This window comes from Coregonus lavaretus, assembly GCF_964263955.1.
Source record: "Coregonus lavaretus genome assembly, chromosome: 30".
In the NCBI taxonomy this organism is placed as follows: domain Eukaryota; kingdom Metazoa; phylum Chordata; class Actinopteri; order Salmoniformes; family Salmonidae; genus Coregonus; species Coregonus lavaretus.
This window is the reverse complement of record NC_140017.1, coordinates 10,684,636-10,828,814: the sequence shown is the minus strand read 5'-3', so window position 1 is coordinate 10,828,814 and position 144,179 is coordinate 10,684,636. Positions and strand designations below refer to the sequence as shown.

Genomic DNA, 144,179 nt, shown 5'->3' with positions numbered 1-144,179 from the left:
CACCATGGTCTTGTAACGGATGCGAGCTTCAACTGGAAGCCAGTGGAGTGTGCGGAGGAGGGGGGTGACGTGAGAGAACTTGGGAAGGTTGAACACCAGACGGGCTGCGGCATTCTGGATGAGTTGTAGGGGTTTAATGGCACAGGCAGGGAGCCCAGCCAACAGCGAGTTGCAGTAATCCAGACGGGAGATGACAAGTGCCTGGATTAGGACCTGTGCCGCTTCCTGTGTAAGGCAGGGTCGTACTCTCCGAATGTTGTAGAGCATGAACCTGCAGGATCGGGTCACCGCCTTGATGTTAGCGGAGAACGACAGGGTGTTGTCCAGGGTCACGCCAAGGCTCTTCGCACTCTGGGAGGAGGACACAACGGAGTTGTCAACCGTGATGGCGAGATCATGGAACGGGCAGTCCTTCCCCGGGAGGAAGAGCAGCTCCGTCTTGCCAGGGTTCAGCTTGAGGTGGTGATCCGTCATCCATACTGATATGTCGGCCAGACATGCAGAGATGCGATTCGCCACCTGGTTATCAGAAGGGGGAAAGGAGAAGATTAGTTGTGTATCGTCAGCGTAGCAATGATAGGAGAGGCCATGTGAGGATATGACAGAGCCAAGTGACTTGGTGTATAGGGAGAAAAGGAGAGGGCCTAGAACTGAGCCCTGGGGGACACCAGTGGTGAGAGCACATGGTGCGGAGACAGCTTCTCGCCACGCCACTTGGTAGGAGCGACCGGTCAGGTAGGACGCAATCCAGGAGTGAGCCGCGCCGGAGATGCCCAGCTCGGAGAGGGTGGAGAGGAGGATCTGATGGTTCACTGTATCAAAGGCAGCAGACAGGTCTAGAAGGACAAGAGCAGAGGAGAGAGAGTTAGCAGTGCGGAGAGCCTCCGTGACACAGAGAAGAGGAGTCTCAGTTGAATGACCAGTCCTGAAACCTGACTGGTTTGGATCAAGAAGGTAATTCTGAGAGAGATAGCAAGAGAGTTGGCTAAAGACGGCACGCTCAATAGTTTTGGAAAGAAAAGAAAGAAGGGATACTGGTCTGTAGTTGTTGACATCAGTGGGATCGAGTGTTGGTTTTTTGAGAAGGGGTGCAACTCTCGCTCTCTTGAAGACGGAAGGGACATGGCCAGCGGTCAAGGATGAGTTGATCAGCGAGGTGAGGTAGGGGAGAAGGTCACCGGAGATGGTCTGGAGAAGAGAGGAGGGGATGGGGTCAAGCGGGCAGGTTGTTGGGCGGCCTGCAGTCACTAGTCGCAAGATTTTATCTGGAGAGAGAGGGGAGAAAGAAGTCAAAGCATAGGGTAGGGCAGTGTGAGCAGGATCAGCAGTGTCATTAGACTTAACAAACGAGGATCGGATGTCGTCAACCTTCTTTTCAAAGTGGTTGACAAAGTAATCCACAGAGAGGGAGGAGGGGGGGGGGGGGGGAGGATTCAGCAGTGAGGAGAATGTGGCAAAGAGCTTCCTAGGGTTAGAGGCAGATGCTTGGAATTTAGAGTGGTAGAAAGTGGCCTTAGCAGCAGAAACAGATGAAGAAAATGTAGAGAGGAGGGAGTGAAAAGATGCCAGGTCGGCAGGGAGTTTAGTTTTCTTCCATTTCCGCTCAGCTGCCCGGAGCTCTGTTCTGTGAGCTCGCAATGAGTCATCAAGCCACGGAGCTGGAGGGGAGGACCGAGCCGGCCGGGAGGATAGGGGACACAGGGAGTCAAAGGATGCAGAAAGGGAGGAGAGGAGGGTTGAGGAGGCAGAATCAGGAGATTGGAGGGAGAAGGATTGAGCAGAGGGAAGAGATGATAGGATGGAAGAGGAGAGAGTAGTGGGAGAGAGAGAGCGAAGGTTGCGGCGGCGCGTTACCATCTGTGTAGGGGCAGAGTGAGTAGTGTTGGAGGAGAGCGAGAGAGAAAAGGATACAAAGTAGTGGTCGGAGACATGGAGGGGAGTTGCAGTGAGATTAGTAGAAGAGCAACATCTAGTAAAGATGAAGTCAAGCGTATTGCCTGCCTTGTGAGTGGGGGGGATGGTGAGAGGGTGAGGTCAAAAGAGGAGAGGAGTGGAAAGAAGGAGGCAGAGAGAAATGAGTCAAATGTAGACGTAGGGAGGTTGAAATCCCCCAAAACTGTGAAGGGTGAGCCATCCTCAGGAAAGGAACTTATCAAGGCGTCAAGCTCATTGATGAACTCTCCAAGGGAACCTGGAGGGCGATAGATGACAAGGATATTAAGCTTAAATGAGCTAGTGACTGTGACAGCGTGGAATTCAAATGAGGAGATAGACAGATGGGTTAGGGGAAAAATCGAGAATGACCACTTGGGAGAGATGAGGATTCCTGTGCCACCACCCCTCTGACCAGATGCTCTCGGGGTATGCGAGAACACATGGTCAGACGAGGAGAGAGCAGTAGGAGTAGCAGTGTTTTCAGTGGTAATCCATGTTTCCGTCAGCGCCAGGAAGTCGAGGGACTGGAGGGTAGCATAGGCTGGGATGAAGTCAGCCTTGTTGGCGGCAGAACGGCAGTTCCAGAGGCTGCCTGAGACCTGGAACTCCAGGTGTGTGGTGCGTGCAGGGACCACCAGGTTAGAGAGGCAGCAGCCACGCGGTGTGAGGCGTTTGTGTAGCCTGTGCGGAGAGGAGAGAACAGGGATAGGCAGAGGCATAGTTGACAGGCTGCAGCAGATGGCTACAATAATGCAGAGGAGATCGGAATGAAATGAACTAAACATCTGGGAAAGGAGAGAGCAGGCCTCCCTCACCAAAAAAAATAATATATATATATAACTCTCCCAACTTCCACCTCAGAAACTATAATTGTTTCACTGAACCACCCGAGTAAAACTCTCCCAACTTCCACTTTAGAAATTAGAATTGTTGTAAACTACAGCAGACTGTTATCAGTAGCTGTAATTAAGTACAGCAGCTACCAACCACCTAACGTTAATGCCTCGGATGAGGTTAGAAAAACAGCTGAATGGTAGCAGCTAGCTGGCTCAATCACAGGTACTCTTAAGCATGAAATAACATTGGAAACAATTAACCACAGTTGCAAAAAGTTACCAGTAGCTACCCGCTAGCTAGCTAGCTAGCTTTGTTGGTCCAAGTAGTGGGTAAGCTAGCCTCGTGCTTCGCCGGGGTCTGCCGAATACAATACTTACCTACAATAATTACCTACAATAACCTTCAATAACTACCTGAGTAAGCTACCTATAATACCAAACTACAATACCTACCTACAATCTAAATACATGGTTTAAGCTTAACTCAACACCACATAAGAAGCCAAGCTTACCTTTCATAACGCAGCAATGATTAAACGTTGGGTAGCTAGCACAAAGATATTGTATTTAGCTACCACAGTACAGCCAGCTGGTAGTGTTGGCTGGCTAGCAATGGCTGCTGTGTTGACTTTGTTTGAAAAACGGCGTCGCTGCGAACGAATGTAGCTGGCTAAAAGGATATTGTTTTTAGTTGCTACCGTTGCTAATAGCTACTCGCCAGCTAATCCAGGAGGTGAGTTAGCTAGCTAGCTTCGTGCTACACCCGGCACCGCCGAATACAAAAGTAACCTACAATAACTACACAACAGCTACCCACAACAGCCCACGATGCCTACCTATACTACTTAATAATATACAGCCCACGATGCCTACCTATAATACCTAACTACAATCTAAATACATAGTTTAAGCCTTACTCGACAAAGCCCAAGCTATGTATAAAGCCAAACTGGCAGACTGCAATCAGTAGCCGTAATTAAGTACAGCAGCTACCAACCACCTAACGTTAATGATAATGAGGTTAGAAAAACAGCTGAATGGTGACGGCTAGCTGGCTCAATCACAGAGAAAACACAATGCTAGAGAAAACACCATCTGGATGATCCAGAGGAGGAATTGGAGAAGGTCCTGTGGTCTGATGAGACAAAAATAGAGCTTTTTGGTCTAAACTCCACTCGCCGTGTTTGGAGGAAGAAGAAGGATGAGTACAACCCCAAGAACACCATCCCAACCGTGAAGCATGAAGGTGGAAACATCATTCTTTGGGGATGCTTTTCTGCAAAGGGGACAGGACGACTGCACCGTATTGAGGGGAGGATGGATGGGGCCATGTATCGCGAGATCTTGGCCAACAACCTCCTTCCCTCAGTAAGAGCATTGAAGATGGGTCGTGGCTGGGTCTTCCAGCATGACAACGACCTGAAACACACAGCCAGGGCAACTAAGGAGTGGCTCCGTAAGAAGCATCTCAAGGTCCTGGAGTGGCCTAGCCAGTCTCCAGACCTGAACCCTATAGAAAATCTTTGGAGGGAGCTGAAAGTCCGTATTGCCCAGCGACAGCCCCGAAACCTGAAGGATCTGGAGAAGGTCTGTATGGAGGAGTGGGCCAAAATCCCTGCTGCAGTGTGTGCAAACCTGGTCAAGACCTACAGGAAACATATGATCTCTGTAATTGCAAACAAAGGTTTCTTTACCAAATATTAAGTTCTGCTTTTCTGATGTATCAAATACTTATGTCATGCAATAAAATGCAAATGAATTACATAAAAAAATCATACAATGTGATTTTCTGGATTTTTGTTTTAGATTCCGTCTCTCACAGTTGAAGTGTACCTATGATAAAATTACAGACCTCTACATGCTTTGTAAGTAGGAAAACCTGCAAAATCGGCAGTGTATCAAATACTTGTTCTCCCCACTGTACGTTGACAGTGCATGTCATAGCAAACACCAAGCCATGAGGTCTAAGGAATTGTCCGTTGAGCTCCGAGACAGGATTGTGTCGAGGCACAGATATGGGGAAGGGTACCCAAACATTTCTGTAGCATGGAAGGTCCCCAAGAACACAGTGGCCTCCATCATTTTTAAATGGAAGAAGTTTGGAACCACCAAGACTCTTCATAGAGCTGGCTGCCCGGCCAAACTGAGCAATCGGAGGAGAAGGGCCTTGGTCAGAGAGGTGACCAAGAACCCGATGCTCATTCTGACAGAGCTCCAGAGTTCCTCTGTAGAGATGGGACAACCTTCCAGAAGGACAACCATCTCTGCAGCACTCCACCAATCATGCCTTTATGGTAGAGTGGCCAGACGGAAGCCACTCCTCAGTAAAAGGCACATGACAGCCCACATGGAGTTTGCCAAAAGGCACCTAAAGGACTCTCAGACCATGAGAAACAAGATTATCTGGTCTGATGAAACCGAGATTGAACTCTTTGGCCTGAATGCCAAGTGTCACGTCTGGAGGAAAACTGGCACCATCCCTACGGTGAAGCATGATGGTGGCAGCATCATGCTATGGGGATGTTTTCAGCGGCAGGGACTGGGAGGCTAGTCAGGATCAAGGGATAGATGGATGGAGCAAAGTACAGAGAGATCCTTGATGAAAACCTGCTCCAGAGCCCTCAGGACCTCAGACTGGGGCGAAGGTTCACCTTCCAACAGGACAACAACCCTAAGCACACAGCCAAGACAACGCAGGAGTGGCTTTGGGACAAGTCTCTGAATGTCCCTGAGTGGCCCATCCAGAGCCTGGACTTGAACACGATCGAATATCTCTGGAGAGACCTGAAAATAGCTGTGCAGCGACGCTCCCCATCCAACCTAACAGAGCTTGAGAGGATCTGCAGAGAATGGGAGAAACTCCACCAAATACAGGTGTGCCAAGCTTGTAGCGTCATACCCAAGAAGACTCGAGGCTGTAATCGCTGCCAAAGTACTGAGTAAAGGGTCTAAATGTAATATTTCAGTTGTATTTTTAATACATTTACAAAAAACTTGTTTTTGCTTTGTCATTATGGGATATTGTGTGTAGATTGATGAGGGGGAAAAAACAATTGAATCCATTTTAGAATAAGGCTGTAACGTAACAAAATGTGGAAAAGCCAAGTGGTCTGAATTCTTTCCGAATGCACTGTATTTACATTTAAAAGCAGATATTTTTTAGACTTTAACTCAAGTACTATTTTATTGGGTGACTTTTACTTGAGTCATTGTGTTATTATGGTATCTTTACTTATAGTCAAGTATGACAATTATATGATTATGATGGTCATGATGCTTCTTGACAGTGTCATAAAGTGTATTTTCTTAGTCCAAGTAAAGTGACACAGGATGGTCATCAATAATGCTTCTTGACAGATTCATAAAGTGCATTTTGTTAGTCCATGTAAAGTGACACAGGATGGTCATAATGCTTCATGACAGTGTCATAAAGTGCATTTTCTGCAAGTTATTTAAAATAAGTTAGGGAAAAAACATGACTGTAAAGAATTAATTACATCAACAACAAAGGACGTAAGAAACAGACTTTCAAACGAAAGGAAACTTAATGGCAGGGAAAAAATACATTTGAAAATGTGGGTTTTGACACTTATATAGGTGTCATAACCAGCCATAAAATAATGCAGTATATGTCACAACAGGTGTAAATATATGGGTCAGGACAATGTTATGACCATATTATGACAGGTTATAACAAGTTACAGTATTTAGCAAATATTGGATCGGCCTCCATTTAGTTATTTTGTTTCTGTAGACTATTTTACAAACTAGGTTATAAAAGACAAACATTCAAATTGGAGTTGATGACAACGCAATACATAAAAGACCATAAATTAACAACTTGAAACAACCACAAATGTAGCCATGAAGCACACTCTGATTGGCCAGTGAGGGGTCAAGCCCTGACACAGCTGCAACTTGTTTATTTATCAAAACCCAGCGCTTTCGCACCACCACCAGCAACCACGGCCATAACTCCAGTTGTGAAAATAGCAAAAATATTTCTGCCACAGCCCCCGAACCTATAGCACTACTGCCAGTGCTAAGATTTACCATTTCATTAGGTTTGTTAAAATAGAGCCCTGTATGTCAAGCAGTGTTAATTTTGGTAAGTCTTTTGACGAAAATACCTTTTAGTCTTAGTCACATTTTAGTCATTTCATCTTTCTTACTTTTAGTTAATATCAGTAGACTAAAACGCTGGACAATTTTAGTGTAGTTTTAGTCACAGTCATTTTAGTCACATATTAGTCAGTGTATTTTTTCCCATTAAATAATCAATATTTACCTTTATCTTCCACCATGTGCACATTAAGATAGCCTTGTCCAATTAGGACAACTATCCCCTCATGGTTGTCTAAGTCTCTCTCAGTACTGACATTTCCACAACACTGGTAGTGTGCATACAGGTCAGTGCCAGTACCTTATTCAATGTGCAGGGGTACTGGAGTGGTTGAGGTGGGTTTATACTGTACATAGACAGTGACTGGTAGTAGGATATACAGTACATGTAAACAAGGCAGAAAAGTGACTGGTAGCAGGAATATATAAATACTTATGGTAAAATACTAATGGTAATATATAAATGTAAACAGGAGTAATAGTGACCAGTAGCAGGATAAATAGATAGATACTAATGGAAATGGTAAGCAATAACCAATGGACAGCAGTGTAATGGAGTAATACATCTAATCAGAGGGTAGTGCAGATGGCCCAGCGCATCACTGGGGGCGAGCTGCCACCCATCCAGGACGTACATGCCAGGCGGTGTCCGAGACATAGACTGTTCTCTTAAGGGAGAAGAGGCGTTGCCGTGCCTTCTTCACAACTGTCCCCCCCCCCCCCCCCCCCATCTTTCCTATACACCATTATCAGCTCCTTGGTCTTGCTGACGTTGAGGGATTGAGGGAGAGGTTATTGTCCTGGTACCACACTGCCAGTTCTCTGACATCCTCCCTGTAGGCTTTCTCATCGCCATTGGTGATCAGGCCTACCACCGTCGTGTTGTCAGCAAACTTGAGTCGTGGGTCAACAGGGAGTACAGGAGGGGGCTAAGCACACTGCGCTGGGGTGCCTCCTTTTTGAGGGACAGCGTGGTGGGGGTGTTGTTGCCTACTCTCACCACCTGGGGTCGACCCGTCAGGAAGTCCAGGATCCAGTTGCAGAGCGAGGTGTTCAGTCTGAGAGTCCTGAGCTTGGTGATGAGCTTGGAGGTCACTATGGTGTTGAATACTGAGCTGAGTGAGATCGGAGAGTGAGATCACCCAGTCCTCTGAGACGACGGGGATCCTCGTGCACGGCTCGGTGTTGTTTTTTTCGAAATGTGCATAAAATGCATTGAGCTCACCTGGTAGAGAGGCATCGTTGGATAGATCATGCCTAGGCCTACCTTTGTAATCCATAATGGACTGTAGCCCCTGCCACATGCATCAAGCGTCGGAGCCGGTGTAATAGGATTCCAACTTGTTCCTATATTTTCCTTTTGCCGGTTTGATGACTCTGAGGAGGTCATAGCGGGACTTCTCATACACGTTTGTGTCCTCTGCCGTAGCCTCGTGGAAGGCTGCATTAGTCCTGTGTGCGGTAGCTTTGTCATTTAGTTTAGCACATACCTCAGTGTTAATCCAGGGCTTTTGATTGGGAAGCAGCGAACCTTCATTGCCCGAGACGGAGGTGGTTAGCTCGTCGATGATATTGGCAGAGTCCTGAAACATATTCCAGTCAGTGCTAGCAAAGCAGTGCTGCAACATAGCCTCTGATTAGGAGGACCATTTCTTTATGGAGCGCATGATGGGCACTTCCTGTTTGAGCTTCTGTTTGTAAACAGTAATATCTGATTTGCCGAAAGTGGGACGAGGCAGGGCCTTGTATGCTTGATTGTGGGTTTATTAATAGTGTTCTAGTACTTGATTGGCCCCAGCCGCGAAGGAGATGTGTTAATAGAAGTTGGGAATCCTGTGTCTTAGTGATGAGGAATTGAAATCGCTGGCAACAAGAAAAGCAGCCTTCGGGTGCATGGTTTCCTGCTTGTTTATAGCCTCGTACAGTTTGTTAAGTGCCAGCTTGTTGTTGTTGTTGTTGTCCTGAGGTGTAATGTATACAGAAGTCACGATAACAGAGTACCACATTTAACATTTTAATTAAATTGTTTATACTTGTTAGTCTAAAATGATCTGTTGTAACTAAGTACTGATGTTCCTACCTTTGACACGTTTAACTGCCACTATCAAATGTCTGCCAGTGTTGAACGTTATGGTTAAAGTTTGATGCAAGACAGAGCCAAGGGCACACTGATAATGTATCTGTGACACTGGGTGATTCTGTTGCAGCTGATGTTGTGACTTCCTTCGGTGCTGTGTGTTCGGTGCTGTGTGCTTGTGTTCTGGATGTGTCTCCCTGTTGCAACTTGTATTATGAAATTGGTTGTTTGGATCCTGGATGCTGATTGGATGAGCAGCGTTCCAAGCCGTGCTGTATTGGCCGTCACAGGCACACTATAACAGTTCAATCTACAGTAAATTATCACTGCAACACACAATATCTCAACTCACACATTATTTCCCCTTGCTTCTAGTGTAGAATTTAGTTTGGTACAGCGGGGGTTAATATAAGCCTTGCTGCCTGTCTGGCCGACTTCAGAAGATTTGTTTCACTTTTGACTTTTTCTGAGCCATGCGAAATCACGCATCAACGTCAATATTATGGATATATCCAAGTAAATGCCAATAGAAAAAAAGCTCAAACAAACTAAAATGCAGCTAGTGTACTGTTATATGTACTCTTAAATATGTACTTTTTTTTTGCTATGATCGGGCTGAAAATTCATGCCTGATGCTACCTGAGCCCGATAAGCCTTACATCAAATACATTTTATGATCCCAAGCCTGACAAAGCCCAAATGATTGTGCCGTTATCCAATACATATGATAGGCTATACCCAGTGGTGTAAAGTACTTAAGTAAAAATACTTGAAAGTACTACTTAAGTAGTTTTTTGGGGTATGTTTACTTTACTATTTATATTTTTGACTACTTTTACTTTTACCTCACTACATTCCTAAAGACAATTATGTACTTTTTACTCCATACATTTTCCTGACACCCAAAAGTACTTGTTACATTTTGAACCCTTAGCAGGACAGGAAAATGGTCCAATTCACACACTTATCAAAAGAACATCCCTGGTCATCCCTACTGTCTCTGATCTGGCGGACTCACTAAACACATGCTTAGTTTGTAAATTATGTCTGTGTTTTGGAGCGTGCCCCTAGCTATCCGTAAATTTAAAAAAACAAGAAAATGGTGCCGTCTGGTTTGCTTAATATAAGGAATTTGAAATGATTAATACTTTTACTTTTACTTTTGATACTTAAGTATATTTAATACCAAATACTTTTAGACTTTTACACAAGTACGATTTTACTGGGTGACTTTCACTTTTACTTGAGTCATTTTCTATTAAGGTATCTTTACTTTTACTCAAGTACGACAATTTTGTACTTTTTCCACCACTGGCTATACCACACATTAAGCACAACAGAAAAACATAAAAGCGCACAGATGTATGCTCTCTTGGGTAAATAAATTAAGTTCTAGTAATCTTCTTCTTTGAGTGTGGACTGTATTACGGTATTGTATTATACTGTATTATATGGACTGGAATTAAGCACCCCTTTCAAACCGTGAAGCTGGAAGAGAACATGTAATGGAAATGGTTCATTGATTTGTGCAGGACATGCAGCCTACAAAGTTACAATTACAGGCAAGTCAATTTGAATCAAATGTTAAAAGATAATAGGGCCTATTTTACTTTTTAATAATTAGTAGGCTGACACATTACCTTTCATAGTGTTGCGTGTCATCTCTCCTTTCCTTATTGTTGCTTCATTCCTTTCTTTCTTTTCACGGTTGAAATAAATACTCGACCAGTCAACCACCAGTTTGGACACACCTACTCATTCATTTTTTTTACATTGTAGAATAATAATGAACTTAAACTACGAAATAACACATATGGAATCATGTAGTAGCCATACAAGTGTTAAACAAATCAACATACATTTTATATTTGAGATTCTTTAAATAGCCACCCTTTGCCTTGATGATAGCTTTGCGCACTCTTGGCATTCTCTCAACCAGCTTCATGAGGTAGTCACCTGGAATGCATTTCAATTAACAGGTGTGCCTTCTTAAAAGTTAATTTGTGGAATTTATTTCCTTCTTAATGCGTTTGAGCCAATCAGTTGTGTTGTGACTAGGTAGGGGGGTAAACAGAGGACAGCCCTACTTGGTAAAATAACAAGTCCATATTATGGCAAGAACAGCTCAAATAAGCAAAGAGAAACGACAGTCCATCATTACTTTAAGATATGAAGGTCAGTCAATACTGAAAATGTAAAGAACTTTGGACCGCCTCAGGAATGGAAGACCCAGAGTGACCTCTGCTGCAGAGGATAAGCTCATTAGAGCTACCAGCCTCAGAAATTGCAGCCCAAATAAATGCTTCACAGAGTTCAAGTAACAGACACATCTCAAGATCAACTGTTTAGAGGAGAATGTGTGAATCAGGCCTTCATGGTCGAATTGCTGCAAAGAAACCACTACTAAAGGACACCAATAAGGAGAAGAGACCTGCTTGGGCCAAGAAACACGAGCAATGGACATTAGACTGGTGGAAATGTGTCCTTTGGTCTGGAGTCCAAATTTGAGATTTTTGGTTCAAACCGCCGTGTCTTTGTGAGACACGGTGTGGGTGAACGGATGATATCTGCATGTGTAGTTCCCACCGTGTAGCATGGAGGAGGAGGTGTTATGGTGTGGGGGTGCTTTGCTGGTGACACTGTCTGTGATTTATTTAGAATTCAAGGCACACTTAACCAGCATGGCTACCACAGCATTCTGCAGCGATACGCCATCCCATCTGGGTTGGACTTAGTGGGACTATCATTTGTTTTTCAACAGGACAATGACCCAACACACCTCCAGGCTGTGTAAGGGCTATTTTACTAAGAAGGAGTGTGATGGAGTGCTGCATCAGATGACCTGGCCTCCACAATCCCCCGACCTCAACCCAATTGAGATGGTTTGGGATGAGTCGGACGGCAGAGTGAAGGAAAAGCAGCCAACAAGTGCTCAGCATATGTCGGAACTCCTTCAAGACTGTTGGAAAAGCATTCCAGGTGAAGCTGGTTGAGAGAATGCCAAGAGTGTGCAAAGCTGTCATCAAGGCAAAGGGTGGCTATTTGAAGAATCTCAAATATAAAATATATTTTGATTTGTTTAACACTTTTTTGGTTACTACATGATTCCATATGTGTTATTTCATAGTTTTGATGTCTTCACTATTGTTCTATAATGTAAAAAATAGTAAAAATTAAGAAAAACCCTTGAATGAGTAGGTGTGTCCAAACTTTTGACTGGTACTGTAGGTTTAGACAATTAATAATGTAATTGTATTTTTGTGTCCAAAAGCCTGTACTAATGGAAAGCATCAGTGGAAAAATGTACAATACTGTACGTTTTGTTGTCCTTCTCTTTATTATAGGACCAGGGGCATTGTCAGAGGGGTGGCAGGGGTGGCACCGGCCCCACCTGAAATATGAATGGGGTGGAACCTCTTAGTGCCCCCACCCCATTCTCGTTGGGCCAGAGCTATTAGCGTAGTGGAAAAATAGAGAGTGAACAAATGTTAATGATGATAAAGCACGTACACGTTGAGAGCACGGACACGTTGGATGTGTGAGGACAGATGAAATCGCCAAAATGAATCTTACTGTGTGATTTAAATTGTCATGTTTGGATTGTTTCAAAGGTTCATAAAGGGAGATGAATTTTGATATGTTTTATTGTACTGTAAGTGCTATGGATTTATTGTTACAGGGAAACTGTGTCATTCTGTTCGTCAGACAGTGGATAGTTAAGAGGAGCGATAGTTCATTGAGGAGTGATGCAGATGTGCGTTCCTATTATTTAGATAAGAGTTGGAATGATTAGATCCGAGAATGCGTGTGAAGACATTTTGTTCATTGTTTTGGCCAAACAAAGTGAAGTTAATTAGAAGATGGAAGATACAGGGATTTGGCACTGTTGGAAGAATAACATCTGGGTTAAAACTTTGTTAACGGATAACTTCACCATGTTCAAAGGGATATTCAATTTTTTTTTACCCATATACCAATAGCTGCCCTTCTTTGCGAGGCATTGGAAAACCTCACTGCTCAACTGAGGGACTTTACAGATAATTGCATGTGTGGAGTACAGAGATAATAATGTTAAACACTATTATTGCACACATGCCATGCAACTTATTACGTAACTTGTTAAGCACATGTTTACTCCTGAAACGTATTTAGGCTTTCCATAACAAAGGGTTGAATACTTGTTGAATATTTATTGACTGAAGATATTTCAGCTTTTCATTTTTTATGAATTTGTAGAAATTTCTAAAAACGTAATTCCACTTTGACATTTTGGGGTATTGTGTGAAGGCCAGTGACACAAAATCAAAATGTAATCCGTTTTAAATTCAGGTTGTAACACAACAAAATGTGGAAAATTCAAGAAGTGTGAATACTTCTGAAGGCACTGTAGCTTTAGGCATTGAGTCAAGAGCATCTTTAAGTTCCTGCAAGGAAATGGAGGCATCTACTGTAGATGGATTGCTTGATTGACAGAACTGGTGGAAGATCCAAAGCATTAAGGAAGGACAGGATCTTATGAGATAAAGAGAGCTCAGATGTGTAAATGTTAGAGTAAAAAGCAGTTAAGGCTTCATTGCTTTGAGAAGGGTGGGTAAAGAGTGCACCATCTTTATTTTTCATTATATTCATTGCTGCCCAGTGTTCCGATTGCTTTAGTCTCCATGCCAACAGTCTACTAGGTCTCTGCATTTTCATACATTTTCTGCCTTGTTCGCAAGTGGAGAAATACTTCCTCAGAATTTGTAACACTTTTGCATTCAGCTTTCATGATGGCTAAATTCCTCTACCATCCGTTTAGTCACCTTCCATCATTATATCTGCCAGACACCTCAATCTTTACATTAAGCTTTCACTTGATAGCAATCAAAACACCTTTAGTTTTGTTAGCAGCACATGAATAAGCTATAACCTTATAGTGTTTATTTTGAAATCGATTAATATCTGATGTTGTTACGTGTGTCTTGAATGGTGAGCTAAAGAAATGTATGTCTAAGTAGCTCCAAACATGTTGTTATTTTTTATAAGTGAGTTAAACCCTCGCACTTTTAAAGTTGTATAGTTTAGACTGGACATATAATAGTTTGAGATAGAACGTAGACAGTCAGTATGGATTGTAAGTAGGACATATAGAAATTAAAGTAAATATGAAAATAAAAATAAGATCAACAAATAGTGAGTCCGCTGTTGCTTCAGGTTCGGAGTAGATACATACTGTTAACCCCACCAAATACACACACACATACACAAACATCCACCCTCAGGCTCATGCACGTATGATCATGCATGCTCATACATGCCAAAAAATGTAAATACATACAGTCAACTAAACATGCCCGAAAAAAAACAGACTTGTCATGTGCCTACGCGTACAGTCATAACCGTTAGAGAGGTGTGTCCCTTTGCACAAGGATGGATGGGCACAATATCTAGTCCTGGCTGATGGAACTCGGATACCTCCCCCCAGACACATACACACTAGTCCCCAACGGAGAAACTTCACCCCAGACACCTCTGTGCAGTGAGTCTGTTGTGAATTGATATACCCCCTTTCTGCCTTCTCTCTGACCCCCCCTTTCACAAATCATTTAGCAAATATAAGGTGGTAAAGGCTATGCTACATTGTAAAGCACTAGATGAAAATGCATGTTATATCACTGCAACATAATTTTCAAGTGAACAAAAAGGAGAGCAGCAGTTGATCAAATCAATCAAAGACCAATCCAGTTTAATACAAGAATTCAGGGAGACATCTCATTTTTACATTTTAGTAGACGCTCTTATCCAGAGCGACTTACAGGAGCAATTAGGGTTAAGTGCCTTGCTCAAGGGCACATCGACAGATTTTTTACCTAGTCGGCTCGGGGATTAGAACCAGCGACCTTTCGGTTACTGGCACAACGCTCTTAACCACTAAGCTACCTGCCGCCCATACATCTCCAAAACAGAAGCATAGAAAATGTCTAACGGGCCTCTTGTTGACTGGCCCTTTTAAGACAGTACTAAATGTTCTGTAAACATCAACCCGAGAGGCTTGTACAAAGTCAAAGCAAAAGACAGTAACTTTGCCAGCAGCTACAAAATCACACATTGTTCATAATGTCATCAATACAATAACAGTTAGTGTGTCCTCGGTCTTTGCACCTTCAGTAGCTCTGGCGTCAATCACTATCAAACGATATGAGTACAATCCATAACATTCAGTATCAAGTCTAGTGACCATCAACCCGTGCATAAATGAGTGTCACAAATAGATCACTGGAAATCATGTGTATTACAGAAAGGGAAAACATAAATATTGTTACGATATGGGGGGTAGTTTAGTGTGAGGCATGTAAATGTTTTACTTAAGCCAATAAGTTAAATATAGTCACAGTAAAATTTAGTTAATTAATTGGTCTAATTACTTTGATAGACTACACTATCAACCTTATTACTTTGGATTGTGGGGCACTTAGATCACACATTTCATTACAAATAACTACACTCAGATTAGCCTACTACACTTTTATCCACTCTCCTACTAGAATACCACAATATATGACAACTGTAATAATAGAGTACAAAAGACAAGGAGGCATTGAAGTTTAAAATAAATTACAAAACTTTATTTTATCCTAGCGTTTATCCCTTAATTCAACCATACATTAATTTCTTAATCAAACTATAAAAGAAAGTTATGACTGGATAGATAAATAAAGTAAGGATACAGGGATGGAAGACCTAATGATGGAGGGATAAAACAAGGTTCAGTTGGACTAGTTGAAGGTGTGGATAGTGTGTGGGTGTGGGGGGGTGATTGGTAGTTGTTATTGCTGTTCTGATTTCCGATTTGAATAGCAGAGAAGTGCACCAAGGTGTCATCTGCTTTAAGTTTTTGTCTGCGGTGTTGAGAAAAGTGGTCAAGGTAGCTGATTAGTGTCAAAGTCACAATGTTTACTCATTGTCTCATGCTTAGAATGTGCTCCTCCATTGTTATCATTTGAAAGTTCTGAAAAGTTCCATGGCAGTTAATTCAACAGTGGGAAGTTGGCTGAATGAGTTGATGTTGTTACTAAATCAGCTGTACCTCTTTATTGGGAGTAGATATTTCTGTTCTGATTTGAAGTAGACAGATGTCATAGTAGGCCCTCTGTAGCTCAGTTGGTAGAGCATGGCGTTTGCAACGCCAGGGTTGTGGGTTCGTTTCCCACGGGGGGGCAGTATGAAAATGTATGCACTCACTAACTGTAAGTCGCTCTGGATAAGAGCGTCTGCTAAATGACATAAATGTAAATATATATTTTTGTTCAGTATAGATGGACAACATACTACACTTCCACACCTCATCCCCAGGTGGCAGCACCAGCCGGGTCAGGGGATTAGCTCTGCCAGGAAGCCTTGATAATGACTTACACTATCGTTCAAAGTTTTTAGAACACCTACTCATTCAAGGGTTTTTCTTTATTTTTTTACTATTTTCTACATTGTAGAATAATAGTGAAGACATCAGAACTATGAAATAACACATATGGAATCATATAGTAACCAAAAAAGTGTTAAACAATTCAAATATATATTTTATATTTGAGATTCTTCAAATAGCCAACCTTTGCCTTGATGCCAGCTTTGTACACTCTTGGCATTCTCTCAACCAGCTTCACCTGGAATGCTTTTCCAACAGTCTTGAAAGAGTTCCGACATATGCTGAGCACTTGTTGGCTGCTTTTCCTTCACTCTGCGGTCGGACTCATCCCCAACCATCTCAATTGTGTTGAGGTCGGGGGATTGTGGAGGCCAGTTCATCTGATGCAGCACTCCATCACTCTCCTTTTTAGTAAAATAGCCCTTACACAGCCTGGAGGTGTGTTGGGTCATTGTCCTGTTGAAAAACAAATGATAGTTCCACTAAGCCCAAACCAGATGGGATGGCGTATCGCTGCAGAATGCTGTGGTAGCCAAGCTGGTTAAGTGTGCCTTGAATTCTAAATAAATCACAGACAGTGTCGCCAGCAAAGCACCCCCACAACATAACACCTCCTCCTCCGTGCTTTTCGGTGGGAAATACACATGTGGAGATCATCCGTTTAACCACACCGCGTCTCACAAAGACACGGCTGTTGGAACAAAAACTCTCAAATTTGGACTCCAGACCAAAGGACAAATTTCCTCCGGTCTAATGTCCATTGCTCGTGTTTCTTGGCCCAAGCATGTCTCTTCTTCTTATTGGTGTCCTTTTGTAGTGGTTTCTTTGCAGCAATTCGACAATTAAGGCCTGATTCACACAGTCTCCTATGAACAGTTGATGTTGAGATGTGTCTGTTACTTGAACTTGTGAAGCATTTATTTGGGCTGCAATTTCTGAGGCTGGTAACTCTAATTAACTTATCCTCTGCAGCAGAGGTAACTCTGGGTCTTCCATTCCTGTGGCGGTCCTCTTGAGAGCCAGTTTCATCATAGGGCTTGATGGTTTTTGCGACTGCACTTGAAGAAAAACGTTCAAAGTTCTTGAAATGTTCCATATTGACTGACCTTCATGTCTTAAAGTATTGATGGACTGTCGTTTCTCTTTGCTTATTTGAGCTGTTCTTGCCATAATATGGACTTGGTCTTTTACCAGATAGGGCTATCTTCTGTATACCCCCCTCCACTACCTTGTCACAACACAACTGATTGGCTCAAACACATTAAGAAGGAAAGCAATTCCACAAATTAACTTTTATGAAGGCACACCTGTTAATTGAAATGCATTCCAGGTGACTACCTCATGAAGCTGGTTGAGAGAATGCCAAGCGTGTACAAAGCTGTCATCAAGGCAAAGGGTGGCTATTTGAAAATATATTTTGATTTGTTTAACACTTTTTTGGTTACTACATAATTCCATATGTGTTCTTTCATAGTTTTGATGTCTTTGCTATTATTCTACAATCTAGAACACATTAAAAATAAAGAAAAACCCTTGAATGAGTAGGTGTTCTAAAACTTTTGACCGGTAGTGTAGGTGTGGGCGATCAGGTTTTATTAACGGTTCCAAAGTGCAGTGGTGCAAAAAGTACCCAATTGTCATACTTGAGTAAAAGTAAAGATATCTTAATATAATATTACAAAAGTAAAAGTGAAAGTCACCCAGTAAAATATTACTTGAGTAAAAGTCTAAAAGTATTTGGTTTTAAATATACTTAAGTATCAAAAGTAAGTCGCTCTGGATAAGAGCGTCTGCTAAATGACAAAAATTTAAATGTAAATGTAAATGTAATTGCTAAACTATACTTAAGTATCAAAAGTAAAAGTGAAAGTACGAATAATTAAAATGTTCTAATATTAAGCAAACCAGACGGCACAATTTTCTTATTTTTAAAATGTACGGATAGCCATAGCCACACCAACACTCAGACACAATTTACAAACAAAGCATTTGTGTTAAGTGAGTCTGCCAGATCAGAGGCAGTAGGGATGACAATGGATGTTTTCTTAATAAGTGTGTGAATTGAACCATTTTCTGTCCTGCTTAGCATTCAAAATGGAACGAGTACTTTTGGGTGTCAGGGAAAATGTATGGAGTAAAAAGTATATTATTTTCTTTAGGAATGTATAAATAGTAAAGTAAAGTACAGTTACCCCAAAAAACTACTTAAGTAGTACTTTAAAGTACACTGCTCAAAAAAATAAAGGGAACACTTTAACAACACAATGTAACTCCAAGTCAATCACACTTCTGTGAAATCAAACTGTCCACTTAGGAAGCAACACTGATTGACAATAAATTTCACATGCTGTTGTGCAAATGGAATAGACAACAGGTGGAAATTATAGGCAATTAGCAAGACACCCCCAATAAAGAAGTGGTTCTGCAGGTGGTGACCACAGACCACTTCTCAGTTCCTTTGCTTCCTGGCTGATGTTTTGGTCACTTTTGAATGCTGGCGGTGCTTTCACTCTAGTGGTAGCATGAGACGGAGTCTACAACCTACACAAGTGGCTCAGGTAGTGCAGCTCACCCAGGATGGCACATCAATGCGAGCTGTGTCAAGAAGGTTTGCTGTGTCTGTCAGCGTAGTGTCCAGAGCATGGAGGCGCTACCAGGAGACAGGCCAGTACATCAGGAGACGTGGAGGAGGCCGTAGGAGGGGAACAACCCAGCAGCAGGACCGCTACCTCCGCCTTTGTGCAAGGAGGAGCAGGAGGAGCACTGCCAGAGCCCTGCAAAATGACCTCCAGCAGGCCACAAATGTGCATGTGTCTGCTCAAACCGTCAGAAACAGACTCCATGAGGGTGGTATGAGGGCCCGACGTCCACAGGTGGGGGTTGTGCTTACAGCCCAACACCGTGCAGGACGTTTGGCATTTGCCAGAGAACAACAAGATTGGCAAATTCGCCACTGGCGCCCTGTGCTCTTCACAAATGAAAGCAGGTTCACACTGAGCACATGTGACAGACGTGACAGAGTCTGGAGACGCCGTGGAGAACGTTCTGCTGCCTGCAACATCCTCCAGCATGACCGGTTTGGCGGTGGGTCAGTCATGGTGTGGGGTGGCATTTCTTTGGGGGGACGCACAGCCCTCCATGTGCTCGCCAGAGGTAGCCTGACTGCCATTAGGTACCGAGATGAGATCCTCAGAACACTTGTGAGACCATATGCTGGTGCGGTTGGCCCTGGGTTCCTCCTAATGCAAGACAATGCTAGACCTCATGTGGCTGGAGTGTGTCAGCAGTTCCTGCAAGAGGAAGGCATTGATGCTATGGACTGGCCCGCCCGTTCCCCAGACCTGAATCCAATTGAGCACATCTGGGACATCATGTCTCGTTCCATCCACCAACGCCACGTTGCACCACAGACTGTCCAGTGGTTGTTGGATGCTTTAGTCCAGGTCTGGGAGGAGATCCCTCAGGAGACCATCCGCCACCTCATCAGGAGCATGCCCAGGCGTTGTAGGGAGGTCATACAGGCACGTGGAGGCCACACACACTACTGAGCCTCATTTTGACTTGTTTTAAGGACATTACATCAAAGTTGGATCAGCCTGTAGTTTTCCACTTTAATTTTGAGGGTGACTCCAAATCCAGACCTCCATGGGTTGATACATTTGATTTCCATTGATCATTTTGTGATTTTGTTGTCAGCACATTCAACTATGTAAAGAAAAAAGTATTTAATAAGATTATTTCATTCATTCAGATCTAGTTTAAGTGTTCTCTTTATTTTTTTGAGCAGTGTATTTTTACTTAAGTACTTTACACCACTGCAAAAATGGAAAATGGCAGCATCCATGGAAATGTTGCTTCAATCTGCGGCAAGTGCAGCAAGTAAAGTGTGTGACAATAAATGGAAAATTGTGAAATCAACGAATGGAACGAAACGAGCAAAAGTTGTAGTGGAAGACAAGGATCTGTCCAATAATGCATTTCTTGTTGGACTGCGTTTTTTGGACAAGGAGGCTCATTTGTAATATCCATTTGTACTATTGAGGACTGTGAAGAGAGCAGTGGGAAAGATGGATTAAATCAAGGTGTCTAGAAGCGGCCTTGTTTTGGTTAATTGTGTAGACAAAGAACAGAAGAAGTGTGCACTGGATCTGGCTAAATTGCCCACGTCGGAAGTAACATGTATTATATATGAAGTGTCGTTAGATCTAGATGTCGAGTACCTTATTCAGAAAATCCCAGGAGTGGTCAGGGCACGTTGCCTGACCTGTATGGTAAATGGAAAGAAAGAGAAAAGCCTTTCGATACTCTTGTTCTTTGAGGAGGCTCTACCTGCACATGTGAAGCTTGGATATGTGAAGTATGGGGTGAGAGCATTTGGGTCCAAACCACTACAGTGTGGGAATTGCGAACGATAGGCCATGTGTCAAATGTTTGCAGACTGGAGAAGTATGTTATTGAAGAATATGTGAATGGAAAAGGTTGTATATGTGGTAAGGATCATACCCCTGACATTTTTTAGTACCTTGTTAGGGTGAAAGATGTTGAGGTGTCAAGGATCAGGGCTGTACAGCAGATTTCCTATGTGGAGGCAGTGAAGAGAGTCGAAGGGGCAAGAGGCCACAGTGCTGAAGAAGATATGGCGGTGGATGCACCTCAACCAGTTGCAAATGTTTTAAGTCAATCAAGTGATCTGTATACACTCATTGTGAAGGTGGATTTTGTAGCGTTTATAGCCACAGTTATTAATTGTACTAAACAAGTGTCTAAGAAGTCCAATAAGCTGGACCTCATTATATCTGCAGCGAGACATTTTTGGGGCTCCCAAGACTTCAATGCAGAAGCACTGCAAGGACTACTGTCACCAGAAAATGTTCTGCCCTCACAGGATCCTTCTGAGCCTGTGTAGGGACCTGATTAGAATTTTGGATTTTAACAGAAAAACATATATGGTCTTTGTAGTTGAATCTGTGCTTGAAAATCAATACTTGACTGGGATCTTGCAGATGTTGAATGTATGGGGGACAGAGGAAGGGGTAGTCATTCAAAAATCATGTCAACCCCAATTATTTCACACAGAGTGAGTCCATATAACTTACTATGTGATTTGTTAAGCCAAATTTTACTTCTGAACTAATTTAGGCTTGCCTAAACAATTGGGGTGAATACTTATGCAACGACTATATTTTATGTGATTATTATTTTTACTGGTGTAGCCTAGGCCTGTTTATTTCTCCATGCTTCTGACTTTACCTACTCGTTGCACATTGGCTCATATCAATCACTGCGCTCGATAATCCGGGTACCACTTATATGACGATTGACGACGACCATTGAAACATTAATGCATTTGACACCAGCGGCTTTTGAGGTTTTTAGCCCTAATTGTACAATTCTAAATAATATTTAGTCAAGGGGGCCCCTCGAATGATAATAATATAATATGCCATTTAGCAGACGCTTTTATCCAAAGCGACTTACAGTCATGCGTGCATACATTTTTGTGTATGGGTGGTCCCGGGGATCGAACCCACTACCTTGGCGTTACAAGCGCCGTGCTCTACCAGTTGAGCTACAGAGGACCACTTGAATGGATCACAATGATGAATAGAGAGCCTTAATATGTTAGAATTATGACTTGAACAAACGTATCAATGTCAGTTTAAATCATCAGTGAAGAATCCCTAAACATTGCATACAGTGGAAATCTTACTTATTACCAAAGGTAAATGCTTTTTTCTCTTCGCCACTAGAGGGAAGCACCTCTTTAATAAACCAGGGGATTGTAGTACAAGTAAATTGCACTTCAACATAAGCCTCATATAGAGTGCCTTCGGAAAGTATTCAGACCCCTTGACCTTTTCCACATTTTGTTACGTTAAAGCCTTATTCTAAAATTGATTTTTTTAAATTGATTTTTTGCAATCTACACACATAATGACAAAGCAAAAACAGAAATACCTTATTTACATTAGTATTCAGACCCTTTGCTATGAGACTCGAAATTGAGCTCAGGTGCATCCTGTTTCCAATGATCATCCTGGAGATGTTTCTACAACTTCATTGGAGTCCAGCTGTGGTAAATTCAATTGATTGGACATGATTTGGAAAGGCACACACCTGAATGCCAAGTGTCACATCTGGAGGAAACCTGACACCATCCCTACGGTGAAGCATGGTTGTGGCAGCATCATGCTGTGGGAATGTTTCTCAGTGGCAGGGACTGGGAGACTAGTCAGGATCGAGGCAAAGATGAACGGAGCAAAGTACAGAGAGATCCGTGATGAAAACCTGCTCCAGAGCGCTCAGGACCAGACTGGGGCAAAGGTTCACCTTCCAACAGGACAACGACCCTAAGCACACAGCCAAGACAACGCAGGAGTGGCTTTGGGACAAGTCTCTGAATGTCCTTGAGTGGCCCAGCCAGAGCCCGGACTTGAACACGATCGAACATCTCTGGAGACCTGAAAATAGCTGTGCAGCGACGCTCCCCATCCAACCTGACAGAGCTTGAGAGGATCTGCAGAGAAGAATGGGAGAAACTCCTCAAATACAGGTGGGCCAAGCTTGTAGCGTCATACCCAAAAATACTTGAGGCTGTAATCTCAAAATACTTGAGGCTGTAATCTCTGCCAAAGGTGCTTCAACAAAGTACTGAGTAAAGGGTCTGAATACTTATGTAAATTGTTATTTCAGTGTTTACATAATTTTTTTAATTAGCTAACATTTCTAAAAACATGTTTATGCTTTGTCATTATGGGGTATTGTGTGTAGATTGATGAGGGAAAAAAATGATTTAATCAATTTTATGTGGAAAAAGTCAAGGGGTCTGAATACTTTCCGAATGCACTGTATACTAAACAACATCACTACCAAAACAATTTGTAACTACATCACTTCCATAGTTATCCATATGCAAGTAGGTCAAAAGGTTATCAAAGAATGTGAATACATGTATGGATAGGTCTATATACTGTATTTATAATCACAAGGTGTATTGTTGAAAGCAGTGCATTAGAATCCTCTTATGGATTACAGTTGGGAAATGTTGCTGTGTTTTTTCAGTCCGTCTCTTGGATGTCTCAAGTATTGCCTGAATGATCTTTGCTTATAACTCTCAGACAAACGCACACACCCCTCTCTGCTACACCTCCTTCTCCTTCTCCTCTTGGTAAACAGTTGGGACATTCAACTGAAAGCCTCTACACCCCCTCCCCCTTCTCGTAGTCCCCAATAAATCTGCTCCCTGGACCTATGACTCCTCAATGGACTTGCAAATCGCCCTCCCCTGCTTCAGCCCATTTCCATGGGCTAGCATTAGCATACAGATGTTAGTAAGAAAGAGAGAGCAGTCTCACAAAAGGGCTGCACCACGAGGAGAGCCCCATGCCTTTTCATGTCTTGCAATAACCCCCTCCACCCCAACTTTTCAATAGAATGGCCAATCGCTATTGTCTGGGATTATTCAGCAGTGGGATGTTCTTAGTCTGCTATCACCAGAATGCCAGAACAAAGCCAAACAATACACACATAAAACCCAACTTCTGTTCCCTTCTGTCTTTGTGTGTGTTCAAATAAAATATCATTTTTGTATCATGTTCTCATGTTGTGCAGAGAGCCATTCTTGTTCAATCTCCATTACAAACATTTTATCCTACTCTTTTTCCTCTTAGAAAGCATACATAATTATAAAACTTGTTATTGTCTGTTAATGTCACTTTTTCTAAGATGAGTAATAATATCACTTTATTGCATAACAGTAATTGTATGAAGAGCAGTGTGCCTCTAAGTAAAACAAGTCAGTGAGATAGTGATTTCCAAAAGAGTTTTATTTTGAACCGAACAGGTAAAAATATATTAAGATAGAAACCGGGATTAATATCCCATGGAATGTAAACAACACACTTAAATTATATAGAAAACAACATAATATATAACCAACACTATCATTTTTGCTTTGAAAAACAAAATAAATAAGTTTTAATTTAACAAATGCAAAGCCTTGTTTGTTTTTCCATCACAGTTAAGGCTAAAAGTAAAGACAATCACAGTCCTTTCTTGCTGTAGATGAGCTACAAAATAAACTCTTGGCTCGCAAAAGACAAGTTCATTGTAAGATAAAATACACGTAGTAATAACAGCTAGTGTGCAAGAGACCAACATGTTGATGTAACCCATATTACTCATTCATTGTCATTGTGGCAACATTGTTTGCCTATGTTATTACCTCACATAACACCACAAATCATGTTTATAATATGATATAAACAGTCACAAAATGGTGTATGAGAATCCTGTCTCACTGAGTAAGCAAAAATTGACTAATGTTTCAGGGGCTTTGAAACTTGAACTTGAATGTTGAAATGTTGAACCCAAACTAAATGCTGAAATGCACTTGTTGGGTTAGAACATATGAAAGACCTAACACATTCTCTGTAGCATCTTATTATGACCGGTGAGGGCAATACGTATATTTACTGATTGAACAAGGTAACTTGTAACACAAGTATTGTTTTCACTGGCATAACGAGATGGTGGTGGACATGGTCCTTGCAGTGTCTACACTCAAGCAATGCAAAGTTCTAAAGCTACATGATAGCTCAAACAAAGCGAATAGTAAAGCATATTCTTCTGCATCATATACAAATGCATAACACAATCATAAACAAACTCTGCAAAACATACAAAATAAATACATCTCCAAAAAGCCATATGGTTAGACTACTTGATAATACTGTCAATTAGTTGCCTTTACTAAAAAAATTACAGTAGGCCTAGCTACATTTTGGGATAAGTTTCAACATTTACTCTGCCTACAAGACAATATACTATATTCAGCTTTGGTTACACACTAAAGGGCAAGGCTACAAGGAGAACCATTGATGTTGTAAAAAGCACATGTGTGCACAATAGGTTTGTCCTTATACCAAGCCCAAAATTATCATTACTGGCATGTTTTTTTTTCGAAATGGGTACAGAAAATTCCACAACAGAACTCTCTCAGCAAAGACATCACGGATACTGTAAAGCTTGTTGAGGCACCCATAGTAGCTAAAACGGGTATACAACAGTATACGTGTACCTTATAATAAAATAAAAAACTATATGCAGTCAAAGTTCAGTCATCTGTGACAGAGAGACGGCTAAAGATGGGGAGACGTCTGCCCTCAAGGCCAGGGGACTCACAACCACTCAGGCTACTGGAGCTGGTGTAGCCTTCCTGGTCAGAGAGAGAGTCAGGTGAAGCACAACGCTGCATGGCAGGCATGCGGCTGAATGAGAAGGCATTGCGGTGAGAGTTCTGTACAGCTGACTTTTGCACACAGACAGTTTGGCACTTAGAGTCAGTGATAGTATAAAAGTGAGGGTTGTTATTAATCTGGTCGTTTCCAAAGTCAGACGAGAACGGATAGTTGTGCTTCAGTGTAGCAGGCTCTGGAAACAATGGGGACAGCAATTCTGGGCTACCCGTGGAGGGCGGGGATGATACCGAGGAGGCCCTGGAGAACAGCATGGGTTCTGGAACGAGTTGGAATCCGGTCAGCGCTTGAGGAGAGGAGAAGCCAGCGAAACTGATGCTGTGACGCAGCAGCTGTGGGCGTTCTGTCGTATTTTGTCGCTGAGGTGGCGCTCCGCCATCCGGCCCGAGCTGCTCGTCTGCGTTATGGATAAAGTGACATCGCGCGCCATAGGGGCAGAAGCCAATAGTGTGGAACGTGCGGCAAGGCTCGGTTTTGTACTTCGGGTGCCTGCTCAAGCCACGCTGCTCATCCATGCCGTGGGCAAACTGACACTTGGCTCCGTATTTGCAGGTGCCACTCTCCTCGTAAGTGCGGCACATTTCGGTTTTGTACCGGGTGGAGATGGGAGGGGAGGGGGCGAGGGACTTTGGAGATGACAGGGAGCTGGTGCTGATACTTAGGCCGGGTGGGGGCATCAGAGGAGGGGTGGTGGGGAGCTGCTGCTCGCTGGACCCGAGGCTGCCAACATGGCCCTCTATCATGCTGACCGAACGGTCCACACGGAATGGGATGTGGTTGAGAGAGGAACGGGGCAACTGTTGCTGGTGTTTCAGGCTCCACTGCTGGTTAGCAGTGTTAGTAAGGGCCCAGTATGCTGGGTCGCCGATTGGGTCCACGCTGCCGCTGTTGAACTTTGAGTTGGGCAGGGTAACGGGGCATAGTGAGTGTCTGCGCTGAAATCCCACGACGCGCTGCATCTGAGTGGTGGCTGGTGCGTCATATGGCATGTCCAGACCACGGAAATTCTATCACACAAGAGAGGAATAAAGTCACATTCCAAGACCGAGGATTCAAGTCATGGTTAAGCTAATAAAATGTAAATATATGCTGAACCAAATAAACAGTAAACTGCAAGCAAACACAATAGCCCATATCAAGTTCCCGAAAGTTGACTATAATGCGCTTGGTTTGGCAAGGAATGAATGAGAGATGGAAACCGTTATGCACGTGAATCAGAAAGTTTGAACCCTTTTATTTTTAGGCAAAACTGATAAAAAGGCGCACATACAAATCCAAGTTAAAATGATAAAAAGTTAAATTTGATAGTGTATTATTTACCATTTAAAATCCAAAGTATAACTTTCAGACATATCCTATATAGCCTAATGTATTAATAAACATTTCAAAACGTATTCTTACCTTGCAGAACTCATCCTCCAGTTCCAAAAACGGTGTTAGGAAGTCGGATGGCATTGTGCTGATGCCTCTGGCAGGTTATCCCAATTCACAGTAGAGTGTGTTCTGTGTTGGTGCAGGAAGACACTCTAATCAAGCGCTTCTGAAGTTTCTCAGCCATCTGTTGGAATTCCAATAAATAGTTGAGGAGGCCTAGCTCCACCCACATTTGGGTGACAAGGCGTGTCTTGCGTGGAGGGGAAGCCTCTTGAGTTGTAGTAGTAGGCTTCTCTCCCATTTCAGTTTGTCAGTATGAGAATATCATTCACTTTTATATTGTCATGCTGAAACATATATGTGGAAGTTGATATAGAACTCATATAGGTCTCCTATAGCCTATACTTCATAGTTTAAACACAGTTCCAAACAGCCACAGATTAACGCTAGGGGTCTATGAGTGGGGTTAGTTATGTTGGTCCAAATAAATTGACTGTGAGGGGAAAAAGTATTTGATCCCCTGCTGATTTTGTACGTTTGCCCACTGACAAAGACATGATCAGTCTATAATTTTAATGGTAGGTTTATTTGAACAGTGAGAGACAGAATAACAACAAAAAAATCCAGAAAAACGCATGTCAAAAATGTTATACATTTATTTGCATTTTAATGAGGGAAATAAGTATTTGACCCCTCTGCAAAACATGACTTAGGACTTGGTGGCAAAACCCTTGTTGGCAGTCACAGAGGTCAGACGTTTCTTGTAGTTGGCCACCAGGTTTGCACACATCTCAGGAGGGATTTTGTCCCACTCCTCTTTGCAGATCTTCTCCAAGTCGTTATGGTTTCGAGCCTGATGTTTGGCAACTCTAACCTTCAGCTCCCTCCACAGATTTTCTATGGGATTAAGGTCTGGAGACTGGCTAGGCTACTCCAGGACCTTAATGTGCTTCTTCTTGAGCCACTCCTTTGTTGCCTTGGCCGTGTGTTTTGGGTCATTGTCATGCTGGAATACCCATCCACGACCCATTTTCAATGCCCTGGCTGTGGGAAGGAGGTTCTCACCCAATATTTGACGGTACATGGCCCTGTCCATCGTCCTTTAGATGCAGTGAAGTTGTCCTGTTCCCTTAGCAGAAAAACACCCCCAAAGCATAATGTTTCCACCTCCATGTTTGACGGTGGGGATGGTGTTCTTGGGGTCATAGGCAGCATTCCTCCTCCTCCAAACACTGCGAGTTGAGTTGATGCCAAAGAGCTCGATTTTGGTCTCATCTGACCACAACACATTCACCCAGTTCTCCTCTGAATCATTCAGATGTTCATTGGCAAACTTCAGACGGGCCTGTATATGTGCTTTCTTGAGCAGGGGGACCTTGCGGGTGCTGCAGGATTTCAGTTCTTCACAACGTAGTTTGTTACCAATTGTTTTCTATGGTCCCAGCTGCCTTGAGATCATTGACAAGATCCTCCTGTGTAGTTCTGGGCTGATTCCTCACCGTTCTCATGATCATTGCAACTCCACGAGGTGAGACTTGCATGGAGCCCCAGGCCGAGGGAGACTGACAGTTATTTTGTGTTTCTTCCATTTGCGAATAATCGCACCAACTGTTGTCACCTTCTCACCAAGCTGCTTGGCGATGGTCTTGTAGCCCATTCCAGCCTTGTGTAGGTCTACAATCTTGTCCCTGACATCCTTGGAGAGCTCTTTGGTCTTGGCCATGGTGGAGAGTTTGGAATCTAATTGATTGATTGATTGTTTCTGTGGACAGGTGTCTTTTATACAGGTAACAAGCTGAGATTAGGAGCACTCCCTTTAAGAGTGTGCTCCTAATCTCAGCTCGTTACCTGTATAAAAGACTCCTGGGAGCCAGAAATCTTTCTGATTGAGAGGGGGTCAAATACTTCTTTCCCTCATTAAAATGCAAATCAATTCATAACACTTTTGACATGCGTTTTTCTGCATTTTTTTATTTATTATTCTGTCTCTCACTGTTCAAATAAACCTACCATTAAAATTATAGACTGATCATTTCTTTGTCAGTGGGCAAACGTACAAAATCAGCAGGGGACCAAATACTTTTTTCCCTCACTGTATATGCCACTTATGAATTCATTATATGCCACTCTGATGTGATTGTAAGTCATGGGAAAGTGAAGCATCAATATAATTATAAATGCACTCATTTATTTGTTTTTATTGAATATGACTTCTGCAGCATGCAATTGTGAGCACACTTTCATCTCTTTGACCCATTGTACTGTGGGTCATTATGGTCTAATATAATAAGGGGATATATTTTGTGGCTTGCTTGGCATGTCAAAGGCCCAGATTTGAATATGAAACCATGTCTGCAGGAGAGAGGAAATCTACAATGCCCTTCAACTATGATGTTATTTCAGGTATTCAGTTGTAAATGGCTGCCATAACACAAGCACAAACCACAACAAGTGCCCCACCCTTAACTCAAAGGCCCTTCTGTCAAACGGTATTGTTTGAGTAAATTGGGGAGGGAGAGGGTGAGGGAGAGAAAGCAGTTGAACTGTTGGGATTTTTGGAGATAAAGTGATGGGAGTATTGTTTTGAATTTTACAGGAAAGTAGAGGGCAGATGACACACACACGTTCACCTGTCTGGCAGATAACAGTGGTTATATGAAATGTAATATACTCCTTAACTATCCAAACCCTGCTGACTGACTACGGGCTATAGGCTTATGTCCTATTTTCTCAACCTTATTCACAGAACAGAACACATTCAACCAGAGACCTTGGAGAAAAGTCCAACTAGACAGTTTATTATGTTCCCAGTGGGTGGGAGAGCATACTCAAACATTTGAAAGATAGTGAAGGCAAATCCAAGAAGGGCAAATGCTTACAAAGGATGGGAAAAGCTGACAAACCCCAACACTTTGAACTGAAACTTAATTAATTTGGTGTTTAGTTCACTACAGACGTAGGACCTTAATTTGATCACCCTGTTGCAGGAGAACTTTCCTGCAATGCAGAAATCCTATTTCCAACTAGTAGTGTCTTTGAGGTTTAAAAGGCCACTTTGAAATTTCAGACTTGATGTTTCCTTACGAATAATTTATCAAACCCTACAAAAATAACCATGAATTAAAATCCACATAATAATACACATTTCCTGTTGCTGCAGGATAATTTTCCTGCTCTAGAAAACTGGCTCAAATTAAGATCCTATATCTGTATGTCTCCTGATCTGTCAATGCATGAACGTAGGCCTCGTTCTGACTCTCTCCCTCCCTACCTGACGTTTGATGATGCGGACCGAAAACAACCCTAAAACCTACATCATTATACGTAGTGCCTGGGTAAAAACATCTAAAACACTCTGTAAACATTTACGTAGAACCTTTCAGTCAACAGAAAGCACTGTCCCTTTAAACCACTATGATGTCTTATCGTCAACAGTAGAGTCAACACTTCTTACCATTCTGTAAGAACGGAGATAGGGCCCAGCAAACAGTCTGCTATCCCATGATGACACTTGTTGTTTTGAAGTAGATAAGGAGAAGGGTTGTTTAATTAGGGCATGCAAAGACAAGCAACTGAAACCAGGGTTGCTGTTTGTCGAGTCACAGTGTCAGTAAACCAGATTAAAGTCTATCTACACAATGACAAGAGACTGTGTCAATTGTCTTTAGTGACAACAGTGACAAAAAACTCACTATACTGCCGGGTGACAGTATATTGCTGTTTTAGGGACTGTGTCTGATTCAGGCCCCGTGTAGCTCAGTTGGTAGAGCATGGCGCTTGCAATGCCAGTGTTGTGGGTTCGTTTCCCACGGGGGGCCAGTATGAAAATGTATGCACTCACTAACTGTAAGTCGCTCTGGATAAGAGCGTCTGCTAAATGACTAATATGGAATATATAGTAAAAGAGGCTCATTTTAAATGCTATTTTATATCTATATCTCATGCTGGTATCTGTCTAATAGACATTGTGCACTCTACCACTCTCCTGACACGGTTTATTTAATCTTGTGTAGTTTTTGTGAGGCTGTGGAGGTGGAGGGAAAGATGGAAGGGCCTCCACAGCCATAGCCTCCCAGAAAGAGACAGAGAAAAGAGACAATTATCAAGGCACAATCAGCGATGGTGCTCACTGGGGCAACAATGGGATTATGCAGATGCCGGCCTGGGCCTTCTCCCTCTGATTGGCCCTGCTCTATGTGAGCCATACCAGCAGGCCTCTGTCACAGATTCCTGTGCATGGATCTATAGTGGTGGATGGAGGGAAAGGGACTTGTTAATGATTAGACAATCAGGTCACAATGGCAGAGCCATCACACAGGAGGGGGTGCAATGGCTGTTATAGTAAGCATCACACAAATGTCTCACATTTGCTTTTGACCCTCAATGGGTACGTCTCAGCTTCTTTATGGTGTCTGACTCCTAGGACCTTTTTTGTCTTAGTAAAGCAGCCCACTGATGCATCTCCAAGCTGCTATACCATAGGCATACTTTAATGCAAAGCCGCAGCAAATGTTGCCAGTTAAATGTTGTGTTTTCTCCACTAATTATTTATTACTTTTATGACCACAATGAGTGTTTCATGAGAATTACAGTGTGGGCACGGTTACATAACTGTGATGCTCAGTGGTTGCCCTACAGCATTTGTGGTCAGTTGCTGTAACTGCTTGGTCTTAGCCCTTATCTGCCTATAATCATGACTGGTAGATGTATTGTTTTTCTTGCAGGAAGGAATGACTTAGCAACTGATTCCGTTGTGCGGTGGCTGTTACGTAACCAAGGATAACTGCCTGGCTATCAGGGCTGAGAGAGGTAAACGGTAGCAGTGAGGTTTTGGACCTGACCAGGACCCACACCCCACAGGAGAGGAAAACAAGTGGGTAGTTTTTATACAGGCAATACGTTTAACTGATTCTGTGAATTGGTGTTCAAATTTTAGCGGTTGTGGGTGACAGAGAACGGTCACAATGCAAAAGGGAAACTGTTAAAACTATAAATAAAATGGGTTTATGACAGGGAGAGACATATCTTGGCATGTATTGTCTTGACATGCTACTTCTTATTACACATAATCTTGATGTTTTGACATGATTTTGTCATTTAAAACATGTTTAAATAACATCATTGCATATGATGATAATGAAGAAATGGTTAAAGTAGCTCATAAATTGTCATTCCATGATTATTCCAAGCCATAATGGCACTAGCATTACTAGCTAGCTTTCTTGTTGTTACAAAGGGAAGCCTTTTGCTGCTTGTGTCTGAGATGCCATCCACAGTGTCTTTATCAGTAATGTACAAACTATCCTGCTATCCTTCATCTTCCTTTCCTTCTCCCTCTCCCCTTGTTTCTTCCCTCCTTTCACTGGAGCTTCCAGTCCCCCCTTTACAGCCCCAAAACCCGCTCCCATAGCCTTCGCCCCCCCAAACGACCCGGGCCTGCCCTCATTGTGCGCCCCTCACAAGAGGCCCTTTGTTGTGGCCCTACATATGCCAGGCCAGAAATACGCTCTGCGGCTCAGATAAACATGTCCCTGGCAGTGGCCTGGCTATAAACACGTCTGGAGCTCCGGAGGGCCAGGCAGGATTGGGAAGGAGGACCATGCCGGGGCCCAGACGCAGGCAGGCCATGAGATGGCTCACCTTCTCAGCACAGTCAATAGCTACAGGAACAGGCACATATACCTGTAAGATGAGGGCTCTTTCCTGTGTGTAAAGTCCTCAGAGACTTGTCCCTGTCTGTGTTGAACTGGGGGACAGGGCAACGTGAGGTTCCCACAGACATCCGCTCAGGGACAAACAAGCCCCTCATTTAACGTGGGGGTACAGTTTCACAGCAAACAGTCGTACATTCACACACAGGTGAAGGATTAGATCATACAAACAACAGTGTCAACAGAGCGGCAACATTGTAAAACACTCTGACGTTGTTGCAGGTTCCCTATTTCATATGTCAGGGATGTCCAGAACACATAGACAGACAGGAACTTCCCTGGCATTGACTTCCCTGTCTGGGTACCTATTCCCTTCTGTGTACATACATACATGTGTTTGTTTTCTGGATGCACTAGGGTTGGTATGATACACGGTACATTTGAAAGGGAAACCAATGACAACATTGAGGTTAGGTCAGAGAGAGCATCAGGTGGTACGTTAAATGTCTTGTTAGAGTATGAATAAGAACTTAAATCATTTAATGTCAGAGAGATACCCCTGTCTACTGCATGTGTGAATGTTACATTTTAAGCGTAGCCAATATGGGTTAGTATACTGTATGTCCCAACATGTTGACTTTGAGAAGACCCAAACAAACTAGTGATAAACTTCAGAGTTGGGGGAGTATTTCTGCAACACAAGTTACGTGTTACTCCCTCTACTGGTATTGATAACCACTTATCAATATCAACTTATGTGTGCCAATCATCCCTTTAGATGGAAGCCTCCATGAAATGATTGGATGTAATAAGTGTATGAGACTCAGAATGGCAAGTCCCCCCTAGGAAGACACTGCATTCGGTAAAAATGCACCAACCCAAAACAATATGGAGATATTGGTAAGGGAGTAGTGGTTTGCATGACACCACACATATGCAAATTATTAGGCAATAGATGGGCCACACTGACAATTTAGCTTAGCACACCCTTCCTGAGCCTTCAATACCTTGTCTTTCTTATGGACTGTGTGTCAATTAGGGCATTTCCATATGCAGGTGGACTTGAATGGATGTGAATGGCTCTGTTTGCATAGGTAGTGCCTATTGTTGTCAGCCAGTGTTTGTATGGTGGTCCCAGTAGGGATAACAGAAGGCTATCTCACTCTATGGACTGTATGGAAGCATGGGCCTATGTGTGATTTCACAGCAATGCATAGCAGGTAAATTGTAAAATAATTTGTGTTATACCTACACTACAAAACAAACTCCCCTACAAGTATTTCCTGGTAGACAATAGGCTAGAATTAATCAAAATATGTAAATGTAACTAGTACATTGCAGAAAAAAAATTATTTACTTCATTATTGTAACTTAAAGTTTAAAAAAGTTACTAAACATACAAATATTTTCTTTTGAGGTTTCAGATGGTGGACCTCCTCGTATCAGTGTTTTAATATTTTTTTTTGCTTCAGGTTTGTATTCAAAGTCCTGTGCTTTGAGGTATGTTGTCAATTTGAAATCTGCCCTCTGGATACATGAAACATGTTTTACTGTGCATAAATCAGGTTTTTTTTTTTAACACATTAACATTTATAACTGGATCAACAGATGTATTAAACTGTCCACTCAATCATATAACTCTGTCACACTTTTCACACCACAAATATACAGCAGGTTAACATTAATTGTCATGAGTCTTGTTCTGGAGGCAGAATTGAGTGATTTCACTTTAGATAGGCCAGCTGCAAAGTTGGCTATATTGTACAAATTCATGAAGACAAACATGTGTTTTTTTGTCTTCATTTAAGGTTAGGGTTAGGCATTACAATTAGCAATGTGGTTAGAAATCAGATTGTATGACTATGTGGCTGTGCCAGCTAGTGACCACTCTGCAGAGCTGCCTCCAGTACAAGATTCATGACAAAAGACTCTCACCTCCAAACATACAGTGCACTGACGGCAAGCCCTAAAAAGCTCCTCTGGCTTTTGTTACACAACTCTACCCTTCTTCCATCTCACTCTCCCTTTTCTCTCCTGTTCACCAGGCCTTGTTTCATGGTTCCCCAGATTCTTTACTTTCAGCCCCCCTTCTTCCACTCCACTTCCTAAAGTGTTTTCCAACCCCCCCCCCCCCCCCCCCCCCCCATCAGGAATAATGAAAGCCCCTTATTGGTAAGGGAAGTCCCTCCCCTCACTGTAGCTCTAGCTTGACAAGGCACTGTGGAATGTGTTTGGACAAAAGCCGAGGAGGTGGCTGGACACATGCGCACACACACACCCTACATACTGCTTTCACAGAAGCGTATAGACACCAAAGTGCCTCCCCCTCATCCTCTCTCGTCTCTTTCCCACCAGACCCTTTCCCGTTTCCAGGAAACAGCTCCAGCCTTGCTGGACGCAGTTCGTGGGGCCTGCCTGCTGTATGCTACCAACTGCTGCCTGCTGTGAAGCAACACTGCTGACCATGGAGGACCGAGACAACTCTGGTTGGTTTACAATGTGCTTGTTATGGTGGTGGAATTGCAGATTTGATTTAATAAAACCAAACATTTTAAATAAGCAATTGCTTTCCCATTTGTCTGCATTATTGAGACGAACAGTTGACTATGCAGGGTTCAAAACTCCAAGCAATTGCTTTCCACAACTGGTGTACTTTAGTTGAGGCACTCTGTGCTCGCGCCATTATTGACGACTGGTACTGTCTGGAAAACACACACGCACGCATGCACACAGAGTCTGGTTCCCAGTCTCCTTCTCTTGAGCAGCTGTTGCTGTTATTTTAATGGGGGCCTGTCTCTCTGTCTGTGCCAGTCTGTTCTTTCATCGGCCTCAGCTGTTGATAGCACGTTCCCTTTCCTGTTAAGGCCTCAAAGTGACAGGCCAACAGACAGTTTGTCAGATGGCCATGTGATGTGCTTTTGGGAGTTGGACACTGTGACTTCAGAGTCAAATTGCAGACTGCCCACATTGAGCAAATTAGAGAGATTTCAGTTTGCCGTTTAACAACAGTGAGGATTTGTTATGATGTTGATAAAGGTTACTTGGTCTCTCAGTGTTCTATTTGGCTGTTATACATTCATGAATAGATGCAAGAGTAATACAGCATCATTTGGGTCTGACTATTTGGGACATAGCAATGACTGTAAGTAAAATAAATAAAAGAAAACAGAATAAGATACAACTGGAGGATATACCTCATCTCAGGAACAGTGCACATCTAAAATAGTAGGTGGGAGTGTTCCACTGTATCCCATAGAGCAGGTTCTTAAACTTTTTCAGCTCGGTACCCAAATGAGAAATTGACCGTTTCCCGTGACCCAAATCATCCTCCATTGACCCAAATTAAGAAGACATAGTGTCTGATTATAGATGTATTCTCATAAATCGCGACCCACCTCTAACATGCCCAGGGCCCACTTTGGGTCCCGACCCATAGTTTAAGAAACCCTGCCCTAAAGAGATGCTGTTCTTTACCTTTGGATGATGTCTGTGCTCTGATAAAGCCTATCTGTGTACACAGGCTACAGACCATGTGTGTGTTTAGTCAGTGTAACTGTAGGCAGTTAGTGTAAGAACATCAACAAGCCAACCATGGCTGTCAGAATGATAGAGTAGTGAACATTCATCACATTCACCCTAAATTACATTCATATACAGTATATGCATTGTTGCCTCCGAGAATGCCTTACTCCTTTGTCCTGTGTGCTAAGCATGCATCATGTATGTAGTAGTTAGGCTGGTTAGGCTGATCCAGCATTCCAGAGCATTGTTCTTCTTCCAATCTATTGTTCTTACTCTGTTTTCATCATGCTAATCTTTCATGCCTCTCCTTCTCCACACAGTGCCTTACTAGAAAGTGGGTTAAACAAATGTGAACAATGAAACCGAATAGCACTGAATAACTGAATAATGCTGAATTCCTTTCAATATTACATTCGGAAAGTTTAGAGAAAGCTCAATCATCACTCATACACCAAACAGAACATTTGACTGTCTTGAAGACTTGTTTTGTCTTAAAATCTGTCAAGTCAGTTGAGGCATGAGCGCATGAGAGGGGACATGGTTGAAAAGTTATACACTGAGGGGATTTTACTCCTGGATATGGAGCCTTTATTATTCTTCTATATGAAACTAATGAGAGTGCACCTGGACATACTACATTATGAAAGTCATTATTATTTTCTCTGGCTTCAGCCGATGTGACTTCATATTTGGTTTAAAATATATCCTCCAATATGTATTTTCTTTGAAAGTCCCCGGCTGCCTGGCCCGTTGCTTGGTACTTGTTCCAAATGTTTGGAATGTCAACATTACACCCAAAGTTAGAAAACACTGGATAAAACGTGTGGGGTTGGTTAACGCGGGCTCTCGACATGTGCCAGACATTTAGTCTAAATAGCTATCCTTTTAATCACTGTGTATACCCCACCCCCCCCCCCCCCCCAGGTGAGGTTGGGAACATATTTGTCTTTGGGCCTCTCTCTTTCTCTCTCCTGGAGGCCTAGCTGAGGCCAAGGTCAACATATGCCCTCATAGCCTTCACTGGTCCTGCCCCATAGGGCTCTGAAGGGGGCCGTACAGTGAAAAGTCAACACAGGCCTTTTACTGTTAATGTTGTCGTTACTGTCCCAAAGCGGAGGGGTAGGGGTGCACCTCGTAACTCAATACCAGTTGCAGTGCAGGGACTTTAAAGTAGGGTGGTGTGGATGAGAAGGGGGGTTCTTTAACCCTTTTAAATGAGCTCAGCACTTGAGATTAATAGGCTAGTAAAATGATGGAGCGCCTGGCTGTGGGATAGTTTGTAAGGCAGAGTGGTTTGGGTAGTATAGGGGATGGTGGTCTGTATAGTCACACGTGCCTCCTGTCAGCAGGTCCCCAGCCGCAAGCACCTGGTGACATAATTGCAGGGTGGTAGACTGGGGGCTTGACCGGGGCGGTGGTGCGGTCTAAGGGCTGGAGCACTGGTCTGGTCTGGTTGCTCCGGTTCACCCCCATGGCAGCCCAGACAGACAGGCAGACAAACATGGCTTTCTTACAGAAAACACAAGCACTTCTGTTTGTTTTTGTTTGTTTACATGTCCTTTTCTCCGTTTTCTCAGTTTGTGTGAATGACGACTTGTGATCTAGCTTCGTGGACAAATGTTGAGAGTCGACATACTGGTAGGAGTAGCGTTTTACACAAACACATACAAGCAAATAGAGAAAAGTTTAAGGCACAAAGACACCCTTTCTCCAATGTGTACACACACGCACGCGCACACACACTCACACACTCTGATTATATAATACCATTACCCTGTCATAAATGGAGAACTTACATTGATCTTCTGAATTGTGTCGTCTGGATGTGGTGTGGCATGTTAGAGTAGAAGGGTTACAGGGGTTACAGGCTTGTGGTGCTGATAACAGGTTCCCCTCTATGCCCACTTCCATTCGCTCAAATTGATAACCACTGTGCAAGATGTTGTGGTTAGCCCAGCCGTAACGGGTGATGCCTCGGGGCTAACGGCTCCAACCACTGTCAGTTAGCTCTACAAAAACATCGCTGGGAGTGGGTTAACCTCTATGTTGTCATTCAAATGTTTGGTGTGTGTGATGTGAATTGTGGTTTTGTTAGATGGCTTATGGTGACGTCACAAGTACATGTTTCTACACCTGCAGTATCATTTGTAAGAATCACTTTTTGACGTTTCCAGACACTTGTCTGTTTTATCAGAGGAGATCACTTTGGTCACACAATAATGTTTATAAGCACAGTCTGCGTTCCATGTGGCACCCTGTTCCCTATATAGTGCACTACTTGTGACCAGGGCCCATAGGACTGTGATAAAAAGTAGTTAATGAGCACTATATAGGGAATCGGATGCCATTTAGGACGTACCCACAGTCTACAAATAAATACTTTTCAGCAAGACAGTAAACTGTTCGCATATATTTCGTATCCAGCCATTTTGAGTAATCTCCCAACTTTAACTGTGGTCCTCTGTAGCTCCATTGGTAGAGCACGGCGCTTGTAACGCCAAGGTAGTGGGTTCGATCCCCGGGACCACCCATACGTAAAAATGGATGCACACATGACTCTAAGTCGCTTTGGATAAAAGCGTCTGCTAAATGGCATATTATTATTATTATGTTTGTGTAGACTAGAGAGGGTTGAACACATCAAAGTCACATAAGCTGTTTCAGGTGATTCCAAATTAACATAAAGATGTCCTGTTACAACTACTTATAGCATAATCATTTATTTTAATCAGACACACATAATAATAGTTTTTTGAGGATATCTACAAAAAAAGACTGACCAAACATTCTAAAATATTATTATGCTATTTGTACAGAAGATGAGGACACCCATGAGAGAACACTGCTTGCCATGACAGAAACAGGCTTGAGATGTATGAAACAGATAACAGGAATGAAGAAAATGCGATCAATACAAGGATGGTAGAAAAGAGTGTAACATCTAAACAGATAATTCGCTGAGTGATTACTGTGGAAGGTGGCTGTGGATGCATTGGCCTACTGAATGACGTCTGTTGTAGAGAGGAATAAATCTGTCTCTTTCACAGCGGGAGCTGCAGCAAAGCATGGTTTTGTTCTGACACTCAACATGCCTCTAGCCAAGTTCACAGCCCTCATCCTAATCACGTTATGGTATGAGCCGCGTGCTCTGGGTTCGACACAGACCTTCCCTTCCCACAGTTGCCTAAGGAGATCTGCTTTTATTAGTGTCATGTTGCACCAACTTCCTCTATGTGCAGTCTGTGTGTAACTGCCTGTTAACTGTAGAGCGCCAACCTCAGCTCCCCCTCCTCACATGCCTCCAGAGTGGAGTGGACAGCTGCTGCCAGTATTGGCGAGATTGCCCAAAAAGGAGGGATAATCAATGTTAACACTGGGCATTGATAGTATTACACTTTCTACAAGAGGGGGTTAACACTGGGCATTGATAGTATTACACTCTTCTACAAGAGGGGGTTAACACTGGGCATTGATAGTATTACACTTTCTACAAGAGGGGGTTAACACTGGGCATTGATAGTATTACACTTTCTACAAGAGGGGGTTAACACTGGGCATTGATAGAATTACACTCTTCTACAAGAGGGGGTTAACACTGGGCATTGATAGAATTACACTCTTCTACAAGAGGGGGTTAACACTGGGCATTGATAGTATTACACTCTTCTACAAGAGGGGGATAACACTGGGCATTGGTAGTATTACACTCTTCTACAAGAGGGGGTCTTATAAACGGGGAGCCATTTGCAATTAGATGAGATATGAACACGCTTTTTTTTGTCTGTGGTACAGAAAATAACATCTTTGTATTTCTGGTACTTGTATGGCAGAATATGTTATGCTGTAGGCAATACTGTATGTATGAGTTGTTGTATGATAACAAGGTTATGTCTCTTTCGCTTTCCTGACCTATAGCCCAGGCCCAATGAAATGTGAGTGGGTTTCAGCTACAAGGTCTGTGAGTTTGCTTAACTATGGCCCTTTCCCATCTGGCAAAGCCTAAGAGGGAGCAGGATTTCTTATTTCAAGCTGGAACTATCAACACCAGAGCTGCTGACTGACAAGAGTGAGCTCAAATATTTGATGTCTGAGGCTGGGAAACGGTTGGATACGATTGCTCCTATGGCGGACATATCTGGTGTAATGCGTGACTGGCTGTAATGTGTGTAAAGTTTAATGGTTCATACTGACATGACGTGCGCATGAAATATACTCTGTCTCTCTGAAGTACAGTATCTGAATTGTGCAATAGCAAGTACAGTATCTGTATTTTTCACCACATGTGACAATTGTGTTTATTCTAACACATTGTTTGGCTAACAGCATAACAAAAACCTTGCATGTTCTTTCCGTATAATGTCGAATAACAGTTCAAATTGAAGGGAGGTTATTTGTTTGAACTATTTCTAAAACCACTTTTATAGGTATTTGGTTCTTTCCCAACCGATTAACCCTTGACATATAAAATAACCTGAAAAGTAAGTGAGCTGACCACTTGTATTCAATTCAGATGCCTGTCACATGAAAACGGTATTAGAAAAGGAAAAAGGGCTTCCTGAAAGGACTCCTGTTTCTGAAGATAAAAAGCTTGAGAGGCGAATGTTTCTAGAGTGCCCTTGTCTGTTTTCTCTTCTCTCTTTCCATTTTTTCTCCTTCCACAGGACTGGGGAGCACAAGAGCAGAACACAGCAACAAGAAGGCCGCCATTCACCGCTCATTTTCGATGAAGTTAATTATCTGTTGCTTAATTGCCCACAGGGCCCTCCCACAGTAGCACGGGCTGTCCCGGGGAAAAAAAGGACTCTACATAAAACTCTAAAAACAACAACCCCTACAACAAGCATTCTCTCCCAATGGGTCATGCTGAATACTGAAAAGCAGCCATTTAGATGTGTCCTTTTAGGACCTTGTCACACTGAGGAGCTCCATACAATGATGTATTTACCGCAGCGGGTTCTCCAATGCTGGGTCCTGGAACCCCCTCTTTGTTTGTTGTGATCAGAAACTTGCCCCAGAGCACGTCTGTTTCCCAGAAGCCTCTCTGGCCCTAGCTATGCTACAGGGCTCACTTGGGGACAATTGGTGTTTGTGGTGTTTGTGTATGCATAGGCATTAGGTGACATTTGCTCCTCCTCCCTAGCAACCGACTTGTGGCCTTAGTTTGCTATTCATTTGGGTGGTTTCTTCCAATGATTTGGCATCTCATTTTTTAAATACCCCTCCACCAACCCCCATTAATCGCCTCCTCCCCAGCTTATTCTCCCTGCCAGTCCCAATGGCTCTGTCCACACAAAGGCCCACAATGGCTTTCTCTAGCCCTAACGTGCCAGGAGGACCATAGTTTATGGACATCTTGACCCATCACTAGGTGCAAAGTGGACTATGATCTGAGAAGACCGTGAGAAAAGTGGCAATATTGTGGCTTGTGAGTTAGCTATAGAGTATGTACGGTGGGGGATTCGTTGAATGATGGGTGTTATAGTTGAGTTTTTATGATGCAAAGCAACAAACGTTTAGAGGGCATTTGATGTAAAAGACAAAGAGTTCTTGATGTTCTGTTTTTTACTTCTCTCTTTCTTCTATGCTCTTTTATCATCATTTTCTTTGTCCACACTTCTCTAGCGCCTGGGGTTTTGTGGTAATGCTGTCTGTTGGTTGTACTTTTAGAAATGATCAAACGTTTCCAAGCAACAGTAGATTTCTTCAGCACTACAAGATTACAGATATAATACACTGCATTCATTATTCAAGATTATTCTGTGTGTTTGATTAGCAATCAATGCTCTGGCTTAATAAATGGGTCATTAAATCATGCTCACTCTCGATGGGAACACATGCAGTATAGAATATACTAGCCTGCTTCACCCCCTCTCTGCTGCCAATAGTCCCACACCACCTTTCTCTATATTTCTAGCAATTCTCTCTATCCCCTTCTATTCCTCTCCCACATCTGCACTCCCTCTGAATTTCATGGTCCGGTGGCACATTGAGTCGGCAGCACAAAGCCGGGAGCCACAGCAACGCTGCAGTCCTTGGGGGTGATGACCCCTGACCTCTCACAGCTGCTTTTCTGCACCAGCACCTATCCCACAATTCCCCCCCCCCCCCCTCTTTTTTTTTACTCTAAGGGCGAAGGTCACGAAAGGGGAGAACAAGGAGCTGAGTCTTCAGAGCCCAAAACCCAGGCCTGCGTGTGAATGCTCAAAAGCTGCCAAACAATCTCACAGGGAAGCACAGAGAAACAGTCAGGGAGAATGGGCATCTTTGACCTCTCGGGCAGAGTGGGAGAGTTAATGTCCATATCATTTCAGAGTTCCTCTTCCATTCAAATTTTGACACTGTCGATTCCATCTCTTTTGTTGTTTGTTTATTTCAGTTTGAATTGTTAAAGGGATAGTTTGGGATTTTGGCATGCATGCAGATCCTGAAGACTTCAAGTCTTTGCGCTAAGCTAGTTAGAATTGGCTCACGAAACTACCTCTGACTTCCTTCATACTGGACACAGAGACATAAAAATGGTATCCACAAGTTAATCTGACGCTGGGGAAGTATACTATAGATAAAGGGCTTCATTGCCAAAATCCTTTATCCCTTTAAATCCTTTATCCATTTAAGTCAGTTTAAATTGTTATTGTGTTGTTGTCTAATCTTAGCAATGCAAATAATCTTGAATATGAAACAGTTTATTGATATTAAATGTTGAAATATTTTCAATATCAGACGATCAACCTGTCTATATTTGTAAAAACACACAATAAACAGGAGAAACAAGTAAGAAGTAATTTAGAAAATAATGAGGCAATTCATTTGACTTTCTTTGTGCTTGTTCAACTCTTGTGGAATTTCTGTCTCGCCCATTAAAATGGGAATTCTTCCCTGAGCTTGATTGAGCAGCTAATTTTGTGCATCTGCAGAGTAATTAGAGACAAAATAGCTCTGATTTATATTGATCCTTATTTCCTTCCCTCCTTTTCCCGCATTTTCGGCAGCTGTATCTCACAGAAGGATACTTCACCTGCAATTGGGTTTTCTAGTTTTGCAGAGTTTGGAGTTTTGCAGAGTTTGGAATTGTGCTTTTACATATTGTTGTCATGCTTTCATCGTCAGTATCTGGTATTCTGTACCACATACATTTCCTTCACCAAAGAAATGTTGCATTGATGCTGAATGTGTTATTCAGTTAACATACTACTCCAGTCTTCTTGTCTTCTCTTTCAATAACCCACTTTCTATTTGTTCTCACTTCTTCTTGTACTTCTCCCTTGTGTATCCCCATTTCAATCCTGCAATACTCTTTTTTAAACCAATTCTTGCATCCAATACGAGTCTCAGCACTGAACACTGTGAATGTAGGCAGTGCAGTACTAACCTTCTCTATAACCCCCCGCCCCCCAACAGCCCCCCACACCAACTCTCCTCACCCGAGCTCCCAAGGGACAGGGACAATGCAGTAGCCCCCTGCTACAGTGTAACAGACTGTCCCCCCCATTTCAATTTCATTTCCACAACAAAGCAGGTCAGAAGATTCTCACGCTGCTTGGAGCCTGCCATCCAATGCTGAAAATTGGTCCTGCCCCTCTACACACGCACACACACACACACACACACACACACACACACACACACACACACACACACACACACACACACACACACACACACACACACACACACACACACACACACACACACACACACGCACCCACACACACACGCACCCACACAAACACGCACCCACACAAACACGCACCCACACACACACACACACACACACACACACACACACACACACACACACACACACACACACACACAGCCCCTCTCATATGAAAAAAGACTATAGTATACTATGGTATAAATTCTGTAGTATTACTATATTTATATACTTGTATTCACTGTAGTGTTTTTGCAGACTTTACTGTAGTAATCACTGTAGTATTTTTCTGTAGTGTTTTTGCGGACAAGACTGTAGTATACTGTAGTATTTACTATCTATAGGGTTTTTGTTTTATTATCTTTGACATAGAAGTGAGGGCTTTCTCTTTGAGGAAACCTACTTGACAGAAACTAAAATAGGACTGGAGTCTGAACGGATAGTTCAGAGCTTCTGCTCTGTTCTATAACCTGTAGGGAACACAATATATGGTCTATACTTGGCATGTAGGAGGCGGCAGGTAGTCTAGCATAAGCACTACATGAACGAGGCATACTACAGTTTGTGGTACAGTATTCTCCAGTATACCACAAAATTCTAAAGTAAGCACTACATGATACTACAGTGTGTAGTATAGGGCTCGGCGATATGTCCTAAAAATCATATCTCGATTTTTTCAAACTTATGGGTAATTCACAATATATATATATATGTACATATATATTGTTTTATTTAAAGCTTTGATGCACAATTAAAGCTCAATACACTGCATTTCAAACAGTCAGCAATATTCAAATGAATTCAGGGAGTGTGAAATTATACCTAGGCTAAATATAAGCCTTCCACAACAATAACAACCACAACAAATGTAATGATTCTATCAACATCGTTTTAACCTGCTTTTTTTTTGCAACCAGAACCATGCACAATGCACATCCCCACTAATAATCGAAAATTAACACAAGTCTCATCAAATCAAATCAAAGTTTATTGGTCGCGTATACAGTTTAGCAGACGTTATAGCAGGTGCAGTGAAATTTTACTAGCTACTAACAATGTTAAACAAGAAACATCGGAATGAATCTCATAAACCATCTCTCAAGCACAAGTGAATAGCCAGCTAACCTTTATATTTCAAGTTTAGCCAACTTTGAATCTATTTGCTAGCTAACAAGGTAGAACAATATGCTCACCTTTCCACGTTGTTTAGATGTTGAAATCAAGTGGCCTTTATTTTTTATTTTATTTAACTAGGCAAGTCAGTTAAGAACAAATTCTTATTTACAATGACAGCCTACACCGGCCAAACCCGGACGACACTGGGGCAATTGTGCGCCGCCCTATGGGACTCCCAATCACGGCTGGTTATGATACAGCCTGGAATCGAACCAGGGGTCTGTAGTGATGCCTCAAGCACTGAGATGCAGTGCCTTAGACCACTGCGCCACTCAGGAGCACACACATCTACCTGGATAGGAAGATTATTTCTCAGACTGAGAACGAGTTGCCAATTCCGTTATATAAATGAGTATTTTTATGCTTATTGCACATAAAAGCTAGCACAGAAAGGTCTGTGGCTAAACCACAATGCTACATGCGACAGAAACTGAGCATTCATTTTCCAGAAACAATGTTAATTGACAATCCCGTTTTAGTAGGGTCTGCTCTGTAAATGTTGAGAGTTGAGACATAAAAAAGGTATTGTTAGAAAAGTTAAGTTCTCCTCTATTATGTACATTAAGGGATAATCAATGATGGGCTATGCGTACTGTCACCTTCCACGGAGTTGCATTATTTTCCAGAGAACGCATAGACCCCCAAGTTGATTATCCCTTTCATAGCATGGCTATAATTGAACACATTTGCCGCAAGAAATTTGTTCAACAAGTGTTCCAAATCCTCTTAAATGTGTTCAACATCCACTGAAGTAGCTAGCAACTTTACTAGATAGCTACAGTAGTTGCCTTGGTAACCAAACAAACAGACTTGATAGTTTAGATATGAAAAATGTATGCACTCACTAACTGTAAGTCGCTCTGGATAAGAGCATCTGCTAAATGACTAAAATGTAAATGTAAATGTAGATAACCAAACCACCAGTCCTAGCTTGCTATAGGAGAGATCCCCATGATGTCCCAATAGCAAGCAAATTTAGTTCCAGGTGGAGAAAGTTGCATTCTGTGCATTGTCCTTTGCATGGTTGTGCTCTGTATTTACAAATCAGTAATCACATAATGTGGTTGACAGTACGGTAAGGAGCTGGCAAAATCGACTTTCAATAACATGAACCATTGTCTATGTCGCAGTGCTATTTTATGGTGTAATCTCACAATTACCCAGCAGATGATGGTAGTGAGCCACTACTTCCATTAGCTGGCTATGTCAGGTTAGTGTGTCACATCCAAAACGGTTTGTTTACAATAAACAACGAGCAATGGCACGAAAGAGAGCGCGCTTGTTTGAAATGGAAAAGCGTTGCGGTAGCTATTGATAAAGAAGAACATCAAGACGAAGCAGCTGCTTTACAAGTGGGATGCACTGTTGAGCGCTACATTCCGAGGGGTTCGTGCTGATTGTACGGAGATTGTGACAGCCGGTTAAATGGCATCCCTTGACAAGGCAAAAACAAGATGTATGTCAGGAGAAGTGCAGTGTTATCATAAGGAGAATTATACTTGGAATACGGAGGAACTATGGAGGGAAAAAGAGAGGCAGAGGAGGTCAAAGAGAGAGAGGGAAGAAGAGGGTGAGCTTGAGTTGGTAAAAAATGGAGGAAAAAAGGGAGAAGGTTTGTTAAAGAAGAATGGTAGGAAGTGTCAGCAGGAGGAGATATGGAAGTGAATGAGGGTGAAGTATCGGAGGTGGTAGGTGTGGTGAAGTACTCGGAGCCCGAGGCTTGCACCTAGGGTCAGGATAAAGATGAGTCTGTGACAGTAGGAGTGAAGTTTTTGGAAAAAGTGGACCCTTGCCTTTTGGCTGATCCATTTGTGGTTTCAGGGTGGGTGAAAACAGAGTTGGGTGCTGTGGAATTGGTGAGGGTAACCAGAAGTGGTCTTGTGATAATTGTTTGTGTTTCTGCTGGTGGGGGGAGCAGGCGCTCCGTGTTAAACGAATGGAGGCAAGAGATGTGAATTGTTTTGCTCTCAAGAAAAGGGTGCCATTGAAAGGAGTGATTACTGGGGTAGCGGTACATGTGAAAGCTGACCAACTGAAAGGGAAGATTCCCGATGTTTGTGATGCTCGTCGTTTGGTGCGACGCAGACAGGGTGGTGTGAGTGGTGAAACAGCAGAGTCATTGTCTGTTCTTTTGAGTTTTGATGTTGAGTCTTTGCCCGACAAAGGGATGTTAGGATATATAAGTTATCCTGTACAAGCTTTTGTGCCGAATACATTCCGTTGTTACAGGTGTCAAGCTTATGGGCATGTGGCAGCAGTGTGTAGGAGGGAGGTTCCTAGGTGTGAGAAGTGTGCAGAGGGGCATGAGACAAAGGAATGTGTTGCATTGGGGAAAATAGTGGTATGAGTTAATTGTAGGGGTGCCCATGGGGCTGGGGATCAGAAATGTCCCGTGCGAGAAAGGCAGGGTTAGAGTAGTGCAGAAGTTGTCATATGCTGAGGCAGTGAAGAAAGTAGAGGAAGATGGGTCATGGGGGAGGGATCCTGAGAGGAGTGGTGTGAGTAGTAGATCAGTACCAGTACAGAGGGATAAACCAACAAGTGATATATGTTTCAGTAAGATTGGATCTTTGGCATTTATAGCAATGGTTATCAACTGTACTGCAGGGATGGAACGTAAATCACAGAAAATAGAGGTTGTGGTGGCAGCTGCAGAGAGGTACTTGGGTGTGCGAGACTTGACGTCAGAAGAGTTACAGGGTGTGTTAAGTGGTGGTGTCCCATCCTTTCAGGCTGTTGGCCTGAAGTAGGACTAAATAGATTTAAATAGTGGAGTATGTTAATTTTAAATTTTTTACATGGTAGGGTATTTGTTTTATTTATGAATTTTTTCAAGCAAAGTATAAGGGAGTTAAACTCCAGTCTAGTAGGTGGCGGTAATGCAACATTTATTGGATGCCAACCATGGTTAAACCTCATCGAAGAAGAACAACGAGCCCACTCATTCATAGATGAAGGATATCCCAGTCAAGCAATAATATAGTATTTTAAACAGAGGTTGTTATTTTTTATGTATAACATTAACTAATAGCAAGTAAGCAAGCAGGCAACTAGTCCAAACCTGGTAGCTAGATGGCTAGCAAAGGAAAACAACTCTCAAATTGCAATGATTACATGTCGACATGTAGGCTTATGCCAGACAAGTAGCTAGCTAAGCTAGCTAGTACACTTTCAGATAACCTCGTAGCCCCAGCTCAGCAACTCACGTATGGCAGGCTATGGAACCATCATCGGCATCGGGTAAGGAAATATGTGTGTGCTGATGTAACTACCAAGCCATCTTATTAATTGAAAACAAGGGTTGTCTTTGCTTGCGAACGTTACATGACTGACATCTGCATTCATCCATCCGTGCTGGAAAGATAGCCAATGCAATGGCAAGGCAGGAATATCTAGATAGCTAGCTACCGCACCAACTGGCAATCAGCTTGTGGTCATTCGGTGTTCAAACAAGAAAGCTGAAAAATAACGAAACAATAAATGGAACTCAGCTAGCTAACTAGCTAGTTAGCTAGGTAGTTGGGGGCTACAGATGGGCTAGCTAATATTAACTAGCTACTGTTTTTGCATACATGCATGCTGCACAGTGCTGGTGGGTGAAGATTGGATAAGTTAAAATACAGTGGGATTGGCAAATTGTCGCTATTTTCATAAATGGAACCGATTAGCTATCTATCCAACATTGCAATTAGAGCTAGCTGGCTGGCTATGTATTTCAATAAAAATACATACAAATGGCTATGGCTATCATACAGGTCAGCTGCAACCAAGGCAATGTAGCTTTGTAGCTAGTTGGCATTTACTCCATGAACGAAGCAAACTAGCTATCTGGCTCACAACCTAGAAAAATGGAGGCTTGATTTCAAGAGAGTAGTGTTGATGATTTTACAGAAATATTAGAACAACTGGTGTATATTAATTATTCATTAGGTAATCTAGCTAGTCCGGCAGTGGTCTGCATATGGTGTCCTATGCGTTCTCGAGTCAAGATTCCCCGATGCTCGCAACCCGGAACTACCAGAACAGCTTTGTTTACAAACATTGTGATTTGCTCTATTATGCAAATCGAATTCCACAATGCCAATAATGTTTTCAATTCAACTTTTGTTTTCAAAATCAGCTCAAACATAGAACATGTAAGAATGAACTATAGCCATTGAATTATACCGTGCTGATATACCGTGCGTTATAAGGAAATAATGCATGCTCAAGAATGCCCTTCAAGCCAATCAGAAACGAGTATTCAACAATGCCATGGTATAAAGTAAAATAATGTCTCAATGTGTTTCGGTGTCCATATGACCAATTCTGTTTGACCAAACCTCAAATGCAAATAGCGAGTTGAAACTGCTTGTTGTCAGACTAAACTGTCTTTTTAGAAATTATTTTATTGGACATCTCTATGTGGCCGTCTTTTAAGGTGCACACAGCACAGAAGGCGCAAAGGAGAGGAGACCAAAACGACAACATGAGAACAAGCGGACACAAATGCTGAAAAAAATCAAAACTATTCTTGCGATACAGGCATTTGGAATTTCAGATTAAAACATACATTCTAATTAATCAAATGTATTCGATATATCGCCCAACCCTAATCTAGAATAGTATTCTCCACTATACTACAAAATTATATAGTAAGCACTACACATGGCCAAGGGATAGTACAGTGTGTAGTATAGCATTCTACAGTATACAACACAATTCTATAGTAAACTGTTTTTTTTATTTTCATGTGAGCTCCTCTGTCCATCACTAATTTTCCTTCAACCAGACCCCCCCTACCCATACACACACAGCCCACCACTGGGCGGCAGTCAGTTAGAGGAACAGATGTATTTAGTCAGCCTGGACACCACATTCTTATGCCATGGCCCAACACCAGGGATTAGAAAATGTCATCAATAAATAGAATAATCCCCTAACCACCGTTTCAACCCCCCAGGCCCTGCCAACCACTCGTCTCTCTGCTTCATCTCATTGCCCAGCTTCTCACCCTTCTGTTTCACATCCAACTCTCTACTTCTAATATGTCTAACAACTAAATGTTCTCTCTTTATCCCACTCTCTCTGTTCTTATATTATCTACTTGGTTTATAGAATAATTAACACTTCTACTCTGTCTTACCCCTTCTCTACCTGAATCTCCCTCTTCATCCCTCTCCAACTATTTCCCTCTCACCCCCCACCTCTCTTTCGCTCTCTCTTCCTCTCCCCCTCTCTCTCCTCCAGTCCCTATCTCATCCTCTCTCTCCTTCTCCCTGTCTCCCTGTCACCCACTCTCAACCACCCTCTCTCTCTCTTCCAGTATCCCTCTCCCCTCCCTCCTGTAGTCTCTCTCTCTCTGGCACATACACCATTGTCTTCTTAGTGCACCTGCTGTGAGTTAAATCCCCTTGTGTCCCCTTGTGTCTCAATGTGTTGACGTGCCTGGTATCTGCCGAGGACACAACAGGAAGGACTTGGGCCAGGGCCAGGGCTGGCAAGGCTTCACACCTCATTTGACTTTAAAGCGGGCTTGTTCTCTCTCTGCTGTCTCTCTGGCTGTGGGCTGAATGCAGAGAGAGGGGATCAGCACGGTGCTAGATGGTTATACAATTCATAAAAAACTTATTTTCACACGCAGACAGGATGGCTACAAGTCAAAAGTGGTTCCCTTTCATGGTGCTGAAGAAGAACTCGAAAGCCACCAAGAGGCCTCATTGTTTCATTAGCAGTCTGCATTATGAGGTTTGTCTGGTACACAGACTAACTGCATTCAAAGTGAAAAATGTATTTTTTTGTGTGTGTTTTGTTGTTGCTGTTGTTGTTACAATTTAACAAAGTAGTCTTTAATTAAAGAGTTTCATTCCAAACCTCTATATATCCATTTTCAGAAATGTTGGTAAATTAGCTTATATTGTTTAAAGAATGTATGAAAGAAATGCGAAAAATTGGTGGACGTAGCGTTTTGGAATGAAACTCTTCAATTATAGAATTTTACCAGTAGGGGTAACCGTTACCATGGTGTTATCTCCATTTAATGCTCTATTTAATCTGTATCACTGAAGCGTTATAGATTGCGCGATTGAAATGTAAAGGTAATTTCCGATTGAGCCGACATATGCAGCGTTTACCGTAAATACAGTCTCTGCTAATACGGGAACATTGCCTTCACATTTCAAACACGCTGTAACGCTGAACTTCCTCAATACGGATTGAATAGAGCCATTACTAATTTATCTTGTTTTTACACACTAATTGAAAAAGTAGATCCTTTTGATATAAAGATTATGTGTAATGTTATATCAAGATTACGCCACCACGCACACATGCATGTATGCACAAACTTTATGTCAAGATGACAGATTTATGAAAACAGATGCTATGCATTGCCATCATGCGCTCCATTCAAACCCCCAAATTGGGCCAATCAAGAGTTTAATTTGTGGCTACCTGGCTACCTATCCATCTATGATTGGCTTGAGCCCTTCAGGGTTTCTTCTCGTTAACTACCATTAGCCTGAGGTCCAGGCATCCTCTCTTCAAGCCGCTAACGATAATTACAGAAGAGTGGCTGTCAATGCCAGCCTTGCAGATGAACGCTCTTAAAATGGAGGCCGCTGAGTCACTCCACTCAGAATTAGGCTAGGTGGGGGGGCCGGAGGGGGTAAACTATTTTCTGTATGACTGGACAATGACCTATGAAGGCCTTGCTTTCCTGACTCAGCAATGCAAATGTAGATAATTATAGGTCAGAGGTCGTATGGTATACCTCTTCCACCTTCTCTCAGTCAATGTCACTGTGCTGCTGCCAGTGCTGACTGGAGACGTCAAGTCCATCCAGGTTGACACCTGGCTTGCAACAAGACATACACTATATATACAAAAGTATGTGGACACCCCTTCAAATTAGTGGATTCGGGTATTTCAGCCACACCCGTTGCTGCAGGTGTAAAAATCGAGCATACAGCCTTGCAATCTCCATAGCCAAACATGGCCTTACTGAAGAGCTCAGTGACTTTCAACGTGGCATCATCATAGGATGCCACCTTTCCAACAAGTCAGTTCATCACATTTCTGCCCTGCTAGAGCTGCCCCAGTCAACTGTAAGTGCTGTTATGGAGAAGTGGAAACGTCTAGGAGCAACCAACGCTTAGCCGCGAAGTGGTAGGCCACACAAGCTCACAGAACGGGACCGCCAAGTGCTGAAGACGTAAAAATCGTCTGTCCTCGGTTGCAACACTCACTACCGAGTTCCAAACTACCTCTGGAAGCAACGTCAGCACAAGAACTGTTCGTCGGGAGCTTCATGAAATGGGTTTCCATGGCCGAGCAGCTGCACACAAGCCTAAGATCACCATTTGCAATGCCAAGCGTTGGCTGGAGTGGTATAAAGTTTGCCTCCATTGGATTCTGGAGCAGTAGAAACGCGTTCTTTGGAGTGACGAATCACGCTTCACTATCTGGCAGTCCGACGGACGAATCTGGGTTTGGCAGATGCCAGGAGTATGCTACCTGCCCCAATGCATAGTGCCAACTGTAAAGTTTGGTGGAGGAGGAATAATGGTCTGCGGCTGTTTTTCATAGTTCGGGCTACGCCCCTTAGTTCCATTGAAGGGAAATCTTAATGCTACAGCATACAATGACATTCTAGACAATTCTGTGTTTCCAACTTTGTGGCAACAGTTTGGGGAAGGCCCTTTCCTGTTTCAGCATAACAATGCTCCTGTGCACAAAGTGAGGTCCATACAGAAATGGTTTGTCGAGATCGGTGTGGAAGGACTTGACTGGCCTACACAGAGCCCTGACCTCAACCCCATCGAACACCTTTGGGATGAATTGGAACGCCGACTGCGAGCCAGGCCTAATCGCCCAACATCAGTGCCCACCCTCACTAATGCTCTTGTGGCTGAATGGAAGCAAGTCCCAGCAGCAATGTTGTGGAACGCCTTCCCAGAAGAGTGGAGGCTGTCATTTCAGCAAAGGGGGGACCAACTCCATATTAATGTCCATGATTTTGGAATGAGATGTTCGACGAGCAGGTGTCCACATACTTTTGGTCATGTAGTATATTTCCCATCCCCTAAATCACCCTTTGTCGATACATTGTGCTTTTATAGGTTCCCAGAAGATACATTTTAAATGGTCATTTCGAGCTAGCTGTTTGGTGGAATACCTATAGTCTATTCCACAGAGATTCCCTGTCTCATTCAGTGGGAAAGATGGACCCTCTGGCCAAGCCCTTTTTAAATAGGCACATATGTCCTCTTAAGAACAGCCATGTTCTCTTTAATTATCTCTCTCTCTGTCCCCCCTCTCCCTCTCTCTCTCTGTTTCTCTCTCTCTCTCTCTGTTTCTCTCTCTCTCTCTCTGTTTCTCTCTCTCTCTCTCTGTTTCTCTCTCTCTCTCTCTCTCTCTCTCTCTCTCTCTCTCTCTCTCTCTCTCTCTCTCTCTCTCTCTCTCTCAGTATATCTCTATGTTCTGCCTGTGTTTTTCAAAACCCCAGGATACTCTGAGATCATTGTGTCATTTCTGTGTGTAGTATGATAGATAAGAACATATTAAAATGTGTCTCCTTGTATGTCACAGTGTGCCTCAGGGTAATGGTGTGTTTGTGAGGCTGTTTGTCTGAGTGTGTGAGTCAATGTAGCCCCACACACACACGCATGAAAGCATGCATGCATGCATACACACACACACACAAACACACACACACGCATAGAATGAGCTCATGTCCTCGCACCTCTCAAAGGCTCTGCATGTGCTCCTCAAACCATCTGTGTGATTGCAGTGTAGATTGTAATGTACAGTGCGTCCCTCCATGTGTGTATCACTAATAGGAGTGTGAGTCTGCTGAGGGGGCTGTAGGCTGTAGTCCTATTCTTTGTGTTCTTCAGATGGCGGTTGGCCCCCATACGGCCCCTTCTAACAGAGGGGTCAGCCTCCCGGGCCCCGGGGCCAGAGCATCCATCATTCCACTGGTGTTTGAGGCCGGCTCCGTCGACAACACCAATTATACTGAGGAGCCTAGCGACAACGCTCGCACACTGGGCCTGTCTATGTCCCACTTCTTTTGTCTTGTGCTCACAGACAGAGAGCAACTTTTTGTCTAATTCCCTTGATTACTAATGATGATTCGTTTGCTATTTTTTCTACTTTGTTGTTGTTTGTGTCCCGTTTCCAAAACACACTGAAATTAATGACCAATTAGCTTACACAAGTCACTCTTAATTGTCCCTCAGTCTGCTTGTGGCATAATAGGAATGTAACAATGGCCGTAGTGTTTGTGTGCCCTTCTCCTGTGGTATCCAAAATAACTCCCAGAGAAGAATGCCGAACTCTTTTGGAGCATTTGTAGTTGCTTTCATGTATAATGTGTCTTAGATCTCCAGGAGAGGCAGAATAATGCCTCTAGCGTTGTTTTCCAATTGGTTCGAGTGTCAAGTGGATTCTTATACTCCTCTTTGCTTTTCTTTTGATGTATTTCCAATGGTTGATTATTGTTTTATTTCATTATTTAATCTCATGAAATTAATGAAGTAAAGCGTTTGTGCAGCATACATTGGTAGGTCTACAACCCAGACAGAACTATGTCCTGATCGCAACTTCAATTCCTACGTTCCACAAAGCAGAGGAAGTTATAATATAAATAGAATGAATAGAACAGGCTTGGAAGCTCTAATGCTGGCAATTTGACTGGTAAACTCATGGGTACACTCCCAATGGCTGCCTGGTATTTTGATGCAATAATTTACATTGACATTTTAGTCATTTAGCAGACGCTCTTATCCAGCTTACAGTTAGTGAGTGCATACATTTTCATATTGGCCCCCTTGGAAAACGAAACCACAACCCTGGCGTTGCAAGTGCCATGTTCTACCAACTGAGCTACAGGGGACCATGGTAATTTGGAATGTTATATCAAATGAAGCCATGGTAATGTAGCATTTTTAATTCAAATGATGCTAACTTATGTGGCTCATGCAATGGAATGTAAGTGTTATAATGTCAGTTGAGTTGACTCAACAAATCACAGCACAGATTGAAGAGTACACATCCTGCTTTTACTTCCTGCCATGGGTCTAAGTCGAAAATATACAGGTTAAGGCAACGTCTTCACAAATCTGGGACCAGCGCCGTTGCTAACTACCAGTGCCGTTGCTAACTAGCATAGCCATTGCTAACTAGCATAGCCAAAGAGTTATGGGATATTAGAATCCCATTGTCTTAACCTTTGTCATCTTCAACCTATGGGTACACTCAAATGGCTGCCAGTCCACTCATTATGCCATCATTGACTCAAACGGGGATGTCCGTTCTATTCATTCTATTTCTATGGGTAGATGTGTCGGTGAAAATGGGTCACCAACAGAAGACAAAAACAGAAAAATTGCCTGCCCAGTTCAAATTGGAAAAACTTCACACCTCAATGAACCTGTGAGAGAGCTAGGCAAAACAAATGCTGTGCAGGGGGCTGTGCTGCTCGTAGAGGAGGATGCCCTAATCTCTCTTTTGTCCTGGGCCAGGTAGGGGTCTCGCTATGGGGATGAAGTTCCCCTTGAAGTGGAGTGAAGCAGGGTGGGCATAATGAAGTGTGATGGGACACCCCCAGCCTCCCCTCCCAGCCCCCTCCCCCACCACCGCTCACCCTGTCCCATAGAGCCCCAGCCTGTGCCATTATTGCCACTAACGTCCTTCCTGGGTCTGTGGAGAAGCCAACTGATGTTGGCTGGCGTGAAAGGACCCTTGAGCTCGTAAACTAGTCGACGGGATTTGGAGGGGATGGGATCAAAGGGAGGCCTACTTGAACACTTCCCGATACACACATACTCTGACAAATCTTCACACTCAGCATGTGGACAAATGAGTGCACGGATGTATTCATACATGGACGCTCACATTGCATTTCCATTGTCCACATACACACACATTCACTAACAAGGACAAACGTGTGCACAAATACAAACATGATTGCACGCACAAATTCACAGACACACACAAGCACACAGGCATGTGCACACACACTAGTTACCCAAACCAATCCAAAATGTGTCTGTCTTATGTAATACTTGTCAGTGTAATAACTGAATAATTCACCAATGGATCTGGTTGAGGAGACAAAAAATATGCAGACACAGGAAACTAATTTGGTGCCCAGCAGTGTTGAGCGACAGCTCCACTTCAGTCCCTTTTCCCAGATTTACTGGGCAGAACGGAGAATCAAGCACCCAGGTAGTAATTGTCTGAATCTTCGTTGAGTTTGACAAACCAAGGTTATGCAACAGAGCAAGCAGAGAGGTAGGGAGAAACTTAGAAGAAATAATAATCTGCCAGAGTACTCAGGCAACATTGTCTGACAAACATGACAGGAGCAAAATGTGGCAACACAACAGTCCTTCCCCAGATACCTGTTAGACACCGACTACTCATCTTTTGTTTCCTGGATGAATATGCATTTAGGACAAATATAAAGGAAGTGGAATCAGTGGATGTGCGAAGTGCCAACATTGTAGCTTTGTTCTCTGTTATTCCAGTGGCGGCGGTTGTTTCTCCCTGTCTGACAGCGCGGGCCTTTCATCTATAGGAGATGTCCCTGCTAGTCCTCCCAGAATGTCACCTCAGCAACTTCACCACCGCGTTCATCCGCTAGGAACAGGAAGTGGTTTTTATGACTGTTTCCTGGATGTTACATTTCATTGTTTACTCTCCTTGTTTTGTGATACACTCAGAGAGGAAGATAGAGTGTAAGGTCACCGGGATTTATGTGGTCAGTTAGATCTTGTTATTACAGCTTACCAATGAAAGTCCTACAAAATAACACCTTCAAATGTAAAAAATGAAAAATGAAAAAAGAGAGCATGTTGGGTATTCAGCCACCACTTTCAACTGGCTCATGGGGCACAAGTGACACACACAGACGCAGGGGAATATCCCTTGCAGTCCAAAATAGCCTTCACCCACACCCAAAAAAGCATCTCACATACTACTCTCTCTAGACTTTGCTTGAACATTTAGTTCCATGGCTCAAATCACCAGAAAAAGTCCAATAGTGCATTTGACTTAAGTACACTGAAAGTTTATACTATCAGTGAGTTTTAGGTGACAGTTAATACAACATGAGCTTTGTATTCACTCACTTAAAGAGGACAGACTAGTCCTAAAAACCCCATAGAGGTAATCCAATCTCACAACAGTCACAGGTTTGGGCAGAATAACATATCAAATGCATTACTATTCCTGAGAATGTAAGCGGTCTGCCTGAGCAATTGGGGGGAATTTTGACATTATCCGTGGGACCAGCAGAGGCCCAAGAGGTCTGTCTGCCTGGGTGTTTAGTATTCTGCACCGCCTGTTTGGAGCCTGAAGGACCAATGATCTTAGATTTGATTCCATTTTGGCAAAAATGCTGAATCATTGCTCCTCCATTTTGTAAGACTCACAAACATACCATGATTAAAGTAGAGGAATCCAGATGTAGGCTAATGTTCTTACCTCATGCTCTATGTTTTTCTTTTGGATCTTAGGCCCAGTTTATACCTGCCGCTAACATGCATCCTTCGTCCTGATATTGTCCTGATCTTGTCCTGATCTTGTCTGTTCACACTTATAAGATCTGATTACAATCAGTTCAGAATGTGTCTTTTAATCGTCTACGCCTGTGGGCACAATCAGAATGTGAACAAGATCAGGACATCGGATGCATGTTAGCACCAGGTGTAAACGGGCTAGTGATGAATGTTTTATTTGGAGGATATTGATAAGCACCACATCTGGTAAAAGTAGTTTATTACTTTAAGGTTGAAATCAATAAAATAGGAGATAGAAAAGCACCAGGAGCACTCGTGTGATTTAATTCAACAGGGACTCTTCAAAAGGACAATGTCAAAAAGGTAGGCCTAGTAGTAGAATTAAAGGTGGTTTTAAAATGAAAGGAAAGTGAAGATCAAAGTTAGAAAAGGGATCCAGAACTTTCTCCTGAATCTAATCACATGGAGGTGATATGCAGTGTTTTGTATTGAGGGGCAAACTCAGCCTTTTTGACGAGCTCTAAATCCATTCACACATTCTCTTAGACTAGCATATATTATTTGTGTAAATCAGCACTCGCATAAATAGGAATCTGCTGTAAAAGCATCAAAATCAATAATAGTAAAGATTTACCATAATGTAGGCAAAGCTGACAACCACATGTGAGAGTGGAACCACTTCACTGGTTACCTTGCAAAGCTGCTTTTGGGCTCCCTTCTGTAAAACATATGCTAATAAGCAATTACACATGAATCTCAATGAATGTTGTCAAACCTGCTGATGCTTTTTGCTTTACTAAAATACATATTGTATGTATATGGTTTGTGCATGGACATTTGCCTAGCACAATGACACAGCAGATTTAAACAATGGCATAGATGGACTGTCTGACCACAGGCTGGAAAGCAGAAGTACGACCTACAATAACATGTCAACAGAGCCTGGGAAAGTACAACGGACTCAGAGATTAGGGGTGTCTGGCTATGATATAACCACTAGCATCTATAGACCTGTTACTTAGTCCGTTGTTAACATGTCATATCCCATATTTTAGACACAACTGTGTCAGGCTATGGCAAAAGGAGCATATACAGCACATTCTGAAAGTATTCAGACCCCTTGACTTTTTCCACATTTTGTTAAGTTACAGCCTTATTCTAAAATGTATTACATAATTTTTTTCCCTCATCAATCTAAACACAATACCCCATAATGACAAAGCAAACTAGGTTTTTAGAAATTGTAGCAAATTTATTCAAACAAAAATATTACATTTAGAGAAGTATTCAGACCCTTTACTCAGTACTTTGTTGAAGCACCTTTGGCAGTGATTACAACCTCAAATCTTCTTGGGTATGACGCTACAAGCTTGGCACACCTGTATTTGGGGAGTTTCTCCCATTCTTCTCTGCAGATCCTCTCAAGCTCTGTCAGGTTAGATGGGGAGTGTTGCTGCACAACTATTTTCAGGTCTCTCCAGAGATGTTCGATCGGGTTCAAGTCCGGGCTCTGGCTGGGCCACTCAAGGACATTCAGAGACTTGTCCCGAAGCCACTCCTGCGTTGTCTTGGCTGTGTGCTCAGGGTCGTTGTCCTGTTGGAAGGTGAACCTTCGCCCCAGTCTGAGGTCCTGAGTGCTCTGGAGCAGGTTTTCATCAAGGATCTCGCTGTACTTTGCTCTATTCATCTTTACATCGATACTGACTAGTCTCCCAGTCCCTTTAAATGAAAAACAGACCCACATTATGATGCTGCCACCACCATGCTTCACCGTAGGGATGGTGGCAGGTTTCCTCCAGACGTGACACTTGTCATTCAGGCCAAAGAGTTCAATCTTGGTTTCATCAGACCAGAGAATCTTGTTTCTTATGGTCTGAGAGTCTTTTGGCAAACTCCAAGTGGGCTGTCATGTGCCTTTTACTGAGGAGTGGCTTCTGTCTGGCCACTCTACCATAAAGGCCTGATTGGTGGAGTGCTGCAGAGATGGTTGTCCTTCTGAAAGGTTCTCCCATCTCCACAGAGGAACTCTAGAGCTCTGTCAGAGTTATAGCATCGGGTTCTTGGTCACAACCCTGACCAAGGCCCTTCTCCCCCGATTGCTCAGTTTGACCGGGCGGCCAGCTCTAGGAAGAGTCTGGGTGGTTCCAAACTTCTTCCATTTAAGAATGATGGAGGCCACTGTGTTCTTGGGGACCTTCAATGCTGCAGACATTTTTTGGTACCCTTCCCCAGATCTGTGCCTCGACACAATCCTGTCTCGGAGCTCTACGGACAATTCCTTCGACCTCATGGCTTGGTTTTTGCTATGACATGCACTGTAAACTGTGGACTGTGAACTGTGGGACCTTAAATAGACAGCTGTGTGCCTTTCCAAATCATGTCCAATCAATTGAATTTACCACAGGTGGACTCCAATGAAGTTGTAGAAACATCTCAAGGATGATCAATGGAAACAGGATGCACCTGAGCTCAATTTCGAGTCTCATAGCAAAGGGTCTGAATACTTAATACAGTTTTAATACATTTGCTAGAATTTCTAAAAACCTGTTTTTGCTTTGTCATTATGGGGTATTGTGTGTAGATTGATGAGGGGGAAAAACCAACATTTAATCAGCTTTAGAATAAGGCTGTAACGTAACAAAGTGTGGAAGAAGTCAAGGGGTCTGAATACTTTCCGAATGCACTGTAGGAGCATACCACAGCATGTATTTAATTAACAGGGACATTGTAAGTAAGGACAACTTCATGGCAAAGGGGTCAAGTGGTGTTAGTGCATATATCTTGCCTTAACTGCTGATAAATACCCCTGTACAACCAACAATGAACTCAACCAATAAAGTGAAGCCTGCTTGTCTAATGTCTTTCCCAGACTAATCTATGTCTGAGTTGAACTGAGCTAAGGGGGACTGGTTAAAGTCACTAAGAAAGCCTCTGGCGACCCTTAGTGGCAAAACCATACTTCTGTAACTGTATTACATTGTCATAAAGTCAGATTGGTTGAAAATTGACCAACAAAGCTGATGAAAACACTGCTTCTAATGCATTTTCTTCAAGTAAAATAAGTTTGACACTTAACAATGCAATTATGAATCTATGAATATGATTTGTTTCAGAAATTGCATGAATAATGTTGCTGCACATCTTCAAGAAAAATAATTTTATTTCTTTATAAATCCACATATTGTACCTATGAAAGCATAAAATTCCATATTTTTTCTTATTCTTGTTTCATAATTCAAAGGAAATATGGGTATCAAATCAGAGAAGATTGAAGGTGAATCTTACATACAAATACATACACAGTCAACAGTAAGGAAAAAATAGTATTTGATCCATGTGTCCATCTTTCCAATTGGCAAGTGGTATTCAATAGTTTCTTCTTTGTAAAGTTTGTGTCAGAATGAAACTAACCATTTCACCATCAAACCAAAATGCAATACTTGTGCTGTAAGTTCATGTAATCAAACCAAACTGATTCCAGGTGATTCTTTTGACCTCATCTTGAGAGCCCATGTTTTTATTCCAAATTGGCATATCCATGGACAATCTTTAATTTTTTTTCACCATCATCCAAAAAGGATGTATTTGATCTCATAATTGTTGAGTATACTATTCAGTTGTCCATATAGACGGAGAGAGAGAGAGAGCGAGAGAGTGAGGGGGAGTGAGAAAGAGAGAAAGAGAGGATAATAAAGATAATAAAGTGCCCTAGAGATGACCAACAGTTTGACATTGGTGAATCGACATGACATCGATGTGTGCTAACACTTCCAATGCCCTCGGGGAGGAACACAAATACTGTATCGCCTTCTCATCTTATTGTATTCCTTTGGCATATGACCAATCATTTAGGGAGAGTGGAGCTTTATTACGAAACCCACAACACGTCATCAAAACCATCCAAGGGTGTTCCTCTGTAAAAGGCCATTTCATTGAGAATCTCAAAAAGAATTCCGAAAGGAATTTGAGGCGTCTGGGTTAAGGTCAATTCATTCCTCACGCATTGAAAGAAGCCCCAGGTTTTGGAATACATTTCCCTCCACTCCACAGGGCTGGATTACATCCAAGTTCCGGATAGAATTGCATAAGTGACAGAGCACAGCGATTCCATGGCATCCACCCATCTCTACTCCGAATGCTGTTCTTGGCTTCATATTTATTATTTTGTGTGTTTCCAACTTCCTTGAACCAGGGGGACTTTACCTGCAGGAGAAAGTTAGAGTAAACATCAGTAAGTAGTGACACAACCTGCTGTCTACTAGACAATCTAATGCAAAAGAAATACAATTACATTAATCAGAATGATTATGACATTTCAGGAAAGTTCAGTGAAAGAACACTATTTGTGGTCTACTTGTCCCCGCTTCACTTCTAATTTGCCCTTTAAAGCAGACTTGCGTAACGTCATCATTTCCCCATCTCTATGTAGAACTTTAATATAGAATTCAAATGTATAGCTCTCTGTCCCCAAACTCACCTCTCCATTCTCCCTCCCTCCACCTCAGAGGACGAGCATGGGTGATGTGCAGATCTGGAAGAGACAGGACACAGGAATCAGTACACGAACTTCTCACCTGAGCTAAGAATACCTGGAAAGTTTCCATATGTCTTACCTGACCCAGGGGGGTACAATTCTGTAGATATGAATACCACATCTGGCTAGGTGGCTGCACCTACCAGTTCCTTTTAGACAGTGAAGAGACACAGGAAAGTAAGGAGGGTAAGATGGTGTGCTAGAAGGGTATGGGCCAGATTCGAACCCACACCAGACCTGGGATATCTGTGTGATCAGAAGGCAATGGCAGTAACCGCTAGACCCCAGGCCACACACCTACCAGTTTTTGACAGTGTCTTACACATAGGTCTTGTTCAAAATGAGATGATGAAAGCACACCAAGACCACCACAAAGCTTCTCTAAGAAGCTGGTTCACTGACTGATTTAGAAAGGTGTTTTCTTCCATACAAAGCAATGCTAATGCTAATAAATCCAACAAGATAATTCTTTTCAGAGGGTTGATATGCTACAGTATGGAGACGTCCCAATTATGTAATGCACACATACTTCCATTCATAGCATGGCTGCTTGTGCCTCAGTCTAGGGGGAAAAGGATCTGCTCCTCTCCTGGTAGCACAGACAGAGACAGGGGTGGAGGTAGAAAGGGGGGAGGTTGTGTCCTACTTTTAGCAGCACCCCACCAATGGTGAGTATCTGCTGATCACGTCTCATCCTGACACCTCATCCCCTCTCCTCTCAGATCCCCCCTTTTCTCTCTCTCTGCACTCCTTTATTAGAGCAAGCTCTAAATCTGCAACTCCTTACCTGTTTCTCTCCTGTGCTGCTTTATTTTCTCTCTCACTCTCACTGTCTCTGTATCCCCTTTCACTCTCTTCTCTATCCCTACCTCTTTCTCTCACTCTCTATCTTTCAACCTCTCCATTTCTTTCTCCCTCTGTACACCACGACTTCTCTCATCAATCTCTCTACCTTTGTCTTTGTCCTTGACTCTGTTGCCTCAAACTTCTCTCTGCTCTCCAGTCTCTCTCTCTTTCTTGATCTCTCTCTTTCTTTCTCTCCTTTTTCCCCTTCCCCTACCTCTGTATCTCTCTCCCCCGTCTCTCTCTCTCTCTCTCCCCTCCACCGCTCTCCCTCCCTCCTGTTGCCAGTAACTCCGTCAGCCTCATTGCGTCGCTGTGAGAAACACAGGGCCTCCTGGGAGTGATCTGTCATGTCCTCGCTGGCTGTCTGACGCTCCTAGATGAATTATGGATGCACAGACACTGCAGGTATTTCACAGCTAAACGCTGAGCACTGAGGCTGAGGAAGGATGCTACCTCATCTACCTCATCAAGGCCTGTCACAGAGGGAGAACACTGCCTGCTGCTGCCCACAGCTATAAACACACAGGGTACCGGGACAGACGGCCATTAATTGAGCCAACTTAACTGTCTTCTTGAAGAAGTAAGACTATTATCGATAGGGTTGTAAACCGGATGTAACCAAAGTCTAATCACTCGGTTGTCTGAGACAAAAATAGCTCTTCCTCCTAAATGGATATGTAATGCAACCAGGACTCATACAGTGCTCAACAACAAAAACAATTGATCCCAAATGAGAGCTGCATTACATTTTAGTCATTTAGCAGACGCTCTTATACAGAGCAACTTACAGTTAGTGAGTGCATACATTTTTTTTTTTTTTTCATACTGGCCCCCCGTGGGAATCGAACCCACAACCCTGGCGTGGCAAGCGCCATACTCTACCAACTGAGCTACACGGGACATGGATTGCTTCACTGCTGCAGCAGTGATCATAATGAAGACAGTGATCGTAATGTTGATCGCCTCTTAGCTTAGGTCAGGGGTTCCCAAACTTTTTAGCCCACGACCCCATTTTGATATCTGAAAATTCTCACGACCCCACACGTGAAAATAATGATGTAATTAACAGCCAATGTTTACTTTTTTATTTGGGGCTACGGCAGTCAATTGAAAAACATTCTAACAGTATTTCTGATTGTCTTCTCAACTCACCATCACATACTATTAATGTGGGGCAGTTAATTGCAATTTAGTGTGACATAGTGTCTCTTATCTCACCACCACTAATGAGAGTGCTTGATGCATGTCGCGTCGGAGCTTCTCAAAGTCAGGGGGCGTGGTCGACAGTGCGCACCTCATCTCTTCTGTCACATCCAACCTGGATCGTATTTGGTTTTAATGAAGACGAGAGCACTGAATCCAGCTTCACACAGATATGAGCTGGCGAAGAGTAGCCTACCATGAGTTTTATGGTGCTTTCAAGACAACTGGGAACTCAGGAAAGTACGAGGTCAAATCATGATGTCAGTGATCTTTAGGTCGGAAAGTCAGAGCTCTAGAAAGAAGTTCCCAAGTTAGAATTCCGAGTTGGATAACTGTTCAAAATGATTTTTCCCAGTCGGAGCTCGTTTCTTTCCGAGTTCCCAGTTGTCTTGAACGCACTGAAGTCAGAAGTCAGATATTTCCAAGTTCGCAGTTGTTTTGAACGTGGCATTAATGCTCAGAGGGAGACGGCAGGGTATTCCTTTTGAGTCAGGAACCAAAACTCCTCTGTAGTTACCCGTGAATGCGTTGCCTGCAGCATTCGGTCACATGACAGCTCGATCAGCTGTTTGACTGTCAACTGAGCCAGGATCACAGTCAAATGGATTGGGAAGTAGGTCCGTCCCAAAGTGCTCTTCCAAGTGTTGGAGATGAGCAGTGAAGGACACTTACTGATGCTGTTTCCTGTTATTTTCTTTTCATTACACAGAAAGTAAACCAAGTCTATTTTTTTCACATCCATTATGAATGACAACAGTTCCTCTCTCAATGCGAAATATCTTTCTAACACTCCCCCTCGATAACCACCAAGCCTCCGTTTGAAATAGAACATTGTCATGCTCTGATCCCATATCTCCACATAGCTTTGCGAACAGGTGTGCGCACAGTGGATGTGGTTTGATGTAGTTTACAATCTAAGTTACCTGTTGCAGTATATCTCCGAGTTCTGTGCTCTGCTCTTTTTCCCCCAGTTGCTCTCGGTGTGTCATACCATATGGCAGAGGGAGACACATTCATAACTAGAGTGCAGAGGCCTGCCTGCCGTCCCTGGATAGATTGAGCCCCATCTGTGCAAAAGCCCACCATTTGATCCCATATGGAATCTGTTTTTCGTCAATATAGCACACTGAACATCCCCTATGCCGTTTAATGCTCGGGAATCGTGAGACAGAACAATATGTCCTTGTGAATAGCATCCCCCGACATGTACAGTGCATTCTGAAAATTATTCAGACCCCTAGACTTTTTACACATTTTGTTACGTTACAGCATTATTCTAAAATTGATTAAATTGTATTTTTTCCCCTTCATCAATCTAAATACAATACCCCATAATGACAAAGCAAAAACAGGTTTTTAGACCAGGTTCATCAGACCAGAGAATCTTGTTTCTCATGGTCAGAGTCCTTTAGGTGCCTTTTGGCAAACTCCAAGCGGGCTGTCATGTGCCTTTTACTGAGGAGTGGCTTCCGTCTGGCCATTCTACCATAAAGGCCTGATTGGTGGAGTGCTGCAGAGATTGTTGTCCTTCTGGAAGGTTCTCCCATCTCCACAGAGGAACTCTGGAGCTCGACCATTGGGTTCTTGGTCACCTCCCTGACCAAGGCCCTTCTTCCCCGATTGCTCAGTTTGGCCATGCGGCCAGTTCTAGGAAGAGTCTTGGTGGTTCCAAACTTCTTCCATTTAAGAATGATGGCGGCCACTGTGTTCTTGGGGACCTTCAATGCTGCAGACATTTTTTGGTACCCTTCCCCAGATCTGTGCCTCGACACAATCCTGTCTCTGGGGTTTTCGGACAATTCCTTCAACCTCATGGCTTGGTTTTTGCTCTGACACACACTGTCAACTGTGGGACCTTATATAGACAGGTGTTTGCCTTTCCAAATCATGTCCAATCAATTGAATTTACCGCAGGTGGACTCCAATGAAGTTGTAGAAACATCTCAAGGATGATCAATGGAAACAGGATGCACCTGAGCTCAATTTCGAGTCTCATAGCAAAGAGTCTGAATACTTATGTAAATAAGGTATTTCTGTTTTTTATTTTTAATACATTTGCAAAACAATTCTAAAAACCTGTTTTCGCTTCGTCATTATGGGGTATTGTGTGAAGATTGATGAGGATAAAAATATATTTAATCCATTTTAGAATAAGGCTATAATGTAACAAAATGTGGAAAAAGTCAAGGGGTCTGAAGACTTTCCGAATGCACTGAGTGCACACCTACTCATTTGGAGAGCATAAGCTGGGGAGTTTTTGAGTCGTTCAGTCAGAGTTTCCTCTTGATTGCTAGCAATAGCATCAATTCTTAATTTAACAGTGTTATCTGACAAAGGTATTGATGTGAGTTTCTGTGCCTCTGCCTCCCCACACATTGTTTTCACCATATAAATTGCAGCCGGTAATATCAAAGTGTCTGCAATACTGTGTGGTTTCATAGCGTAGCGGGCCTAGCCATTCATCATGGAATTGATTGAAGTGCAACAGTCAAGTGCGTCCTTTTCCCAAGATCTAAGGGGAAAAGATTTTTAAGGTTAACCACAATGATTTAGAGATACAAAGACGATATTATAATATATATATATTTTTTGGTATATAAATAATTTTCTCTTCAGTATTTTAGAAATTCTCCCGCGACCACATTTTCATATCAGGCAACCCCACATGGGGTCGCGACCCCTAGTTTGGGAACCACTGGCTTAGGTTAACATTACCAAGGGCCTACCTGATCATACCCATAGGGGTCGCTATTATGTATGTGGCTGCCATTTGCCTTTTCTAACCCAACAAGATTCTGACCCTTGTTTAAAAGTAACTTCCAGCTGCTACTGACATAGCCTGTAGTTTTCCCTCCAAAAGGTAATCGGAATAACACAAATGCCTTAGGAAACCCCAAAGATTACTTCAAACCCTCGTTAGTGCATTGAGTGTGCTAATACGCGGGACGACGTAATGTTGTTGGTGGGCGGCAGAGACACCGATGATGGTGTTTAAAACGCCACAGAGCAGCTCCGGGCCCAGCTCAGTTCATTTGTATTTGGAGAGCGCAGATATAGAGAAGATTGTGCTATACTGCGAATATTAAACTTACAACAAATACCTCAGGGCCAGCAGAGGCAGCTATGATTAGTTTCATGGAAACAGAGAGTGGGGGGAGTCCCATCGGGCAGCGAGGGAGGGAGGGAAGGAAGGAGAGAGAGGGGAGGCGTGTAGTGAGTGAGCACGGCGTGCCCTCCTTTAGTGTTTATGTGCTGTGTGATTTTATGATGATTGCCTATTCCCATCAGTCCTGGGGGCCTGGCGTGGGGCACCAGCAAAGCCTGCCTGTCTGTGGTAACAGCTGCAGCTCAATAGGACTGGCTCACTGGACTGTGTACCATGCTTCATTTAAAGAGGAAAAGCTTATACAGCATAAATACTGCCCCTCAAAATAGACACTGCATGCATATTCACCTAGACTTAAAGGAATAAACACAGCATATAAACATGCACACAGACACACACCTGTAAGCACTTACAGAAGCAGTCTGCAGAAATGTAAATGAATACATGTGATCCCTGACCACTTGCCTTGTCTGATAGGAATCACCCACCTTGGACACCAGATAATCCTTGGTAAGAGAGAGGAACCCCAGCACCAGGAAATAAAAAGGGGGCGGGATTGGGGCAGTCCAAGATCCTGTGTTATTGTGATATATCATCCTCGTCCTTCACTGACTTCCCGTAGTCTGGGTTCAAGTCCACTATGGTGGTCCCTTTCAAGGGCCCTCCGAAGCCCCCTTCCGAGGCCTGATGGGATCCCTCATGCCCTACCCTGTCCACTGGGCCAGGAGGCATGGGCCTATTGGCCGAGCCTGAGGACGAGGAGGAGGAGGGGGGGATGGGAGCGCCTCCCCCGCCCGCCGCCTGGCCCCCGTTGGTCTGAGAGCACACGTTGCTGACATGTGCCGCTTTCTGCTTGTAGTGGTTGCTGTGCAGCTTGTACTTCATGAGGAGGATGAAGATGAAGACGAGCACGGACGCCACGATGATACCGCCGATCACGATGATCATGGTGCCGCCCAGGAACTGGTCGTGGAGGGAGCGGCACTGGCGGTACTCGCGCTCGGTAGTGAAAGCCACGCAGCCCACCAGGCGGGTGCCGGTCAGGGCCGTGACGCCGTCGTCGTACACAGCCAGCACGCACAGGTCATAGTCCCGCTGAGAGGCCAGGTCACTGAGTAGGAAGAACTTATGAGATGCAGGGATCATCCTAGAGAGAGAGAGAGAGAGAGAGAGAGAGAGAGAGAGAGAGAGAGAGAGAGAGAGAGAGAGAGAGAGAGAGAGAGAGAGATTATTGACAGAGTGAACATTCTAGCAGTAATCCCATGAAGGCACTGAACTCAACAACCTATACATTCTGTACCTGGAGATTACATTTAACCTTGACTACCCCAACTACACACATACACTCTTATACACTCTCTCTCCTTTGGCAGGTTTACTTTCTGTCTTACAAACACTAGACCACACAGGGGCTAAGGTGTGTGTGTGTGTCTGCTGTTACCCCGGTGGCTAGCGTGCCAAACTGCTCCATTTATCAACAGGGACATAGGGGCCCGGGGGCTCCGAGGTGAGGAGACGTGGAGCGGAATTCCAAAGTGCGGCGTGCCCAAGGGGTAGCAACATGGGTGACAGTGTGTGAATTAAACATTTCTCCTCTAAACCCAGGCGCCAGCGGGGTCAACCTATACGCTCGCACGGCGGGATTCATACTGTCTCAGCGTACCCTCCTCTACCCTGCCTTATCCACAGGTTACACCTGCTGTTTCTATTAAACTGACTTACTCTTACCATCCTGTTCATCCCACTGTATTCTCCTTAACACATTATAATACATTTATGGAACATGCAGAATATCTTCCACCCATAAAGTCAGGGTCATATTATGGTCTGGTGCTTTACTATGAAGTAAAGGTTTCACGAAGAGATATTACTTTTATTATTACGTGTTTTACTTTTCTATTATTTCTCTATTTCGTCTCTCTCTGCACTGTTGGGAAGGGCCTGTAAGAAAGCATTCCAATGTTAGTCTCTGCCTGTTGTTTCTGAAGCATGTGAAGAATAAAATAAGATTTGATGTGAATTTCAATTCCGTGAACATTTCCTTGAAAGGAAAAAAAGGAGAAGAGAGATAAAAAATACTAAGAAAGGTGAAATCTCACTAATTAGGGGGAATAGTTTTGATGTTGAACCTGTTCTGTATGCCCCAGTGCATATATACGCTCATCATTAGTGGATGTTCTGGATGAGTGAAGCTCACTAGCCGCCCACAGACGGGTCTGGCCATTTCATTAGCCCTGAGCCTAGCATACAGTCTAGGTATAAAAAGGGAGGTCGCCCAGGTCAAAATATAATAGGCCCCAATATACTGTATCGTCAGATGTGTCCTCATCCACATCCTCTGGTGGGGCTTTGATGGACATGCAGGGGAAGGCTGGGTCCTCTGCATGTCATGGGGAGGAGGTGGTGGGGATGGTGAATGAGGAGCAGGACCTGACCTTGCCACAGCTCCTGTCACCAGTCTGTCACATTAGAGATGGGAATATGGATGTTACAGGAAGGGGGCGGGGAGGGGTTAGGGGGACATGGAGAACTGTGTGCGTGTGTGTACTCTTGTGCGTGTGTGTGTGATCATGGATGTCAGTGTGTGCTGAAACCTCTCTACCACATGCTTTCTATAATGTCTATGATGTAGAATAGTCCTCTTCTCATCTTCTCATATAAGACTGTCTCAGAAGAGACCGTACAGACATAAAGGCAGTTAGGTAGTGATACCTGGAGTAAAAAGATGGACAGAGAGAGGGAACAAAGGAAGAGAAATAGGGAGTCCAGTCGACTTGAGGTAAGAAAGAAGAGAGAGGCCTGTCATGAGCCTCTCACTCCACCGGGTTACCACCTTAATTTTCTTCCACTCTGCTCACCACTCTCTCTACTCAGCCTAACTAGCTCCACCTGTCCCTGCTCTGCTCTGCTCTAATTACTCTGCCAGCTGCGCTGCATTACCCACTACCTCTCCCAGTATTTAAGGCCCTGTCTTTCAGCTCTCCGGTGTCAGATCGTCTGCAAAGCTCACACCTGGAACCTGTTTGCTCGCGCTTCTGGCTCACCCTGGTTTTGTGACCCCGGACCTGCCTGATTTTTGGATACTCTTCTGCCCCAGGAGATCCAGACCTGCTTCTGCCATAACGACTCCTGACTACTCTTCAATCCCGGTAACTCTGACCAGCCTTCTGCCTTGCTACTACGTATTTTGGATTTCCCTTGAACTGTACTGCTGCCTTGTTTCATTCCGCCCTGTTGTGTCTGTGTCTCCCCCCCCCCAGGACTTCTGGACCACCCACCACCGGCTTCATAGGACGCATCGCTGCCACTGGGGGGGGCACAGACCCAGCACATTGGACGGGATCCCTGTTACCCCTGGAGCCTTCATTCACTCCCTACTTCCCTTTTCCCTTAAGTTTTAATAAACTTTCTGGTGTGACGCAATTGTGGTCCTCTGGTCGTCTGTCTGAACCGTGACAGTACGATCTGACCATTATGGACTCAGCGCACACTTTCCCCGACATGGAAACCGATGAGCATGAGCAGCAGTTCCAGCAACAGCAACAACAACTCGCCATGATCATTCAACTCCTCACCAACCTTACCCCAGCCAGTCTGCCCACCAGCCCTGCCCCCGAGTTACCTGCCCCGGTCATTGCAGCCGCTGCTCCGGAACCCAAGATTGGAAACCCCGAGCGGTTCAACGGCGATTCAACCCAGGTCCGGCCATTCCTGACTAGCTGCCGACTTCAGTTCTCCTTGCAGCCAAGGACCTTCGCCACGGAGGGGGCTAAAGTTGGGTATGCCATCACTCACCTGACGGGCCGAGCTCGACTCTGGGGAACAGCAGAGTTCGAACGTCAAACCCCCGCATGTGCAACCTTCGACCTGTTTGCTGAGGAGATGCTGAAGGTGTTTGACCTGGATTCACCAACCGCAGAGGCGTCTCGTGAACTGTTCAGTATTCGACAAGGCAGACGTACAGTCGCAGACCATTCCATCGACTTCCGAACCCTGGCTAGACGAAGTTCTTGGAACACACCATCGTTGGTGGACGCGTTCTTCCATAGTTTGGCTGACTATATCAAGGACGAGTTGGTCTCCCATGAACTGCCTTCCACTCTTGATGAAGCCATCGCACTGACTGTCAGGATCGACAGAAGGATACAGACCCGTCGTCGTGAGAGGGGGCGCCAAGGTCCACCTACTACCGGCATTTGGAGAGATCCGACTGGGCTCCTGTCATCTACTGCCACTCACCCAGGTCAGCTTGATCAGTCTGAGCCTATGGAGATTGGGCGAGCCTCTCTCACTCCTGCAGAGCGCCAGCGCCGCTTCACCTCAAACCTCTGCCTCTATTGTGGAGGTGATGGACATCGTGTGGTAACCTGCCCTTTAAAGGGTCGAAGCTCACCGGGTATAGGGGGAGTCCGGTTGAGTTCAATGACCATCCAGTCCTCCGACCGCAAACCCCTGCTGCAAGTTCACCTCCGCCTCTCTGACTCAACTCACACCCTGGCTGCTCTGGTGGATTCTGGCGCCGAAGCCAACATAATGGACATCAAGCTGGCACGCCAACTGGGACTGGAGAACCTCCGTTTGACACCTCCTATTCCTGCCCGGGCACTGGACGGACACTTACTCGGATCGGTCACTCATGTCACGGCCCCGGTCTCGATGGGTCTGTCCGGAAACCATCAAGAAACTATCCAGTTTCACCTGCTCCCCTCTCCAGGCCAACCCCTCATCCTGGGTTACCCATGGCTCCGCCGGCACAACCCTCAGCTCGACTGGGTGACCGGGGTGATCAGGGAGTGGGGAGAGGACTGCCACCGAACCTGCCTGCTTGCTGCCGCACTACCCCCTCGGCCAGTACCTACTAACTCCGCTCCTGACCTCTCCAATGTCCCAGAATGCTACCATGGTCTCAGAGAGGTGTTTAACAAAGCAAGAGCCACATCTCTGCCCCCTCACCGACCGTACGACTGTGCCATCGACCTCCTCCCTGGAACAGCCCCTCCAAAGGGTCGTCTTTATTCGTTGTCTGCTCCTGAAAGAAAGTCCATGGAGGACTACATCAATGGCTCTCTGTCCGCAGGATTAATCCGTTCATCTTCATCTCCTGCTGGTGCTGGCTTCTTCTTTGTGGGGAAGAAGGACGGATCTCTTCGCCCCTGCATCGACTACAGGGGACTCAACGACATCACAGTGAAAAACCGTTACCCTCTGCCTCTGCTCACCTCTGCTTTTGAGTTGCTCCAGGGAGCCACTGTTTTTACCAAGTTGGATCTCAGAAACGCTTACCACCTAGTGCGGATCCGGGAGGGAGATGAATGGAAAACCGCATTCAATACACCCACAGGCCACTACGAGTATCTGGTTATGCCTTTTGGCCTCACCAATGCTCCTGCTGTGTTCCAGGCTCTAGTGAATGATGTACTGCGGGACATGTTAAACAAGTTTGTCTTCGTTTACCTGGATGACATCTTAATCTACTCCAGAAACCTGTCTGAACACACCCGCCATGTCCAGCAAGTCCTTCATCGTCTTCTGGAGAATTCCCTCTACGCCAAGGCAGAGAAATGTGAGTTTCACGTCAAGACAGTGGCCTTCCTGGGGTACATAGTGGCAGAGGGAAGTATCCAAATGGATCCTGCCAAAGTATCAGCAGTCACTTCATGGCCAGTTCCGGAGAACAGAAAGAAGCTGCAACAGTTTCTGGGGTTTGCTAACTTCTATAGAAAGTTTATCCGGAACTACAGTACCGTTGCTGCCCCTCTCACTGCTCTAACCAGCACCAAGCAACCCTTCACCTGGACCCCAGCAGCCGACAAGGCCTTCAGTACCCTCAAGGTGAGGTTCACCTCCGCTCCCATCCTCCAGATGCCTGATGTGGACCGGCAATTCATTGTGGAGGTGGACGCCTCGGATGTGGGAGTTGGTGCTGTGATTTCTCAGTGGGCTGCGGAGGATAGGAAGCTCCATCCCTGTGCCTTTTTCTCACGTCGGTTGTCCCCCTCTGAGTGCAATTACGACATAGGGAACCGTGAGCTGCTGGCTGTGAAGCTTGCCTTGGAGGAGTGGCGTCACTGGCTGGAGGGGTCCACCATTCCATTTCTCGTTTGGACCGATCATAAGAACTTGGAGTACATCCGCACGGCCAAACGGTTGAACTCCAGGCAGTCCCGCTGGGCCCTGTTCTTCACCAGGTTTAATTTCACTCTGTCATACCGGCCTGGATCACGCAACACCAAGCCAGACGCCCTCTCCCGTCAATTCCAGAAGGATGACACCCCCTCCAAGGACCCTGTGTCGATTCTGCCAAGTCCCTGCATCGTTGCAGCTCTGACCTGGGCTGTTGAGGAACAGGTGCTGGAGGCTCTCCGTAACCAGCCAGGTCCCAGCACTTGCCCAGCTGACCGCCTTTTTGTCCCCGAAGACCTGAGGTCCCAGGTCGTTCAGTGGGGACATGACTCCCGCCTAGCTTGTCACCCTGGCTCCACCCGCACTTACAACCTGCTCGCCCAGGGGTTCTGGTGGCCCTCTCTGAGAAAGGATGTACGGGAATTCGTCCAAGCCTGCCCCATCTGCAACCAACACAAGTCGTCCTGCCAGCCCCCAGCCGGATTGCTGCAGCCCCTGCCTGTGCCCAGACGTCCCTGGTCTCACATCGCCCTTGACTTTGTCACGGGGCTGCCCCCTTCAAGTGGCATGACCGTCATTCTCACCATAGTTGACCGTTTCAGCAAGATGGCACACTTCATTCCCCTCCCCAAGCTCCCAACCGCCAAGGAGACCGCCCAGGTGGTCCTGGAACACGTCTTCCGGATCCACGGACTGCCAAAGGATGTAGTTTCTGACCGTGGTCCACAATTCTCCTCCGCTTTTTGGAAGGAGTTCTGTCACCTGCTGGGAGCCACAGTCAGTCTGACTTCCGGATTCCATCCCCAATCCAATGGGCAGTCAGAGCGGGCTAATCAGGAGCTCGAGAAGGCACTGCGATGCATGACTTCACGCAACCCCCACTCCTGGTCGCAGCAATTGACATGGGTGGAGTACGCACACAATTCTCTGACCTGCTCTGCCATCGGTATGTCCCCTTTCCAATGTGTTTATGGATACCAGCCTCCTCTATTTGCCAGCCAGGAAGAGGAGGTTACTTGCCCATCTGCACTTGCTTTTGCCCGTCGATGTCGCCGCACCTGGTCACAAGCCCGAGCCACACTCCTCAGATCCGTTGCCAGCTACACTACCGGGGCCAACCGTCGGAGAATTCCTGCTCCCACCTACCATGTTGGTCAAAGGGTGTGGTTGTCATCGAAGAACCTGCCACTCAGGGTGGAGTCGCAGAAGCTGGCACCTCGGTTCATTGGCCCATTCCCTATCATAAGAGTGATTAGCCCAACTGCTGTCCGGCTCCAACTGCCTAATTCCCTGAGGGTGCACCCCACTTTCCATGTGTCTAAGATTAAGCCCATCCATGAGAGTCCGCTGGTCCCTGCTGCGCCTTGTCCTCCTCCTCCACGGCTCGTCGATGGTGGTCTGGTTTACACCGTCCGCCGCCTGCTTCGGTCCAGACGGAGGGGTAGGGGTCTCCAGTACCTCATTGACTGGGAGGGCTATGGACCTGAGGAAAGGACCTGGGTGCCAGCTAGTCGGATTGTGGATAGGACTCTCATCACCGCTTTCCACCAACGGCATCCTGATCAACCTGCAATCCGTAGGGGCCGCCCCAGAGGGGTCCCTAACCGTCCTGCCCGCTCGGCTTCCTGTCCTGTGCCTGATCCTGTCTCGGGACCTGTCCCATCTCCCGACCACGGCCCTCCGGCTTCCTCCGAGGATGAGGACGTTCACTCGGACCGTTCGGAGGAGTTCTAGCCCTCCTCCGGCTCCCCTCCTCCCGCCCGGCGTGGTGTTGCTCTTGGGACTTCTGGGGCCGTCCCTTGGGGGGGGGGTTCTGTCATGAGCCTCTCACTCCACCGGGTTACCACCTTAATTTTCTTCCACTCTGCTCACCACTCTCTCTACTCAGCCTAACTAGCTCCACCTGTCCCTGCTCTGCTCTGCTCTAATTACTCTGCCAGCTGCGCTGCATTACCCACTACCTCTCCCAGTATTTAAGGCCCTGTCTTTCAGCTCTCCGGTGTCAGATCGTCTGCAAAGCTCACACCCGGAACCTGTTTGCTCGCGCTTCTGGCTCACCCTGGTTTTGTGACCCCGGACCTGCCTGATTTTTGGATACTCTTCTGCCCCAGGAGATCCAGACCTGCTTCTGCCATAACGACTCCTGACTACTCTTCAATCCCGGTAACTCTGACCAGCCTTCTGCCTTGCTACTACGTATTTTGGATTTCCCTTGAACTGTACTGCTGCCTTGTTTCATTCCGCCCTGTTGTGTCTGTGTCTCCCCCCCCCCAGGACTTCTGGACCACCCACCACCGGCTTCATAGGACGCATCGCTGCCACTGGGGGGGGCACAGACCCAGCACATTGGACGGGATCCCTGTTACCCCTGGAGCCTTCATTCACTCCCTACTTCCCTTTTCCCTTAAGTTTTAATAAACTTTCTGGTGTGACGCAATTGTGGTCCTCTGGTCGTCTGTCTGAACCGTGACAAGGCCGCGAGGAAAGCTGATACCGACCCAATCCTCTCCTGTTTTCAGCACAATGTTAATGTGTCTGAGAGTATATTAGCTGTCCTCAGCCCCCGCATCCTTTCATTCCCCCCTCCCCCCTCCCTCCATCCATCCATAGCCACCTCCCAAATTCAATATAACCATCAGTCCACACAGAGCAGGACTCATGTGTGCCTAATTGATTAAAAAACGCATTCCGATTACTTTGCAGCGCCATAAACCAAAGGCCTCCATGTGCTTTTTGCATAATTAACAGCACATTGCTTCTCCTACGTGTCTTTTATTTCTTATTCCATCCTCAGGGAAAGGCCGGAAGTTAATTTGGTACTAACAGGGCTCCTTCAACTGAGAATCTCTCCCCAGTGCAATGTCGAAGAGGGCTGTGGTGGAATATAAAAAAACTAATCAATAGATTAATTTCCGTCTTTTAACGAATCTCTCCGTCCGTCCGTTATAGGCTTGTCAAATAATCTACTGTGTGAGTGCCGGGAAGAGCTTCAACAGAGAGGTGGATGGAACTGAGCTCGCTGGCTATTTTTGTTGTGGGGCAGGAAAACGACTTCCAATGCTGGACAGTACTCTCACTTCTATGTCTCTGTAATAACATGGGCTGGTGCTGCAGTCAAGCCTCCAACACTCACGGTGATGTTTTCCCCTGCACCTCCTATAAAAAATAATGAGCCGCTGAATAGCGAGTTGAAAGAAATCTTTGAAAGCTCAAGAGAATATTGCCCTAGGAGAAGAAAGGGGTTTGCAGCCGAATTTAATGGCCGGTGATTTCTGTGCTTTTCACTTTGAGGAGAGAATTCAGTTTTTTTCTGTTAATGTTCCACTTGATTCTTAGCAGAGACAAACAGAAGGCTGTAGCTACTGTGGGAGTGACCCACCTTTCTTCTCTGTGTAAATCGGGATGTTTCAGGTGTTTTATGCGCTCTGCAACAGTCATTCTCTGAAATCTCTGAAATGGAGGAGGCTCAGAAGCCACTGTTCCCATAAGAACAGATTATTTTCATTCCTAAAGTTGGGGTGAAGAGTTCAACTCAACTGTGCCTAATTCAAAATCAGTTATCAAACACTGCCTTCTGGAACGGATTGCACTTCAGTGGGGTAATGTGTTTACATCACCGCAACGCTGCACTGGGATTCCTTTGGGTGCTTTTGAAAATAATATTTTCTCTCACTGAAGGTAATACCTCTATTGTCCACAGCTTACAAATAGTCACAATCACCTAAAAGTTTTGCACAGTATATTCATATATTCTGATAGGAACAAAACTGCATTCGAAATGCCAAACTCTACACTTTTCAAAACGCTTCCATGACACTTCCATGAGGCATTGCAACATTCAGTCCATTATATAATTGAATGCTTGGCCTGTGATACTTGGGAGTCAACCCACCTAATATAACATCTGAATCTGATATCAGTAAGGTCAATATGTAACTGGATCTCCCTCTCAGTCCTATGGAGATGATTGATGGCAACAAGTTATCTTCTCATAGGCTCTTCCTCAATCTATGTCACTGCAAGACTCATTACAGCTAATGGCTATTGCACAGTAAGACTATATAGGTTGGTGTGCCAAATAGATGTACGCATATTGAGTCATTCCAACCCATTATGTCAGAACTTCAGTCTTTTTCCCTGTGGGCATCATGCTCTAGTGTTTCTGCAGTTAGCTCTGTGACTTCTTTAGCGATGAGTTACAGTCCACTCATGTTGTCATCAGGCACTAAATTCATTATCAATGTGATTGAGTGCTCTCTGAACCAGGCTGTTAATGAGGATCAATTTGGAGGCTCACGAACTGTCGAAGAACAGAAAGAGACACACAGTACGCAATGGCAAACGTGAAGACCACCTTCCACACAGAGATACCAGTCAGCTTTATTGGGATAGTTTTATATAACATTTACCACCCCCCATAGAGATGCATGTCATCTTATCTGATCTTATGTAAAAGCATGCGGTGACCAACTCACCTGTATATGAGGATGTCGTCGGAGGAGCTGTTGTACTGGATCTGGTACATACGGACCCCCGGGATGTGGTCCTGAGGGGGCCATCGGATGTTAGCTGAAGTCGAGCTCAGCTCCGACACACTGACCCGCTGATGGTCAGTGCGGGCGTGGCCCCCGCTGGCATTGGACTTGATGGAGGTGGGGATGTCCGAGGGGCCAGGCTCGGGCTCCAGCTTGGGGTCAAAGTGTGGCGAGGGGTTAACCACCAGCTCCACGGGTGCCGTGGCCTCGCCGGCGGCGTTGGAGGCGATGCAGGTGAACTTTCCAGAGTCCTTCACAGTGGTGGTGAGGATGTCCAAAGAGCCGTTCTCGTAGCAGATGGTGCGGGATGTGTTCCCGATCAGCTTCCCCTCTGGGCTGACCCAATGCGTGGAAGGTTCCGGGTCGCCCACCGACTTACAGCGTAGGCTCACCTCCTGACCCTCCATCACAAACATCTTGGAGGTGTGCCGCGTGATCATGGGCGGCTCGCACACAAACTCCTCCTCGCGGATGGTCCAGAAATACTTGCCGGCGAGCTCACGGGGAGAGGCGCAGGTCTCCAGGTCGTCTTCTCTGGTCAGCCTCCTCAGCCACACTAGCTCACAGTTACAGTGCAGCGGGTTCCCACCAAAGCTCAGCACCAGGGACGTGAGTGGAGAACCCTTCAGCTTAGCGTACACTGGGATCCTCAGGAACAGGGGATCTGGAGGGATCTTCTTCAGCTTGTTGGAGGTCATGTCTAGACGCGCCAGCTTGTGCAGGTTGGAGAAGATGCCCTCGGGGACCATCTCTATGAGGTTGTGGTCCAGACTGAGGGTGTTGACACTGGCCAGCAGGCCGATGGTCTCCCAGGGGATGTTCACCAGGTTGTTGTAGGACAGGTCCAGGTCTTCCAGGGTCTCCAGGAAGTCCTGGAAGGCCCCCTCAGAGATGCTGTGCAGCTGGTTGTTGGCCAGGATCATGTGCCTGAGGTTGACCAGGCCCTGGAAGTGGGTGTCATCCAGCATGGTGAGCCGGTTGGCGTCCAGGTGCAGGGCGTGCAGGTCCTGCAGGTCGGCAAAGGCGTACGGCTTGATCTGGCTGATGGTGTTGCGTGACAGCGTCAGGTGGATGAGGCTGCTCATGTTGGCGAAGTCACGGTGACGAAGGGTGGTGATGAAGTTGTCCATGAGGCGCAGCTCGGCCGTCTGCCGGTCAATGTTCGGCGGCACGAAGAGCAGGCCTGTCTTGGCGCAGAGGACAGTGTAGGAGGGCATGAGGTTCTGGCAGGTGCAGCGCTTGGGGCAAAGCATAGTTGTGATGGGCGTAGCGAGGAGGGCCAGGCACAGGAGCAGGCTCTCCATGGCTAGGCTCCTGGAAGACAAGGGGAGGGGAAAGGCTGTTAGCATACAACAACAACAACAATGAAAACAACAACAACAACAAAAACAACAGTGAAAACAACAACAACAACACTGTCATCATTGCGATGGATAGAAAGAACCTCTCCGCCGATAGCTGTAAATGTAAAATATTTATAAAATGAAATGCTTACATCTTTATCAGGAAAATCCATTTACATAATGCAGATTTTTTCAAGGAAAGACACCTAGTCCATTCAAAACATGCACACTTTACTACAGTTTAGGCAGAATGGCTTGATGTGAATTTGGAGCAGGTTGCCCCAAGATAACAGGGAAATCTGTGGAGGCTGCAGAGAGAGCGCTGCTCCCTTGACACTGCACTTCATTCCACCGCACCCCACCACCTCAATGCATTGATATCTGACACCCCATCTGTCTATAACACACACTCAAATAGCATTTCACAAGGCAATCCATTATGTATATATTCAGAAACGCACCAGAATAGCTAATGGATATCTGATACCAGATCCTTTGTTTATTGTTTGTGCACACCCTTCTATTCTCATAACGTTTACATAGAAATGCATGAACATAGCTATTTCCCACTGACAGGGAACCCACTCTGAATATCAATGCTCTAACTGCAGGGATATGAAAGAGAGAGACTGCCAAGCGGGGTAGAGGAAGAGGGAGAAGGTGGAGAAAATATGGATGTGCAGTTATGGCTCTCTGCCAGGTGGGGGAAATATAGAGCCACACACATGGCATATCAGTAGGGACTGAGAGAGGAGAGCTGCTCTCTGCTCTGCTAAGGCGAGCCATATATCAGAGGAAGAGAAAAATACAGTGTGGTGTCTCAGTGACACGCCCAGGCAGGGCTGAGCTCCCTGCTCTCCATTATAGGGAGGATGAGAAGTCACAGCACCCCCGGAGAGAGAGACAATTTCTCTCGACAACTAGCTAAAAAAAGTACTACGGGAAAAGGTACCCATGTCAATGCATGCCAATGGTGGACTATTTCATGCTGGCACATTAGCCATATGCCTGCCAGTGGAGGCTCCTGAGGGGAGGACAGCTCATAATAATGGCTGGAATGGAGTTAGTATCTACAACATAGAAACCACGTTATTGACGTGTTTGATGCAATTCCATTGACTCAATTCCAGCCATTATTAGGAGCCGTCCTCCCCTCAGCAGCCTCCACTGAGGCCTATGTACTTGACTTAACAGTAAAGGATGCTTGAGTCATGGCATTCATATTAATGAGTTGCCAAGTGCAATTTACATACAGTACCTACACAGAAAATTATCCAGTGTTAAATCAACACTGAGAGTGTTAAATTGAACACTGGTCCGGTGTCTATACGGGTCCACACTTAAATTAGTATAAAGCCTTATTTGAATATTTCCCAGAGTGCCTTTCGAGTGAATTATAGAGTTACCACCCTTGACTGTATTTGTTAGTGACTGAGACATGGTTGTTGCATTCATCCATTTTCAAATCATGTTGCCTTCACCAAGTGGGATCCTAAGCTAATACAGTAGGTTATCATTAAAATAAAATGTGTTGGGACTAGTAACAACTAGTAACAACAAGATAACTAATGTAAAACACACTGTGTCCATAATAGGTATATAGGTTATAGGTTAAGAACTTTTGTAAAAGAGCACAGTTTGAAAGATATGGCATATAGAAGCAAACCGGAAGGACATCATGAAAATTATCAGGTTGAGGGTAGAGGAAGTTCAGGAGTAAAAACAAACAAAATAGAATTATTGTAAAATTGACTGTGTCCATAAAATGTATATAGTATGCATAAGCTGGAGATAGAGGCCTAAGCATTGTTGTTCACTAGTTTACTCCAATTAGGGGAGGGGTGGTGGGGTTGGAATGTAATAAAGGAAAATATATTTTTTTAAAGGATGTGTATATATATATATATATATATACAGTGGCGGAAACAAGTATTTAGTCAGCCACCAATTGTGCAAGTTCTCCCACTTAAAAAGATGAGAGAGGCCTGTAATTTTCATCATAGGTACACGTCAACTATGACAGACAAAATGAGAAAAAAAAATCCAGAAAATCACATTGTAGGATTTTTTTATGAATTTATTTGCAAATTACGTTGGAAAATAAGTATTTGGTCAATAACAAAAGTTTCTCAATACTTTGTTATATACCCTTTGTTGGCAATGACACAGGTCAAACGTTTTCTGTAAGTCTTCACAAGGTTTTCACACACTGTTGCTGGTATTTTGGCCCATTCCTCCATGCAGATCTCCTCTAGAGCAGTGATGTTTTGGGGCTGTCGCTGGGCAACACAGACTTTCAACTCCCTCCAAAGATTTTCTATGGGGTTGAGATCTGGAGACTGGCTAGGCCACTCCAGGACCTTGAAATGCTTCTTACGAAGCCACTCCTTCGTTGCCCGGGTGGTGTGTTTGGGATCATTGTCATGCTGAAAGACCCAGCCACGTTTCATCTTCAATGCCCTTGCTGATGGAAGGAGGTTTTCACTCAAAATCTCACGATACATGGCTGACTAAATACTTTTTTTCCCCACTGTATATATTCAGTGGGGAGAACAAGTATTTGATACACTGCCGATTTTGCAGGTTTTCCTACTTACAAAGCATGTAGAGGTCTGTAATTTTTATCATAGGTACACTTCAACTGTGAGAGACGGAATCTAAAACAAAAATCCAGAAAATCACATTGTATGATTTTTAAGTAATTAATTTGCATTTTATTGCATGACATAAGTATTTGATCACCTACCAACCAGTAAGAATTCCGGCACTCACAGACCTGTTAGTTTTTCTTTAAGAAGCCCTCCTATTCTCCACTCATTACCTGTATTAACTGCACCTGTTTGAACTCGTTACCTGTATAAAAGACACCTGTCCACAAACTCAATCAAACACACTCCAACCTCTCCACAATGGCCAAGACCAGAGAGCTGTGTAAGGACATCAGGGATAAAATTGTAGACCTGCACAAGGCTGGGATGGGCTACAGGACAATAGGCAAGCAGCTTGGTGGGAAGGCAACAACTGTTGGCGCAATTATTAGAAAATGGAAGAAGTTCAAGATGACGGTCAATCGCCCTCGGTCTGGGGCTCCATGCAAGATCTCACCTCGTGGGGCATCAATGATCATGAGGAAGGTGAGGGATCAGCCCAGAACTATACGGCAGGACCTGGTCAATGACCTGAAGAGAGCTGGGACCACAGTCTCAAAAGAAACCATTAGTAACACACTACGCCGTCATGGATTAAAATCCTGCAGCGCACGCAAGGTCCCCCTGCTCAAGCCAGCGCATGTCCAGGCCCGTCTGAAGTTTGCCAATGACCATCTGGATGATCCAGAGGAGGAATGGGAGAAGGTCATGTGGTCTGATGAGACAAAAATATAGCTTTTTGGTCTAAACTCCACTCGCCGTGTTTGGAGGAAGAAGAAGGATGAGTACAACCCCAAGAACACCATCCCAACCGTGAAGCATGGAGGTGGAAACATCATTCTTTGGGGATGCTTTTCTGCAAAGGGGACAGGACGACTGCACCGTATTGAGGGGAGGATGGATGGGGCCATGTATCGCGAGATCTTGGCCAACAACCTCCTTCCCTCAGTAAGAGCATTGAAGATGGGTCGTGGCTGGGTCTTCCAGCATGACAACGACCCGAAACAGACAGCCAGGGCAACTAAGGAGTGGCTCCGTAAGAAGCATCTCAAGGTCCTGGAGTGGCCTAGCCAGTCTCCAGACCTGAACCCAATAGAAAATCTTTGGAGGGAGCTGAAAGTCCGTATTGCCCAGCGACAGCCCCGAAACCTGAAGGATCTGGAGAAGGTCTGTATGGCGGAGTGGGCCAAAATCCCTGCTGCAGTGTGTGCAAACCTGGTCAAGACCTACAGGAAACGTATGATCGCTGTAATTGCAAACAAAGGTTTCTGTACCAAATATTAAGTTCTGCTTTTCTGATGTATCAAATACTTATGTCATGCAATAAAATGCAAATTAATTACTTAAAAATCATACAATTTGATTTTCTGGATTTTTGTTTTAGATTCCGTCTCTCACAGTTGAAGTGTACCTATGATAAAAATTACAGACCTCTACATGCTTTGTAAGTAAGAAAACCTGCAAAATCGGCAGTGTATCAAATACTTGTTCTCCCCACTGTATATATATATAATACAGTGGGGATAATAGTGAAGACATCAAAACTACGAAATAGCACATATGGAATCATGTAGTAACCAAAAAAGTGTTCAAACTATATTTGAGATTTGAGATTTTTCAAATAGCCACCCTTTGCCTTAATGACAGCTTTGCACACTCTTTGGTGTTCGCAAAAAGGCATGTGGGAGACTCCCCAAACATATGGAAGAAGGTACTCTAGTCAGATGACACTTAAATTGAGCTTTTTGGGCCATCAAGGAAAACGCTATGTCTGGCGCAAACCCAACACCTCTCATCACCCCGAGAACACCATCCCCACAGTGAAGCATGGTGGTGGCAGCATCATGCTGTGGGCATGTTTTTCATCAGCAGGGACTGGGAAACTGATCAGAATTGAAGGAATGATGGATGGCGCTAAATACAGGGAAATTCTTGAGGGAAACCTGTTTCAGTCTTCCAGAGATTTGAGACTGGGACGGAGGGTCACCTTCCAGCAGGACAATGAACCTAAGCATACTGCTAAAGCAACACTCGAGTGGTTTAAGGGGAAACATTTAAATGTCTTGGAATGGCCTAGTCAAAGCCCAGACCTCAATCCAATTGAGAATCTGTGGTATGACTTAAAGATTGCTGTACATCAGCGGAACCCATCCAACTTGAAGGAGCTGGAGCAGTTTTGCCTTGACGAATGGGCAAAAATCCCAGTGGCTACATGTGTCAAGCTTAAAGAGACATACCTCAAGAGACTTGCAGCTGTAATTTCTGCAAAAGGTGGTTCTACAAAGTATTGACTTTGGGGGGGTGAGTAGTTATGCACGCTCAAGTTTTCTGTTTTTCTGTCTTATTTCTTGTTTGTTTCAAGGTAAAAAATATTTTGCATCTTCAATGTAGTAGGCATGTTATGTAAATCAAATAATACAAACCCCCCAAAAATCTATTTTAATTCCAGGTTGTAAGGCAACAAAATAGGAAAAATGCCAAGGGGGGTGAATACTTTCGCTAGTCACTGTACCATTATCTTGTTTTTTATCATGGACATATTCCCACTAATATTTTAATAAAGCTTTAACATGTGTGTTTTACACTTTTTATCAAGCTGTTGGTGCGTCCTTCTATTTATGCCAAATCATTTGACCTCTGTAGGTTGAGATTCTTGTTTCCTAAAGTTACTCCTTCACAACTTTCTGTAGCGAATAGAGAACACATACCCATCACATCCCACATTATGTTAATGAGGTCCGTGTAACTCAATTATGTGCTTGGGTCTGGATTGGGGAAGTGTGAAACGTATCAAGGAGAGAAAGAATGTAATCAATCTTATCGTAGAAGTTCTTTTCAGATTATGAGCTATCACTCATGCCATGAAGGTGAAAATAATAGCAGGAATAAACTTAGATTAATTGATTGAATGAAACTATATCAATGCATGTGAATCATAATGGTCATATGATGAAAAATACATTTCCGATTCACATTTGTCCTACAAAAGGAATTCTTAGTACTTCTCACACATCACATAGGCCTAAACAAAACATATAGACAACACAGCAGGAAACAAACAGTATGAACAGTCAGACAAATACCTTTCCTACACTCCCATCCCACCCCTGCCCACATCGGGAGTTGTTCATAATAGTGATTGCCCCTGGGATGAAACGCAGTGCACGCCATTTAATTTTCTGCTTTCTCCGAACTGATGGGAGATCAAAGCAGTGGTGGAGTGAGTGGTCTGAGCTGGAGATCGTGTGGTAGACTTTGCATTGTATAGCGCGTTCGTTCAGTAGGTGAGGGGGATCCATGTCATAGCCTACACTCTTCTAAAAAAAGGTTCCTTATAGAACCAAAAAGGGTTCTAAGTCGGAAGTTTACATACACTTAGGTTGGTGTCATTAAAACTTGTTTTTCAACCACTCCACACATTTCTTGTTAACAAACTATAGTTTTGGCAAGTCGGTTAGGACATCTACTTTGTGCATGACAAAAGTAATTTTTCCAACAATTGTTTACAGACAGATTATTTCACTTATAATTCACTGTATCACAATTCCAGTGGGTCAGAAGTTTACATACACTAAGTTGACTGTGCCTTTAAACAGCTTGGGAAATTCCAGAAAATGATGTCATGGCTTTAGAAGCTTCTGATAGGCTAATTTGAGTCAATTGGAGGTGTACCTGTGGATGTATTTCAAGGCTTACCTTCAAACTCAGTGCCTCTTTGCTTGACATCATGGGAAAATCAAAAGAAATTAGCCAAGACCTCAGAAAAAAAATTGTAGACCTCCACAAGTCTGGTTCATCCTTGGGAGCAATTTCCAAACGCCTGAAGGTACAATGTTCATCTGTACAAACAATAGTACGTAAGTATAAACACCATGGGACCATGCAGCCGTCATACCGCTCAGGAAGGAGACGCTTTCTGTCTCCTAGAGATTAATGTACTTTGGTGCGAAAAGTGCCAATCAATCCCAGAACAACAGCAAAGAACCTTGTGAAGATGCTGGAGGAAACAGGTACAAAAGTATCTATATCCACAATAAAACAAGTCCTATATCAACATAACCTGAAAAACCACTCAGCAATGAAGAAGCCACTGCTCCAAAACCGCCATAAAAAATCCAGACTACGGTGTGCAACTTCACATGGGGACAAAGATCGTACTTTTTGGAGAAATGTCCTCTGGTCTGATTAAACAAAAATAGAACTGTTTGGCCTTAATGACCATCGTTATGTTTGGAGGAAAAAGGGGGATGCTTGCAAGCGGAAGAACACGATCCCAACCGTGAAGCACGGGGGTGGCAGCATCATGCTGTGGGGGTGCTTTGCTGCAGGAGGGACTGGTGCACTTCACAAAATAGATGGCATCATGAGGAAGGAAAATGATGTGGATATATTGAAGCAACATCTCAAGACATAAGTCAGGAAGTTAAAGCTTGGTCGCAAATGGGTCTTCCAAATGGACAATGACCCCAAGCATACTTCCAAAGTTGTGGCAAAATGGCTTAAGGACAACAAAGTCAAGGTATTGGAGTGGCCATCACAAAGCCCTGACCTCAATCCTATAGAACATTTGTGGGCAGAACTGAAAAGGCGTGTGTGAGCAAGGAGGCCTACAAACCTGACTCAGTTACACCTGCTCTATCAGGAGGAATGGGCCAAAATTCCCCCAACTTATTGTGGGAAGCTTGTGGAAGGCTACCCGAAACGTTTGACCCAAGTTAAACAATTTAAAGGCAATGCTACCAAATACTAATTGAGTGTATGTAAACTTCTGACCCACTGGGAATGTGATGAAAGAAATAAAAGCTGAAATAAATCATTCTCTCTACTATTATTTTGACATTTCACATGATCCTAATTGACCTAAGACAGGGAATTTTTACTAGTATTAAATGTCAGGAATTGTGTAAAACTGAGTTTAAATGTGTTTGGCTAAGGTGTATGTAAACTTCTGACTTCAACTGTATATGTAACCCTTGAAATTTCTATATAGAGTGAGGGAAAAAAGTATTTGATCCCCTGCTGATTTTGTACGTTTGCCCACTGACAAAGAAATGATCAGTCTATAATTTTAATGGTAGGTTTATTTGAACAGTGAGAGACAGAATAACAACAAAAAAATCCATTTTAATTTGCATTTTAATGAGGGAAATAAGTATTTGACCCCCTCTCAATCAGAAAGATTTCTGGCTCCCAGGTGTATTTTATACAGGTAATGAGCTGAGATTAGGAGCACACTCTTAAAGGTAGTGCTCCTAATCTCAGCTTGTTACCTGTATAAAAGACACCTGTCCACAGAAGCAATCAATCAGTCAGATTCCAAACTCTCCACCATGGCCAAGACCAAAGAGCTCTGCAAGGATGTCAGGGACAACATTTTACATTTTAGTCATTTAGCAGTTGCTCTTATCCAGAGCGACTTACAGGAGCAATTAGGGTTAAGTGCCTTGCTCAAGGGCACATCGACAGATTTTTTCACCTAGTTGGCTCGGGGATTAGAACCAGCGACCTTTCGGTTACTGGCACAACGCTCTTACCCACTAAGCTACCTGCCGCCTACGCAAGGTTGGAATGGGCTACAAGACCATCACCAAGCAGCTTGGTGAGAAGGTAACAACAGTTTGTGCGATTATTCGCAAATGGAAGAAACACAAAATAACTGTCAATCTCCCTCGGCCTGGGGCTCCATGCAAGATCTCACCTCGTGGCGTTGCAATGATCATGAGAACGGTGAGGAATCAGCCCAGAACTACACGGGAGGATCTTGTCAATGATCTCAAGGCAGCTGGGACCATAGTCACCAAGAAAACAATTGGTAACACACTACGCCGTGAAGGACTGAAATCCTGCAGCGCCCCCCCTGCTCATGAAAGCACATATACAGGCCCATCTGAAGTTTGCCAATGAACATCTGAATGATTCATAGGAGAACTGGGTGAAAGTGTTTTGGTCAGATGAGACCAAAATCGAGCTCTTTGGCATCAACTCAGCTCGCCGTGTTTGGAGGAGGAGGAATGCTGCCTATGACCCCAAGAACACCATCCCCACCGTCAAACATGGAGGTGGAAACATTATGCTTTGGGGGTGTTTTTCTGCTAAGAGGACAGGACAACTTCACTGCATCAAAGGGACGATGGACGGGGCCATGTACTGTCAAATCTTGGGTGAGAACCTCCTTCCCTCAGCCAGGGCATTGAAAATGGGTCGTGGATGGGTATTCCAGCATGACAATGACCCAAAACACACGGCCAAGGCAACAAAGGAATGGCTCAAGTAGAAGCACATTAAGGTCCTGGAGTGGCCTAGCCAGTCTCCAGACCTTAATCCCATAGAAAATCTGTGCAGGGAGCTGAAGGTTCGAGTTGTCAAACGTCAGCCTCGAAACCTTAATGACTTGGAGAAGATCTGCAAAGAGGAGTGGGACAGAATCCCTCCTGAGATGTGTGCAAACCTGGTGGCCAACTACAAGAAACGTCTGACCTCTGTGATTGCCAACAAGGGTTTTGCCACCAAGTACTAAGTCATGTTTTGCAGAGGGGTCAAATACTTATTTCCCTCATTAATATGCAAATCAATTTATAATTTTTTTTGACATGCGTTTTTTGGGATTATTTTGTTGTTATTCTGTCTCTCACTGTTCAAATAAACCTACCATAAAAATTTAGACTGATCATGTCTTTGTCAGTGGGCAAACATACAAAATCAGCAAGGGATCAAATACTTCTTTCCCTCACTGTAGAACCCTTTTATAGAGTTATTTGATCAGAACTCTAGAGGTTCTTCTTCACTTAACCAAAATGCTTCCATGTAGAACCCTGCATGGTGCCATTTATGAATTATGGATGCTTCTATTAAATATCATTGGACAGGAAAAGGTGCAACGCCAGCTCACCATAATTTCTTTAAAAAAAATTTAAAAGATTGACTTCTGACTTCTTCAGAATAATCACAAAGGGAATAGACAAGTTCATATAGGGCATGGTAATATTAAAATACTGTTAAATAGTAACATTATGAGCTAAGAATATAATTTAATAAACAATTAAATAATGGACTAAAGAAAACCAGCATATTGTTTATACTGGTGGCCAAGGAGGCCCATGTCAACTCTGGCTGACTTCTTTACAATACAACACACTTTGTTCATTAGTTACAGTGAACAAAAAAAATCTGCTCCATTCTCAATCAGTTGTCAGCAGCAGCAGCCGAAAGAGAGATCATCTTTCTCTGATAGTTCTGGGTTACTGCCAGACTGAGCAAAACGTAGATAGTGTGTTAAAAGTCATGTAATGATTAAGTAGGCCAGGGTTTCTCAGACTCGGTCCTGGGCCCCCCTGGGTGCACATTTTAGTTTTTGTCCTAGCACTACACAGCTGATTCATGTAATCAAAGCTTGATGATGAGTTGGTTATTTGAATCAGCTGTGTAGTGCTAGGGCAAAAACAAAAATGTGCACCCAGTCAAGGATTGAGTTTGGGAAACCCTGAACAAGGCTATTTAATCACCAAGAGTTATTATACATAATTTATTATAAATAATTATACATACCTCCTCTCAGTCAGCAACAGTCCTCTAATGGCTTCATTAAACATAGGCTGACTCCACACTGAAATACTACAATAATAGAAACTACTGTATATATTTAATGTATTACATGAATGGTGTCCACAGCCCTTCTGAAAATACATTTAAATCGTGTTTGAATTCGATTTTTTACACCCTGCTCCATGTATTCAATGTATTCCATATCAAATTTGGCTCCCAGTACGGTTTTACTTCCGGCTGCAATTAGCCTGGCTGGCATGCAAATGACGGGCGGGGGTCATGTCCATACACAACCCTCATGGCACACGCACACACACCCCTTCCATTACGAGCCAGAGCCTGTGACACAAATCAGCTGTGTTATCTGGACTTCATCAGAGGAGTGTCATTTGCACGGCATCTCCTAACGACAGGGAGAGTGATCAACAGGGTCAAGCTGATTGGTCAATACTGCAGTAGAGTGTGGCTGGAGAGGGTCATGAAGGTCCCCATGACTTCATGACCTGGCTTACTGGGAAAAGCTGGGGAGGGAGACTGTTCTACTGGTACAATGTGGAGTCACACGATGACTAATTGCAGCCTGTTGCCTTTAAAGAGGAGAGGGGGAGGGTAATGTTCTTGCTGTGGTGGCAGGCCAATCGATTTTTACTGTAACAGGCGTTCTCCGAAGCTCCTATCATTTCTGTGTGGGGTTTTTTGCCCATGGAGATTTGCATTGCGGAGATATAAAAAAATACCTATTATTGATTTTGACATGGTATTTATTGGTGGTGCATTGCAGCTGCGACAGTGTCGCCATGTATTTGTTAATCATTATTAAAGGTTTGAGACACTCTTGCATAGCCATTTCCACACGCTATGTGGCTTGAATGGAAGTCCACCTGGACCGAATGGAATGTCCTATACATTTTATAATCATCACTTTCCATTGTGTGTGACTAACCTGTAATTGCTAAGTGCAAATTGAAAGCGAGAAATTAATTAATCTAGTGCATACCTATCTTTTTGTTAATGGGAAACATTATCTTTTGTTGTTTTGTTTCTTGCTCATTGCTGTTGGCCATAAATGTAATTGGCCATTTTGATTAGCATAAGCATCCCTTTCATGGGATTGTGCGTGGCGAAAGTAATTTTTGTTCCATTTCATTTTGAGACATTTTCTGTGCGGACATGGTAGCACAGTGGTTGAACTCTCCCAAAGGGCTCGTTCAGTGGGACAGATGTTACATTACTGGATTCTATGTCCTCTGCAAGCTCACCAGAGACTTCTTAAGAAACCTATTAAGTAAACAGTGGTTATGCTGGAGGTTATAGTGGGTGTACTTTGTATGTTGAAAACACCTCCATTAACCATCTCCAATACACTCCAATACACTGGATAGTGGATAAGCCTGTATCTTTAACCAAATACTTATATAATCATACACATGTACTATAGTCACAACATTTTCATTTAAAACAACCATCCACCCACACATATACATAAAGTGCATTCGGTCTATACTTCTTTAGCATAAACACTAAGGCATACATGTACATCCTGCATGGGATGATACAATATGAGTCAACCTTGAACTTTGAACTCCTTCATACAAACATGAATTTAGTGTACAAATAAACAATCATGCCCAGGGTTGCAAAGCTACCGGTAATTTACCAAAGTTACCGGAATCTTCTGCAATTTTGATAATTAACAGAAAATCTATAGCATCTATGGTAACTTTGGTTATTTATACATGAATAACTTTTGTAAATGTTTTATTCATATATATTATTTGTCTTATATTGTTATTGCGTTTCTAGTAGATAGACAATATGGTTCAAGAGAAAATAGCCTAATTACTGGAAAAAGCATCTAATCAACAATTACATTATTTTCAATTAACTCAGCAAGTCTTCCAACTATTGACTTTTTCACAACTGCCACCAGTTTGGTGCCAAAAACATTGAAAACAAAAACCTATTGACATTTTAAAATAAATAAAAAGTGTCTAAAAAAAGATATACACTGAGCGTACAAAACATTAGGAACATGACAGACTGGCCAGGTGAATCCAGGTGTAAGCTTATTGATGTCATCTGTTAAATCCACTTCAATCAGTGTAGCTGAAGGGGAGGAGATAGGTTAAAGAAGGATTTTTAAACCTTGAGACAATTGAGACATGGATTGTGCATGTGTGCCATTCAGAGGGTGAAGGGGCAAGACAACATATTTAAGTGCCTTTGAACGGGGTATGGTAGTAGGTGCCAGGCACACCGGTTTTTGTGTGTCAAGAACTGCAACAACGCTGGGTTTTCACGTTCAACAGTTTCCCGTGTGTATCAAGAATGGTCCACCACCCAAAGGACATCCAGCCAACTTGACACAACTGTGAAAAGCATTGGAGTCAACGCTATCGACACCTTGTAGATTCCATGCCTCAACTAATTGTTCCGAGGGCAAAGGGGGGTGCAACTCAGTGTGTTTTGTACACTCAGTGTATAAAGGATATTTAATGCTGAAACGCTCATATTAAAACACCAATGGTATTCAACAAGTTGATGGTTTATATTTAGGATAACTATTTCATTATTTATACATGTGATAAGGCCACACAGAGGGCCAGAGATAATTACAGACGCATGTGCTAATCTGAAGTACCCAAAAAGGCCATTAGCTGTCATCTTATACAATTCAAAATAAAACTTGAAAGTTACCAAAATTCTGGTAGTTTACTGGTAAACTTCAAAAGTGTCCAGTAATATACCCTCCCTTTGCAACCCTATGCCCATCACACATCTCTACACACACAAACACACACACAACCAGGCAGCATTAAAACAATGTTCAGGGAACACAGTGCTCCATTGGGCCTGTCGTGTTTGACTTCCAATGCAGGGATGGGGGAATTCACTTCCACATCACCATAAATTAACACAGAAGTGAGTTCTTGCCCTGCAACACTAACCAGGCAGAACAGACGCTACAGTACAGGCATTTCTGTAGCAGATCTCCCCCACAGCCATAACACATCCAATGGGAGGTGCCAGACAGTAGCCAGGCGACAAGTCTGACAGGACACATGAGAGAGTGCCAACTAGTTGACAAAAACTTCAATGCTGTCTCCCTTCAAGACAATGGCAAGATGGCTGGCAGAGTGGCTCTGTCACTCTGATTACCCAGGCAGGCAAATGCACCCTGCCTCCTTTCTTCTCTCCTCCCTCTATCCCCCAGCCTTCACTCCCATCACTGGACACCCTCCACTCCCGAATCAGATTGTCAACTGTTGGCGATGGTTAATAGGATTGTGTTGTTGAGGTGAAGCAGCAACATGGTAATCCACTCCCAGTGCCAAAACAGTTAATGCCATTAGAGCTCGTAATTAGCCCATGATCCCTCTGTCGTACGCTTTAACACCATTGACCTTTCCCTGAGTAAGCTGTATACGCCCGCTCCCTCCCTCCCTCCCTCCACCTCCCTCAATCTCCCTCCCTCCATCTCCCGCCACTCTCGCTCGCCTCTCACTCTCTTCTACCCTGACTGTCAAAGCAACATGATGCATTCAGGGGATACTAATGCAAACAAATACAGGCAAGCAGGCACACACGTACCAGTATGCACGCATGCATACACACACTAGCTACAGCCACACAAAACCACCATGACAGTGGCTGCGTGCTGCTCCGTCGCTTGTGACACTAAAGGCTGTCAAAGTTTATACATGTTAACTAGGGCTGGGAATTGCCAGGGACCTCACAATATGATATCACAATACTTAGGCGCCGATACGATATATATTGCGATTCTCACAATACACTATATGTATTGAGATCCGATACTGTGATTTTATTGCAATTCGATGTTCCAAACATATTGCTCACCATATGTCTGCTGTAGAGGGACAAGAGAGAGCCATGAGAAAACAAGTAATGGAAATAAAAGTGCTGAAAACATATTGTCTCCCTATTTAAAAAGAAGATGGAGAAACAGCTATGAAGGTGCAGGTACAGCCAACTAGCACTAAAATAATACTGCAATGTTGTCAAAACGATATGATACGATATATCGTCAAAAGTAATATCCCGATATGTAACTGTATCGATTTTTCCCCCATCACTAATGTTAACCGCTAAGTGCCTCCCACCCATTAGAAACCAAACTCCATGCTCTGTCAAACTAGTTCTCTGCTGAACATAGCCTCCTTTTCAAAGATGAGCTGTTCAAAGACGTGGGTCAGAAGAACACTCTGCACTCTTCTTAGCCGTGTAGACCTCCGATGCAGTGACATAGGTTGTATTGTTGTTGTTGTGATAGTGTTGGTGAGGACTGGAGACCTGATGTGCTCATGGAGACAAGGCTCTGTCTCCAGGACAAAGGCAGCCAGGGTAGTAGTCGACACCCGCCTGGCATGAAAGAACAGAGTTGCACTACTGAGCTATGATTACTGCTACCACTTATGACACATATAATGGTGGTATGATAATAATGCATGAACAACTACACAACATTGCATTGAGCTGTATATCATCACATGCATCATCATTCTGTAGCAGTGTGAGCAGGCAGTCTTTGCCAGAACACAGAGCATATTCTGTATAGGTTGGCAGGCAGTCTTTACCAGAACACAGAGCATAATCTGTATAGGTTGGCAGGCAGTCTTTGCCAGAACACAGAGCATATTCTGTATAGGTTGGCAGCCAGTCTTTGCCAGAACACTCACCAATTATCAGTTATGGAAGTGAAGAGGGGTTGGAATAATACTCTGGGAACGTGGCCAGGACAGCTGGGTGAACACCCTGGCTCACTAAAGAAGTGCCATGGGATCTTTATGACCCCAGAATATATCAACATTTTACATTTTAGTCATTTAGCAGACGCTCTTATCCAGAGCGACTTACAGTTAGTGAGTGCATACATTTTCATACTGGCCCCCCGTGAGAAATGAACCCACAACCCTGGCGTCGCAAGCGCCATGCATCCAACTGGGCTACAGGGGACATTGGTTTTGAAGGCACATCCGTCCCAACAATGATGTCCGTACAGCACTGTGTCTCTACAACTATAATGGGACCTTGGATCTTCCATAAGAATCTCCCATACTGGCCCACTGAGACACGTTCCCCAAGCAGTAGCCAAATCTCACCCTACTTAGCTATTGTGTTTTGCTGACTGTGAGGTGCTGGGTGTGATGAATGCTACAAGGGTTTAAGTGCTTTTGTTATGGTGTGAGGTTTGTCCCATTTTCTGAGTGCACATCTTCTTAATCCGTGGGGTACGGCCTAGTTTGCCGCCTGACAGAAAATAAGTTAGGATGTGAAACCGGGGCAGCTGGAAAATCACCTCAGCAGCGAGAGCCTCCTGTCAGCATTATTTCTATTATGGTGCAGAGGCTTTTGCTCTGCAGTTTGGGCAATGAACTCACGGACGTGCGCCCCTCAGCCAGGAAGAGGACGGCTGCTATATGTTGACATCCTGTACTACCTTCAAAGGCTACTCCTGTGCTGTGGTTTGTATACTGTAGATGGGAATGCTAATGTGTGGCTAGCCCTGGAGTCAGTCAGAGCGAGAGGCACAGCTCGGAAAAGCCACAACTGAGACGGAAGCGAGGGAGCTGCCAACTCACACCCCCTCTATCTCCCTCCCTCTCCCCCTCGCTCTGCCTTGGCAGACATTACACCTCCCTTTCCACTCCCCATCTTCTTAATGGAAAAAAGGTTTCAGGCGTTTTCTTGTAGGATCACTTTATTTCAACTCTATGAAGCATCATTAATGCAGAACAACTGGTAGTAATACTTTACTGTTTTCTTGTGAGATTGAGGTTTAGGCACACAGGCGATTAGAGTGGCCAAGTGTTGTTTCTGGATCTGTTTGAGATGTGTGCTCTGGAAGGTTTGGGTTAGAAGCAGGGCTGGTTAAGCTGGTCCTGGACCTGCTCCATTGCAGTCTGCTGAGCTTTCCAGTCTCACTGCTAATAGACTGAGGTGACTCAGGACCCAGTCAATTTGTGTCTGCTTCCCCTTTCCGCCACACTGCTCTACGCCAGGGAGTGCATTAAATCAAATCAAATCAAATCACATTTTATTGGCCACATGCGCCGAATACAACAGGTGCAGACATTACAGTGAAATGCTTACTTACAGCCCTTAACCAACAGTGCATTTATTTTTAATAAAAAAGTAAAATAAAACAACAACAAAAAAGTAGAAGTAAAATAAAATAACAGTAGGGAGGCTATATATACAGGGGGGTACCGGTGCAGAGTCAATGTGAGGGGGCACCGGCTAGTTGAGGTAGTTGAAGTAATATGTACATGTGGGTAGAGTTAAAGTGACTATGCATAAATAATTAACAGAGTAGCAGCAGCGTAAAAAGATGGGGTGGGGGGGCAGTGCAAATAGTCCGGGTAGCCATAATTAGCTGTTCAGGAGTCTTATGGCTTGGGGGTAGAAGCTGTTGAGAAGTCTTTTGGACCTAGACTTGGCACTCCGGTACCGCTTGCCGTGCGGTAGCAGAGAGAACAGTCTATGACTAGGGTGGCTGGAGTGGCCTTCCTCTGACACCGCCTGGTATAGAGGTCCTGGATGGCAGGAAGCTTGGTCCCAGTGATGTACTGGGTCGTACGCACTACCCTCTGTAGTGCCTTGAGGTCGGAGGCCGAACAGTTGCCATACCAGGCGGTGATGCAACCAGTCAGGATGCTCTCGATGGTGCAGCTGTAGAATTATTTGAGGATCTGAGGACCCATGCCAAATCTTTTCAGTCTCTTGAGGGGGAATAGGCTTTGTCGTGCCCTCTTCACGACTGTCTTGGTTTGTTTGGACCATGATAGTTCGTTGGTGATGTGGACACCAAGGAACTTGAAGCTCTCAACCTGTTCCACTACAGCCCCGTCGATGAGAATGGGGGCGTGCTCAGTCCTCTTTTTTTTCCTGTAGTCCAGTATCTCCACCCACACACTCAGCAGAACCAACACTCATGCACACGCACACGCATACACACACACACACACCCCACAGGAATCTCACCTTTCTTTGAAGAGGTGTGTGCTTAGACTCAAAGTAAAGCTCAAGAGGCTCTATTAGATGGAAAAATGTAGGATTTGACCAACCTTCGGCAGCCTTCAGACATAAGCGTCATTATTTTCCCAGCCTTTCTATGATATTCTGTGGGGAGGATAGGATAGCACCATGATTTGGATACCTCACTGCCGGAATGCCCACTACTGGCCTTCCAAGTGTAAACAAGAACAAACACACAGCATTCCAACAGAGGCACCTTCTGCTTTGTGCTCCGAAATGACATGGAATCATGCTCCATGCTTACCCATGGTAGTGGGATGAAATGTACAAATCACAATGAAACAACATGACTGCGACCCACATAGTGAAGTTACTATCATCAAGAAAAATAAACAAACCTCCCCCCTATTGAGAATACCTCATAGCAGGGGTTGATTCCTGTCAAGGTCTCTTTCATAAGAGAGTTTTGTATAAAGCATTCAGCGACAAATTGTGCTCTAAAATCCAAATTGTATTGTTTGATGTCTTGAAATCGAACAAAGGACGTGAGTGCCAGCATCATGTGAATATCAGCCACAAGACTGAATGCCGGAATGACCTGAATATCAGCTACAAGACTGAATGCTAGCATGACGTGAATATCAGCCACAAGAGTGAATGCCAGCATGACGTTAATATCAGCCACAAGACTGAATGCCAGCATGACATGAATATCAGCCACAAGACTGAATGCCAGCATGACGTGAATATCAGCCACCAGACTGAATGCCAGCATGACGTGAATATCAGCCACAAGACTGAATGTTGAATGCCAGCATGACGTGAATATCAGCCACAAGACTGAACACCAGCATGACGTGAATATCAGCCACAAGACTGAATGCCAGCATGTTGGAGATACAGCATGTACAACTTGAGCCCAGTGGGTTCCATGACTGGTGAACAGATTAAAACATCTCTAAACGGATGAGCAGAAGATTATCAGCCCACTGACATGTTAGCTGCCATTATCACTCCATAGCTGTAGCTACATGATCAAATTAGTCTATTTCTCATATTCACAATAACAAAAGTTAGCAACCATTGAACATTTGCCGATATGTTGTCATAATAGTGGATTCTCTTTCCAATGGTTACACTTTGCAGGAAAATTATTCCATAACTTATCGTACATAACAGGTTTACACTGAAGCATCTTATGCAAAGTGAACCAACTTCATCATACGAATGTTCAGTATATCACAGGTTCATTTCCTCACATAATTCCAGCTAGTTAGGCTTCTTCATACAATAATTATGCATTCATGACCACACTCAGATTCTCCACACAATTTCCCCATGCAGTCCTCGCAGCATGTATCCAAGGTATACAGCCTTCCTGGCAAATGATTGGTGAGTGCTTCTCTAGCGAGCCCCTGGAAAGTACTAGAGAGACTCTCTTCAGCTTTACGCTCCCTTGACTCTTGATCATGGAGATGATAGAAATGCGATAGTGATGGACACTCTTGAGATTGGCTAAATATTTTCCTCATACACTAGGACCTCATCTGGGATAAGTGAAGAGTCGATGCCAGAGAGGTTTCTCCCCGGCAGACAAGACAACTGCAGGGATCTCCCTCCCACATTATCCGCCAGAAGTGGCCCTCCACATTTGCCGTAGATTCTCAGAGAATTACTTATATTTATCATCCGCCACCCAGGGAGAAGATTGGCAGCTATACAGCACAGAGCGGCTTGCAGGTAGGACAATTCCCCAGTAATACAGTTGCTACTGTGTGTACAGTACAGTGAGCTAGATCCAAAGGATGTGTGGAAGTGTTAGCGGTAGTGGAAATTTTTACTAGGCGTGTTTCTAGAGACATGACAGCATGTAGGTATGGGAACATATGCATGCGGAACAAACAACAGCATGACGCGGAGGCTTTGACCTTGGCGAGGCAGGCTGGCGCTGCTGCAGGAGGCCCACGTTGCTGACAGGTGCCACACAGCCAGGTACGACGCCTTGTTTTGTTTTCCCGCACTCATGCACGAGTTCAGAACACATATGTCCCAATCAGGTATGATACACTACTTGGGCTGCATTCCAACATTGGATTCTATACTAACATAATCTTTGATTGATGGGAACATAGTGGGAACATGGAAAATAGTGGGAACATAGAAAAGAGTGGGACCTTAATAGCTCATTTGTTATGCAAAGGCTCATCCCTGAATTTCAACTTGATGTATATGAGAGCATTCTACAACCAGTCACGACTTCAAACATACTGAAGGAGACACAGCTTGTCTTGGTGAATCTGATTAATTTGGCAATCACAGAGATACAGTGCCTTCAGAAAGTATTCACACCCCTGGACTTTCTCCACATTTTGTTGTGTTACAAAGTAGGATTACAATGGATTTTATTATCTTTTTTTGTAAAACGATCTACACTAAATACTCAACGTGGAAGAAACATTCTAACATTTGTAAAAAAAAAAAAATCTAGAAAAATAAAACACTATTATATCTTGATTAGATTGTATTCAAACCTCTGAATCAATACATGTTAGAATCACCTTTGGCAGTGATTACAGCTGTGAGTCTTTCTGGGTAAGTCTTAAAGAGCTTTCCATGCCTGCATTGTGCAACATTTGCCAGAGTTGTGGACTTGAGTCACATAACTTGGACTCAAATCTGACTCCAGTCACAAATTTGATGACTTGAGACTCAACTTGATATAAAATAAAATAACTTGACACTTGACTTGGAGCCTCAAGACTCGGGACTCAACTTTGACTTGAGACTGATGACTTGAAATTATCTGGCCAGCTTTTGTAATGTTTTGTCACTCATTTTGTGGCACAGAGTCTACGTGGATCACTATACACACAGCCAGAGACAGTAGCCACAGCATCGCCCTAAAAACCAATGAGGAGATGGGAGAGGCGGGACTTGCAGCGCGTCAAGCGTCAAAAATTTAACCAAGTTCTATTTTAGTGCCTGGCTACCCAGACGCGAGCGAGCAATTTGGATGAAATGATTTAACAACATGTATGTGTACATTAATTTAGCAACGCTCGCGCACACAACACATGCATGTAACATTACATAACATTATTAGCCTACCTCCTCTTTCTCTCTCTACTGTTGCTTCATTCCTTCCTCGCTTTCAACAGTTAAATGAAACACGTTTTGTTCTCCTTATCTTCATCATTCTAATGGCATCCTTGAATAATATAGGACTAGAATTAGATGCAGAAGGCTTTCACTTCTCTTCACGAAGATTGAATGGCTATGGGTCTGAATAAATAACTGCTATAGCCTACCACCATCGCGCGTTCACTCTTCTTTCAAACTACCTGTGAGATCTTTTGGCTGTATTTAACATTCAGCAAACGAGCTTGAGTCCGTCTTCGAATAGTCTATAGGTATAAGAAACGCAACCAAAAAAAAAAAGTCCAGCAAGCTATTCTAGTCTAGCTTGTCCTGCATGGGACTCCAAGAGCTAAAAAGCCTTTTTTAAGGAAAAAGGCCAGCGGAGCACGGGTACATGCGTATTGCGCAAGAGACAGAGGCTATAAGTTAGAAGCCATTATGCATAACCATAATTCATTAGCTAAATATAAGGCTAATACTGCTTTTAACGTATTACATGAACGAGGTATGCTAGGACATCAATATATAGGCCTATATATCAATCTTGAACAGGATTATCTATTTTGGATGCAATTTGAATGGCATTGATGGAAAGACTGGGAGAGAGTGCTTGAGCATGCACTGAATTAAAGCAGCAACAATATTCGAGAGATAGGCTGTTTTAAAACTGTGCAGCTGCAATTTAAAAAAGATATATATCTTTACAATAAAAATAAATAAAGTGACCCTCAAAAGCCAGATGGAGATGTGTAAATTAGACGTGCATTCGGTGCTTATATTACTGTAGCATGGGCTATGCTTCAGCATATGTAGGCCTACCTGCCTGTCACAAGAAAATGAGCTACCATAATGAGATGATAGGTCTACATGGATTGTGAACTGTGCTCCATACTGAGATGGGCTGTCTGTCCCCACCCTGAGCATTGAAGATTCATCATGCAGTGGCCAGAGAGAAGGCCATAGAGAATCCAGAATTAGACATCACATATAATTTAACAGTTCCATTCCATTTCACGCCATGCTGTTCATATAAATAATTGATTATAATTTCTAGGTTTCTTGCAGTTATTTATCCTGGGAAAAGGGAGTGGGTTTGGGCGGTAAATCTCGATAACTGGGTTCCCTTCATTCAACCCTGCTGAACATGTTAACCTGCCTTGTCTTCTGCTGATTTCATGCCCTTATGACTCCTACAAGGTCCATATTTTACAATTACATAGGCTAATAAAGAAACAGTATGCTGTAGACAAAATAATGAAAAGGGCTCTCTGGTAGCCTCAATAAACAAAGATTTGTAGTTGAACAAGTCCATGTATATATTTACTTTTTTACTTGACTTGAGATTTGACTTGAAAACATGTGACTCGACTTCAAATCAAATCAAATCAAATTTTATTGGTCACATGCGCCGAATACAACAGGTATATGCTTACTTACAGCCCTTAACCAACAGTGCATTTATTTTAAACAAAAAAAGTAAGAATAAAACAACAACAAAAAAGTGTTGAGAAAAAAAGAGCAGAAGTAAAATAAAGTGACAGTAGGGAGGCTATATATACAGTAAAATAAAGTGACAGTAGGGAGGCTATATATACAGGGGGGTACCGTTGCATAGTCAATGTGCGGGGGCACCGGCTAGTTGAGGTAGTTGAGGTAATATGTACATGTGGGTAGAGTTAAAGTGACTATGCATAAATACTTAACAGAGTAGCAGCAGCGTAAAAAGGATGGGGTGGGGGGGCAGTGCAAATAGTCCGGGTAGCCATGATTAGCTGTTCAGGAGTCTTATGGCTTGGGGGTAGAAGCTGTTGAGAAGTCTTTTGGACCTAGACTTGGCACTCCGGTACCGCTTGCCATGCGGTAGCAGAGAGAACAGTCTATGACTAGGGTGGCTGGAGTCTTTGACAATTTTGAGGGCCTTCCTCTGACACCGCCTGGTATAGAGGTCCTGGATGGCAGGGAGCTTTGCCCCAGTGATGTACTGGGCCGTACGCACTACCCTCTGTAGTGCCTTGCGGTCAGAGGCCAAGCAGTTGCCATACCAGGCGGTGATGCAACCAGTCAGGATGCTCTCGATGGTGCAGCTGTAGAATTTTTTGAGGATCTGAGGACCCATGCCAAATCTTTTTAGTCTCCTGAGGGGGAATAGGCTTTGTCGTGCCCTCTTCACGACTGTCTTGGTGTGTTTGGACCATGATAGTTCGTTGGTGATGTGGACACCAAGGAACTTGAAGCTCTCAACCTGTTCCACTACAGCCCCGTCGATGAGAATGGGGGCGTGCTCAGTCCTCTTTTTTTTCCTGTAGTCCACAATCATCTCCTTTGTCTTGGTCACGTTGAGGGAGAGGTTGTTGTCCTGGCACCACACGGCCAGATCTCTGACCTCCTCCCTATAGGCTGTCTCATCGTTGTCGGTGATCAGGCCTACCACTGTTGTGTCGTCGGCAAACTTAATGATGGTGTTGGAGTCGTGCCTGGCCATGCAGTCATGGGTGAACAGAGAGTACAGGAGGGGACTGAGCACGCACCCCTGAGGGGCCCCCGTGTTGAGGATCAGTGTGGCAGATGTGTTGTTACCTACCCTTACCACCTGGGGGCGGCCCGTCAGGAAGTCCAGGATCCAGTTGCAGAGGGAGGTGTTTAGTCCCAGGATCCTTAGCTTAGTGATGAGCTTAGAGGGCACTATGGTGTTGAATGCTGAGCTGTAGTCAATGAATAGCATTCTCACGTAGGTGTTCCTCTTGTCCAGGTGGGAAAGGGCAGTGTGGAGTACGATAGAGATTGCATCATCTGTGGATCTGTTGGGGCGGTATGCAAATTGGAGTGGGTCTAGGGTTTCTGGGATTATGCTGTTGATGTGAGCCATGACCAGTCTTTCAAAGCACTTCATGGCTACAGACGTCAGTGCTACGGGTCGGTAGTCATTTAGGCAGGTTATCTTAGAGTTCTTGGGCACGGGGACTATGGTGGTCTGCTTGAAACATGTTGGTATTACAGACTCAGTCAGGGACATGTTGAAAATGTCAGTGAAGACACTTGCCAGTTGGTCAGCACATGCTCGGAGTACACGTCCTGGTAATCCGTCTGGCCCTGCGGCCTTGTGAATGTTGACCTGCTTAAAAGTCTTACTCACATCGGCTACGGAGAGCGTGATCACATAGTCGTCCGGAACAGCTGGTGCTCTCATGCATGCTTCAGTGTTGCTTGCCTCGAAGCGAGCATAGAAGTGGTTTAGCTCGTCTGGTAGGCTTGTGTCACTGGGCAGCTCGCGGCTGTGCTTCCCTTTGTAGTCTGTAATAGTTTTCAAGCCCTGCCACATCCGACGAGCGTCAGAGCCAGTGTAGTATGATTCAATCTTAGACCTGTATTGACTCTTTGTTTGATGGTTCGTCGGAGGTCATAGCGGGATTTCTTATAAGCGTCCGGGTTAGAGTCCCGTTCCTTGAAAGCGGCAGCTCTACCCTTTAGCTCAGTGCGGATGTTTCCTGTAATCCATGGCTTCTGGTTGGGGTATGTACGTACGGTCACTGTGGGGACGACATCATCGATGCACTTATTGATGAAGCCAGTGACTGATGTGGTGTACTCCTCAATGCTGTCTGAAGAATCCCGGAACATGTTCCAGTCTGTGCTAGCAAAACAGTCCTGTAGCTTAGCATCTGTCTTCAAGTCTTCAAGACTTGACTTGCTCTAAGAATGTACGACTTGGACTTGACTTGAGTCTTGACCCTTTCTACATGGGACTCGACTTGAGACTCAGACCTTTTACATTCACATTTACATTTACATTTTAAACTTGACTTTTGACTTGAGACTTGCTTGTGACTCGAATAATAGTGACTTGGTCCCACCTCTGACATTTGCCCATCATATTTTTTCTAAATTCTTCAAGCTCTGTGAAATTGATTGTTGATCATTGCTAGACAACCATTTTCAGGTCTTGCCATATATTTTCAAGCAGATTTAAGTCAAAACTGTAACTCGGCCACTCAGGAACATTCACTTTCTTCTTGGTAAGCAACTCCAGTGTAGACTTGGCCTTGTGTTTTTGGTTATTGTCCTGATGAAAGGTAAATTGATCACCCAGTGTCTGGTGGAAAGCCGACTGAACCAGGTTTTACTCCATTCCGTTTCTTTTTTATCCTGAGTCCTTAACTATTACAAGCATACCCATAAATGATGCAGCCACCACTATGCTTGAAAATATGGAGAGTGCTACTCAGTAATTTGTTGTTTTGGATTCACCCCATTCATAACACTTTGTATTCAGGACAAAATGTGACACTGGGCGAAAAAGGTCCATATCAGGGAATATCTTAACATGACACATTTTGATATTCTAGAGAATACAGACCATTTCCAATACATATTTTGAGTTTTGTGGATTTGCACCATATCCTGACAAATTCTGAATCCAGAGTCTTTTAGATATATATGATATTGGGATTACTCCGAATATCACACATGGGCATTTCCTATGGCAGGATATGGACTCATTCAATATCCTGAGATATGTGACATCCTATTTTCTCTCTTCATGTTGAGAAATACTGACTGTATACATTGTATATATGTGTTTTCTCAGCACATTCAAGATAATAAGCTATTGTGAGAGTTCAGTGACCAGCCGGAGAAAGACGACACGACAGCACCCTCCTCAGGGGATAGGTACTCAGTGTAATGCCAATTAGCACACAGCTGGGCCCACTAATTGCTCCGTGTCTTCCTCTATATAGGTGTGCCAGGAGAGGAGCTGGGGGAGTATTGGGAGAGATGGGGACATGGGAGGACGTCGTATTGGCCTACCTCAGAGAAAGCTTCTTCGTCTGGGACACCATGTCTCTCTGTTAACCAAAGCAGACTATAGATATAGAGAAGCATTCCTCCTGTAACTATAATGTGTAGACGATAGTCTAAAGACAGGAGTAGCCATTTGTTGTTTTGCTTTCCCTTTTTGGGCCACGGCCTTTTGGTCAACGGCTTAGTTTGTTTATTTTGTTGTTACACTGTTGTTTCAGCGTTGGACGTTACCCTGTATTGGAATTATTTTGTTGGGCGAAAGAAAACCTGTTCAGTAGCAATACAGAAGAAAATGTACCACAACCTGAACTGCCTCTGGTCTGTTCATTTTATGCCTCCCGCTTATGTTAGGGTGCTTCGGACAAGCTGATCCGTTCACACTCCATTGATTCCAGATATGCTTCTCTTGGCTGAGGTCCATATCCGGATCTTGATATGCTGAAAATAAGGACGATTTCTGATGCATTTCTGAGTTTTCAGCACGTTCAATAATTTGTCAAAAATGAAATACATCTTTTTCATTCATGCACAAATCTTTTGGGGATTCCCTCCGGATATCATACATGGTATGGCCGGATATTGACTCATTAGATATCCTGAGATAGGCCTATGTGGACATCTTATTTTCTCTATATGATGACAAATACTGACAGTAGGCCTACATAGTATATTTTCTCAATACATATAATGCATATGCTCTTGACTGAGGTCCATATCAGGATCTTGATATGCTTTTTGATATGCTAAATAAGGGCAATTTCTGATGCTTATTTGAGTTTTGAGGACATGTTCAATAATTGGACAAATATTAAATCCATATAATTATTTCAGACACTAGCTAAACTTTGTGTATTTCATCTGCCTAAAGGCACGTGCACATGCTAAAACATCTAACTGGTAGCATAGCAACAAGAATCACATATTTTCCAACTGTCATTTTTGAATTTGGGTGCCACAAATGAGTTTGTAAACGGTGTGTGGTCGAACTGACAACTGGAGAAACAAAGAAATAAGAAGCTCTTCAAAAAAGACCTCAAAGAAGTTCATGCTAAAGTGAGTCGCTAATTTGAGATGTTTTATTTATCTTAGTAACTAGAATCAAAGACGTTAGCTAATTTGGCCAGTAGCCAATAGAGCTAGCTAGCTAGGCTTACTAGGGGGGTAAAAGCTAACTGGTAGCCCAGCTAGCTAACAAATAACAACATTTATTGTTAAGCATCAAGGTGAAGGCTAACTTTTTAAAACGTTTGGGCGTATTTTGTATTACTGGTTAATATAAGATAGCTAACTAACTTAGCTAGCTTGTTTCGGTTCGTTTTCTCATCATGAATAAGGCAGTTAGAGTAGCTGCCTTGTGTAGCGTTATGTGAAATTACAATATTTTGATTCATGATTTATGTATTGACAGTTTGGAGTGGATCACAGACCAACACTACCCCCACATTGGGTCTGGGCTGTTAGAGACCGGTGCCGCTGATGACCCAATCTGCACCCATCACATTCATCACAAATAGGTTGGCAGCGGTATTGAGGGTGTGCAACTTTTATTTTCTGTTATATAAATAAAATACATTTTTTAGCAAAGATTGGCCAATGTTTACATCTTTACAGAAAACAGGTGATGTGATTGGAGCTCTGGATTTGCTATGCAGCATTTTTTAAACAGAAATAGCAGAGATGTGCTTTGGATTAAATATGATGATGTTTGCTTTTCTGTGCCTTGTAGCCTACTACTGAATATGGTGCAATTGTATGCTCAGATACAGTGGGGAGAACAATTATTTGATACACTGCCAATTTTGCAGGTTTTCCTACTTACAAAGCATGTAGAGGTCTGTAATTTTTTATCATAGGTACACTTCAACTGTGAGAGACGGAATCTAAAACAAAAATCCAGAAAATCACATTAGGTATGGTGTTCTTTGGATGCAACTCAGCATTCTTTGTCCTCCAAACACGACGAGTTGAGTTTTTACCAAAAAGTTCTATTTTGGTTTCATCTGACCATATGACATTCTCCCAATCCTCTTCTGGATCATCCAAATGCACTCTAGCAAACTTCAGACGGGCCTGAACATGTACTGGCTTAAGCAGGGGGACATGTCTTGCACTGCAGGATTTGAGTCCCTGGCGGTGTAGTGTGTTACTGATGGTAGGCTTTGTTACTTTGGTCCCAGCTCTCTGCAGGTCATTCACTAGGTCCCCCCGTGTGGTTCTGGGATTTTTGCTCACCGTTCTTGTGATAATTTTGACCCCACGGGGTGAGATCTTGCGTGGAGCCCCAGATCGAGGGAGATTATCAGTGGTCTGGTATGTCTTCCATTTCCTAATAATTGCTCCCAAAGTTGATTTCTTCAAACCAAGCTGCTTACCTATTGCAAATGATTAAGTCTTCCCAGCCTGGTGCAGGTCTACAATTTTGTTTCTGGTGTCCTTTGACAGCTCTTTGGTCTTGGCCATAGTGGAGTTTGGAGTGTGACTGTTTGAGGTTGTGGACAGGTGTCTTTTAAACTGATAACAAGTTCAAACAGGTGCCATTAATAAAGGTAACGAGTGGAGGACAGAGGAGCCTCTTAAAGAAGAAGTTACAGGTCTGTGAGAGCCAGAAATCTTGCTTGTTTGTAGGTGACCAAATACTTATTTTCCACCATAATTTGCAAATAAATTCATTAAAAATCCTACAATGTGATTTTCTGGAGAAAAATAATCTCAATTTGTCTGTCATAGTTGACGTGTCCCTATGATGAAAATTACAGGCCTCTCTCATCTTTTTAAGTGGGAGAACTTGCACAATTGGTGGCTGACTAAATACTTTTTTCCCCCACTGTAGGTCACAAATAAAGCTATCCCCAGTAAAATTATTGGAGCACAACTCATGAGCCCACCTCCTGCACTGCTCACACCTAATCCAGTCCCCACCTGTAACAAAAAAAACAGGGGGAGAGATGCCAATTGAAAAGCTCTCACTCACAAACGTAGCTAGCTATCTAGCTATATTTATATTTAACTAGGCAAGTCAGTTAAGATCAAGTTCTTATTTACAATGACAGCCTACACCAGCCAAACCCAGACAATGCTGGGCCAATTGTGCACCACCCTATGGGACTCCCAATCACGGCCAGTTGTGATACAGCCTGGAATCGAACCAGGGGGTCTGTAGTGACGCCTCGAGCACTGAGATGCAGTGCCTTAGACCACTGCGCCACTCGGGAGCCTATACAACAAAAAATGCTGTGTAAAATAGCTAAAATGCTATAAAGTAACATTAACTGTAAAGCTATCAGTCACTAGTGGAAACATTTACAACTGCAATTAAGTTACGTCATCTTTTTAATGTATTTTACCTCAGACGATCCCTAGTATCCCAACATATTACTACTTTACTAAAAAATAATCTAAATTCTTCTCTCTAAACAAGTGGATTATTTATCTTAAGGCTTTCCTACTTGTATATAGATAAAATAAAATACATCTAACTTCATTGGAAAATATGTACAACGTTGTACATTTTTTTACCCTGTCACGGTTTCGGCCGAGGCTGCCTCTCTCCCTTGTTCGGGCAGGCTTCGGCGTTCGTCGTCTCCGGAATTCTAGCTGCCACCGATTTATGTTTTCATGTTCGTTTGCTTTTGTCTGTTTGTGTCACACCTGTTTCTGTTTTACGTGATTAGTGTCCTAATAGTTTCTCGTTGTGTTTGTCTTGTGTTGTGTGTGATTGTTTTCGTCAGTGTTGTGTTTGCTCGGTTGAGCATATTTCTCTCCACTGCGCTGGAGCTCGTTTGCACTTGTTTCGTGCACTACATATTTTGTCGCACCTGTTTGTGCGCATTTTGCCTACACGCCTTGGGCGTAGTTTCGCTGTTGGGCTTTGTTGCCCTGTTGCCTGTGTTTGGGTCGGAATACAGCTTTTGGAACCTACCGTCTGCGTCCTGCATCTGATTTCCTACACCACACCTACACACGCCCTGACAGAATCACACACCACCCATGGAATCAGCAGGAGCAGAAGCAGCCCAGACAAGACTGGAAGCCCAGGTTCGGGATCAGCAGGAGCAACTCCTGCAGATGGGGAACGCCCTGCAGGAGGTTATTTCCACACTCCGAGGCTGGGGTTCGCCTCCACCACCGCCCGCCCAGCCAGCACCATCGGCCAGCCCGCCCGTTCCAGCACCGGAACATCGAGGAGTCCGTCTATCTCTCCCGAGGGCTTACGACGGGACAGCGGCTGGGTGTCAGGGGTTCTTGCTCCAGGTCGAGCTGTACCTGGCCACAGTCCATCCGGCACCTTCAGGGCATGAGAGCGTGTCCGCCCTAATCTCCTGCCTGGCCGGTAAAGCGTTGGAGTGGGCCAACGCGGAGTGGAGGAAGATCGACGCCACGACCATTACCTACACCGAGTTATCCCGCCTCTTTAGGGCGGTGTTCGACCATCCCCCGGAGGGGAAAGCGGCGGGGGAGCGTCTGGTCTTCCTTAGGCAGGGGAGGAGGAGTGCCCAGGAATTCGCACTCGAATTCCGTACTCTAGCGGCAGATGCAGGGTGGAATGATCGGGCCCTCATCGATCTCTACCGATGTAGCCTCAGAGAGGACGTCCGTCGGGAGCTGGCCTGTCGGGACGCCAGTCTCACTTTCGACCAGCTGGTCGACATGTCAATTAGGTTGGATAACCTATTGGCTACCCGCGGACGTCCTGAGGGGGGTCCGTCCATTCCATCCTCCAGCGCACCCGAGCCGTGTCCTATGGAGCTCGGGGGCGCTGGCGCTAGAGGTAGGAGGAGTCGGCAGAGTGGGGGGTCCATCCACTGCACCAACTGTGGTCGGGGAGGACACACCGCGGCTAGGTGCTGGGGATGGCCTCCTCGGGGAGATGACGACAGGTCCCGCACTGGGGATTCCCTCCAGGTGAGTAGGCGCCCCACTCACCCAGAGCTCACTGTTGCCCATTTTTGTATGCCTGTGTGTTTTCCGCAGGTGGCACCTCATTCCCAGTGTAAGGCGCTGGTAGATTCAGGCGCGGCTGGGAATTTCATTGATAAGAAGTTTTGTTTAGAGTTAGGGTTTCCCCTTCTCCCTGTGGAAGTTCCTTTTCCCGTTCACGCCCTAGATAGTCGTCCGTTGGGTACGGGCTTAATCAGGGAGGTCACGGCGCCACTTAGGATGTGTGCGCAGGGGAGTCATCAGGAGATAATACAACTGTTTCTGATTGACTCTCCTGCGTATCCGGTGGTGCTGGGCATGCCCTGGTTAAGTACCCATAACCCCGTTATTTCGTGGCAGGAGAGGGCTCTGAAGGAGTGGTCTGCTCAGTGTGTGGGTAGATGTTTGGGCGTTTCCTTAGGGGCTACCTCGGTGGAAAGTCCAAACCAGGTGCCCGCATTGCACATTCCACCTGAGTATGGGGATCTGGCTATCGCGTTTAGTAAGGCGAGGGCGACGCGATTGCCACCCCATAGGCAGGGGGATTGTGCGATAGACCTTCAGGCAGGAGCTGCGCTCCCACGGAGTCATGTGTATCCTCTGTCTCAGGAGGAGAAGAAAGCTATGGAGGTTTACATAGACGAATCACTGAGACAAGGATACATACGGCCGTCCACTTCCCCCGCGTCCTCGAGTTTCTTTTTCGTGAAGAAGAAGGATGGGGGGTTGCGTCCGTGCATCGACTACCGTGGTCTCAATCAGATTACGGTGAAGTATAGTTATCCACTCCCGCTGATTGCGACCATGACTGAGTCGTTGCATGGGGCGCGTTTCTTCACGAAATTAGATCTCAGGAGCGCGTACAACTTGGTGCGCATCAGGAAGGATGATGAATGGAAAACAGCCTTTAGTACCACCTCGGGCCATTACGAGTATCTCGTCATGCCATACGGGTTGATGAATGCTCCGTCAGTTTTCCAATCATTCGTGGATGAGATCTTCAGGGACATGCAGGGACAGGGAGTGGTGGTGTACATAGATGACATCCTCGTGTACTCACCTACCCGTGTCGAGCATGTGGCCCTGGTGCGCAGAGTGTTGCGGAGGCTGGTGGAGCACGACCTGTATGTGAAGGCAGAGAAGTGTCTGTTTTTCCAGGAGTCGATTTCCTTCTTGGGGTATCAGTTGTCTGCGTCAGGGGTGAAGATGGAGGTAGACCGAGTGTCAGCCGTGAGTAATTGGCAAACACCAACCACTGTGAAAGAGGTGCAGCAGTTTTTGGGGTTTGCGAATTACTACCGGAGGTTTATCCGGGGTTTTGGGCAGGTGGCAGCTCCCATCACGTCTCTCTTAAAGGGGGGCCCGGTGCGTCTGCAGTGGTCAGTCGAGGCGGACAGGGCTTTTAAGAAGCTGAAGGACCTGTTCACCTCGGCTCCGGTGCTGGCGCATCCGGATCCCTCTTTACCATTTCAGGTAGAGGTGGACGCGTCTGAAGCCGGTATTGGCGCCGTGCTGTCCCAACGGTCAGGCGCGCCACCTAAACTCCGCCCCGTTGCCTTCTATTCCAAGAAGCTCAGCCCGGCGGAGTGAAATTATGACGTAGGGGACAGGGAGCTGTTAGCTGTGGTCCAAGCCCTTAAGGTGTGGAGGCACTGGCTTGAGGGGGCTCAACACCCTTTCCTCATTTTGACGGACCACCGTAACCTGGAGTACATCCGGGCAGCGAGGAGGCTGAACCCTCGACAGGCTAGATGGAGTATGTTTTTGACCCGTTTCTCTTTTAAGATCACCTACATCCCTGGGTCACAAAACGGTAAGGCAGATGCACTGTCTCGGCGGTATGACGGGGAGGAGAGGTCCGTGGAGCCCACTCCCATACTGCCGGAGTCGTGTCTAGTGGCACCGGTGGTGTGGGAGCTCGATTCTGAGCTCGAGCGGGCATTACGCACCGACCCTAGTCCACCACAATGCCCGGAGGGTCGGAAGTATGTTCCGCTCGAGTGTCGGGATCGATTGATCTATTGGGCTCACACGTCACCCTCCTCTGGACATCCGGGTATCGGCCGGACAGTGCACTGTCTTAGTGCCAAATATTGGTGGCCTACGTTGGCCAGGGATGTGAGGGTTTATGTTTCCTCCTGCTCGGTGTGCGCCCAGTGTAAGGCGCCTAGACATCTGCCTAGGGGTAAGTTACTACCCCTGCCCGTTCCACAACGACCATGGTCCCACCTCTCGGTGGATTTTATAACTGACCTTCCCCTCTCTCAAGGGAATACTACACTCCTGGTCGTTGTGGATCGGTTCTCTAAGGCCTGTCGTTTGCTCCCCATGCCGGGTCTTCCTACTGCCCTACAAACCGCCGAAGCACTATTCACTCATGTGTTCCGGCACTACGGGGTGCCCGAGGACATTGTGGCTGACCGGGGTCCCCAATTCACCTCCAGAGTCTGGAGAGCTTTTATGGAGCGGTTGGGGGTCTCGGTGAGTCTCACCTCGGGTTACCACCCGGAGAGTAATGGGCAGGTGGAACGCGTAAACCAGGATGTGGGCAGGTTTCTCAGAACATACTGCCGGGACCGGCCGGAGGAGTGGGCGAGATATGTGCCCTGGGCTGAGATGGCACAGAACTCTCTTCGCCACTCCTCCACCCAACTAACCCCTTTTCAGTGTGTTTTAGGGTACCAGCCGGTTCTGGCACCATGGCATGAGAGCCAGATCGAGGCCCCCGCTGTGGATGAGTGGGTGCGGCGCTCGGAGGAGACGTGGAACGCTGCACACGTCCATCTGCAGCGTGCCATACGTCGACAGAAGACGAGCGCCGACCTACACCGCAGTGAGGGGCCTGTGTACGCACCTGGAGATCGAGTCTGGCTCTCTGCCAGAAACCTGCCCCTCCGCCTGCCCTGTCGGAAACTGGGTCGGCGGTTTGTAGGGCCATTTAAAGTCCTGAGAAGGTTGAACGAGGTTTGTTATAGATTACAGTTGCCAGTGGAGTATAAATGTATTAACCCCTCGTTCCATGTGTCCCTTCTCAGGCCGGTGGTAGCAGGCCCGCTCCAAGAACATGAGATCTTGGAGACCCCCCCGCCCCCGTTGGACATCGAGGGGGCACCGGCGTACACCGTGAGATCCATCTTGGATTCTAGACGTCGGAGAGGGGGTCTTCAGTATCTAGTGGAGTGGGAGGGGTACGGTCCGGAGGAGCGGTGCTGGGTGCCGAGGAGAGACATCTTGGACCCGTCGCTCCTGACGGAATTCCATCGGGGGTATCCGACGCGCCCTGCGCCGCGGCCTCCGGGTCGTCCCCAAGGCCGGAGTCGGCGCGCGTCTGGAGCCGCGCGTCAAGGGGGGGGTACTGTCACGGTTTCGGCCGAGGCTGCCTCTCTCCCTTGTTCGGGCAGGCTTCGGCGTTCGTCGTCTCCGGAATTCTAGCTGCCACCGATTTATGTTTTCATGTTCGTTTGCTTTTGTCTGTTTGTGTCACACCTGTTTCTGTTTTACGTGATTAGTGTCCTAATAGTTTCTCGTTGTGTTTGTCTTGTGTTGTGTGTGATTGTTTTCGTCAGTGTTGTGTTTGCTCGGTTGAGCATATTTCTCTCCACTGCGCTGGAGCTCGTTTGCACTTGTTTCGTGCACTACATATTTTGTCGCACCTGTTTGTGCGCATTTTGCCTACACGCCTTGGGCGTAGTTTAGCTGTTGGGCTTTGTTGCCCTGTTGCCTGTGTTTGGGTCGGAATACAGCTTTTGGAACCTACCGTCTGCGTCCTGCATCTGATTTCCTACACCACACCTACACACGCCCTGACATACCCAAAATTATAAACTTACCACAAAATCGTTTTATTGAAATATCTCCAAAGGTTGTGATGACAGAGGACATTTTTGGTTGAGCAAGAGCAGTGGCAGCCAGGGAAAGTGTAGGGGAAATAATTTTATGGTCCCCAGATATCTGCCTGGACTAATACCGTAGCAGGGAGATTTCTGAAAACCGGATTGGATGCATGAAGACATTTTCCCATTAAGGAGAATATCCTAGCTCCAGATATGAAATTAAGGACATGCATATCTGGAGCATGTCTACTCCTTATATCTAATAAAATGTCAGATATCCGGATATACTGTATCTAGATAAGATGTCCCCTGATATTGACCGTTTTCGCCCAGTGTGAATTACTTTGCTACATTTTTTGCAGTATTACTTTAGTGCCTTGTTGCAAACAGGATGCATGTTTTAGAATATTTTTATTATGTACAGGCTTCCTTCTTTTCACTCTGTCAATTACGTTAGTATTGTGGATTAACTACAATGTTGGTGATCCATCCTCAGTTTTCTTTAATCACAGCCATTAAACGCTGTAACTGTTTTAAAGTCACCATTGACCTCATGGTGAAATCCCTGAGTGGTTTCCTTCCTCTCCGGCAACTGAGTTAGGAAGGATGCCTGTATATTTGTAGTGACTGGGTGTATTGATACACCATCCAAAGTGTAATTAATAACTTCACCATGCTCAAAGGGATATATTTTTTTACCCATCTGCCAATAGGTGCCCTTCTTTGTGAGGCATTGGAAAATCTCCCTGTTCTTTGTGGTTGAATCTGTGTTTGAAATTCACTGCTCAACTGAGGGACCTTAAAGAAAATTGTATGTGTGGGGTACAAAAATTAGGTAGTCATTCAAAAATCATGTTTAACACTGTTATTATCCACAGAGTCCATCCAACGTGTTATGTTATTATGACTTGTTAAGCACATTTCTACTCCTGAACTTATGCCACAACAAAGGGATTGAATAAATATTGACTCAAGACATTTCAGCTTTTCATTTTTAATTAATTTATAAACATTCCGAAAAACATAATTTGACTTTGACATTATGGGGTATTGTGTATAGGCCAGTGACAAAACATCTCAATTTATATATTTTTTTATCGACTGTAACACAACAAAACGTGGAAGAAGTCAAGGGGTGTGAATACATTCTAAAGGCACTGTATGTCTTAAACAGTGTGTACATACATACGGTTGGCTAAAGTTAGCCAGCTGATAAACATACTGCACAGAGCAGTACAGTGTAGTGTCAAGGGTAGAGGTCTATCACACAGCAAACTGTTTCTGGCTAGACAGGTGTTTTGTGTGTGTTGTGCTTGCCCTCGAGCAGCTGGCAATTACCCAGCTCTGTGATGCCTCGTATCCATTTTGAGACTCCTAACAGTTTTTTGCTGACTCACTAAAACGTTTTTTTTTGTTGAAAACACCACATTCAAACCCCAGACCTACCGATGTCTGCAATTTCAATTCCATCTCCAGTCCATTTAGTTGAGCACAGATGACTTCCAATATACCCCCCCCCCCCCCAAAATGCGGCCAGGAAATGGTAATATAATATATTTTTTAGACCCATTCAAAATGGCTTGCCCAGCAAAAGGCTGATTTGATTAGCCTTCCAGAGTAATAAGTGCTTGGCCATGCAGGACTGCCTTCTCTGGGGACAGGGAGGTTGTGCCAGAGAGAGAGACCCAGAGGGCCATCCAACGTGTGAAACTCTCAGCTTCTCTTTAGCTATGCTGCAGGGCAGCTCCCATCATGTCATCACATTCAGGCAGCCATAGCCGCGCCATGGCCAAGTGGTGTGTCATTGTCCTTTGGCTTTTGTCCTCTTTCCCCGATCCATCTCATTAAATGAATTATCCAGCTTCATTCATCCAAATTACCCGGTACTATAAAAAGTACATGAGTGACAGACAACCTTGGGTGAATATGCTACAACCCTATAGCTAGTTATTTATTTAATTCCAAGCTTATACTTATCTCTCTTCTACTTTATCAGACGTTTGAAACTGAGCTTTCATAAAGTGTAATTGTGATAGGGGCTTCATTCTTTGTAAGGCCTTGAAGAGGCCTCTCTACAGTATAGAGCCCTTTATTAAACATTCTACTTCTAACATGTGCATAAAGATTATAATTTGCCAGCGAAATAATAGGTCTGATGAGAACCATTATTCATACTTTAAGACCATCTATTATATTTCACAAGCACTGCAGTCAATTTCTAAACATGTATAAGCTCATATACTGTCTATTCTCACTTTCTGATCTATAGGCATCCACTGTAACCTTTTTATATTGTAAATTGACTCGGATGCTTTTACAAGCTACATGCCCTTGACGAGACGAGTCCTGACAGTCTCTTTAACTTGTCAATTGTGTATTCAGTATGAGGATGTCTGGCCTGTATGTAATGAGCATCGGAGGCAGCCAGCCCAGCACCGGACCATAAACTACACACCCTGGCCTGTTTGTCCCCCCCCATCTGTAAGCAATGAAAGTCATGCCAGGCTTGTTAAAGCATGTCATGGTGACACCTTCACAAGGAGGTGGCTCAATATTTATCGAATGGAGACAGACGAGCGGCCTATAATATCCGCCTTCCTGCGGAATTATCCCTAGTAACTGGTCGGTTTGATGGAGAGAGAGAGCAGGGATGATCAGTCCTCTGTCCGATGACTGGCCCTACACACCCTGTTCGCCTCCTGCCATTCCTATTCATTTTTGGGGATTGGGGGCAGAGACTTATCAAAAATTTCAGGACTTAATTGAATGTTGGAAATTATACATGAGTCTGCCCAAGGCGTGGTGACAGCTCCAGAAAGCACAGACACATTGAGTAGGCTCCGAGAGATTATGACAATGAAAGGAGGGGGTTGTCACCGGAAATAATGAACATTTGGGTGTCACATAAACATTTCAGAGGGCGGAAGAAAATAAACTTTCACTCAGCTAAAATGAGTCCTTTTATTTCAGTTACAAAACGACTACATCATTTATAGTATGTTATTGATCGCCTCACAATATAATAAAAAAAAGTAGCCATGGTAATTAAAACTTGTTCAAAATGTTTTATGAATGACTGACAGATATTCTATGTAACATATACACTGAGGGAAAAAGTATTTGATCCCCTGCTGATTTTATACGTTTGCCCACTGACAAAGACATGATCAGTCTATAATTTTAATGGTAGGTTTATTTGAACAGTGAGAGACAGAATGACAACAAAAAAATCCAGAAAATGTCAAAAATGTTATCAATTGATTTGCATTTTAATGAGGGAAATAAGTATTTGACCCCTCTGCAAAACATGATTTAGTACTTGGTGGCAAGAACCCTTGTTGGCAATCACGGAGGTCAGACATTTCTTGTAGTTGGCCACCAGGTTTGCACATATGAGAAGATATTAATTGAATAATGGAAATGAGACATGGCCTTCTTTCTCTTCTGGGCTCACCAAAGAGCACATTCCGCATATCTCAATCAAGCTTTTTCTCTGATTTGTGTAGCAAAGTCTCTGCGTGTGACTTGGAAGTTGGCAGGGGGTATTCAGGCCTAACATTAGGCGATGTGCCATAGAGGAGGAACAGGGGAGGTGGTGGTGGTGGGGAGGAGGAGGGTACAAGGCTGTAATTATGAGGGTCTGTGCCCCGTCGGGACAGCCATGATGGAATCTGGGCAGGCTGGGAACACTGTGCTGTAATAATGACAAACTGGAGCTCTGTGAGTGTTCCTGGAGCACAGCCAGAAACTCCTACCTACAGCACAGAGGATGTAAACAGAGATAAATAATAAAATAAATATAAAAACTGCTGTTGTTCTTGACAACAACATCAAGCTCAACCAGTCATGAATACAGAGTCGTCGACCCCAAGTTAACAGCTTCTACCTGGACATACGTTGGGCTCAGTGACTCATCCCTCTCTCTGTCAGTGTGATTGTAATGATTATATTAAAACCCTCCACGTCTCCTCGAAGTGGAGATAATACAGTGGCTTGCGAAAGTATTCAACCCCCTTGGCATTTTTCCTATTTTGTTGCCTTACAACCTGGAATGAAAATTGATTTTTTGGGGGTTTGTATCATTTGATTTACACAACATGCCTACCACTTTGATGATGCAAAATATTTTTTTGTGTAAAAAAATGAAGAAATACGACAAAGAAACAGAAAACTTGAGCGTGCATAACGATTCAACCCCCCCCCAGCCCCCAACCCTGATCTGTACTTCTCCACAACTTTGTCCCTAACCTGTTTGGAGAGCTCCTTGGTGTTCATGGTGCCGCTTGCTTGGTGGTGCCCCTTGCTTAGCGGTGTTACAGACTCTGGGGCCTTTCAGAACAGGTGTATATATATACTGAGATCATGTGACACTTAGATTGCAAACAGGTGGACTTTATTTAACTAATTATGTGACTTCTGAAGGTAATTGGTTGCACCAGATCTTATGTAGGAGCTTCACAGCAAAGGGGTGAATACATATGCATGCACCACTTTTCCGTTATTTATTTTTCAATTTTTTGTGAACAAGTAATTTTTTTCATTTCACTTCACCAATTTGGACTATTTTCTATATGTCCATTACATGAAATCCAAATAAAAATAAATTTAAATTACAGGTTGTAATGCAACAAAATAGGAAAAACACCAAGGGGGTTAAATACTTTTGCAAGGCACTGTATGCACATGGCACCACCCCAGGTCTGAAAATAGTATCGGTAATGACAACAACAGAAGCGCAGTGGTGGTGGTGAGGGGTGATAAGACGGAGGAGGGAAGGGGGGTGAAGAGGCTTTGCAAAAACAGTCACACACAGTGAGGGAAAAAAGTATTTGATCCCCTGGGATTTTGTGTGTTTGCCCACTGACAAAGACATGACCAGTCTATAATTTTAATGGTAGGTTTATTTGAACTGTGAGAGACAGAATTTTTTTTACAAATCCAGAAAAACGCATGTCAAAAATGTTATCAATTGATTTGCATTTTAATGAGGGAAATAAGTATTTGACCCCTCTGCAAAACATGACTTAGTACTTGGTTGCAAAACACTTGTTGGCAATCACAGAAGTCAGACGTTTCTTGTAGTTGGCCACCAGGTTTGCACACATCTCAGGAGGGATTTTGTTCCACTCCTCTTTGCAGATCTTCTCCAAGTCATTAAGGTTTCGAGGCTGACATTTGGCAACTCGAACCTTTAGCTCCCTCCACAGATTTTCTATGGGATTAAGGTCTAGAGACTGGCTAGGCCACTCCAGGACCTTAATGTGCTTCTTCTTGAGCCACTCCTTTGTTGCCTTGGCCGTGTGTTTTGGGTCATTGTCATGCTGGAATACCCATCCACGACCCATTTTCAATGCCCTGGCTGAGGGAAGGAGGTTCTCACCCAATATTTGACGGTACATGGCCCCATCCATCGTCCCTTTGATGTGTTGAAGTTGTCCTGTCCCTTTAGCAGAAAAACACCCCCAAAGCATAATGTTTCCACCTCCATGTTTGACGGTGGGGATGGTGTTCTTGGGGTCATAGGCAGCATTCCTCCTCCTCCAAACACGGCGAGTTGAGTTGATGCTAAAGAGCTCGATTTTGGTCTCATCTGACCACAACACTTTTACCCAGTTCTCCTCTGAATCATTCAGATGTTCATTGGCAAACTTCAGACGGGCCTGTATATGTGCTTTCTTGAGCAGGGGGACCTTGCGGGCGCTGCAGGATTTCAGTCCTTCACGGCGTAATGTGTTACCAATTGTTTTCTTGGTAACTATGGTCCCAGCTGCCTTGAGATTATTGACAAGATCCTCCCGTGTAGTTCTGGGCTGATTCCTCACCGTTCTCATGATCATTGCAACTCCACGAGGTGAGATCTTGCATGGAGCCCCAGGCCGAGGGAGATTGACAGTTCTTTTGTGTTTCTTCCATTTGCGAATAATCGCACCAACTGTTGTCACCTTCTCACCAAGCTGCTTGGCGATGGTCTTGTAGCCCATTCCAGCCTTGTGTAGGTCTACAATCTTGTCCCTGACATCCTTGGAGAGCTCTTTGGTCTTGGCCATGGTGGAGAGTTTGGAATCTGATTGATTGATTGCTTCTGTGGACAGGTGTCTTTTATACAGGTAACACGCTGAGATTAGGAGCACTACCTTTAAGAGTGTGCTCCTAATCTCAGCTCGTTACCTGTATAAAAAGACACCTGGGAGCCAGAAACCTTTCTGATTAAGAGGGGGTCAAATACTTATTTCCCTCATTAAAATGCAAATCAATTTATAACATTTCTGACATGCGTTTTTCTGGATTTTTTTCAAATAAACCTACCATTAAAATTATAGACTGATCCTTTCTTTGTTAGTGGGCAAACGTACAAAATCAGCAGGGGAATACTTTTTTCCCTCACTGTAGTTAACACAGAGGGCCTGCACCGCGGGCCGCTGCTCGCCTCTCAGCCCAGCGGAAGTCTCACAAATCCCAGATTAAAGATCCAACACACTCCAGAAATCTCCTCTGTTCACCCTCCCTCTCTCTCTCTCCCTCTCGCTCTCCCTCTCTCCCTCTCGCTCTCTCGCTCTCTCTGATGCTCTCTCTGTCTGTTAGGAGAATAATTGCGTAAGTGGTTTCAGCTCTCTGAATTTATCTCCCATATGTCAACTTGTCTCTCACACACTCGTTCCTCTTCTTTCTTTCCCCTTTCATTCTTGCCTTTACTCTTCTCTTGCGTCTTCCATCTGTAGCCCTCAGATTTGCCACAGAGCTAAACCCAAGAGTTACGATTGACAGAAGTGCGAGAGAGAGGAGGAGAGGGCTGAGGATTTCGAGTGTCTATTCTCTAAAGATTACATCCTCCAACACAATCTCAAGAGGGGGTCTCTTGCGATTTTATATTTCATTGCTGACACTGGTTATTGTCAATGTTTATCTTTCCAATTTTGTTATGATTAAAATATCACAACGCAAACCCCTGCTATGATGCAATCTGATACGATGGCACTCTCCCACCCAACCACTCACCAAGCGTCTTTATAAACTGCTCAATGAAGGTAAAATCAAACCTGATGGGCTGAGATGATACTGGCCTCGCCTGGAGAGTGGCTTGGCCCCTGCTCACCCACCGGCTGTCAATCTGAAGAGTACCTCATCCACACTCCCTCCAAACACTACAGCCACCCAGCAAGATCCCTAAACCCTGCCAACCCCAGGACCAGTGGGAGGAGAGGGGAGGGGATGGGAGGAGAAGGATGGGAGGGGAGGGGATGGGAGGAGAAGGGTGGGGATGGGATGGGAGGAGAAGGGAGGGGACCAATTCCCATGGTGCCTTTGTTGTTGTTGTTAATATGGGAGATGAGCATGTGGAAAAAGTCCACCAGAGGGTACAGTCAAAGCATGCCTACCCTAGGTTGCCAACATTGAATACTTGCATGATTATATGTGTGCACTTATTCAAACGCGCACACACACACACACAAATGGACCCCGTACCCAAAAGTCTGAGAGCGCTAGAGTGTCATGTTGTCTTGGCAGGGTGGCTGTAGTGCAGATGGAATGTGCTGAGTCCTTGTCCCCTATGGTTTCCCTGGTAGTGCCAGGCAGAAGGGATGATCTTTCTGCCTGTAAGCCAGTCTAAAGTGCCTCATGTTGGGGCTTCAGGAGACAAGGAAACGTCCCTTGATGGCTTTCTTGATTCAAAGCTACTGTCTACTCTTATCTCTTTGAATTAATAAAAATAGATTGTTTTATAACATCTAAACATTCTAAATAATTTGATTTCTCAATGGCAAAAAGCATCCTGCGTGGAGCCTTTAATATGATCCAACTGGCTAATATACCCAAAACTATTTTTATAAATGTTTGAGGGAAATTCTAATCAAAAGCCTTCCAATAACTCACTAATTGTCCAATTGGCCCTTGCTGACAGAAACAATTGGTGTGATGAACTCAGTGACATGAGAGTTCCCTTGCTGCATCAATCAAAACATCCTGACCCAGTCAGTTTAGGTCCAATTTCAGTGACTAATCTTCTAGAGAAACCTGCGTATAGTTTTTCGTTTTTCTTTCATTGAATTCTATTGTGTCCGACATGGCAGTTCTCTCACTATATGCTGTGAGACATTAAAGGTTTCCTCTTGATGATCTCCCCTGAGTGATAGCACTGACTGGATTACTAATGTCTCATTCCCTTTTTCATTCACAGCTATGATAGGACACTCACACTGAAGATCAGACATTAGCCATATCATTGTCAGAGAGTAGTGACGGCCAGTCAAGTTCTTCAAGGGTAGCTGGGTCTTCTGGCTTCATAAGTACTTATTCTATTAAGGTTACTTAAGTTCCTCAAAAGAATCAGACTTCAGTCAATCCAGCAAATATCCCAGTTGAATGAATTGGCCCCTGATTCAATTTGAGTCTAAATCCCTGCAGGATTTACACCCTGAAGACTCAGAGCCTCCATACTCAAGAGCTGAAATTCAATACAAAGAGAATAATCTAGTTCACCTATTGCATTTGAATTGTCAAACCATGACTTGGCAAATGTGTCCTTATACAACAAACAATTCACATGGGAAAATATCAACACTGCTACCACACTGCTACCATTTTCCCAAAAAGGTGAAAGATGAATCTGTATTGATGTGCCAAGTTTGTCTGAGATTGTAAATCATCGGGATATATTATTCTTCACAAAGTGGGCTACAACGTTGTGAGAGAGAGAATGCTCTGGAGTCTAGCTATCCTCCATCCATGTCATTTTAATCAAACTACAAACCTAGATGGTGGAAAAGTAGGTTTAAAACTGACTGTCCAGACAGAGTTACAGTTGAAGTCCTGAGTGGCGCAGTGGTCTAAGGCACTGCATCGCAGTGCTAACTGTGCCACTAGAGATCCTGGTTCGAATCCAGGCTCTGTCGCAGCCGGCCGCGACCGGGAGACTCATGGGCGGCGCACAATTGACCCAGGGTAGGGGAGGGAATGGCCGGCAGGGATGTAGCTCAGTTGATAGAGCATGGCGTTTGCAATGCCAGGGTTGTGGGTTTGATTCCCACGGGGGGCAAGTATAAAAAAATAAATTATTCACTAACTGTAAGTCGCTCTGGATAAGAGCGTCTGCTAAATGACTAAAATGTAAATGTAATGTAAAATGAAGTCGGAAGTTTACATACACCTTAGCCAAAAACATTTAAACTCAGTTTTTCACAATTCCTGACATTTAATCCTAGTAGAAATTCCCTGTCTTAGGTCAGTTAGGATCACCACTTTATTTTAAGAATGTGAAATGTCAGAATAATAGTAGAGAGAATAATTTATTTCAGCTTTTATTTCTTTCATCACATTCCCAGTGGGTCAGAAGTTTACATACACTCAATTAGTATTTGGTAGCATTACCTTTAAATTGTTTAACTTGGGTCAAACATTTCAGGTAGCCTTCCACAAGCTTCCCACAATAAGTTGGGTGAATTTTGGCCCATTCCTCCTGACAGAGCTGGTGTAACTGGGTCAGGTTTGTAGGCCTCCTTGCTCGCACACACTTTTTCAGTTCTGCCCACAAATGTTCTATAGGATTGAGGTCAGGGCTTTGTGATGGCCACTCCAATACCTTGACTTTGTTGTCCTTAAGCCATTTTGCCACAACTTTGGAAGTATGCTTGGGGTCATTGTCCTTTTGGAAGACCCATTTGCGACCAAGCTTTAACTTCCTGACTGGTGTCTTCAATATATCCACATACTTTTCCTTCCTCATGATGCCATCTATTTTGTGAAGTGCACCAGTCCCTCCTGCAGCAAACATAGCGATGGTCATTATGGCCAAACAGTTCTATTTTTGTTTCATCAGACCAGAGGACATTTCTCCAAAAATCACGATCTTTGTCCCAATGTGCAGTTGCAAACCGTAGTCTGGCTTTTCTATGGCGGTTTTGGAGCAGTGGCTTCTTCCTTGCTGAGCGGCCTTTCAGGTTATGTTGATATAGGACTCGTTTTACTGTGGATATAGATACTTTTGTACCCGTTTCCTCCATTATCTTCACAAGGTCCTTTGATGTTGTTCTGGGATTCATTTGCACCTTTCGCACCAAAGTACATTAATCTCTAGGAGACAGAAAGTGTCTCCTTCCTGAGCGGTATGACGGCTGCGTGGTCCTATGGTGTTTATACTTGCGTACTATTGTTTGTACAGATGAACATGGTACCTTCAGGCGTTTGGAAATTGCTCCCAGGGATGAACCAGACTTGTGGAGGTCTACAATTTTCTTTCGGAGGTCTTGGCTGATTTCTTTTGATTTTCCCATGATGTCAAGCAAAGAGGCACAGAGTTTGAAGGTAGGCCTTGAAATACAGTGAGGGAAAAAAGTATTTGATCCCCTGCTGATTTTGTATGTTTGCCCACTGACAAAGACATGATCAGTCTATAATTATGGTAGGTTTATTTGAACAGTGAGAGACAGAATAACAACAACAAAATCCAGAAAAACGCATGTCAAAAATGTTATAAATTGATTTGTATTTTAATGAGGGAAATAATAATAATAATAATATGCCATTTAGCAGACGCCTTTATCCAAAGCGACTTACAGTCATGCGTGCATACATTTTTGTGTATGAGCGGTCCCGGGGATCGAACCCACTACCCTGACGTTACAAGCGCCGTGCTTTACCAGCTGAGCTACAGAGGACCACATAGTATTTGACCCCTCTGCAAAACATGACTTTGTACTTGGTGGCAAAACCCTTGTTGGCAATCACAGAGGTCAGACGTTTCTTGTAGTTGGCCACCAGCTTTACACACATCTCAGGAGGGATTTTGTTCCACTCCTCTTTGCAGATCTTCTCCAAGTCATTAAGGTTTCGAGGCTGAGTTCGGCAACTCGAACCTTCAGCTCCCTCCACAGATTTTCTATGGGATTAAGTTCAGGAGACTGGCTAGGCCACTCCAGGACCTTAATGTGCCTCTTCTTGAGCCACTCCTTTGTTGCCTTGGCCGTGTGTTTTGGGTCATTGGCATGCTGGAATACCCATCCACGACCCATTTTCAATGCCCTGGCTGAGGGAAGGAGGTTCTCACCCAATATTTGATGGTACATGGCCCTGTCCATCGTCCATTTGATGCGGTGAAGTAGTTCTGTCCCCTTAGCAGAAAAACAACCCCAAAGCATAATGTTAACACCTCAATGTTTGACGGTGGGGATGGTGTTCTTGGGGTCATAGGCAGCATTCCTCCTCCTCCAAACACGGCGAGTTGAGTTGATGCCAAAGAGCTCGATTTTGGTCTCATCTGACCACAACATTTTCACCCAGTTCTCCTCTGAATCATTCAGATGTTCATTGGCAAACTTCAGACGGGCCTGTATATGTGCTTTCTTGAGCAGGGGGACCTTGCGGGCGCTGCAGGATTTCAGTCCTTCACGGCGTAGTGTGTTACCAATTGTTTTCTTGGTGACTATGGTCCCAGCTGCCTTGAGATCGTTGACAAGATCCTCCCGTGTAGTTCTGGGCTGATTCCTCACCGTTCTCATGATCATTGCAACTCCACGAGGTGAGATCTTGCATGGAGCCCCAGGCCGAGGGAGATTGACAGTTATTTTGTGTTTCTTCCATTTGCGAATAATCGCACCAAATGTTGTTACCTTCTCACCAAGCTGCTTGCCGATGGTCTTGTAGCCTATTCCAGCCTTGTGTAGGTCTACAATCTTGTCCCTGACATCCTTGGAGAGCTCTTTGGTCTTGGCCATGGTGGAGAGTTTGGAATCTGATTGATTGATTGCTTCTGTGGACAGGTGTCTTTTATACAGGTAAAAAGCTGAGATTAGGAGCACTCCCTTTAAGAGTGTGCTCCTAATCTCAGCTCGTTACATTTACATTTACGTCATTTAGCAGACGCTCTTATCCAGAGCGACTTACAGTTAGTGAATACATATCTATTTAAAAAAAAAATATTATACTGCCCCCCCGTGGGAATCGAACCCTACATCCCTGCCGGCCATTCCCTCCCCTACCCTGGACCAATTGTGCGCCGCCCCATGGGTCTCCCGGTCGCGGCCGGCTGCGACAGAGCCTGGATTCGAACCAGGATCTCTAGTGGCACAGTTAGCACTGCGATGCCACTCAGGAGTACCTGTATAAAAGACACCTGGGAGCCAGAAATCTTTCTGATTGAGAGGGGGTCAAATACTTATTTCCCTCATTAAAATGCAAATCAATTTATAACATTTTTAACATGCGTTTTTCTGGAATTTTTTGTTGTTATTCTGTCTCTCACTGTTCAAATAAACCTACCATTAAAATTATAGACGGATAATTTCTTTGTCAGTGGGCAAACTTACAAAATCAGCAGGGGATCAAATACTTTTTTCCCTCACTGTACATACACAGGTACACCTCCAATTGACTCAAATGATATCAATTAGCCTATCAGAATCTTCTAAATCCATGACAACATTTTCTGGAATTTTCCATGCTGTTTAAAGGCACAGTCAGTTTAGTGTATGTAAACCTCTGACCCACTGGAATTGTGATACAGTGAATTATAAGTGAAATAATCTGTCTGTAAACAATTGTTGGAAAAATGACTTGTGTCATGCACAAAGTAGATGTCCTAACCGACTTGCCAAAACTATAGTTTGTTAACAAGAAATTTGTGGAGTGGTTGAAAAATGAGTTTGAATGACTCCAATTTAGGTGTATTTAAACTTCTGACTTCCATGTGCACTTGTGGATGAGCATACAGTACTTTATACTCAACTTGATTATAGATAAAAATAGTAAACCCTAACATATGATAAATCTGCATTCTATACCAAAACCCAACAACTTAACAGGTAAAGATTTGTGATTTCTAATGATTGATCCATATTGATCAAACGTTTTGCTCAACATCTAATCAATCAAAGTAATCATGAAAGAAATCACATCCTACACGCAGTAATTAATTACCCACAGGACCACGAGATTTCTACCTGACATCTCATCCTTTTTCCTCAAATAAAGAATGGAAATCCCACGGTCCCTACTCCTCAGTGTGGCTAAAAGTCTACAGTGTGCAAATTAAATCCCTCCAGACTGTCCCTATGGGAGAGAGAGAGAGAGAGAGAGAGAGAGAGAGAGAGAGAGAGAGAGAGAGAGAGAGAGAGAGAGAGAGAGAGAGAGAGAGAGAGAGAGAGAGACTCAAAGGTTGTTATTGGCCAGGGGGTAGTGTGGAACTGTGAAAGGTATTAGCACATTGGGAGAAATCTGCCAATACTACGCCGCCTGCCAGCAGATGCTGAAAACATCTTCCTCTTATCACCTAATCCATTTCCTGCTTGTGCAGGTGTTTCCCTGAGCGTGTCTGTAAAAATGGTAGAATTGAGCTGCATCAATTCTCTCTTAGTGTTCATCTTGGCTCTGTGATCTTTGGAAAGTGGTTCATGTATTTTACCAGAGATCAGAGGAAACAACTCTTTTAGTGGAGTTTCTACAGCTCTTATGACTCCCCTTTCAGTCGGAAATTGATAGCTTTTTCTTCTGTGCTGAAGCTTGTACATAGCACACAGACCTTTTTCATGGCTGAAAGTGAGGCTTTAAATTGAGAAATGATAGACTAGAGGAGAGCCTTTTCTTATCGACTGATTATAATCACCATTACAAGACATTCTACAGATGTAGGCTATCAGTTAACTGACTTTGTTCGGCTAGCCTTAAGCAGGCCCTCAACAGTTTCTGATATTTATAATAAAATTAAAAACCCACTGTGAGCAATATACACTGCTCAAAAAAATAAAGGGAACACTTAAACAACACAATGTAACTCCAAGTCAATCACTCTTCTGTGAAATCAAACTGTCCACTTAGGAAGTAACACTGATTGACAATAAATGTCACATGCTGTTATGCAAATGAGATAGACAACAGGTGGAAATTATAGGCAATTAGCAAGACACCCCCAATAAAGAAGTGGTTCTGCAGGTGGTAACCACAGACCACTTCTCAGTTCCTATGCTTCCTGGCTGATGTTTTGGTCACTCTTGAATGCTGGCGGTGCTTTCACTCTAGTGGTAGCATGAGACGGAGTCTACAACCCACACAAGTGGCTCAGGTAGTGCAGCTCACCCAGGATGGCACATCAATGCGAGCTGTGTCAAGAAGGTTTGCTGTGTCTGTCAGCGTAGTGTCCAGAGCATGGAGGCGCTACCAGGAGACAGGCCAGTACATCAGGAGACGTGGAGGAGGCCGTAGGAGGGGAACAACCCAGCAGCAGGACCGCTACCTCCGCCTTTGTGCAAGGAGGAGCAGGAGGAGCACTGCCAGAGCCCTGCAAAATGACCTCCAGCAGGCCACAAATGTGCATGTGTCTGCTCAAACCGTCAGAAACAGACTCCATGAGGGTGGTATGAGGGCCCGACGTCCACAGGTGGGGGTTGTGCTTACAGCCCAACACCGTGCAGGACGTTTGGCATTTGCCAAAGAACAACAAGATTGGCAAATTCGCCACTGGCGCCCTGTGCTCTTCACAAATGAAAGCAGGTTCACACTGAGCACATGTGACAGACGTGACAGAGTCTGGAGACGCCGTGGAGAACGTTCTGCTGCCTGCAACATCCTCCAGCATGACCGGTTTGGCGGTGGGTCAGTCATGGTGTGGGGTGGCATTTCTTTGGGGGGACGCACAGCCCTCCATGTGCTCGCCAGAGGTAGCCTGACTGCCATTAGGTACCGAGATGAGATCCTCAGAACACTTGTGAGACCATATGCTGGTGCGGTTGGCCCTGGGTTCCTCCTAATGCAAGACAATGCTAGACCTCATGTGGCTGGAGTGTGTCAGCAATTCCTGCAAGAGGAAGGCATTGATGCTATGGACTGGCCCGCCCGTTCCCCAGACCTGAATCCAATTGAGCACATCTGGGACATCATGTCTCGTTCCATCCACCAACGCCACGTTGCACCACAGACTGTCCAGTGGTTGTTGGATGCTTTAGTCCAGGTCTGGGAGGAGATCCCTCAGGAGACTATCCGCCACCTCATCAGGAGCATGCCCAGGCGTTGTAGGGAGGTCATACAGGCACGTGGAGGCCACACACACTACTGAGCCTCATTTTGACTTGTTTTAAGGACATTACATCAAAGTTGGATCAGCCTGTAGTTTTCCACTTTAATTTTGAGGGTGACTCCAAATCCAGACCTCCATGGGTTGATACATTTGATTTCCATTGATCATTTTGTGATTTTGTTGTCAGCACATTCAACTATGTAAAGAAAAAAGTATTTAATAAGATTATTTCATTCATTCAGATCTAGGATGTGTTGTTTAAGTGTTCCCTTTATTTTTTTGAGCAGTGTAGTATAATCCACAGTGAATAGAGCCATCTGCTTGGAGACAAAACAGTAATTATATAACAATTATGAATTGAATGTGTATTGTGTAACAACATTATGATTGGACATTATTATTCTAACATAGGCATTTGAGGGGGAGGTATGTGATATATTTTGAGTTCAACAGACTGTGACAGGGAGTAGACCTCACTGACGCATGCACAGACACACACACACACACACACACACACACACACACACACACACACAGTTCAGGAGTTGGGTGGAAGGAAACACACTCTGCCTTTAGGACAGTTTTATGTAACATTGCCTGAGGGATAGTCATGAATGTTAGAGTGACGTTGTTGTGACACAGCACAAGAACAGAAGAGAAGAGGGAGGTTGGCTTGATGGTGACATGGACAGTGTCTGTCTGAGCAGCCCTGCCTCAGTGGGGACAGCATGGCAGGGATTGGGAGGGCTAATCCTAGCCTGCTTCACGGAGTGTTTAAACAGATGGACCCAGCTGCTGTGAAAGCCTCACTCACAGATTGCCTTGGAAACCATTTGAAAAGAGAAAACAAGAGGAAGAGAGGGAAAAGTGATAGATGTCCTGGGTGGCTAACTTTCTGTGGAGATGTTGCTAGGGCCAAACAGAAATATGTATAAAATAATGGAATATGATGGAATATGTGCACAGAAATGTGATGGCCATGCCACTGGTTCCAGCTTGAGAAATGTTGGTTTTAGGGTATGCCCAATAATATAACGATGCATATTGACATGTCAGCTAAGGCTTGGTGTCCTTACTTCAGAAATAATTCATCCTAATAATACTTATAATAATGAATTTACAAGGACATTTCCCACTCATCAAGAGTTACAAAATGTGGGCTTAAATAATCCTTAAGAGTCTATTGACACACCCATGTGTCAATCTAATGAACATAATAATAAAATCCCCATCACAATCTGTCAGTTTAAACTGGTTTAAGCTAGTTTAAACTAGAGATATTTTTTGCATGTCTCAATCCACCGCATCCGCCTATGTCGCCCTTCCGCATCTGCGGTAGAAAGTGGCAGAGCTACAGTGCAGTTTGTCAGACCAGATATGATCACACTATGAAAAGATGAGACTCTCACAAACACTATGTTTATCTCCCTTTTGCTCTACGACCCCCACAAGTGTCACGGGACTCGTCTGAAGGTAACCCATACAAATGAATGGAAGTATGGAGGTAGTTTTGGGCCAACAAAAATAAGGGTTTAATCAGTGGCGACCTGTCATTCAGAGCAGGTGAGGCCACAGATTAAATTAAGTCAAATCACATTATATCTACCGTAGCTTTGATTGGACTGATCATCTCAACATCATGAATCACGTCGACAATCTACTGGCAAATCCTTTTCAATCCTTATCATATGAAGAGAAATTATAGACAAAATGTTTCAGTGCTCATCGGCCATTGGACATAAACATTACACAACAAGTTGGAAATCGCAAATTCAACAATGAGTGGTTTGGAAGGAATCAGTGGTGAACTGCAAGCGTTGCAAAGCAATCCCTATTTTGCTTCCCCTGCCTGCTATTCGGTGGAGAGGATGTGTGGTCCAAGTCTGGGTTTAAGGGTCTCTTTTCCAAGCTTAAAAGGATCAACATTCACACGCAACACCATGGGTCAGAAAAGGTTGAATGCATTGGCCATGCTGTCAAGCCAGCATGACTTCTGTTGTGTTCAAAACAACTGGAAACTCAGAACTGGGAAATCTCAGACTTCAGTGAGTTCAAGACAACTGGGAACTCAGAAAAATATTTGCTCCGACTGGGAAAATACGTTTTGAACGGTCATCCAACTCGGAATTTCAAGTCGGAACTCGGGCCTCTTTCTAGAGCTTCGACTTAAAGATCACTGACGTCATGATTCTACCTTGTTTTTTCTAAGTTCCCAGTTGTCTTGAAAGGACCATAAATCCAGAAAATGCCAGACTTTGATGACAAAGTTTCCTGACAAAATGTGCCCACAAGAAGGACTGCCGTGCCACCTTTGAGAAATGTCATCATCGAATATTGTTGCTTATATGCCCCCCTTTATTTATCCTATGCTTCTGACTTGGTGTATGTTCTGAATTCTGTCGCTGTACATTTCAAAAGTGCTGAACAAATAGTTATATTGACTACGTCCGTCTTAGCTCGCTCATGAATGTCTTAATCAAAATTATGGATTGCCTCTTATCCGCTCGTCGTTCCCTTATGCCATAGTTTGTACATCTCAATTGTCAGTAGAAACCACATTTGTTTAAGCAAGTCAGCCATATCAGCTATGTTTTTTTAAAAGGCAGCAAATGAGGCTGAATGAACTGTTTCGCTGGCAGACAAGGCTCCGCTGATAGCCAGGTGTAGCAGTGGTAAGGATTCACTCCATGGTGCTGAAAATAAAGCTCTGCTGTTGGGACAGCTTTATATAGGTCCTAACAGTTTGTGGGCACAGTTTGTCACCATTATAGTGCAATTAATGTATTGTTTAATGTTATGTTGTGTTGTGTAGTGGCTTTGCTGGCATGCATAAAAAAATGTTTGGGGGGGGGTTGCCCCACCAACATTTATTTTATCTCCTAGATATAGGACAGACACTTCAAAACCTTATTCCTTATGATACATTTTTTTTTACTGTCTTTTTCAATGGGTGTCTATGGGCTATAGTAGTATAGGCCAAATTCAATATTTTATCGAATCATTTGTAAATCTTTTTTTATATACCTAAAGGGGTCCTAAATTCTAAATGAAATAGCTAAAGGATCCATGGTATGACCACCTTAAAACAATTCCATATGTTGGCTCTCTATTAATGTGCAAATGTCTGCAAGGATTCCAAACTCGTCAGGAACATACTGGTTCAGAGAGATAAACTAATTGACTGCATTAATAGTGGTAACTGCTGCATAATGGACAAGGCCACCACACGGAATACTGGCAAACAGAGAAAGTATAGCTTCGAGCAGCAATTCAAGACTACAAGCAGATAACAGTTTTAGTATTATTCAAACAATGTGAAATGGTGGAAAGCTTTCTTTTTAGAGATGCATTTGTTCTGCAAAAATGTTGACATTTGTACCCTGTTTTCGATTCCAAATGCTTGCTACAGAGCCACCATGTTTTCAATCAACACCATATTGTCTGTGTGGGTGTGGCATGTGGCCTACTACCATCATAAAAAAAGTAGTACTGTATGTGTGAAAAAATCACATAAAAAGGCCATATGTTGGTTGAACAACAATGCAAAAATAAATTGGAGTTCAAATCAAATTTTATTGGTCACATGCGCCGAATACAACACGTGTAGACCTTACAGTGAAATGCTTACTTACAAGCCAACAATGCAGTTTTAAGAAAGAATACCAAAAAAAATCACAAAGAACATACAATATAAAATAATACGAAATAAAAGTAACAAATAATTAAAGAGCAGCAGTAAAAATAACAATAGCGAGGCTATATACAGGGGGTACCGGTACCGAGTCAATGTGCGGAGGCACCGGTTAGTCGAGGTTTGTGCAGCTTCATTGCTAGGGACACAGAGATCCCACATCGGTATCTTTCCCCCATATAAAAGAGCGCTCAACAACTTACTTTCGTTTTAAAATTCCATCAATGCTAATAAAAACAAAACAAAAACTATTTAAAATACTTGAATTCTTCTCCATACCTGAGTGACTCATGTCAAAGGAAAAGAAAACAGTGAATCTCTGTCTCTCTTTCACCTGACTGGAGAGATGTTTGCTGTGTTTCTGTTTCTCTCTCTCCATCTCGTTTCTACTCGGTGCACTTTGTTTTCTCTCCATTCTCTGTTTCTCAACCATTCTCCCTGTTCAGAAAGTGCTTTGGTTTTTCATCTCCTGTCCACAACTCGGCAGTCTCTTTGTCTCCCTGATGGGGGAAATATTTGGTCTTCCTGTTCTGTTCTATTCATAACCAAGCACTTATTCCCAGCTCCATTATCACAAATACCTTTGGTTGAGTTTTGAGAAAACCTGACATAGTGGCTTTCCATTCTTGCGTTGCATAAAAGGTTTCACCATAATGCCTGGTGCCGTTTATGTGATCGAGAGTACAGGGACTTTCATGCAGAACAAAAGCTACAGAAGTAAAATAACCACAAACCTATTGAAGACATGAAAATAACGTCATGTCCACGAAAACAAAACATGAACGAGGCAAATCTGTCAGCTACTCTAATAATCACAGAACGCTAAAGACAGGGAGCGGTACATGAGAGAGAAACAGAGAGAGGGAGGGTGAGAGAGAGAGAGGGCGTGAGCGTGAGCCGACAGAAGCGCTGGCTGTGAGGGACGTGGTTGGCATGGCGAGCAAGCTCTTTGACACCTCATCACGGTCTGCCATGACACTGACACGTCACAGGAGGAAGAGGGAGAGAGACAATAGAGGGAGAGGAGGGGGTCCTATCAGAGCTCCCAGGCTCGCTGGCCTGGCATGTGGAAGATGGAAGACAGAGGATGGCCCCACCAGCAGGGCAATCAAGCTCAACAGATGGCGCCAACGTCTGGGAGCCTGAGACTGCATACGCCCAGCTAGAGCAGAACTGGTGATGGAGACGCATAAGACCTATCTGAGCAGCACACGAGTGGGTGCAAGGGGAGTGGGGAGGGGTGTATAGGCGCGCGTGTGTGTGACAGTGTGTTTGTGTGCGACAGCGTGTGTTAGAGTGTGTGGGTGGGTGTAGCCTACCTGAGGCTGACACACTGTAGGCTAAAACATTGCTAATGCAAATGTGATTAATTAGCTAGTTATTTATAATTACAACAAATCACACCTACTTAAAATTGTAAAGATTTCGTGTGACACTGCTAATTCTTCCAATTGACATTCATGAGTGGAGTGTAATGCTTAGGGTAAGAATATGACAGTCACTTGTCCATTCATTTATCTTCTCTATTCACAAATACAGAGGGTAAATGAAGGTGAGAGGAGGCCAGTGAGTTGCACAAAAACAAAGTTTAATAGAGTAGGAATGGTAAACTGTAATAAAGGATGCATGTATAGTACAGTACTGACATAGGAAGAGATAGATAGAAGGGGGAGGGCAGGTTTTTCAAATGGGCTCCTTATAAAACACACTTACACACACACAGACAAACGCACGCACGCACGCACACACACACACACACACACACACACACACACACACACACACACACACACACACACACACACACACACACACACACACACACACACACACACACACACACACACACACACACACACACACACACACACACACACACACACACACACACACACACACACACACACACACACACACACACACACACACACACACACACACACACACACACACACACACACACACACACACACACACACTCTCTCTCAGTATCTCAAACACAAATGGGCTGACAGTAGATGAAAAGCCTTCAAAGATGCTGATCTTGTCTCTGAAGTAACATTTACACAAAAGCAGTGGGCGGAAAATGAAGGGGAAAATTCAGAATTGGTGTTAAATATATTTTTATACCGAAGGCTCATGATTGCAACAAAACAAAGAACAAAACAACCCAATGGTTAAGCAAATACCCCCAAATACCCCCAAATCCTCCCAAATTAAATTGGGGAAAAGAACCAGAGATTTAACATATCCCAGACAGATGAAATACTATGAAATAGTAGGATGTGTAGTGGGGGTTGTTCAAAAGCATAAAAGATTGTTACATCTGTCTATTCTAAATAATGGTCTTCCTTCTTCCAAGCTAAAGATAATCACAGACACTTTGATATTCTGATGCATTGATGTGTATTCAAATGTATATGTCATCTGAGTCCAGCACTTAACAGTTCTACTCTGCAATAACATCTCCTCTCACCATCACCATTAGACCGTCACCATCCAATTGAAACTCTCAATAGCCTCACACTTATTTCTACCTCTGGCCATAAAAATGACACTGCCTAACACCCCCACACCATAAAACATGAATATATATTCCTATGTCTTTATTGAGATTTCATGTCGTGACACGTTCGCTTCTAGGTGGGAAAATTCCATTGCAAACTTAATTTATTCTTCACACTGAATAGATTACCAACCCTATGCAAGACATGAACCGGGATGCCCCCTTTTCCATAAAATGCATCTCGACGTATGGAATCCATACTGTATGTGATGGGGACAGAGGGTGTGTATGTGATGGGGACAGAGGGTGTAATGTTTATGATGATCCTCAACACTCGTTGTAACACCACTGCTGTTAATGCTGCATGGACATTGCCTAATGGCTACTGGTCCCACTCTGCTTCTAGTGTTCTCTTTAATAGCGGTCACTTTTACATCCTGTCCTGTTCCCCTTAGCACTCCCCAGACTGCAATGAGCGCTGATGGGGCCCCGGACATTACACAGGCATGAATATAAACCAATAGAGTGGGTCCATTATCTAAGATGGAGGAGAAAAACATTGTCCAATAAACTGGTGTGGCAGTGAAACCAAAAAACTCCTGCTCCAGTGGTGTGTGGGCGTCGTGCAGCAGCTTTCAGCTCAAAGATGAAATTTGAACAATCCATTTTAGTGAAATGAAGGCTCTTGGAATAGAGCCCCCCTGGCACACACAGGTTAATATTAGTTTACCAAACCTTGTGGTTAGAATAACTGAACAACGACGCAAGAACAACCAAGATTGATTTTTGAGTGCCTCTGGTCTGGGCGTGTCACGAATACCACCGAGGCTGCTCCTCCTCCTTGTTCGGGCAGGCTTTGGCGTTCGTCGTCCCCGGAGTACTAGCTGCCACCGTTTGATGTTTTCGATGTTTGTTTGGTCATGTCTAGTTTAGTGCACCTGTTTCGTATTCTGTCCTGATTATGTCACCTATAAGTTTCCCTGTGTTATGTTTTGTAGTTGTGTGTTATTGTCCGCCTGTCGTTTTGTTGTGAGGTTCGGTACTTTGTTTTATGAGTGTTTTACGCATTTCGCGTATCAGTTCGCCTCCGTTGTTTCGAGGCCATTTATTTTTGTATATTGTTCAAATACTTCAGTAAAGCCGTTCTGCCTTATCCGCTGTGTCCTGCGCCTGACTTCACCACCACATCCACATCAGTACCGTGACAGGGCGTTTGGTCAGCGGTTGGTGTCAGTCACAAATGACAATTAATTGATATCCACTGTTTTAAATTCACCTTCAGAAATAATTCTGACACTGCCATCTACACCTCCTTTCTCTTTTATGCATAAATGAATAGAAAATCAAGGAAGGTGATAATTAATTGAAAATTAGGGGGATTTAAAACCATCCCAACCATCCCATTTCCATACACAGCAGCTGCTGTGGCAATGGAGGAGAAAATAGGTGTGCATTGTGCTTCATTATGATTCCAGCCGGACAAATTTGTCAGGGATTATCTCTGAATGTCCAACACTTAATTACCGTTGGGCCACTGTTCAGGATGTCCCTTAGAGAGCTCTGCTGGCTCTTGCTGGCTGGTTTAGCTGGCACCTCTGGGGTGCCCTTCTGACCCGCCTTCCCGGTGGTACCCTTTGTCTGCCACCCACCCGCCATGTCCTTGCCAGCCAGCTGCCCAGTCGACCAAAGGGACAAGCCTTTGTATCCATTTAAGCAGACGCTCTCATCCAGAGCGACTTACAGGAGCAATTGGGGTTAAGCGCCTTGTTCAAGGGCACATCGACTGATTTTTCCACCTAGTCGGCTCAGGGATTTGAACCAGCAACCTTTCAGTTACTGTCCCAAGGCTCTTAACCACAAGGCTACCTGCCGCCCGGTGACGTCAATGCTTCAGGGGATGAGCCAGATAATGAATACAGATGGTCATATTATTCAGAACCACATACAAATACCACTTTCTATGTTCTTTCATCTAGCCTACCCGGTGAATTTGCCTATAAGCATATAGATTAAACAATGCCCATGCATTTGTTGTTTTTCTGCTTCTTTGTTTTATCACAGTGGAGTCAGCAAACACTAGCTATTTACTTTGCCCTTAGACTAAGTAATTCCTTAATATGATCATTCCACCCTGCTGCTCCCACATTTCATGGCTCTTAACCCTTATTAGATTTCTCTGGGCCCCTAATATTTAGGCTGCATCGCCCATTAGAGAATGAATTAATTAATCAAATAGAGAGTCCAGAGATTGTATTTTCTATTTATTCAAATTCATGTAAAAGGCCTAGGTAAATGTCTGTGCCTATATATATGTCTGTCTAAAGATGATTGTAAGCTCATTTTAATCAGGAAAGTATATGGACATAGCTCAAGATTAAACTATGACATAAGTTGTTTAGTTAATGAATTGATCTATGTATAAAAAACCTTTTTGATTGCTGAGTTTATCAGGAGAATAGCTCTGACTGTATCACACATGCACACACACAGAGACACACAGAGACAGACAGACACACACACACACGCACACACACAAACTAAATCACTAAATAATGCAGTGACAGTCACAACAAGTTTACTGGTTCACATCTATCTTTAGGGCATATTCTTAATGCAAGCAGAACACATTATACTGTAAGAAGTGGTGGCAAATAAGAAAAGAAAAGGTGCAATTTAGAACCCTTTGAATAACCCTGGAGAAACCTCAAGGACAGATTAAAAAAATATGAATTGCATTTAAATGGTTTTCATATTTATACAGTATCACCATTGGTGTGCCAAATGAATGGCAAACCAATGAATGAATGCTGTTGTCAATTCCATTGCACTACTGCATGTTGACTTCCAGTGGTATGTCCTTGCTCCCCAGATTGTGTAACCTACACACTAACACTTGGGGAAAGCGGCAAAAAATCTCCCTGGAAAGGGTTCAAGTACAGTGTCTCTTTGTAGAGCCTGATATCTATGACTCTGGGGACTTTATGTTCACATTCCAAGCTGTCTCTCTATCTCGGCCATCTAACATGACTCTAATCAATGTGATGTGGGTCAAAGGAGACTCTCTAAGAAGAGGCCAGGAACTCTCCCTGGGAGGCCATGTAGCCTCCTCATGTACAGCCTTCCTGTCCCAACCATCCCTCTACCCGGCCCGGCACTCCCTTGCCCTGCCTGGCAGCAGCTGCGGTAAAACTGCCCTTGGCATGCCCAGGGAAACTGGAATATGGGGCGTGAGGTTGGGAGTTCTCTCAGACATAGGCCAATAAAACATTCCAACATCAGTCTTATTCTCTAGACCCCTCACACTCAACTCTGGATCTCGAAGCCAGTTCCACTACATTATTTCATTGTTCCCCTCTAATCAGGGACTGATTTAGACCTATGACACCAGGTGTGTGCAATTAATTATCAGGTAGAATAGCAAACCAGCAGGCCCTGTACCGTGTAGGGTAAGAGTTGGATAACCCTGCTCTAGACCATGCTGTATATTCCAGTGACATTTAATCACTATTCAAGAGGAATTAAGCCTCCATTGCTACCTAATATGTGGCCTATATACTCTAATTAGGAGTTTTAGTTCTGGGGCATGTATTTGTGACAAATTATTTTCCAAATAAGCACCCACTTGTCACTGGCATGTTCCTCTAGACATGACATCATCCAGCTAATGAGTGTGTTTACCTGGCAGTGTGTACAGTAAAATATGAGAAGCTGTATCCAGAATGAGCATTAAGCATCCATTACAGGCAGCCTTACTGCATACACATCATGTAAAAAGCAGGTAATAGCAAGTCGTTTATCATGTTTAGACATTCAATTAGGGGATATCAGGGTACAGCAAGTCATTATTTCATCAACATTTCCTACAGTAAGTTAGTCTGCTGTGTGACACAGGGTCAAAGTCTCCCACAGACTGTAAGAAGTCAGCTATGTTCCAATATCTGCGCTAGCATACTAGCCTACCACTTAGAATGAAGAAATGCTTTAGCCATGAACTCTAAGTAGCTAGTATTCTAGGGAAGGTATTGGAACACAGCCACGTCAAGTTCTTGAGGGTAAAAAAAAAAAACTCCACCAAGGCCATGATATTCAGCGTACCTTATCGACGTGGAGGGGAAGCCACCACTTGGCATTGTCCACAAGCCGGCGGCCTGGGCTCTCATCCGTGTGTGTGTGTGTGTGTGTGGGTAGCCTCCACTCTGTTCTATGTGGCAGCCTACGTTGGCTGGACTCAAGTCTGCCCGACGTTAAGACTCCTCGCCGTCTGTCATTGGCTCAGCTCGGGCCACCTGCCAATCTGCCTGTGAGTGACAGGGAGAAAAAACACAGATGAGGAAAAAAAAAAAAACAACTGTCACTTTTACAGATAAAGTTAATTAACTTGACAATGAAAGACGACTGATTACGTCTAAGAACAGACAGAAAAACACAAGAACTTGAAAAAGAGCTCATCTTCCACCAGAGCTGAGATTGCTTTTCATTCATCAATGGCCTTGAGCAGTGTGGGAGATAAATGATAAACAATTTCTGTTGACTTTAAATGAAAAATCCCAACAGATTTAAATGATTTGACTGTGGTAGCTGACTGTGCATATTCATTCACAAGAGACAATGACATGAAAGGTGTGGATAGAGCTCTGTAATAAGGCCATGTTCATACGCAGATTGTGTGAGCTTTTTTGGGACATTTGGACTGCTACAGGGGATTTGGGTAATGGTTGCATTTAGAAAGCCTGTGAGATCAAGCGCTCATTTGAAATCTCTGGCAGCTCATTGTTGCATCATAATTTTTCTTGTGGCCCTTCGGGGCTTGAATATACATTTCAACCAGACTTCAGGAGGGCGCAGTCATGCCTGTATCTATTAGCGTGTTTCATATCTGCCATGCAAACCCTACAGAGTAGACACTATGCACACTGAGCTACTCTGCATGGGACCTGAACTGGAAAACTGAACTGATCACTACAGTATTGCAGCATTTGCACCTTGAATGAATTTCCCTCAGTGGGAAACTAAAACATTTGTAGTGTTTGTCTAATCAGACAAATGAACATGCTAATATTGCTATTCAATAAACAAACAAAGCAACACTTGATTAAACCTATTCATTAATGAATATTGAAGGATTTTCAGTTTTATCGACTGGATATGTATTCATTTAGCCATACATACATCCCTACAGGCATCTACTGAGTTGTAAATTAGTCACACTCGTGAGTTATGTTATCCACCTTAATCAGAGAGAGCATCAGACATGATGCCAGAGAATCTAATCGAAACATGACGAGACACACACGTAAACACGCACGCACCTGTGCACAGACACACACACACACACACACACACACACACACACACACACACACACACACACACACACACACACACACACACACACACACACAACACACAAACACAAAACACTCCCTCTATCTCACTGACATACCCTGAGGTTTGGCATCTTAGCCTTGTCATAAAGACAGAACATCAAATGAAATCTTTCCACTCTAATAACAGCCTCCACTGCACTGTCTCAAATCAGCTCCATCTGGCAGCCAGAGCAGACAGACTCTGGCTGCACTAGCAAATCAGGTATGGCAAGCATGAGACAGTATCACTGTTTGTTTTTTCTACAGTTCATGTAAAAGCTCCATCGCACTATCAACATCAACTCTACACAGCTCTCCTATCTCGCAGTACAGCAGCCAGCATTTGAGCCTACCTCTCTGGTGCTTTACAGCCCTCTGACATTGCTAATAGCTGGAAAGGTCAAAGCACATCTTAGTAGAATGGTTGTTTAGGCTTATCGCTTGTACAGTCTCTCCCTCTTCCTTTTAAAAATCTTTTCACGTCTGACATTTAGGAGTTTCAAGGTCGGCTCAAAGGCCATATCGCAAACGCGGAAATCAAACAAAATTAGCAGAGAGCTTGGAATCAGCCATCTCTCTATTTGCGCAGGATTCATCAACTGGGGTTTCCTTTAATGGTTGGTCACCCCACTGTGGACCCGTTGCTGTGTTCCTCATCTTAGACGTGTCTGAGGCAGCTAAAGAGCAACATTTATCAGTCCAGCAGGTCTGCTCATAATGATGCCTCCAGTGGTGGTCAGTGGTCAGCGGTCACACACGGTGTCAGACCTCTCTGCAACTAAGGCATTAGGATGGAGTCAACTGAACTGTCTAGCTAAAATGGACCTTCGGGCCCCAGATTTCCATGGCAACAGGTTTAGTCATGACACTGGGGATGCAAAGGAGTGACACCCGTTTCACTTGACGACATGGCTCTGATTGTCTCGGAACTCGCCACAACCTGAGCATTAGCAGCAGATGGATGTCGGTGGTTATGGTCATCTGATGACCAGCAATCCCGGCAAGAGCAGGCAAGAAGCCAACCTTACGTCTGTGGAACAGAGAGGAGGGTAGAGGAAGGCAAAATGTCCAGAAATGGCTGCAACCTGCAAACTTTCCTCCCTAACCAACCAATATACAGTGATCAGTCACTCTAGTCAGCAAAGGAGACAGGTTGTCATGTTGGTACTGCAGTGTTTTGTGTGGAAGATGCAGCTGTTATTTGTTCAACGAAGGGATTTGTCACAAGCTATAACACTTCAACATGTCCATGTCTCCTTTTACTGTCAGTATGACACATGGCTCTTCTGAAGATATTGAATTACAGGTACTAGATGTATGTTGGGCCTAGTATGCTACTAAAAAAGCTTGAGTGCTGTGCAAAAGCAGTGAATGACTATGTTATGGACAGTGCTTCTTAACAGCCACTCCATTGTGAAGGTGTGTTTTCTGGTTTGAAGGCTTCCAGGGGTAAGTCATAGTGCATAAACAAAAGGGTCGATGCGGATGCCGATCGATTGGCTCACTGCAAAACTGCAGCAACACGGAAATGCTTTCCCGTTGGCTCTCCTTAACAGCCTTGCTAAGCAATAATCACTCTACACACATCAGTCAGTCCGACCAGTGCATTCCAACCACAGGGTACACACAATGAGGTAAGCAAGAATGTCTGAGAGTGTATCTAAACCAAACAGCATTCTCTATAAAAATGTAGAGGAGGCTAAGAAGAGCCAGTCTCCTCCCCCCTCCTCCTTCTCTTCCTCTCCCTGAGGGAAAAAAACAACACATGCTGACTTCAAGGCAATCCAAATGTTATTGCTGTTGGATGGACAATTGACAATCCTCAGATGCTGAGGCTGAGGCTGAGGCTGAGGCTGATGCTGAGAGAGAGAGAGAGAGAAGAGAGAGAGAGAGAGAGAGAGAGAGAGAGAGAGAGAGAGAGAGAGAGAGAGAGAGAGAGAGAGAGAGAGAGAGAGAGAGAGAGAGAGAGAGAGAGAGAGAGAGAGAGAGAGAGAGAGAGAGAGAGAGAGAGAGAGAGAGAGAGAGAGAGAGAGAGAGAGAGAGAGAGAGAGAGAGAGAGAGAGAGAGAGAGAGAGAGGAGAGAGAGAGAGAGAGAGAGACTTATTTCGAGTTTTCCCGGCATGCTTTGCGCCTGAAATCCACTGCACACACTGCCCTCGCCCAAAAAGCACAATCAGATAGATAGAGGGTGGGAGAGACAACGAGAGATAAACCTAATTGCTATTTCACCGTTTTGGGGGAGAAAATGGCTCCCATTCGCTGAGGGCCCCACTGTCCAAAGAGCAATTTTCTCTACATTATAAATATGATGAACCATCCTGACCACAGGGCCAGGAGTGAGCATAAATCGTTTCACTCTGGGGGAGAAATAGAGAGAGAACGAGAGAGAGATACCTGGCGTATGAGTGATGGGCTATAAAAAACACCCCTCTTCAATCCAAATCCCCCTCCTCTGGAGAGCAGAAGGGGAGCGGCCTGTGCTTTCTTCCTATGAACGCAGCTGGGAGGGAGGTATGTACACTGTCTGCCCTTTGCTGCCAGAGAAAGAAGCACTGCTTTCCCATGGATAGTAAAATAACCTGTGTGATGAATTGGAGATGCAGAGGGCAGCCTCATTGGCCCAGCCTCCCATTTACAGTGGGGAAAAAAAGTTTTTAGTCTGCCACCAATTGTGCAAGTTATCCCACTTAAAAAGATGAGAGAGGCCTGTAATTTTTATCATAGGTACACGTCAACTATGACAGTCAAATTGAGAAAAAAAAAATCCAGAAAATCACATTGTAGGATTTTTTATGAATTTATTTGCAAATTATGGTGGAAAAGAAGTATTTGGTCAATAACAAAAGTTTCTCAATACTTTGTTATATACCCTTTGTTGGCAATGACACAGGTCAAACGTTTTCTGTAAGTCTTCACAAGGTTTTCACACACTGTTGCTGGTATTTTGGCCCATTCCTCCATGCAGATCTCCTCTAGAGCAGTGATGTTTTGGGGCTGTCGCTGGGCAACACGGACTTTCAACTCCCTCCAAAGATTTTCTATGGGGTTGAGATCTGGAGACTGGCTAGGCCACTCCAGGACCTTGAAATGCTTCTTACGAAGCCACTCCTTCGTTGCCCGGGCGGTGTGTTTGGGATCATTGTCATGCTGAAAGACCCAGCCACGTTTCATCTTCAATGCCCTTGCTGATGGAAAGAGGTTTTCACTCAAAATCTCACGATACATGGCCCCATTCATTCTTTCCTTTACACAGATCAGTCGTCCTGGTCCCTTTGCAGAAAAACAGCCCCAAAGCATGATGTTTCCACCCCCATGCTTCACAGTAGGTATGGTGTTCTTTGGATGAAACTCAGCATTCTTTGTCCTCCAAACACGACGAGTTGAGTTTTTACCAAAAAGTTCTATTTTGGTTTCATCTGACCATATGACATTCTCCCAATCCTCTTCTGGATCATCCAAATGCACTCTAGCAAACTTCAGACGGGCCTGGACATGTACTGGCTTAAGCAGGGGGACACGTCTGGCACTGCAGGATTTGAGTCCCTGGCGGCGTAGTGTGTTACTGATGGTAGGCTTTGTTACTTTGGTCCCAGCTCTCTGCAGGTCATTCACTAGGTCCCCCCGTGTGGTTCTGGGATTTTTGCTCACCGTTCTTGTGATCATTTTGACCCCACGGGGTGAGATCTTGCGTGGAGCCCCAGATCGAGGGAGATTATCAGTGGTCTTTTATGTCTTCCATTTCCTAATAATTGCTCCCACAGTTGATTTCTTCAAACCAAGCTGCTTACCTATTGCAGATTCAGTCTTCCCAGCCTGGTGCAGGTTTCTGGTGTCCTTTGACAGCTCTTTGGTCTTGGCTATAGTGGAGTTTGGAGTGTGACTGTTTGAGGTTGTGGACAGGTGTCTTTTATAATGATAACAAGTTCAAACAGGTGCCATTAATACAGGTAACGAGTGGAGGACAGAGGAGCCTCTTAAAGAAGAAGTTACAGGTCTGTGAGAGCCAGAAATCTTGCTTGTTTGTAGGTGACCAAATACTTATTTTCCACCATAATTTGCAAATAAATTCATAAAAAATCCTACAATGTGATTTTCTGGAAAAAATATTCTCAATTTGTCTGTCATAGTTGACGTGTACCTATGATGAAAATTACAGGCCTCTCTCATCTTTTTAATTGGGAGAACTTGCACAAATGGTGGCTGACTAAATATTTTTTTCCCCCACTGTAGATGAGATGTGAGCAAAGGTGGTTAGTTAAAGTCAAGGCAACATTACATTTAAAATACAGAAAATGTGATGTCAATCAATCACACTAGGGGTTATGTAATCAAAATACACATGGCCAAAAGTCATTCCAAAATCATGGGCATTAATATGGAGTTGGTCCCCCCCATTGATGCTATAACAGCCTCCACTCTTCTGGGAAGGCTTTCCACTAAATGTTATGATGGTGCCACGTTGAAAGTCACTGAGTTCTTCAGTAAGGCCATTCTACACCCAATGTTTGTCTATGGAGATTGCATGGTGGTGTGCAC

The 144,179-nt window shown here is 44.1% G+C and overlaps 2 protein-coding genes across 2 annotated transcripts; both read right to left on the bottom strand.

Annotated features, from left to right (window-relative positions):
- Window positions 1–25,487: 25,487 nt before the first annotated feature.
- On the bottom strand, window positions 25,488–27,084 carry LOC311105888 (mRNA decay activator protein ZFP36L1-like; the record flags this gene model as incomplete). The annotated part of the gene is made up of 2 exons (XM_084148113.1): window positions 25,488–26,636; window positions 27,031–27,084. 2 exons carry the CDS (start codon window positions 27,082–27,084, stop codon window positions 25,488–25,490), a joined length of 1,203 nt encoding a protein of 400 aa, XP_084004239.1.
- Window positions 27,085–67,780: 40,696 nt separating this feature from the next.
- On the bottom strand, window positions 67,781–138,437 carry LOC311105400 (leucine-rich repeat and fibronectin type III domain-containing protein 1-like protein; the record flags this gene model as incomplete). Its single annotated transcript, XM_084147546.1, has 3 exons — window positions 67,781–68,348; window positions 77,800–79,173; window positions 138,373–138,437. The coding sequence occupies 3 exons, from the start codon at window positions 138,435–138,437 to the stop codon at window positions 67,781–67,783; spliced, it is 2,007 nt and encodes a 668-aa protein (XP_084003672.1).
- Between the last annotated feature and the right edge of the window lie 5,742 nt (window positions 138,438–144,179).